This window comes from Bufo gargarizans, unplaced genomic scaffold, assembly GCF_014858855.1.
Source record: "Bufo gargarizans isolate SCDJY-AF-19 unplaced genomic scaffold, ASM1485885v1 original_scaffold_1465_pilon, whole genome shotgun sequence".
Taxonomy (NCBI): domain Eukaryota; kingdom Metazoa; phylum Chordata; class Amphibia; order Anura; family Bufonidae; genus Bufo; species Bufo gargarizans.
Window position 1 is genome coordinate 190,074 of NW_025334371.1, and position 144,179 is coordinate 334,252.

General features: G+C 44.5%; 2 protein-coding genes across 2 annotated transcripts in view; both read left to right on the forward strand.

Moving 5' to 3' along the window:
• Positions 1 to 2,480, forward strand: part of LOC122923317 (serine/threonine-protein kinase SBK1-like) — a 4,801-nt gene extending 2,321 nt beyond the window's left edge. The window contains exons 3-6 of the mRNA XM_044274100.1: positions 1 to 133; positions 594 to 693; positions 1,903 to 1,995; positions 2,401 to 2,480. The exon at positions 1 to 133 is cut by the window's left edge and continues 443 nt beyond it. Of these exons, the coding sequence (XP_044130035.1) occupies positions 1 to 133; positions 594 to 693; positions 1,903 to 1,995; positions 2,401 to 2,480 (406 nt within the window). The remainder of the gene's footprint in view (positions 134 to 593; positions 694 to 1,902; positions 1,996 to 2,400) is intronic.
• Positions 2,481 to 31,036: 28,556 nt separating this feature from the next.
• Positions 31,037 to 113,470, forward strand: LOC122923318 (sushi, von Willebrand factor type A, EGF and pentraxin domain-containing protein 1-like). The gene is made up of 13 exons (XM_044274101.1): positions 31,037 to 31,229; positions 35,324 to 35,506; positions 36,364 to 36,543; positions 38,816 to 38,998; positions 40,353 to 40,532; positions 43,379 to 43,528; positions 44,679 to 44,858; positions 49,548 to 49,645; positions 56,115 to 56,316; positions 87,539 to 87,581; positions 106,980 to 107,098; positions 111,852 to 111,901; positions 112,658 to 113,470. The coding sequence occupies exons 1-13, from the start codon at positions 31,142 to 31,144 to the stop codon at positions 112,736 to 112,738; spliced, it is 1,737 nt and encodes a 578-aa protein (XP_044130036.1). The 5' UTR covers positions 31,037 to 31,141; the 3' UTR covers positions 112,739 to 113,470.
• The last annotated feature ends 30,709 nt before the right edge of the window (positions 113,471 to 144,179 follow it).

The window sequence follows — 144,179 nt, forward strand, 5'->3', positions numbered from 1 at the left end:
GATGCTTTGGAGATTGCTAACGCTAAATGCCTCTGAGAGGTGCTCGGCCATGGACATTCTGAATTATATTCACCTGCCATGGAAAGCGGAGGTCCCTTCAGAGCAGATCAAAATGAATCCAAGCTTCCTACAAGTAATGTGCAGACCATATGATGTCCGTGCTGGAGACACATCAAGCAGCACATCCTGCTTTCTACTGGATCATGAGATGCCCTCCCTTACTATAGGAGCTGAGGTAGAGATCACCTAAATGTGTTGCTATCTACTATATGGACATGACTTAAAGGTAGGTTGCACATTACACCCATGATATTCTGCAGATTGTCAAGTAAGTATGGACGTCATGTTGCTGGATGTAAGGTAAGACTGTAAACTTCTGGAAGCAGTATGTGGTGATCAAACACTTAGAAGTGCTGTAGGTTGACACCTCGAATGGTGTAGGTGTACTATAGGTGTGCTAGATGTTGGGCATAGATCCTTTATCTTCCTTACAGTGGTTATCTGGAAAATGATAATGATGACCCATCCTGAGGAAAGGTCCTCATTATCAGAGCGGCAGGGATTTGAGTCTCGGCACCCTCCCTGATCTGCAGTACCAGGGAGACTCCACACTCATCAGAGCTCTGGTCAGCGGAGCTGAGTCCCTGGATCTCTCCAAGCATGATGCCGTACATAGTACAGAGGCTGTGCTTGGTATTACAGCTTAACACTTCAATGGGGCTGAGCAGCAACTAGGCCATGTGACCGATGTATGCTGGCGTCACATAGCCTAGGAACATGCTGCGGTGCTCACAGAGTGCCCAACCTCTACTAATGGACAGCTGATCGGTCGGGGTCCTGGGTTTGAGTGCCACTGCCGATCTGTTATTGATGACTAGGCTTAAGCGACTCAAGCTTCGCATTAAAGATCCGTCTCCTACAGCACTAACATGTATTGCCTATGTAGAGACAAACTTGTTTTCACCCGAAGTCGCACAAGACTTTGGTAAATTAATTCGGTATTCATTTCTGCATCTTTAAAAAAAAAACAATTCAAATAAGGAATCCGATTCGGGTTTACTACAGAGGTACCAGCCGCTACCAAACCGGACTTTGGATTCCTAATTCTAAAAGTTTTTAAAGATGCCGAAATGAACACCGAATTCATTCACTGAAGTCTCACACGACTTCAGGTGAAAAGAAGTTTGGCTTCACGGAGCGAATACGTTTTAATGCTTGACCAAATAGACTATGGATTGATGGTCAAAAGCTTGATTCGCTCAACACTATATATTGAGGATAGGTCATTAATATTATTTAAAGGAATGACCCTTTTGAATAGAAGTTATTGATGCTTAGAGGAATAGGTCAAATAGAGTATTTACATCTAAATCCGACACATCCAAGAGTCACTTAATAAAAATCACTCCCCAAATGGAGGGAAACCGAATCAAGGATCTCAATGGTGCAATGACTTATATGAGCCCCCTGTCTACCCCACCCTTCATACAATCAGTGATAGACCACTGGTCACCCCAATAAATCTAGTATTTCCAGAGTCTGTTCTATGAATGAGCCATATCTACGGTTTGTGAGTGTACGATGAATGACTCGTAGGAGATGATGGATATCACTGCCAATGTCCCATCCTTATTCTTGACCAGCTGTAATTCTTCGGAATGGAGCTTAATACAGACTTGAGGATCACACAGGAGACCACTGTGCTGTAGATTTATTGCCAATGTTTTATTTTCTTCTATCTTCAATGTTTAGATCACTTTTCATATAATAAAATGTTCTTCTTTAGATTCCAAGCCTATGAGATGTGGTGACTGCATGATCTCCCCCATAACGGTTTCCTGTCCTACTGTTATGTATTCAGTTACAGTTTCTCCAGGAGCTTCAGGCTCTTCTTCATTCCAGAGAGCGAGCTCCGTAATGTCTCATCCAATGGAAACAAAGAGAATTCCTCCAGGGCCTGGATGGTGCTCATCTGCCTCATCAATGGAGAATCAGGTAAATTAAGACCTAGATTAAGGCCTCTTTCACACAAGCCACACAGAATGTGTTAGGGTCTGTTCAGGGAGATTCTCATGGTTCTGCACACAGGTTTTATCAGTTTTGTCGGAGATTGCTTTCAGTGGTTTTGGATTGCATCCGTTTCTCACACACATGAAAAAAATGCAGCGCTCCAGCAACCCTCACTCATATCCCCTGCAAATTCTTATTACACCAGCCTATCGCCGGGACTATCCAGCTAAAGGCACCTTCATGGGTCTTATGGATAGCTTTCTAAGTAACATGGGGAGAGAAGGGTTGAAAGGCGGACACTTAGACTTCAAAGATGGCGGAGGGGGAGAACACGCCGATGGAAGAAATTACTTACTCAGACCCTTACTCAGACCTCTCCTGACTCTCCAGGCCAGGCAAGTGGGAACGACTCTCCTCATATAGACTATGTAAAACTGGCGTTAGAGGTGGCGATCTGCAAGAATTGTTGACGACCACTTTGTCGGCTTCCTTTGCCGCATTGCAAGGGGAAGTGGCGCGAATCTCCGAGCGCATGGATGTCTGCGAAAACAAAGTTCAGACTGTGGAACTCAATATAAACAGTGCACAGCTACAACTGAAGGGGCTATTAGACGAGAACAAAAAGCTCTGGGACTAAATTGACGACTTAGAAAATCGTTCGCGAAGAAGCAATGTTCGGCTTGTGGGACCTGTCTGCGGGTTGCACCGCACCTTTGTTTACTTGCTCATTCAGCCACCATAATCTGTAGTCCACCATTCTTGGACTGAATGTACTTCATGTCCGTTCTTTAGCCTGCTATTCCCCCCCCCCCCCCTCTTATACGAGTGTAGATGCACTGCTAGGAGGTAAATATATTTGATAATATCCTAATGTTCTGTATGGATTACATTGTGTTGGGAAGAAGTGAAGCTCAGAATCCCACCAAGTTATGGCCAATGTTGGCTACTTTTGCTATTACGTTTGTATGTTTATGTTATAAGATGAAAGCACGTAGCCATTGGGCGGGGGGGGGGGACTCAAAGCTCCACGTGAGGTCCTTTATGGTTCCACAGCTGTTTAGGCTGCTACTGACTGGACCTATGCGACTAGATATCTTACACATCTGCGGCAATGGTACAGGTACTATCATGGAACGTCAAGAGACTACGCACCCCTCAAAAGTGGTCGATAATATTGCGTCACCTAGCTAGATTACATGCGGATATAGCACTCCTTTAGGAGACTCACTTGAAGGAAAAAGATTTCTCCCGGATGAGGAAGTTTTGGGTGAGGGAGGTGTACGAATCCCCTTCACAAGGGCGTAAAGCGGGTGTTCACTGCCTTCAAGACTAATTCCTCACAGGTTTTAGAAACGGCCTGGAAGACAGCCAAGCTAAATTATGAACAATGGCTACAGAGGAAAGAGCAGTTGTTCCAATCCCAGTCAGATGCTCAGTTCTATAAATAGGGCAATAAAGCGGGCAGGTTATTGGCTAACTTAGGGTTTAAACCAGCTACACCTATTCTATCCCTATGCGAAGGGAGTATTGCACCATGACCCAATCACTGTTAGTAATATTCTGAAAAACTTTTATGCAACCCTATATAAAAGGGAGAGGGACCATAGTACACAAGGGGCAATGTGGCTTGAAAGTATAGAAATTCCTCAGGTTTCCCTGGAAGAATTAGGCAGGTTAAACGCACCAATAACACCGTTGGAAGTACAAACTACCATAGCCAATCTGGCCTGGGGAAAAGCTCCTGCCCCGGACGGTTACACGGGGGAGTTCAATAAAATATTAGGTGAAAGGTTGTCAGCTCCTCTCACCTCACTTTACAATCAGTACTTGGAAGGTGTCCCCCTCCCTCGTGATTCAAACGTAGCCTACATCAATGTCCTTCCCAAGAAAGATAGAGATTTACATCTGGCGGGGTCATATAGACCCATATGAGTCGAGAGGTAGAAACACGTGACTATCAGATAACATGCTGTCCGAAGTGCAGTGCGGCCAATACAGACCTGTATCATGGGCTGTGGACTTGTCGAAAAACGACCGCGTTCTGGGAACTATTCATCCAATGGCATAAAAAAGTAATGAAAAAATATATATCTTTACCGTCGGATATGATTTTATTCCATTATAATTCCAATAATATATCTATATCACATGCAACGCATATCAGCATGTTGGCGGCCAAAAGATGTCTCCTGCGCCATTGGCTGCAACCGGATACCCCCCAGGTGAGTGAAGTAATAGACCGAGTAAAGAGGTGCGCAAAACTGGAATTCTTGGCAGCTGAGCAAACGAAGGAGAAACTAATAGGGGGACTTATGAAAAAATGGAGAGGTTTTGTCACCCTAGTGTTTCCCAATGAAGAAATCCAACACCTGATCCACCATATAAGACAACAGCCTGGTACTTACGGAGCAGCTTAAAGACACTCTGGGTAAATTGGGTGACACAGACGACTTGAGCTTCTTCGCATATATCTACATTGGATAGCAATAGACCTATACAGGACAGGAGTCCACTTTAACTGGATGATGATGGAGCACGTTAGGACGGGATGAGGGAGCCCTCTCCTGGGAGGATGGATACGAGCGATTGTTGTTGTCCTTTATTATGTATGGCATGTCAATGCGTTTCACCATGAAGGTGAACTTTTCTGTGATTTGTATAACTGTACAATGCCTCTTTTTAAAAAAAAAAATGATAGAAAAACCAATAAAGTTTTGTTTAAAAATAAATAAAATTTCACTTGCATTTTGGTAATTCTTCCCTTGTCAGATGTCCAATTTTCCTTTGGCCAGCACAGACCACGTGGCAGTGCACTGACCAGTCTCTGGTTCATAGTAACATAGCTTGTAAGGCTGAAAAAAGACAGACGTCCATCCAGTTCAGCCTGTTATCCTGCAAGTTGGCAAATGTGGTGAGATGCGGATGTGGGGTCATCCTATCATCTAACAGAGAGATGTTAGAAATTAGCACATAGGAGACGGTAGCAAGGTGGTAATGGCACTCCGGGACATTACAGCAGATGTAGATCCTCATGCAATGTGTGACAGTGGCCTATTGTATTTTGTGTCATTGCCGAATAATGGACAATTTATTCCTGAAACTGTTGTGTTCATGCAATAACCTGGTCCACCAGCAGATGGCAGCAACAATTGGCAGAGATAGTTTCTCTGGAGAGGAACCTTCTGGTTCCTTCTCGCCCTCTCTAGAGAGGGAGGTATTAGTTAGAAGTCAGTGTCTAGTCACCCTCCTTGGGGAGAGGTTATGTGTCGGCTAGTAGAGCACTGCCTGCTCTACTAGGCCCAGAGGCCCTGCCTCTGAAGTCTACATGGTTGGTTGTCCCCTCCTGGGCTTGCATTGCCTTCAGCCAAGCTGAGCCGAAGCTTTACGTACTCACTGCCAGGACAAGAAGTTCCTAGGAAGTTCAACTACCCCCCTTTTGCACTGCTTCGGACCACATCACGTCTGAGATCCACGGATATCCATGTAGGAACACTGTGACATGTGTATATAACATCTACAGAGACTGTAGGTCACCCTGCACCACTCTGGGTACCAACATTACCATCTACAAAGGGAGCCTTGAGCTTCCACTGCTTAACCACAGCTGGCGTCACATTTACTTGCTCTATAAGAGGGACATATTTAGTAGAAACCTCCTAAGGGGCAAGGGACACCCCAGTCGTGGCCTTAGTGGGCCCATTGCACAACCTCAGAAATTCCATTCCAACTGCTGCACGTCCATTGTAAAAGGGGATATTAATTGGTTATAAATATATATACCTATAGACACACAGCCCACAGTACAGTAATACAACACTACAACACGGCAATATAATATTACACCACACTATACTGCACGCAGTACAATATCATACAATTCCATCCCAGAAATCTACCTAAACATTACACTAACTTACATACACATTAACAGCAGCAACCCACCCAACCTGGCTATACACTATCCCTATGGGAAACAAAGGGTAAAACACAATATACTGCTGGGAATGAAATACAGCAGTAGTGAAAGGGTTAATTCCTGGGCATATGAGATACAGGGCTCAGGGGTACAGCAGACAGGGCAACAGTGAAGGGGCTAATGCAGGTCAGATACAGGGGTAGCTGTGGCCTGCAGCGTCCCTGTGGGCTATTAAAGGGGTTATAATATAGGGGTAAAAGTAGGGGTAAATGTAGGGGTTAATATGGCTGGGCAGGGATATGGAAGGGATTACAGGGGATTGGTAGCAGGGATAGAAGGAGTTACAGGGGATTGGTGGCAGGGAAGCAGGTGATAGCAGGGAAGGGGTTAATATCAAGGGTTAAAAGCGTTGGTGGTATAGGGAATAGGAAGGGATTCGTTGGTGGTATAGGGATACTTATTCCGGTCCAGGAGTAAATGCTCATCTCTAAGGGGATGCTCATGTCTGGGCTGCATGCAGAGCTCAGTGCCGCCGGACTATTTAAATCCGCCCCAGCCCGCGCGTCCCTTCTGTGCGCGTTTTCTGTGACCACGCTTCTCTAGAGGTACGTGTACATACTTCTGGAGATGTTATCAAAAGGCAGGGAATCATTATTGATCCCCTGTCTTTTCAAGTAGCCGCACATGGACATAATTGACTGGGGTCATTATTTGGCTATATAAGTATATACATACAGTACAGACCAAAAGTTTGGACGCACCTTCTCATTCAAAGAGTTTTATTTATTTTCATGACTTTTGTAGATTCACACTGAAGGCATCAAAACTATGAATTATCACATGTGGAATTATATACATAACAAAAAAGTGTGAAACAACAAAAAATATGTCATATTCTAGGTTCTTCAAAGTAGCCACCTTTGCTTTGATTACTGCTTTGCACACTCTTGGCATTCTCTTGATGAGCTTCAAGAGGTAGTCACCTGAAATGGTCTTCACTTCACAGGTGTGCCCTGTCAGGTTTAATAAGTGGGATTTCTTGGCTTATAAATGGGGTTGGGACCATCAGTTGCGTTGTGGAGAAGTCAGGTGGATACACAGCTGATAGTCCTACTGAATAGACTGTTAGAATTTGTATTATGGCAAGAAAAAAGCAGCTAAGTAAAGAAAAACGAGTGGCCATCATTACTTTAAGAAATGAAGGTCAGTCAGTCCGAAAAATTGGGAAAACTTTGAAAGTGTCCCCAAGTGCAGTCACAAAAACCATCAAGCGCTACAAAGAAACTGGCTCACATGCGGACCGCCCCAGGAAAGGAAGACCAAGAGTCACCTCTGCTGCGAGGATAAGTTCATCCGAGTCACCAGCCTCAGAAATCGCAGGTTAACAGCAGCTCAGATTAGAGACCAGGTCAATGCCACCCAGAGTTCTAGCAGCAGACACATCTCTAGAACAACTGTTAAGAGGAGACTGTGTGAATCAGGCCTTCACGGTAGACTATCTGCTAGGAAACCACTGCTAAGGACAGGCAACAAGCAGAAGAGACTTGTTTTGGCTAAAGAACACAAGGAATGGACATTAGACCAGTGGAAATCTGTGCTTTGGTCTGATGAGTCCAAATTTGAGATCTTTGGTTCCAACCACCGTGTCTTTGTGCGACGCAGAAAAGGTGAACGGATGGACTCTACATGCCTGGTTCCCACCGTGAAGCATGGAGGAGGAGGTGTGATGGTGTGGGGGTGCTTTCCTGGTGACACTGTTGGGGATTTATTCAAAATTGAAGGCATACTGAACCAGCATGGCCACCACAGCATCTTGCAGCGGCATGCTATTCCATCCGGTTTGTGTTTAGTTGGACCATCATTTATTTTTCAACAGGACAATGACCCCAAACACACCTCCAGGCTGTGTAAGGGCTATTTGACCATGAAGGAGAGTGATGGGGTGCTGCGCCAGATGACCTGGCCTCCACAGTCACCGGACCTGAACCCAATCAAGATGGTTTGGGGTGAGCTGGACTGCAGAGTGAAGGCAAAAGGGCCAACAAGTGCTAAGCATCTCTGGGAACTCCTTCAAGACTGTTGGAAGACCATTTCAGGTGACTACCTCTTGAAGCTCGTCAAGAGAATGCCAAGAGTGTGCAAAGCAGTAATCAAAGCAAAAGGTGGCTACTTTGAAGAACCTAGAATATGACATATTTTCAGTTGTTTCACACTTTTTTGTTATGTATATAATTCCACATGTGTTAATTCATAGTTTTGATGCCTTCAGTGTGAATCTACAATTTTCATAGTCATGAAAATAAAGAAAACTCTTTGAATGAAAAGGTGTGTCCAAACTTTTGGTCTGTACTGTATGTATACGGACAATTGGGCATATCTATATACATATATATTTGTGGTCATGGCTTCGGATGAGAGAACCTTGTGTGGAAGAAGTGGTGAGGATCAGACCTGACCTGTTTACCTACTACTGACCTGGACTGGATGGCTGGTGGTGTGCCCTTAGCCATGAATGAGGGTAGGCCTATAAGGGGGCAAAAAGCAAGCCAGATAGCGTAGAAAGGCGTTTATTAAAAACGCAGCAAGTCATAACACCAAACTACAGAAGGCATCAGATATCTCCACGTGAGGGTTCGGAATGTACCGACCGTAACATGAAGAGTGCCAGAAATCCATTTTTTGAATGATGTGACCTGGAACATTGTGCTTTGAAGCTGCGGATGCAGGCCCAATACGGAAGAATTGCCCCGAAATGGTTTTCGGGTCATACCCTAAACCGGCCGCTGGTAAGCAGATGTGTGAAATAAACTGGGATGAAGTGATGGACCTAAGCTTGAACGGGAGCAAAGGGCTGTCTTGGGCCGAGTCGCCCAAAGCCACCAGTAACTTCTGGAAAACCTGAACCGGGCACCATTTATTGAAAGTCTGGAAGTACCTGATTTCTACCGGTGGCTCGACTTGGGACGTTTTGGAAGAAGCGAGGTACAGTACGAATTGGTCGTTGCGCCGGACTAGTTGACCCCTGGTTGAACCCTTGACTGGCAGGGGAGCTGGTGAACTCACCTGGCTTTAAGAAACCGTAAGATACATGGCCGCTTTGATAACTGTGCTAGAAAGGAGCCCAAAAGAATTGCTATCTAGGGAGGTGGATAATTTTCTGAAAAGCTCTCCTGATACTGGCTGTCTGCGAGTGCCAGTCTCCCCGCTGCTCTTTTGTATGCCCCTGAGGGTATCTTTTATCGCCTGTGACAAGAAAACTGACCTACTGTCTGGATCTTCCAACGTGAGGAAATGCTGTACCCTGGCCAGGTATAATTTTATGGAGTTGTAGGAAAGTTTGAGTTCCGAGTGGCAGTACACCAAAAAGGCCATGATGTATGTGGTCTTGCCGGTAATATTGGGTGAAGGAGTGTGAATCTGTTGAAAACATTCCAGCCGGTTTTATAATTTCTTGACGTGTTGATAGACAAAGACTTTTGCACCAGATTTTTTGCTGAATCAATGTAAGATTTTAATCCATGACCAATATTTGGAAAGCTGGAGGGGAGAAACCCGCTCGTTCCGCCTCCAGCATTGCCTGGAAAAAATAGCAAAAATTTAATAATGACAAGGCATCTGCGGCGACATTTTGTGTGCCCTGGATGTGCCTGCATGTTTTATGAAAATTGTGGCACAGGGAAAGCCAGACCAACCTGTGGACAAAAGACACGATGAAAGGTGACTTAGATCTGCCTTTGGCGATGATGTCTACTACCGCCTGGTTGTCGGTGACGAAAACTACTTAAGAGTTGGCCCATTGACTGCCCCAAACTTGGGCCGCTGCTACAATTGGGTACACCTCTAGCAATGGGAAAGACTTCAAAGCACACTGAGCTGAAGATACTTCTTTGGGCCAGGAACCAGCAAACCACTGATTCCCGCTGATTGCTGCTTAACCTGCAGAGGCGGCAGCGTCCATAAAGATCGTCTCCGATGCGGGACCCCATTGAGGAACGAACATGGAGACCCCGTTCCAATTGGAGAGGAACGTATTCCACATTGCCAAATCGGCGAATGCTTGGCAGACTAAGCAGATGGGGCTATCCTGCTCGGGGGCTGAACGAAGTAACTGTAACAACCGGGAGGTGAAAGCCCTGCCTTGGGGCATGATTCTGGTACCAAAATTTAACATGCCCAGCAAAGATTGCAATTCTACTTTAGTAAAAATTCTGGAACCTACTGATTTGAAAATCTCTTCTCTGATTTTTGAGAGCTTCTCCTCCGGTAGCCTAGCTTCGATTTTAATGGTATCTAAAACTACTAGGGATGAGCGAAAGTTCAGGTTCGTACCGAATTTTGGGGTGTCCGTGACACGGACCCGAACCCGGACATTTTCGTAAAAGTCCGGGTTCGGGTTCGGTGTTCGGCGCTTTCTTGGCGCTTTTTATAAGGCTGCAAAGCAGCCAATCAACAAGCGTCATACTACTTGCCCCAAGAGGCCGTCACAGCCATGCCTACTATTGGCATGGCTGTGATTGGCCAGAGCACCATGTGACCCAGCCTCTATTTAGGCTGGAGTCACATAGCGCCGCCCGTCACTATGCTCTGATCAGTATAGGGAGAGGTTGCGGCTGCGACAGTAGGGCGAGATTAGGCAGTGATTAACTCCTCCAAAGGACTCCATCCATTGATCGATCTGCAGCTGTGGATGATTGAACTGCTGCTATTCAATTGCTCACTGTTTTTAGGCTGCCCAGAGCGTTTTTCTGTCACTTTTTTCTGGGGTGATCGGCGGCCATTTTGTGTCTTGTGTTGCGCCAGCACAAGCTGTCACCAAGTGCATTTAACCCTCAATGGTGTGGTTGTTTTTTGGCTAAAGCCTACATCAGGGTGAAGCTGTCACACCAAGTGCATTTAACCAGCAATAGTCTGTTTATTTTTTGGCCATATACTACATCAGGGGCAAGCTGCGCCTGTCACCAAGTGCATTTAACCCTCAATGGTGTGGTTGTTTTTTGGCTAAATCCTACATCAGGGTGAAGCTATCACACCAAGTCCATTTAACCAGCAATAAACGTATACCTGTCACCCAGCGCCTAAATACTAGGCCTCAAGTTTATATCAAGCTAAATCTGCTGTTACTGTTGTGGCGGGGCAAGTTATTTAGTGTCCGTCAAAGCACAGTTTTTGTTCTGGGTTGAAATACAATTCCCAATTTAGCAATTTCATAATTTAGTGGTTTCTGCTGTATCAGGCCTACTTTAAATACATCCCTAAAAGGGTATATCATATTCAAGGTGCACATAGGGTCATTCTGAATAACTTCACACACACCCGCTACTGTGTATTTCCAAGTCTAATTCTGTCCGTAAACGTATACCTGTCACCCAGCGCCTAAATACTAGGCCTCAAATTCATAGTCAGCTAAATCTGTGGTTACTGCTGTGCCTGTATTAGTGTAATACGGTACCTAAATAGATGCCAGATAGTGTTAGGTGTCTGAAAAAAAAGGCCAGAATTTGAATACAATACATTGGGCCAAACAATATTTTTGTTGTTGTGGTGAACGATAACAATGAGGAAAACATCTAGTAAGGGACGCGGACGTGGACATGGTCGTGGTGGTGTTAGCGGACCCTCTGGTGCTGGGAGAGGACGTGGCCGTTCTGCCACATCCACACGTCCTAGTGTACCAACTACCTCAGGTCCCAGTAGCCGCCAGAATTTACAGCGATATATGGTGGGGCCCAATGCCGTTCTAAGGATGGTAAGGCCTGAGCAGGTACAGGCATTAGTCAATTGGGTGTCCGACAGTGGATCCAGCACGTTCACATTATCTCCCACCCAGTCTTCTGCAGAAAGCGCACAGATGGTGCCTGAAAACCAAGCCCATCAGTCTGTCACATCACCCCCATGCATACCAGGGAAACTGTCTGAGCCTCAAGTCATGCAGCAGTCTCTTATGCTGTTTGAAGACTCCGCTGGCAGGGTTTCCCAAGGGCATACACCTAGCCCTTCCCCAGCGGTGGAAGACATAGAATGCACTGACGCACAACCACTTATGTTTCCTGATGATGAGGACATGGGAATACCACCTCAGCACGTCTCTGATGATGACGAAACACAGGTGCCAACTGCTGCGTCTTTCTGCAGTGTGCAGACTGAACAGGAGGTCAGGGATCAAGACTGGGTGGAAGACGATGCAGGGGACGATGAGGTCCTAGACCCCACATGGAATGAAGGTCGTGCCACTGACTTTCACAGTTCGGAGGAAGAGGCAGTGGTGAGACCGAGCCAACAGCGTAGCAAAAGAGGGAGCAGTGGGCAAAAGCAGAACACCCGCCGCCAAGAGACTCCGCCTGCTACTGACCGCCGTCATCTGGGACCGAGCACCCGCCGCCAAGAGACTCCGCCTGCTACTGACCGCCGCCATCTGGGACCGAGCACCCCAAAGGCAGCTTCAAGGAGTTCCCTGGCATGGCACTTCTTCAAACAATGTGCTGACGACAAGACCCGAGTGGTTTGCACGCTGTGCCATCAGAGCCTGAAGCGAGGCATTAACGTTCCGAACCTTAGCACAACCTGCATGACCAGGCACCTGCATGCAAAGCATGAACTGCAGTGGAGTAAACACCTTAAAAACAAGGAAGTCACTCAGGCTCCCCCTGCTACCTCTTCTGCTGCTGCCGCCTCGGCCTCTTCTGCTGCTGCCGCCTCGGCCTCTTCTGCTGCTGCCGCCTCGGCCTCTTCTGCTGCTGCCGCCTCGGCCTCTTCTGCTGCTGCCGCCTCGGTCTCTTCTGCTGCTGCCGCCTCGGCCTCTTCTGCTGCTGCCGCCTCGGCCTCTTCTGCTGCTGCCGCCTCTGGAGGAACGGACCAGTAAGCACGGCCAGGGACGCTATATCTCCCTAACTGCACACTGGGTAACTGAAGTGGCAGCTGGGCCCCAGGCGGAGAGCTGTTTGGCGCACGTCCTTCCGTCGCCAAGAATCGCAGGGCAACATTCTTTGCCTCCTGTTGCCACCTCCTCCTTCTCGGCTTCCTCCTCCTCTTCTTCCACCTGCTCATCCAGGTGGAACTCCACCTTGCACATGCTGGACAGACTGTGCGAGCAGCAGCAGGCCATAGTGGAGTTTCAGCTGCAGCATGCATTAATTTTTATTTATTTTATTTTTATTTTTATTCATTTCCCTATCCACATTTGTTTGAATGGGATTTACCTACATGTTGCTGCCATTTGCAGCCCTCTAGCCCTTTCCTGGGCTGTTTCACAGCCTTTTTAGTGCCGAAAAGTTCGGGTCCCCATTGACTTCAATGGGGTTCGGGACGAAGTTCGGATCGGGTTCGGATCCCGAACCCGAACATTTCCGGGAAGTTCGGCCGAACTTCTCGAACCCGAACATCCAGGTGTCCGCTCAACTCTAAAAACTACACCTAGGAAGGTGATTACCGTCGAGGGGCCTTCTTCCTTTGAAGGGACGTTAAGTTCAGAGAAGATCTGGAGAAGGGACCTGAGTTTGCTGGGTTTGCAGTCTGGTGGCTCTACCAACAGGAAATCATCCAGGTAATGAATGACCAGCGGGCAATCACAGCAGTTGACTAAAATCCAATGCAGAGCCTGCACAAATTGATCGAACAGTCAGGGACTGCTCTTGTACCCGAAGGTCAAACAGCTTGCAAAATAGTACAGGTCTTGCCATTTAATGCCGTAAAACTTCCAGAGCTGCGGGTGGATAGGGAGCAGCTTGAAAGCGTCTGCGATGTCTGCTTTGGATAGCCAAGCCCCTCTGCCTACCTGGATGATGAGATGGATGGCATCAGCGACTGAGGAGTATCGCATAGAGAATTCCTCGGAGGGAATTAGAGAGTTGAGGCTCGGAATGCTGGAACCATGAGGCGCTGAGAGATCGTAAATCAGACGTTTTTATTGGATTTTTTTTGCCACAATGCCCCTCCAATAATTAAAGGGAACAGTGGAAAATGGCTCGACAAGGAACCCCTTCTCTAATTCGGACTGTATTAAGACTCCTACCGGGATCCTTGGCAGCTGAGAGGAGATTAGGACGCTCCCAAGTGGACTGGGGAAGAGCGACTAGACCCGTGGAACCCCTCGGCAAACCCGGATGTTAAGAAATGGATGAATAGGGAATTGGGATGGTCTTGGAGGAGTGCTGCCAAGAGGTCCAAGTTAACCCCGGCTAGTCATGAGGTCCTGGATGAATGCTGTGGGCAAGCTGTCAGGGGGTGGGCTCTAAAACAAATGGAGCATTTGTTGTAGTTACAGATGGCCATGCAAATTTTAGCAAATTTGGCTGTTGCCCAGGAAACTATGGAGCGGCCCAATTTATCAGTGGATGGGGCAGGTCTCTGCAGAAAACCAGAGGTACTGGGAAGGAATTTGCCCTGAGAGATAGGTGTCATGCCCCACTCTGACCGGAGGTCAGCCAGGATAGCAGCACGAGTTTAGTGATTGCTTTGGAGCCGTGTTGGATCCGCCTCTCATCAGGTGCACTGGGTGGGGTCTTTAGGTTAAATAGCACACTGCCCAGTGCCCTGAGCGGATTATACTGTTCATTCTGTCTGGGAAGCTTGGAGAGAAGGTTGGCTGTCTGTTCCTGCTCTCTGAGATAAGTGTCATTGCTTGTTTGGTTGTTTGTGTCTTCTTGTCCATCCAGGTTCTGTGCGAGCAGACTGCTCCTATCTCCCCACTTCACCATCTTAGGGAGTTCAGGGTTTTTGTTAGCCCAGGCTGGAGAACACTAGTACCAACCTATAAGAAAAAACTCACATATAATGGATAGATTACACTGGGGTCTAGTATAATATCCTGAGCCAACCCAAAAACAGAACCAATAACCCCAAAGAGAAGTGGGAGACACACATATAAAATATATGTAATTTATTGAGACGTGATCACATAACAAACAATATATGAAACAAAAGGCACAAGTGTACAGGGGGGGGGGGAGACCTCATGTAAGGAGGTCAGATACAACCTCTACAATAACTGTACTTCCCCTTTGAGAGCAGGGATGTGGTGTGTTAATCAACACTTTTTACTACTAATGTCCTTTTGGGACTTTTTACACCACTTTCACTGCACCTACCTACTTAACTAAGACTTAGCTTTTATTTCATATTATTAAATAATTATGGTGTAAATAACTAATGTGTTATTAGTTATTTACACCATAATTATTTAATAATATGAAATAAAAGCTAAGTCTTAGTTAAGTAGGTAGGTGCAGTGAAAGTGGTGTAAAAAGTCCCAAAAGGACATTAGATACAACCTCTCTCCCAAACACCCAACTGGCAGGGAAAAGAGGTCACAGCCCCAGATATACATCAGCATGAAGATTGTGAGAACTGTAGGTTCACTCAGAGTAACATGTACTGGTATGTATGTCGCACGCACAGAAAGATAAATGAAAAAATGTACAAATAGCACAAGGCAAACTAGCCCACCCAAAGACCTGGGATGACCGCATAAGGTATGCACATAGCCATTGAACTGTACACTACAGACAGAGGCAAGTGTGCCAAGTGCAGGGGGTAATAGAGATAGAAAAAGAAATGTAACAACTAACTGAGCAAAACAGCAAAACATGTATCACCCATGATATGCTGGACCCAGAGCGTGTGACCAGAGGCTGCACCTCGACGTACGTTTCACCTGGAGACGCTTCGTCAGGAGGTAAAGTAACAAACTGAGTTCGTCCTTAAATGGTGCGGTCCACAGCCGGCAGCTGATTAGCGCATCCGCCCAGTGTTGCAGGGATGACATCATAAAGACTCGCCACCCAGCCTACAGAGCAAGGCACGCCCACCATGTCACATGACCAGGAGGAGGGAGGGAGCCGCATTTGACATCACGCAGCCACACCTCTCCGCCCCGGGTCCGATCACATGACACGCACGTCGGCCGGCCCTGAGACAGCCAGGTATAGGAGCGTCACTACAATGCCAGCCAGACAGCGCACCGAAGCGACGCGCACATGCCAGGTGGAGACAATGTATAGAGGACAGTGGAAAGATAACCACATGTGAAGGACAATATATGGGGGGCACAAAGATCAAAACTGCCAATAGTCAGCTCAATCTTACAGCATATCAGAGTAATATACACAGGCAGAGCAGCACAGTATAGCGCCCCCTATAGCCTTCACCATTAACGATATATGCACAACCCCATAAAAAATACCTTCTATATTGCTATAACACAAAATATATATATTGTGTAATATTGTAACTTTATAAAAATGGATCCATAAGTCAAAAATGGTAATAGAAACCTATTCCATCAGTGAGATCATGACCCTAGACCAGAAAAGTGATGAGTACAAAAACTATATATATATATATATATAATCAAGCAGCAGTGAACATGTAATCTTATAATAATCACAATATTTGCTAAAGTGAATACACAGAAAAATAAATTAAATTATATAAAATAAATACCCCTCACAACTAAAGAAATAGTGATATGGACGCATCAAAGGAAGGGGACCCCCCCCCCCACCCACACACATATCCCTGTATTGTGAATTCCTGTAGTGGAAACTTATTTCATGTACATACATAAGTGCCAAAGAAGTAATACATAATTATGCATAATCATAATCCTTATAAGTGATAAGATATGATGTTCATAAAAAGGATGAACTCCTATAAGGTGCGCTGTGCAATGAAGCCCTGAGCAGAGTGGCCTCAGAGCCAAAGCAAATACGACCCAAACATTCAAGTGTAAAGTCACCCACTAATCTGGCCGCACGGATCAACCCATACAGAAAATAGAATACAGGACACAACAACTTTTTGAAGTGAATATTCTGATGTTGGTAGACAGTTAGCATCCGTTGTTCCATAGGGCATCTTCTATTCTGCATCATGACACAAAGAAAGCCTCCAAAAGGACCACACCATCGCAGCAATCAAGTATACTGTGAAAATACAAATAACATCAATGAATACATGATAAAAACAACGAACACATAGTAAAATAAAAAGCACGATTTATAGAAAGGACCTGAAGCTAGCCGTCTCATTGAGACCTTTAGGGATCTCACTCTTAAGCAACACAATCCACTTGGTCTCCAGCTGCAAAAGGCGTTTCTTGATATCCCCTCCACGGCAGCCCAAAGACACCCTATCAATACCCATACATTGTAGCCCACGAGGGTCCCCCTCGTGGTGATCCCTAAAATGTAGGGCTATGGGTTGGAACTGGCTCCCCTCCTCCTGTGTAGTAGTGGCTGCCTGCCGGATTTTGCTTGCATGTTCAAAAATCCTAACACGCAACTCCCTGGTGGTCATCCCAACATACAGGAGCTTGCAAGGGCAGGTGATAAGATAAATCACAGAGGCAGTCCTGCATGTGATATGTTGCACAATTTGGTATTCACGTCTGCCCTCGGAGTCCCCAAATGTAGAAGACCGGATCATATACCTACATGCCTGACAATTATTACACGGATAGGAGCCCCACTTTGGCCCTTTACTGCCAAAAATGGAAGATGGCGAAGGTGATACATAGTGGCTGTTGGTAAGCAAATCACCTAGATTTTTTTAGCGTCGCCATGTCACCTGGGGATAATCCTGAAGAGTTGCCCGCAGGTCACTATCCGAGAGCAGAATTGGCCAGTGTTTTGTTAGTATTTTGCGTATTTTTCGCCACTGCATGTTAAAAGGGGTAATAAAACGACAACCAGTATTGTCAATTCTAGATCTACTACTAATTAGGAGGGAGTCCCTATTTGCAGATTTGGCCCGTGTATAGCCTTTCTTGATGTCTGCCTGATTATAGGCCCTATTACGAAACCTCCTAGACAGCTTTCCAGATTGTGCCTCAAATTTTTGATCACTGGAACAAAATCGTCGGAGGCGCAAAAATTGCCCGACCGGAATGGCCCTCACTGTCTGCGGGTAGTGTGCAGATTTCGCATGTAGCAAGGTGTTGGTGGAGGTGGGCTTTCTGAATAGGTCCGTGGAGACCCAGCCGTCCCTCTCCCTGCAAATGAGAATGTCCAAAAATTCCATCCTATCTTGGCTATAATGCCATGTGAGCCTAATATTAAGCTTGTTGTTATTAAGTTGCCGGAGGAAGGACAAGAGCCGGCTCTCCGTGCCCTGCCAGATGAAAAGAACATCATCGATATACCGCGACCACGAGACCACAGAGCCGTAATCAGGGAGGTTCTGGACTCTCTCTCTTTCCCACAGTCCGAGGAACAGGTTAGCATAAGAGGGCGCACAAGTCGCCCCCATCGCTGTTCCCCGGAGCTGCAGGAAGAGGCGGTCCTTAAATGTGAAATAGTTATGTCTCAAAATAAAGTCCAGAAGCTCCGTTACAAAGGCAATAATATCTGGATCAAAATCTGCCATACGTAAAAAGTATTGGCAGGCTCTGATCCCGTGGTCGTGGCATATCGACGTGTAAAGGGCCTCAACATCACACGTGACCAGCCACATGTCCCCCTCCAGCGACACCCCATTAAGTTTCCGCAATACATCAGAGGTGTCTCTGACATAGGACGGCAGGGTCTCCACGCACCCCCTCAGATAGAAATCCACAAATCTGCTGACTCGTTCACAGAGGCTTCCTACCCCGGACACAATAGGGCGCCCGGGGGGGGTGGGGGGGGTTGAATATGACAGGAAAGAGTAGTCTCCTCTTTCTCTCTAAGACGCCTGTCAATACGAACAGCTAGAGACATGGCAGATTCTAACGAGGCTGGTCTCTCATGAAACGCAAATGCATCTTTCAATCTTTCCGAAAGACCATCCAAATTTACTTCGGAGTGCAGCATCATTCCAACCAGTATCAGCTGCCCATCTCCGAAATTCTGAACAATATACAGTGCAGACCAAAAGTTTGGACACACCTTCTCATTCAAAGAGCTTTCTTTATTTTCATGACTATGAAAATTGTAGATTCACACTGAAGGCATCAAAAATATGAATTTACACATGTGGAATTATATACATAACAAAAAAGTGTGAAACAACTGAAAATATGTCATATTCTAGGTTCTTCAAAGTAGCCACCTTTTGCTTTGATTACTGCTTTGCACACTCTTGGCATTCTCTTGATGAGCTTCAAGAGGTAGTCACCTGAAATGGTCTTCCAACAGTCTTAAAGGAGTTCCCAGAGATGCTTAGCACTTGTTGGCCCTTTTGCCTTCACTCTGCGGTCCAGCTCACCCCAAACCATCTTGATTGGGTTCAGGTCCGGTGACTGTGGAGGCCAGGTCATCTGGCGCAGCACCCCATCACTCTCCTTCATGGTCAAATAGCCCTTACTTTCATAGTTTTCCCAATTTTTTGGACTGACTGACCTTCATTTCTTAAAGTAATGATGGCCACTCGTTTTTCTTTACTTAGCTGCTTTTTTCTTGCCATAATACAAATTCTAAGTAAAGAAAAATGAGTGGCCATCATTACTTTAAGAAATGAAGGTCAGTCAGTCCGAAAAATTGGGAAAACTTTGAAAGTAAGGGCTTTTTGACCATGAAGGAGAGTGATGGGGTGCTGCGCCAGATGACCTGGCCTCCACAGTCACCGGACCTGAACCCAATCAAGATCGTTTGGGGTGAGCTGGACCGCAGAGTGAAGGCAAAAGGGCCAACAAGTGCTAAGCATCTCTGGGAACTCCTTCAAGACTGTTGAAAGACCATTTCAGCTGACTACCTCTTGAAGCTCATCAAGAGAATGCCAAGAGTGTGCAAAGCAGTAATCAAAGCAAAAGGTGGCTACTTTGAAGAACCTAGAATATGACATATTTTCAGTTGTTTCACACTTTTTTGTTATGTATATAATTCCACGTGTGTTAATTCATAGTTTTGATGCCTTCATAGTCATGAAAATAAAGAAAATCCTTTGAATGAGAAGGTGTGTCCAAACTTTTTGTCTTTACTGTATCTCTGCAGACTGTTTACCCTGGTATAAAAACGCAGTTTAGATTCAGTCAGAGCAATACGATCCGTGTCATCATATATCTGCCCCAGGGCTACAAAAAATTTGTGCCCCCACCGACAGCGAAAAGGCCCAAGACTGAGCTTTATCCCTGAGCAGCGAGATGATGATCCCCACCCTCTGCTCCTCATCACCAGAGGAATGGGGAAGTAGGCGAAAATGAAGTTTGCAAGCCTCTCTAAAGCGAACAAAATTCTCACTACCCCCGGAGAACGTATCCGGAAGCGAGATCTTAGGCTCGGAACAAACTCCATGAACGCCAGCAGAACCGGTCACCTGAAACTGACACACAGTTTTACGGAGATCTTCTACCTCCAGCGAAAGACCTTGCATGCGGTTAATCAAGGCTGAAATGCTTAAGACGGTTAAGGTGGTTTATAATGTCACGGATGATGTTGCAGAAAGCTGGAACTTAGAAATAAACATCTGACTGGCTTGATCCCAAACTAAGGAGCATATGGATGAGCCCTATAAAACCCTAAGAGCTCTCCCTGACTGCTATGCCCATGCAAGGGTCTCAATGTTAGACGTTTGCATGCCCACGTACCTAAGACTGTGTGACACCTGAAAACCCTATAATAGTGAGGGGACACGACCACCGGCTCCCTGCACTTAATACGGATGGAGTCAGGGTCACCTAGAATCAAGCCAGCAAGGAAACTCAAATAAAGGAAAGGCCTTATCTGAGCAAACAGCAGCAGCAGCCTCCTGCAGTGAACACCTCATCCAGAAAGTAGTATAAACCGCAAAGTGAGGCAGTATGGGAGGGAATATAAAGGAAGACAATTAGTATAAATAGGTGACACCTGGGAAAAGAAAAGGAGATGAGAAAGTGAAACTAAAACAAAGAACGTCATGCAAGAGGTAGAGAAAAACGTCTGCCAGACCTTCTCACAGATGTTACGCTGAGCGCTCCGGGTCCCCTGCTGGCCGCGGAGCGCTCACAGCGTATGCCCCCAGGCAGCACTCCAGTGTCTCGGCGTGCGCGTCCTCGCTCTCTAGGGCGCGCGTGCGCCGGGACTCTTAGATTCAAAGGGCCAGTGCACCAGTGATTGGTGCCTGGTCCAAAAGGGATATTAAGGGTTAAGGTTTGTGAGAGGCAGTGCTGACTTAATTAGGCTGCACCTGTGCACTGCCCATTTATACCTTCTCCTCCCACAGCTTCCTGCCGGATCTTTGTGCCTTGTGCCTCAGAGAAAGCGTTCCACAGTGTTTGTTTGCCTTGCCTGTTGCCGAACCCGTTGCTACCGTCTACTCGCCTTAGAACCTTTGCCGCCTGCCCTGACCTCTGCTACGTCCGACTACGCTCTTGCCTTCTCCCTGTGTACCACGCCTTATCAGCTGCCAGAGAGGTCGAGTTGTTACTAGGGGACACGACCTGGTAGTTACTGCCGCAGCAAATCCATCCCGCCTTGCGGCGGGCTCTGGTGAAGACCAGTAACTGCTTAGAACCGGTCCTTTAGTACAACCCGCGCCATCGCCTCTCTGGTCCAGAGGATCCACTACCTGTCCTGCCGGAACGTGACAGTAAGATCCGGCCATGGATCCCGCTGATGTTCCCCTGCCAAGCCTAGCGGACCTCACCACTATTGTGGCCCAGCAGGGTCAACAGCTGGCCCAGCTGACCGCCATGTTGCAGCAGCTCCTGCCTTCTCAACAACAGCCAGCTCCTCCGTCTGCTCCTCCTGCGTCACCTCCGCCTGCAGTTGCCACCGGTTCCAGAATCCGTTTGTCCCTACCAGACAAATATGACGGAGATCCTAAGCAGTGCCGTGGGTTCTTGTCGCAGTGCTCTCTCCACCTCGAGCTTCTGTCCGACCAGTTTCCTTCTGAGCGAGCCAAGGTAGCCTTTATTCTCAGTTTGCTGTCCGGGAAGGCCCTGGCCTGGGCTACACCACTATGGGACCGCGCAGATCCTGCCACCGCTTCCGTCCAGAGCTTCTGCCTAGAGTTCCGGAATGTTTTTGAGGAGCCTGCCCGGGTTACCTCCGCAGAGACTGCCTTACTAAATTTGACCCAAGGAGGTTCTTCCGTGGGTGACTATGCCATTCAGTTCCGCACCCTGGCCTCTGAGCTGAACTGGAACAATGAAGCCCTTTGCGCCACCTTCAAGAAGGGACTTAATAGTGAAGTAAAGGACGTTCTGGCTGCACGTGAGCTTCCTTCCACTCTTAGTGACCTCATCTTGCTGGCCACTAGGATAGACAAACGTTTCGCCGAAAGACAAGAGGAACTCCTCCTTGAAAAGGAAAAAGCTCGTCCTAGACGCTTTCCTCGTCTGGCTCCCGTTTTTCTGCGTCCACCTCAACCCGCTACTGGGCTTTCCACCGTGGAAGCCATGCAGGTGGATCGGTCACGCCTGACTCCGCAAGAACGAAGCCGCCGCAGAAACGAGAACCTGTGTCTGTACTGTGCCAGTACCGAGCACTTCCTTAGAGATTGTCCTCTCCGTCCACCGCGTTCGGGAAACGCTCGCACCTAGTAAACGTGGGAGAGGCGTTGCTAGGTGTGGATTCTTCCTCTCCACGTCTCATCATACCCGTGCAGTTGATCATCTCTTCCAAGTCCTCTTTCTCCGCAGCCGCCTTCTTGGATTCCGGTTCAGCTGGCAACTTCATTCACGCCTCATTGGTTGATAAGTACCGTATTCCAGTAATCCGTCTACCCAAGCCGTTTTTCATCTCTACTGTTAACGGTGAGAGACTCTCTGCCACCGTACAGTTCCGTACCCAGCCTCTGCAGATGGACATCGGAATATTTCATACCGAGACTATAGAGTTCTTTGTCCTTCCCTTCTGTTCCTCCGAACTCCTCCTGGGTCTGCCGTGGCTTCAACGTCATAGTCCTGTCCTGAATTGGTCCACCGGTGAGATCCTGCGTTGGGGTTCCTCCTGTTCGGACCGCTGTCTCAAGCCTGCTCTGGTCAAACAGAACCCGCAAGTTTCTCCGCCTTCTGGGCTGCCCAAGCCATACCATTCCTTCGCGGATGTCTTCTTCAAGAAACAAGCTGAGGTCCTTCCTCCTCACCGATCCTATGATTGCCCGATCGACCTGATACCCGGTTCTACTCCACCTCGGGGCAGAATTTATCCTCTCTCACCTCCTGAGACTCTTGCCATGTCCGACTATATACGTGAGAACCTACAGAGAGGATTCATAAGAAAATCTTCTTCTCCTGCTGGGGCCGGTTTTTTCTTCGTGACAAAAAAAGACGGCTCCCTCCGCCCCTGCATTGACTATAGAGGTCTTAATAAAATTACCATCAAGAACCGTTACCCTCTGCCTCTAATCTCTGAGCTATTTGATCGTCTCCGAGGGGCTAAGATCTTCACAAAATTGGACCTTCGAGGGGCCTATAATCTGATCCGTATCCGGGAAGGAGACGAATGGAAGACCGCCTTTAACACAAGGGATGGCCATTTTGAGTATTTGGTGATGCCCTTCGGCCTCTGCAACGCACCTGCTGTCTTCCAGGAATTCGTCAATGATATTTTCAGGGACTTACTTTACACCTGCGTGGTCGTATACCTGGATGATATCCTGATCTTTTCCTCCAATTTGGATCAACACAGGGTCCATGTGCAACAAGTTCTTACTCGTCTTAGGAGAAATCGCCTGTACGCTAAACTTGAAAAATGTCTTTTTGAACGGACCTCCCTGCCTTTCCTGGGATACATTATCTCAGCCCAAGGACTTCAAATGGACCCAGCCAAGCTCTCGGCGGTTCTGGATTGGCCACGTCCCTCTGGTCTCCGAGCCATACAAAGATTTCTGGGCTTTGCGAATTACTACAGGCAATTCATCCCTCACTATTCCACTCTGGTAGCTCCTATCGTGGCCCTCACAAGAAAAGGAGCTAACCCCAAATCCTGGCCTTCCCAAGCCGAGGAAGCCTTCCAGTCCCTGAAATGCGCCTTTGCCTCTGCACCCGTTCTCTCTAGACCAGATTCCACCAAGCCTTTCTCTCTTGAAGTGGATGCCTCCTCGGTGGGAGCCGGAGCTGTCCTCACCCAGAAGTCTTCCCGGGGCAAGACTTCTACTTGTGGCTTCTTTTCTAAAACATTCTCTTCCGCAGAGAGAAACTACTCCATTGGGGACAGGGAACTGCTGGCTATTAAATTGGCACTGGAGGAATGGAGACATTTACTCGAGGGCGCCACACATCCTGTGTACATCTTCACGGACCACAAGAACCTGGCTTATCTCCAGTCTGCTCAGAGATTAAATCCCCGTCAGGCTCGTTGGTCTCTGTTCTTCGCCCGCTTTAATTTTGAGATCCATTTCCGTCCAGCTTGTAAGAACATTAGGGCAGATGCTCTGTCTCGCTCCTCTGATGTGGTGGGCGACGAGTTAACACCTCGATATATTATCCCTCCAGAACGCCTTATAACAGTTGCTCCCGTGGACCTGCGCCTTCTTCCTCCTGGCAAATCCTACGTACCCCCACGTCAGCGGCTGCGAATTCTCAAGTGGGGCCACGCCTCCCCTTTTGCCGGTCATCCAGGGGTGCAAAAGTCTCTCCAACTAATCTCCCAAAGGTACTGGTGGTCTTCTCTAGAGAAAGATGTCTCGGACTTCGTCCAGGCCTGTATGATTTGCGCCCGGGATAAATCGCCTCGCCAGAAACCAGCGGGTCTCCTCTTGCCTCTACCCATTCCTGAAGTTCCCTGGTCTCACATCGCCATGGACTTTATTACAGATCTTCCCTCCACCCATGGCAAGTCCGTTATTTGGGTCGTGGTGGATCGCTTTTCCAAGATGGCTCACTTTGTACCCCTGCCCGGTCTACCCTCTGCACCCATGTTGGCCAAACAATTTTTCCAACACATCTTCCGTCTCCATGGCCTTCCCAAACATATTGTCTCGGATCGTGGGGTACAATTCGTCTCCAAATTCTGGAGGGCTCTATGTGCTCAGCTCGGGATCAAATTGGACTTTTCTTTTTCGTACCATCCTCAGTCTAACGGCCAAGTAGAACGGGTGAACCAAATTTTGGGTGACTATCTGCGTCACTTTGTATCCTCACGCCATGACGACTGGGCTGATCTACTTCCCTGGGCGGAGTTCTCCTACAACTACAAACAATCCTCTGCCTCTAACAAGTCTCCTTTCTTTGTCGTTTTTGGCCGTCATCCTCTTCCACCTCTGCCGCAGTCTCCCACTCCTTCTTCTGTACCTGCCGTGGACAGTCTTGTACAGGATTTTTCCTCCATCTGGCGAGAAACCCACGCTGCGCTCCTCAAGGCTTCCGCACGTATGAAGGTTCAAGCTGACAAGAGACGCAGATCTCCTCCGGAATTTCGCCCGGGTGACAAGGTGTGGCTCTCCTCTAGGTACATCCGATTTAGGGTCCCAAGTTACAAGTTGGGCCCTCGTTTCTTGGGACCCTATAAAATCAAGAGTCGTATCAATCAAGTTTCTTATCAGCTCCATCTTCCTCCCTCCCTCCGAATCCATAACTCCTTCCATGTCTCCCTTCTTAAACCTGCTGTCTTTAACCGTTTTTCTCCCAAGCTTGTTTCTCCCACCCCTGTCGCCGGTACCTCCGATATATTCTCTGTCAAGGAGATCTTGGCGACCAAGATCTCCCGGGGAAAAATATTTTTTTTGGTCGACTGGGAGGGCTGCGGTCCTGAGGAGAGGTCATGGGAGCCGGAGGAGAACATCCTGGACCGCAGTCTCATCCGCAAGTTCTTCGGTACCAAAAAGAGAGGGAGACCAAAGGGGGGGGTACTGTTACGCTGAGCGCTCCGGGTCCCCTGCTGGCCGCGGAGCGCTCACAGCGTATGCCCCCAGGCAGCACTCCAGTGTCTCGGCGTGTGCCTCCTCGCTCTCTAGGGCGCGCGTGCGCCGGGACTCTTAGATTCAAAGGGCCAGTGCACCAGTGATTGGTGCCTGGTCCAAAAGGGATATTAAGGGTTAAGGTTTGTGAGAGGCAGTGCTGACTTAATTAGGCTGCACCTGTGCACTGCCCATTTATACCTTCTCCTCCCACAGCTTCCTGCCGGATCTTTGTGCCTTGTGCCTCAGAGAAAGCGTTCCACAGTGTTTGTTTGCCTTGCCTGTTGCCGAACCCGTTGCTACCGTCTACTCGCCTTAGAACCTTTGCCGCCTGCCCTGACCTCTGCTACGTCCGACTACGCTCTTGCCTTCTCCCTGTGTACCACGCCTTATCAGCTGCCAGAGAGGTCGAGTTGTTACTAGGGGAACGACCTGGTAGTTACTGCCGCAGCAAATCCATCCTGCCTTGCGGCGGGCTCTGGTGAAGACCAGTAACTGCTTAGAACCGGTCCTTTAGTACAACCCGCGCCATCGCCTCTCTGGTCCAGAGGATCCACTACCTGTCCTGCCGGAACGTGACAACAGAACTGGCGGTGACAATTACATGGTGACAGGTTCTCTTTATATATAATCTGCTCAGCTCCTCCTGCTCTATAACACACTGCCTGCAAATTACATGGTGACAGGTTCTCTCTATATATACTCTGCTCAGCTCCTCCTGCTCTATAACACACTGCCTGCAGATTACATGGTGACAGGTTCTCTGTATATATAATCTGCTCAGCTCCTCCTGCTCTATAACACGCTGCCTGCAGATTACATGGTGACAGGTTCTCTTTATATATAATCTGCTCAGCTCCTCCTGCTCTATAACACGCTGCCTGCAGATTACATGGTGACAGGTTCTCTGTATATATAATCTGCTCAGCTCCTCCTGCTCTATAACACTCTGCCTGCAGATTACACGGTGACAGGTTCTCTGTATATATAATCTGCTCAGCTCCTCCTGCTCTATAACACACTGCCTGCAGATTACACGGTGACAGGTTCTCTGTATATATAATCTGCTCAGCTCCTCCTGCTCTATAACACTCTGCCTGCAGATTACATGGTGACAGGTTCTCTCTATATATACTCTGCTCAGCTCCTCCTGCTCTATAACACGCTGCCTGCAGATTACACGGTGACAGGTTCTCTGTATATATAATCTGCTCAGCTCCTCCTGCTCTATAACACGCTGCCTGCAGATTACATGGTGACAGGTTATCTGTATATATAATCTGCTCAGCTCCTCCTGCTCTATAACACGCTGCCTGCAGTTACACGGTGACAGGTTCTCTTTATATATTATCTGCTCAGCTTCTCCTGCTCTATAACACGCTGCCTGCAGATTACATAGTGACAGGTTCTCTTTATATATTATCTGCTCAGCTCCTCCTGCTCTATAACACGCTGCCTGCAGATTACATGGTGCTCAGTTTGGCTGAGTTGGTCCCTAATAGGACAATCTGCAGCTCGTTCCTCCAGTGACTTGAGCTCAGAGATGAATGCTGCATGTACAGAGGACCCTTGGTCCAGAAGACAGTAAAGAAGCTCCTGAGGCCAGCAGACTGAAGGTTCATATCATTTCTCTGCCCCGTGTCTCCTCACTTGTCCGGCGTTCCCCTCACACTTCATCCCAGAGAATCCACAAATGAAGCAGAAGTCTGTGGCGTCCAGGAAATCTGTGCAGCTCCCAGATATATGGAAAGAGGAACAACCATGGTAAGTGATCACCATTACAAGAAATCTGCTGACGTATGACCAGACGACCACAGCTCCTCATCCCTACAGTCCCGTCAGAAATATGCAAATCACATCAATAATTAGCACCAAATATGCAAATCTACAGATGTGATGGAAATGGTAGAAGTCCAATACTGATGTCCATCTCATCACCTTCCAGACTTGCACAAGTCGCTCCACGCCCGGAGATGCTTCTAGTAGGCTCCCTATGGTAAGAGGGCCTTAATAAAGCAAACCCAGGGGAACATGGCACAAGCCCATGAAAATGCAAGTACAGTGTCGCCAGGGCCAGCTCCAAGGTCATGTGGGCCCTTGGGCGATAAATCCCAGTGGGGCCCCTTGAGGCATTTGTTTACATTTTCATGTCCCCCTGTGGCTCCCACACGGTATAATGACCCCCACTGGCCCCTATTCAGTATAATGACCACTAGGGGCCCTTCACAGAGTATAATGACCCCCCAATGCCCGTCACAAACAGTATAATGACCCCCAGTGGCCCCACACACAGTATAATGACCCCACAGTGGCCCTCTATTCAGAATAATGACCCCCCAGTCACCCCAATTTAGAATAATGACCCCCAGGCCCCCCCACATGGTGGTTTATACTGTATTGAGGGGGACTGGGGGTCATTATACTGTATGGTGGTCACTGGGGGTCATTATATTGAATGGGGGCTCTGGGGGTCATTATACTGAATGGTGGTCACTGGGGGGTCATTATACTGAATGGTGGTCACTGTGGGTCATTATACTGAATGGTGGTCACTGGGGTTCACTATACTAAATGGGAGGCACTGGGGGTCATTACACTGTGGCCCCCTCACATATCTATCATTGTCGGAGTGCAGGGGAGCCAGTTGTCCTGTCATTCACTAACCGCAGCTTCCTGCACACCTTCTCTCCTCCGGCCCGCTGCAGCAGTGAGACATGTCATGATGTCACCGCTGGGTCGGGCCTGGAGGAGAGAAGGAGCTGTGCAGCGATGTAGCTAGAACTGACTGGGCCCCACAGCAAATCTTAGTACGTGTTTTTCCTATCGGTTTGATGTATACAAATGTGCAGCACTCCACGTTTTTGTATCCTGCAGATTAAAAAAATACATACGTTAACGTAATTTTTTTTTCTACCATGGAACTGTATGGTGAACGGACGCCACTGTACGGCATCAGTCTGAGGATTGTATGGTGAACGGACGCCGCTGTACGGCATCAGTCTGAGGATTGTATGGTGAACGGACGCCACTGTACGGCATCAGTCTGAGGATTGTATGGTGACCGGACGCCACTGTACGGCATCAGTCTGAGGATTGTATGGTGACCGGACGCCACTGTACGGCATCATTCTGAGATATCTGGTAACGCAGACATTTTTGGTATGTATTAAATGGATGGCAAAAATGGGATGTGAACCCAGCCCTAGTGTCAGAATAAGCCCAGTACACAGCGGAGCAGCGTGGCGGATAGGGGAGGCCGCCATGTACTGACAGAGCGCTGCCTTTATCCTGATGGTCAGGGGTGAGGACTGTGCTTCCCAAGAATAATTTTCTACTGGGAAATACAGGGCACAGTATAATACACTAGAATCTATATAATATAAAGATATTAGCCCTACCCCTGAATAATAATACAATTAGGTGGTCATTTATTATATAGAAATATGTCTATGTTAGGCGTATGTCTGACACAGATTGTGGCGCAAGGTCCTTAGCACCACAATCTACCACTTTTCCCACTCATGCCAGGTCTAAAAAAAGGATGGCGTGGGAAGGGATACAGTTATGGCCATACAGTTATTGGATACCACCGCTATACAGTGACCGGATAACAGCGCCGTACAGTGACCGGATAACACTGCCATACCGTGACCGGATAACACTGCCATACCGTGACCGGATAAAAGGGTATAAGAGAGCACAGTACAGGGAATGACTAGGAGCACTCTAGAAGGTGTGGTAAAAGGGCACAATGCAGGGTATAAGGGGGCACAGTACGGGGTGGGGGCACAGTCACATGACCCTGTGACGTTAGAAGGTCCTTATGGTGAATGCAGTTCAGACGCCTCCATAATAAGAGGCAGAGGAGTGAGACAGGGGCCCGGGCCCTGGATGGACATGAGGGGTGGACACAGCAAGTAGGTGTAATGGGGCTCTGAAGGGGATTCATACAAGAAGTAGGGGCAGGAGTCCTGTGCAGGAGAGCAATAGGAGATAGGAGGGTGGAACAGAGGTCTGGATAGGGAGGAAAGGAGACAGCAGGGCTCCATGAGGATGATATAGGACAGGATTTGGGGGGGGGGGGGGGGACAGGTGTCATGGAGGCAAACTGCTTAATGAGGCAGTAAAACAACCAAATAGCATTAAGCTGGTCTACAGCATCCAGCAGCAAGTCTTGTGTGGCATTACCTCTTGTGTAGAGGGGGCGTGTCTGAAGCTCTGCAGCAGCCGGCCTCATGTGACTGTCAGAGGGCCCACCAGAGGTGTACAACATAAGTGTAATGACAGCAGTGTCATTGATGGAAGTGCTCATAGCAGCTCAGTGGGCCCCGGAACTTGCCCGGGTATGCCGGGTGCTGACTCCGGCCCTGAATGTCACCCATGTATAAGGGGCACTGGGGTGCAGCACAGGCCTATGACCTACTTTGGGCACCCTATTAGCACATCAGATGTGTGCTTTAACAGGGTTTTCTAGAAGTAAGATATTGATGATTGAAGTTAAAGGAGACAAGCTGTAGAACCACAGCACGGTCACCACTCAGTGTATGGACCCGTCGGCTTGTAGCTCTGTACGCGGTCCTAGTTCCGGCAGCTGTTGGATCCTGAAATCAGTCGATCAGTGGAGGGTGTTGGACCCTCACTGGTATGATATTGATGATTTATCCAAGGAATTGGTCTTCAATATCCTAATTCCAGAAAACATGTGTCTAGATATTTTGGTGGTTTTTGACTTCTATGCCAGCATCACACACCAGATAACCTTCACTTGTTTGACTCAGCTATCTCCCCAACCCTCCTACACCTATGTTCTCTGTTTGGCCTAGTTTGCATCTGCTCTACCATCCCAAGACACCCCGTCCACTACTGCTCCAGACATCCTCCAAACGAATTTGTACCCCTCCAGACTCCCCTGGCAGTAGTGTGTCTCCCTGAGAACGAAAGGATTGGGCATGTTGAAATCTGTAATTGGGGGGTTTTCAGTTGGAGGTCCCCATGCACATAAAGGACACCTTCACACAGACCAACACAGCAGGCAATTATCAGGAACGAACAGCACAATCTGCCGTCCACCAGTGATGACTTAGGTGACCGCGCTATTAGATGAATGTGAAAATTGTTCCCATGAACCCTCCTTCCCAAAAATGGTCCCCATTATTTTTCTGTGTAAAGGGGCCTTTAGATAGCTGTTGACATCTATGTGCATCTCACCCTACGAGACTCTTAGCCTGCAAGTTCCTAAAAACAAGCAGGAAAATGTTTGCTTCCTGTTTTTCGCAATTCACTCTAAGTTCAATGTTATTTTTGAAGAACATTTATAACCACAAGGAAAATCCGAGTGTTCACAGAACTTGCTTCATGTTGAGAAATAATTTATTTAAACAGATCTGAAGTCTTCCTGCAAAAGAGGAAGAAATGTCTTCAGCTTCCATGAGAATAGACTTCTTAGACAGTTAGACACTATTTGTTGGTCAGGACCTTCTCACAATGTCTCTGGGGTGGCTACTTCTTCAGAATACTATCTGTTTAATCATTTTAGGATTTGGAGAATATGGAAACCACATAAGAGTGGCAGGTGAGTCTGGAGGAGTTATATAGACATTTTATGATGTATTTGTAGACTTCATTGTATGTTACAGGGCAGGTAACCTCACAGAGACTGGACCAGAAGATGGGCAAAAGATTCTCCAGCGGGCTCAGGCTCTGACACAAGAACCCTTTAGCAGGTGACTTTGGAGCAAACATTTGTCTCCAGAGTCAATTTCTTATGGGATGATTCAGTAACGACCTATAAGATCTTAGTGATGAGATTATAATACTGTTATAAGGGATGTGTTCTGTATATTTAGAAGTATCAGAATCCTTGCCTCTGGAGGATCCAAGAAACCCTATGACCACACTGGTCGTACACCCTTTAAGGAACAAAGCACTGTGATTTTACTGTTTCACCACAATAGAATAATCAATCTTGATATAAATTACTTGTGAAGAGATGATTTACGTTGAACCCTTTCAAATTTAGATTTCTCATCCTGTTCAGCAAAGTTGGTGCTGCCTTCATTTCACAATTTTTTTTAGTGTGATCTGGGACATTTTAAACCTTGTTTCAACAACTTGAAATTCCTCTTCTGAAGTTTTTCAAAGCTCTAGAAACAGCACATAGAACACTGACCAAAACTGTGTGCAGTAACTGAGGACTCTAACTCCATGCAGGATGGTTACAGAAAGGAACAAGAAGTCAATGGAGGAACTGAAGACAAGTGTAGTATTAATACTATAGTAGAAATGTGCTCACCACCTTAGCCCACCAATTAAAAACACTCCACAAGGAATCACATAAAAAACATCAACCAACAGCAGCAGATATCAAAAAGAAGACAATATTTCCAGCAGTCCATAAAACCCCATGTCTTCATTGTAAATTCATAAAGTCAGGAAGACAGTTCGTGTCTACTTTAGAGATGAGTGAATTTCTTGAAATTAGTTTCAGGTCCAATTTGCCAGATTTTTGGAAAACTCAAATATGTTCCGATTGCCTTAAAAGTTGGTATACCTCTGTTCTCCTGACACCTTTTTTTCTGGAAAGACTCTAAGACTAGATTAAGAAAGAGATCTTATTATGCTACTCTGGGTTTATGGGCAATATATTAGTTGCCTGGGACTTCTCTGGGTTTCTGGGAAACATATTTAAATTAGCATTCCTAAACCTATCTGATGCCAGCAGATATAAGATGTGCTAATTATTTTATATTTTTCCTTGAAACCCAGAGGAGCATTGACTGTCTTATAATACTCATCATGTGTTCTTGGCACCCTTAATAAGGAGAAATAGTGCCCCAACCAAGGCCTCTCGGGCAGCACAAACAAATGTTATTTGCTCAGCTCTGTTAAAGGGTAGTTACCCAGAAAGAAATGGGTTTCTGGGAAGAGAGATTCAGTTTTCCTTTGTTTTGGAAAGGAGATTTGCTTGTGTCCCCTTTATGAGGAGAAACCAGCAGAGCAATAAATACAAATCTTATTATGAAAAGGCACTGATTGAACAGTTTGAGGCTACCACCAAAAACTTAGTGAATAAAACAATAAAATTGACAATTAATCTGCGAAGCACAAGGAGGTAAGTATAAATATACTAGAGATGAGCAAATACAGTTTATCAATTGAGAATTCATCCTGAAGTTTAAAGAAATGGATTCTAACAAACCCAAATATTTAGCAATTTATTTCATGTGAATCAAGAGAGAGATCCTCACATGGAAAACATGTGAAATTCTGTTTTATTTCTGAAAGGATTAAAAAACATGAGTGTTTCAAAACTTTAGCACAGATGTCCAGTCATTTCTTAGCCTTTCAAACGGGATTCCTAGCATAGCTGAGAAAATAGCTAATCCAGCTTCACTTCTGCAACTAGCTCTTTCAGGACAAAAGCCATAGATCAGAGCGAAGCAGATAGAATTGACTTTTCTAGCTGAAAGACTTTGGGGTCCTCTATCTGATTACTATTTCTATTAAGGAGACCATATACTATACGTGATGACTGTTCTAGGCTGCACAATGCTCCTCTTGGTTTCTGGGAAAAATATATGCAGATTAATATGTCTAACAGCATCTGCCTTTGGAGTTACCTTATCTTTTTAGTCAAGAAAGGTAATAAGGATAAGAAAGGTAATTCCTTCTGATGCCAACTTAAAAATTATCTAATGGATACAATTTGTTAATAAGTCCTGTTGGGACTCTAGTGCCCAATTTAATGGTCCAAAAAGCCTCCCAGTACAAAATATTTTTAATTTCCAGAAAATTTCTGCTATAAGGCCACGTTCACATGTCCATTCTGGTGATCTGGCTGCCTGTTCAGGCACAAATGTTGGCTGTTGCATTTTTGCTGGAGATTGGCTGGATCACTGCCGGGTCCAGCAAGGCTGCTCTGTGTAGGAACAGCCTGCCTGATCTCCAAATGTGAATGGAGATGTGAAATTAAGTTTTTTCCACACATTTACAAGTATAATTTACTAGCGTAAACAGGAACTAATGGAAAGGAGATGTAATAACAAGGTTATAACAGTATCAGAGCGCATTCACACGACCGCTATTTGGGTCCGCATCCAAGCCACATTTTTTGTGGCTGGGACCGCAAAAGATGCGTGTGCTGTCCACATCTTTTGCTCCGTTCCATGGCCCCGCAAAAATTATAGATCATGTCCTATTCTTATCAGTTTTGTGGACAAGAATAGGCATTTCTATAACGGGCCATCCGTTCCATTCTGTAAAGAGCGAAACGAACACAGGCAGAATCCGTGTTTTGCAGATCCGCAATTTAAGGACCGCAAAACACGGCCGTGTGCATGAGCCCTTATATAGTAAATTCTGGTGATACAATTTGAATGCCTCCCTGAACATATCCTCCTAGCTGTAACGTGCGCCCCCATTGGTCTGGCTATGATGGTAACTACACAAAAATATAGACGATAGACCACAAAAACGTGGATATAAGAAATGGATGCTTGATGCAGCAAAACACATTCTACTCTAGTAAATGAAACTTAAAAACATGTTTGTGGAAAAAACTTTATTTTATCCATAGCTTATAGCAGAAATGTTACGAAAATGAAAAATATTTTCTGTAAGTATTTGCCAACTTTATCTGAGGATGCTCAAAAAATCACTGAGAAGACTAAAAGCTGTGACTAAGGCTTCGTTCACACCACCGTTCAGCCTTGCCGTTCTCCTGCTCCGTTTAGGAGCAGAAGAACGGAGAGGACGGATTCGGCACATAACGGAGCCTTTGGACCCTATAGACTATAATGGGATCTGTTAGGTTTCCGCTCAGAAGATGTTTTTGGAGCGGAGACAAAAGTCCTGCATGCACAACTTTTGTCTTTGCTCCAAAATCATCATCTGTTCGGAAACTTAACGGACCCCATTATAGTCTATATGGTCCAAATGCTCCGTTTGGCTCAGATATGTGCCGAATCTGTCCTTTCTATTCTCCTGCTTCTTAACGGAGCAGGAGAACGGAAAGGCTGAGCGGTGATGTGAACGAAGCCTAAAAGGGGAAAGTCTGGGGATTTCAGAATCCTGTTGTACACAGAAATATACGGCTTGGTAAAAAAATGTGTCCGTATGTGCTGTAATGTGAGTGCCTACGCTGCTTGTGATAATGTCCACAATATTGGAAGTCTCCTCAGTTCTGAGATCATTTATCAAATTGAACTGTAGTTTATGATGGCTCCATGGTCTATGTCACAAGCAAACCCTCAGAGACTTCATCGAAGCACATGCAAGTTCCCTGAAGTCATTTTTTTAATTTCAGGGCATTGAAAAAGTGGAAAGGCTGTACAGAGGAGGGAACTTGTGTGATTCCAGCCTTATACCTCATTCACACGTCAGTGTTCGTCAGTGATTTCCATCAGTGATTTTTGAGCAAAAACCAGGTGCGGCTCTAAACAGGTGCAGATCTTTGCCTTATGCCTCCTGTCTCTGGCTCCAAATCGCTGATAGAAAACACTGATAGAACACTGATATGTGAAGGAGGCTTTAGTCTGAAAACTTGACTGTATATAATAGAACGAGATTTGGGGGGAGGGGCATCTGGTGGAACACATAATGATGTACCCAGAGACTAATGCCCACTGACCTGATAGTCATCCTATCATTATTGTGCTTTCCCTGCAGCCCAATGTAAGCAGCCAAATCCTGATGGAAGGTCCAGACTCTCCGTAGTGAAGAGCTCCTATGCGGTGAATGAGGTGGTGGGAGTGCTGTGTATCCCGGGGTATCGACCACTTGTGAAAGAGATCACTTGTAAAAGTGTTTGGATTTTGAAGTTTCACTGGAGTAGCACTCCTCAATGTATAGGTCGGTAGAAAGCTCCGGAGAAAACGTCATAATTAGGCTTCAGCGAATCGAGCTTCAGAAACTTCATTTGTAATGAATAATACGGCATTAAAATGGATGTGTTCCGTGTACGAAAACTTGGTCTCAGCCAAAGTTGCGCGAGACTTTGGTAAATGACTTCAATATTCCTATCTGCTTATCTTAAAATAGGAATCCGAAGTGGGCTTTGGTACCGGCAGGTGCCTCGGAGCCAATTTCAGATTCCTATTTTAAAATGTTTTTAAATACGCAGATAGGAATACCGAAAGGATTCACCAATGAAGTTTTCCTACATGGAACACATACATTTTAATGCTGCACGGAATCTGCATTACAAACAACGTTTTTTTTTTAACACCGACTTCGGATCTACAATCAGAAGCTCAATTCACTCAACCCAAGTCACAATATCTTAAGTAACCATACATAACCCAAGGAGCTGCACACTGTGGTGTGAGTGACCCAAGTACCCTGCCCGACAGCGGGGAAGTTCTATAATCTGGTTCTGGTGAACATCTGACCATAAAGCTGATTCCATTAATACTTCACTTTCAGGTTCTCCTCTCTTCTGTCCAATATCACCTTTATACATTTCCCGATCATTTCCCACCATGGGTTTTTCCAATATGCCTGAAAGTTGAGACCCACAGTGACCATAGGCTATACACAATGTTATTTAAAAAAATATATATATCTGTATCAGGGATCCCCTGCTCTCTACTTTTGAACTTTATTTTTGTAATTTTGAAATGGGCAACTACAGGGAAATATTAGTATTTCTGCCGAAATAGGTTCTCTTTTCTGTATTTTATTTGCAGCAGATTTTTTTTTTCTCACAGCCCAATGTAAGAAGCCAAATCCTGCTGGTAGGTTCAGCTTGTCCATAGAGAAGGATTACTATGATGTGGATGAGGTGGTGATCGTGCAGTGTAATCAAGGGTATCGAACTCGAGGGAAGAGGATTACATGTAGATGGCCTGAGTCTGAAGATCAGTGGGACCCTGCTCCACGATGTGTAGGTGAGAAAAAGGTTCATTCACACAGGTGCAGGTCCCATATCTAATGTATCTGTATCCATAGGAGGTCCTGGGGGATGTGGGCACTAGCTGAAGGAACAAATGCATTGACCAGTATATATTTCATGGACGTAACTACCGGGGGGGAACCTTTAGAGATGAGCGAATTTCTCAAAATGAGCTGAATTTTCCAAAAAGATTTGATTCAATCCGAATGTTTTTGTGACGAATTGTGTCAACGCTGTTCTGCACCCGTTTGCCTGGGCAAACGGAGTCACACAGGGGAGGAACTGCTCCGCGACCTTCATTAAGAAAATCGAATCTTGACTTTCTCCTCGACAACTCAAAATCAGAACCATGGTCACCGACAACAGGAAGAACATGGTGTCGGTGCTGCATCAAGGAGGTCGGAGCCATGCGCCCTGCATGGCACACATGTTCAATCTAATTGTAAAGAGGTTCCTGTAGTTTTCCACCCATCTGCAAGACATACTGAAAATGGCCAGGAAACTGTGCATGTACTTCAGCCACTCTAACACTGCAAAGCACACCCACCCATTGGAACTCCACCCTTCATATGTTGGACCAACTATATGAACAGAGAAAGGCCAATTTCTTGATGATACAGATGGGCAAGGGTACTCCCCTGTGTAACTTTGATGTTAGCCAGTAGCAGCTCATGCGTGATACCTGCTGTTTGCTCGGGCCCTCTGAGGAGGCCACTTTATTTGTTAGTCGCCAGGACTACGGGATGAACAACGTCATTCCACTGCCTCATGTCCTGGAACAGATGCTGCTAAATCTGGCGGGACAGGAGATGTGGCGCCTCCATCTCATGGCCACATGAGCCCTGTGGGGGATGAACTGGAGGAGGAGGAGGACATTCGATCACAATGCGTAGAGAAGTGGGTGGTTTTTCCGCACAGGTGACAGGAGAGGAGGGGCATGAGCAGCCAGAAGTGCTACAGGGCAATGAGGCAGATGACCCAGACACACCGTGGCAGTATGCAGTGGAGATGGAGGCAGGGAGTCCCTCCGAGTCACTTGCGCAAATGGTCCGATGCATGCTCAGTTGCTTGCGTAGTGACAGATGAATTGTCACCATTTGGCAGAGGGATGACTACTGGCTCTCCACCGTGTAAGAACCTCACTACCGGACCAAAATGGGGGCCTTTTTTCTACCTGCTGAGAGGGAGGACAAACTGAACTACTATTGAGACATCCTATGTAGTGAGACATGGTGGCCGAGGTCTTAAGTGTCGGCCCTGCGGGCTGAGTAAAAGTAATAAAGGAGTGGGCTCCTGTTCAGGCCATCCGGACCTCAGCCCCCCTAGAGTTCCTTATGATTGATTACGTACAGATTGGGCACTCATACTGTTTAGTCATGACAGATCATTTCACAAAGTGTGCGGTGGCTGTGCCCACCAGAGACCAGATGTGGGCCTATAACTACATTCCCCCATAAGCTCATGTTTGGGAGCACCAGACAGGAGATTGAAGACCTCAGAGACACAGAGACACAGAGAGGAGTTATACGCAGACACATGCCATAGGACCAGTTACGGGAGAGGAAACTGTAGTTTATTATAAGATTGTGAACTTTTGTGTTGCACCGCAGGCCAGTCCGTATCATAGACCCACATAATGGTTCATGTCATTTCTAGGGTAATAACAGGTACGGTGTGACCATTTTAGTTGTGCCCGCCAGTAGGCAAAGTAGTGCGATTCTTTCTGGCATCCATTGCAGGGCGCCGTGCTGTGCAGCACAAGGGCTGAGTGTATGTAAATCCATTTTATGTTCCCAGAGGTTGAGGTTTGCGTTCAGTGTCATATTGCAGTAAATAGTCTGTTTTGCAAAAGCTGGGCTTTTCTCGTTCATGACTTCGCTGTATCCTGGAGAGCCCACCCCGATACACGGCTTACATCCATATAGTGGATGAAATGGTCCTTTTTATTATAAGAGCATGTTCACACATGTTGGCTTTGCCATTTTCAAAGAATCCAGACTCAGATTTGTAATGATGAATTATTTGTAATCAGTAAACTAAAAAGAAAATGAAATGACGGTGCAGACGTCACATAGGTGATAAGTGTCTAATTGGTGGGGCTGCCACCACTGGGACCCCCACCCATCCGACATCTCACCTATCTTGTGAATAGATGATGAGCTGTTATATGGTCCAACTCCTTTAACTGCCTCACAGAATAGACGCTTGCCTCCCATGAAAATCACATTTTTCGGATTTAACGTCTGTTTTTTCTCTTTTATAATTAGCAGAACAGTGTAAGAAGCCGAACAATAATGGGAATTACACGTTATCTGGATCTGGAAACTTCTATGATGTGGGGCAGTCTGCGACCGTGCGATGCAGCACCGGATACCAACCATTATATGAGAGGATTAAATGTGTTGCCCCGCGGAGCAGATCCGAATGGGATAATGATCCGCTCTGCATTGGTGAGTAGCTTATGGATAATTTAGAATTTCATATGTACACAGCAAAATGTCTGCTGGTCAAGCACCTCATGGGCCACCAATGCTGATATTCTGACAAGGGACAAGTATAGTCTGGTGCCACATTAGAAACATTTGTGATAGTCCTGCATTTCGGATCCTCGGGGGCACGGCCACATAAGTCCGGGGTCAATCACACAAACACACACCGGTGCTGACAATGATGTACATCTGCGCCGTTCTGTCAATGCTGCTCCAGCAATTTTGAAACTCTCCATCATCACAATATGCAGCCATTGTTGGATCCTTTGGATCACTTTAGACCTCGGAGCAAGGTCCATAATCTTTGGTGCAGTTCTCAGTATTTCCTGTGAGACCTTAGACCTGTGTGCATGTGCTCCACCATGGGAACTTACATCATCTGCAGACTTTTCTGGCCAGATATCTCCCGTGCATTGACGCCTGCAGGAGGAATGTAGCATTACGTGGCCCTCATTCAGATATATCACTAACCATCTAACAAATGGGCAGCTTGAGTCCTCCAGAGCAAGACTTAACGCCCCATTAATTGTTAGTATCCCCAACACGTATAATTTATTAAGGCCTAGGAACACTTATTTATCTGGAGCTCTGACTACAACTAGTACTTAGAGGTCAATGTAGAACTATGATGGAGGCCCAGACATTTTCATGTCACATCCCATTAAAATCATGATGTCCCCCTTGGAAAATGAAATGGCTGGCACTATATGAACTAACATGGCTTGGACAAATTTTGGCGACATGACTGAAGTCCGCAGACACAAACATGCTCCTTTGTAAGCCTACATCTACATTATGCAGCTGAACAGGACGTAGGAGGAAGAGCCTTCAGCCAGTTGGGTGGTCATGTGATCCAAGCCAGATTACAGAATCAGTAGAGGAAACGATAAGGCTAGGACTACATGTGCAGCACGACATATAGGGGACAACTACACTGCAACAAGTCACGTGACATTCATGTCGCACAACATATTTTGTAATGCTAGTCTATGGTGTACCGTGACGCGACAGTCGCACAAAAATTCATCTGGATTTTTTGCGACTGTCGTATCGCATGTTGCAGCGCAGCATCATAGACTATCATTACAAAATATGTTTCGACATGGTATGGTGCAACAAATTGTCGTGGTGTAGCCCTAGCCTAAGTATTGCTCAGTGTCTTCTCTCCATAGGTAAGCTAAAAGAGTTCAGGTCTGGAGAACCCTTTTTAGGTAACGTGTATTTGCTCCCCAGCTATTGTTTGAAGCATCTGTGGTTTTAGTTCTCCTGGAAACTTTACCATTTCTGTATTTTGTTTGGTTATTTTTTCCCACAGCACAATGTAAGAAGCCATATCCTGATGGAACCTACAGCCTGTCCGTAGAGAAGGAGTACTACAATGTGGAAGACGTGGTGACCGTGCAGTGTCATGAAGGGTATCGACCTCTAGTGAAGGAGATTAGATGTAGAAGACAAGGGTCTGCCGATCAGTGGGATCGGACACCGTGGTGTATAGGTGAGTGACTGCTCATAGATTACCTTCATAGCTGTTAACTATAGAAGGTCATGGGGGCTTGGCATCTGCTGAAGGGCATCTTTCAGAGTTAATTAGATTAGAATTGATCGCTCATCTGTAATCGGGTTCCCCAATCCCAGGTTTTGGCATTTCAGAGATGGATCACGCAAAATGGCACCAGCTCCATTTTACATTTAGAATTGAGTACACTAGTGAGGGAAACATGGCAGGGAAGATGAAAACGGAGGATGACCCCGGGCAGGGCCGTAATGCATTGCGGTCAGCCTGACAGCCAATCAGGAGGTAGGATACTGACAGACACTAACAAGAGACACAGGCTAGCCATTATAGAGTCTTGGGCAGGCAATGTTAGGATTGGGAAGAAGATACGTTAGTTAAATAGATAGAATCTACCTTGTAATTCTATCCTTAGGGACAGGATAGGGGCAGTTAGTGTATTGTGTGTTTCTTGGTGGTCTTACACTGCCCGATATTTGGGCATCGACGCTCGTCTGACAGCACAGGCTGATGCAAACTTTGAAAGGAGGAGGAAGAATTGCTACTGTAGTCGTTTCTCCCTCATTCTCTTCTACAGACGATCGTCAGCACATCCCTGATTACACAGGAAGATGTGCCGCCGACATCGGGCATCTTTCATCCAAGTGTTCGCTCATTCATCAGGTGATCAGTTGCTCGATTATACAGGCCGATTGTCAGGACCGAACGTTCATATTCGCGATATTTGGCCCACAATTGTGCAGTCTAATAGGACCATAACCGTCAGGATTTTCCCAAAATCCTGTTAAAAAAACTTTGAGTTTATAAGTAAGCCTTGCAACAATCCTATTAGTCAATAGCAGTGCACTCTATATGTTGGTCACACCCAGGGAACGTCCAATTGTTCATGTTTTCTTCCACAACCTGTTGCAATTTTTCTACAGACCCGTGATATAAGCGTCAGTTCGTTCTGAACGGCAGCCGTAACGTATAGGTTTGTTACATGCAACTGACACAAACTAAACTTAACTGATGCTCAAAATATAGGATTGTTATTTTTTATTGTTACTTTTCTGTTCTTCTGATGGATCAGAACAGAAAGCTAAACAGTGATGTGAACTCGGCCTAAGACCTCTTCCACACGGTCATTATCATTTGGTCATTATTTTTGCATCAGTATTTGTAAGCCCAAACCAGGGGCCCAAAACACAGAAGAGGCACAAATTTTTATATTTTACCTTTCTTCTGCAGGTTCCACTTCTAGTTTTGGCTTAAACTTACTGACCAATGACACAAAAAACATGATTTTTTTTTCTAAAATGATTTTATTGTATAAAACTGAAATAAATAAAAAAAAACACATATTAGGTATCGCTGCATTCGTATCAACCGGCTCTATAAAAACAACATATGATCTAACCTGTCAGGAGAACTAAAAAAACAAAACTGGTGCCAGAACTGCCATTTTGTGGTTACCTTGGTGTAATATTGATTGATCAAAAAAAATATGTACCCCAAAATAGTAACAATAAAACTGTCACCATATCCTGTAGTTTTCAAAATGGGGTCACTTTTTGTGGGTTTCCACTCTAAAGTTGCATCAGGGGGGTCTTTAAATGTGACATGACCTCCAAAATCCATACGGCGCTTCTTCCCTTCTGAGCCCTGTCGTGTGCCTATACAGCAGTTTACGGCCACATTAGGGCTGTTTCTGTAAACTGCATAATCAGGATAATAAATATTGACTTTTGTTTCGCTGTTAACCCTTTCTGTGTCACATGAAAAAATGGATTAAAAACGAAAATTAGCAAAATCCATTTTCTTTCATTCTTGAGGAACACCTAAGGCCTCTTACACACAAACTTTTTTTTTTATTTATCTTCCGTTTTTTTTGCTTTCCGTATATGGTCCGTATATGGAAACCATTCATTTCAATGGGTCTGCAAAAAAAAAATGGAATGTACTCCGTATGCCTTCCGTTTCCATATTTCCGTTTTTCCGTTCCGTTTAAAGATAGAACATGTCCTATTATTGTCCACATAACGAACAAGGATAGTACTGTTCTATCAGGGGCCAGCTGTTCGGTTCCTCAAAAAACTGAATGCACACGGACGTCATCCGTATTTTTTGTGGATCCGTTTTTTGCAGACCGCAAAATACTTAAAAAGCCATGTGCAAGAGGTCTAGAAGGTTAACAAAGTTTGTAAACTCAGTTTTAAATAACTTAAGAGGAGTAGATTCTAAAATGAGGTCATTTATGGGTGGTTTCTACTATGGAAGGACCACAAAGTCTCAGAAAACAGTCTCGGAATCACTTGGATAAGTAAAAGCGCTCCAAAATTATTACCACATAAAGTGACACATGTCAGAATTGCAAAATGTGGCTTGGTCTTGAAGGGGTTAAACAGTTAACATGTGTTCCCCCATACCATAGGTATGTTTGCCAGTGTCACTCTTATATTAATTTCTATTGTTGCCATAGTGTTCAAGAATTTATGGGGGGGGGGGGGGATTTGAAGAAAAGAGAAAAACTATGGGGGGGGATTTATCACTGGTGGTGTAAAGGAAAACGGCGCAGTTACAGCAACCAATCAGATTTATCTTTTATATTATGAAAATGAAAGGTGGGATCTGATTGGTTTGATATGGCAGCTTTGCACCATTTTTGATACGTTTCCCCTATGCGTCCGAGGAGACCTCAGATTGTCACACAAGACGAGCACTTTCCATTCGCGTAGAATCAATTTGGACCAAAATCAAATTTTCTGACAAATTATTAGATTCAGAATTGAAATGAATTTCAAAAAATTCTTCCATCTCTCGAATTAATATATTTTAATATTTTGCAGCACAAACTTTATCCGCATCTGGAAAGTTCTATGATGTGGGGGAGTCTGTGACCGTGCGATGCAGGGCGGGATACCGACCATTATATGAGAGGATTAGATGTGTGGCCCCAGGGAGAAGATCCGAGTGGGATACCGAGCCCCTGTGTATTGGTGAGTGCCATATGGATAACAAATGTACACAGCAAAGAGTCTGGTAGTCCGGCACTTCATGGCCCGGAAATGCTGATAGTCTGGCATGAGGCAAACATAGTCTGCTGCAGCATTAACAGGAAATGATTCAGCAATTCAGATCCTCGGGGGCAGGGCCACACAGTTCATTCATACGCACATGCTCCGGAGCTGACAGTGATGTCCTTAGGGCCATTCTGTTTCGGATTCTCCAGCAATCTTGAAGCTCTCTATAATTACAATATGCGCCATTGTTAATATCAGTAGAGATGAGCGAAATTTCTTAAAAGTTCAATTCGGCTGATTCGCCAAATTTCACAAAAAAATTCACTCTGTGATGAATTACTTCGTTACGAAGCGCATTTTTTGGTAAGTAGCGGGTGCAATGACAGGGAGCTGCGATAGCGCTGCCCCCGTCATTGTACCCCTCAGATGCCGCGTTCATACATGATCGCAGCATCTGAGTGTAAAATTAACAATAAGAAAAAAATTAAAGCAAACTTGCCGCCTTTATTTGCTTGCGACGGGCCGGCCGCCGCCGCTGCCATCTTGCTTGAAGATCTTGGTCAAAATCCTGTGCGGTGCAAGATTACCTCATCATGCCGTGGTGATGTATAACTTCATCACGCCGGCTGGTGTGATGATGTAATCTTGCGCCGCACAGGATTTTGGCCGAGATAATCAAGCAAGTTGGAGGATGGCGGCTCTTCGCGAGCAAATGGAGGAGGTAAGATTGAATTTTTTAGTTTTTTATACTATTTCAGTTTAAATTGATTCGCTGACAGGAAGCATGATGAAATTCGGCAAAACTAATTTATCCTGAAATTCGGATCGAATTCCACTTCATGGGACTTGATTCGCTCATCTCTAAATATCAGCCATTGTTATATCCTTTGGATCACTTTGATCCGTGGAGTAAGGTGGAGCCTTGTGGACCCAGGGGTGAGATTAATGCATCCATAGTCCTAAGGAAGACGGATTATCTAATCTGTAGGACATATTGATTCTCAGAGCCCTATAGTTCCCCATCATGTAATATAAGGCTCAGTCGGGAGCGCCCCCCCCCCCCCCCCCCCCACATAGTGGACTCGAAATATGCAGAATTATTATTTTTATTCTTTCTTCTCCACAGCACAATGTAAGAAGCCAAATCCTGATGGAAGGTACAGCCTGTCCGTAGAGAAGGAGTACTATGATGTGGGGGAGTCTGTGACCGTGCGATGTAGTGAGGGGCATCGACCACAAGTGAAGAGGATTACATGTAGAAGCTGGGGGTCGGCAGTACACTGGGACTGGACACCACTGTGCATAAGTGAGTAGAACAGAGCATTCACAGATGCAGGTAATTTATACATCTATAGGGGGACATGGGGCCACAGTACAATGTAGGGGAAATTTACACATGAATTCACTACACAGTATACCGTCCATTGCCGTAACTTCTGGGGAGCGGAAATATCACTGCTATGGGGATCATCAGCCGGGAGAAGGAGACCCAAAGAAGGACAAGAAGAAACCTATAGAGGATGATGGCATCCTAGGGAGGGCAAAAGGGAAGGATGAAGAGGAAGATACTCAGGAGGGCCCAAGGAAGATTAAGAGGAAGGCTGCAGTGTAGGAGGACAGGCAAGAGGGACAAGGGAAAGACTATGAAGGAGGAGGACACCTGAGTAGACACTATGAAGGAAATCCTGTAGAGGAGAACACCCAGGAGGAGGCCTGCTGAGGAGGACACTCAGGAAGAACAATAGTAATACTGAAATGAGGAGGACAAAGCAAGGCTGCAGAGGAGAAAGACACTGGGAGTGTAAGAAATATACTCTAAATGAGGGGGAGGAGGACATCAAAGAGGCACAAGTGAGGTTGCAGTTATGACTATTTTGTTTAAAGAGAAAAAGCCATGGTTTTGGAAGTGTCATATAATACATGGATGTGATTCTTCAGAAACAATTCTAATAGCTTCTGAGTCCCAGACATTGATTTCACCCAAACCAAAGGTGTGTGGACGACATAGAGCCGGAAGAAATCCCAGACCACTACCTTGCCCTACATAAGGCTTTATGGAGGAATTTATCATTTGGGTCATAGATGAGCGAACCGAGCTTCGGATGTTCCATTTCAAACTTTAAACCGGACTCTGGTTCGGTTTTGACTGGTACCTCGGAACTGAACCCGAGTTCGGTTTCAAGTTTTGAAGAGGTTTTCCACTTCAACTAAGTCATTGTTATTGGCACTGTCTATGGGGACCTCATGCTACCCTGATGACCGAATGCACACACGGATTAGCCTCATTGAAATTCAAAGGGGAATATTCTGGGGGGTTTTCATGCAGAATCCATGGAAATAATAAACATATTTCACCGCTTGTGAGTGGTGTATAACCTACCTGATTCACTTAAAGTAACTGCAGAATGGAATAGTGTCATGCTGACATACTACTGAACATGGTTGCAATGATGACAGGCTTTACACCACATCAGCCAATGCCTGGCATTGTGCAGTGATCTCAGGCTTGTGTGCAGCTGCTCCACCATGGACACCCATTTCACACAGTGGCACACGCACAGTTCTCTTATCTTCCAGAGACAGTTCAGAATTTGTTTAGTGAGATATTGGAGTGAAGGTGGGCACATCCGTCTTGCAATCCAACGACCAGACATGTGAACACAGGGTTAAATATAAATTAAACTCTCCTAAAAATTCACATACAATAGAAAGGATCTTAGAAAATGCAGTAATTTAAAAAATATAAAATCATTATGCAGATTAGACACATCACCTAACCTGTAGATCAGTAATAAGGTCTTATGGTGGAAGGTCCTCATTAATTACCGCACAGGATTTATAATTCCCTGAATCCTATAAACACAATAAATATCAGAACTGCATCAGATGGATTAAAGACATAAAAGAGTAGTTAAAAAAGACAACCTCTTACTTTTCTAGAGGAGTCTAGGAGAAGCTGGAATATACTGCCCCAACTAATCATAAAATAATGGACACCTACAGATAGATTCTGCTTGTCCAAATCTATGGTGCCAAACCACACTTACTGTACCCTCTTATTTGTTGTGTTGGGACATGATGGCACTTCAGGGTGACACCAATAGGCAGAGGGCCGCCAATCAAACTGAGCCAGGCAGAAATTATCCACCTGTGGTATGAGCGCCTACAGCAGAAGATACAACTGCTGCCGGCTCCATTACAGGTGACTGCTGCCGGCTCCATTACAAGTGACTGCTGCCAGCTCCATTACACAGCAGAGAACTTTATGTTCTATAAAACACTTATATCACCTCCAAAAGACCCAGCCTATATCAACAACACCTACACTATATTTGGCTTTCAGGTGAAGTTTAAGGAAACTGTAAAAAGTTCCGGCTCCAGTGATATTATATCATGAAGGTCGGGCATTAAGTAGAAGCAGCAATGGTGATTTCCTCATCTCAAACTATTTATTGACACAGAAGCCGCCACCATTTCTGGGTAGACCGCCACAAGATGTCAGCGTCTCAAGAACTTGTCATGTGGCCTTGAGCATCAATTACAGCTTGACAACGTCGTCTCCTGCTGTTCTCAAGTCAACTTATTGTCCGCTGAGGCATGTCATGGGCCCTCAGGTCATTAAGGTTCTGGGGTACAGAGTTACGAGCCTCTACACGGCGACTCTGCTAATCCTATAGGTTTTCTATGGGATTCAGGTCTGGAGAAAGTGCAGGCCACTCCATGTGAGGTCCCCCAGTCTCCCGCAGCCATTCTCTAATGATGCCACCTTGATGAGCTGGCGCATTGTCCTCCATGAAGATGAAATCAGGCCTGTGTTGTTCCTGCAGAGGCACAATGACTGGATAAATGATGCTCTTGTCACTGGACCATTCACACAGTGTAGGGCAGTTCTGTATTGACTAGACACACCTGCCCACACTGTAACACCACCACCCCCATGTGGCATTCATCATCTGGTTCCACAAGACATTGCTCATAATGAAGCAGTCATCAGTGTGGGATGTGGCCAAAGGGATGTCCACTTTTATGCCTTTCTGTGACTCTTCCAATCTTTATCTCTGATACAACCTGCTGGTGACACTCTAAGCTCAGTGGCCACCTCCGTCTGAGAACATCCTACTTGAAGCCTTACAATGGCGAGGTACTGTTGATGAATTGTTAGGTGTAGTCTTGGTCTTATGATGTTAAAACGTGAACAGCATGATGAGGAGGAATGTTTAAATACCAATTCTAAGGCCCCTTTCACACAGGCGTTGCGGAAACATGTGCGGGTGCGTTGCGGGAACACCCGTGATTTTTCCGCGCGAGTGCAAAACATTGTCATGCGTTTTGCACTTGCGTGAGAAAAATCATCATGTTTGGTACCCAAACCTGAACTTCTTCACAGAAGTTCAGGCTTGGGATTGTTATTCTGTAGATTGTATTATTTTCCCTTATAACATGGTTATAAGGGAAAATAATAGCATTCTGAATACAGACTGCATAGTACAATAGCGCTGGAGGGGTTAAAAAAAAAGAAAAAAAAATTTGACTCACCTTAGTCCACTTGTTCGCGTAGCCCGGCTTCTCTCCTTCTGTCTTCATCTTTGCTTTGTGTAGCAACAAGGACCTTTGGTGACGTCACAGTCATCACACGATCCATCACCATGGTAAAAGATCATGTGATGACCGGAGTGACGTCATCACAGGTCCTGTTCATGTAATTAATGCTCACCCCAGGTCCTGTTCAGCAAAGGAGACAGAAGGAGATGCCGGCTGCGCGAGCAAGTAGATTAAGGTGAGTTAAATAATAATTATTATTTTTTAACCCCTCCAGCGCTATTGTACTATGCAGTCTGTATTCAAAATGCTATTATTTTCCCTTATAACCATGTTATAAGGGAAAATAATAATGATCGGGTCTCCATCCCGATCGTCTCCTAGCAACCGTGCGTGAAAATCGCACCGCATCTGCACTGGCTTGTGGATGCTTGCGATTTTCATGCAACCCCATTCACTTCTATGGGGCCTGCATTGCGTGGATTATCGCACTGCAACGCACAATATAGAGCATGCTGCGATTTTCGCGCAACGCATAATTGATGCGTGAAAATCACCGCTCATGTGAACAGCCCCATAGAAATGAATGGGTCGGGATTCAGTGCGGGTGCAATGCGTTCAACTCACGCATCGCATCTGTGCGGAAAACTCGCCCGTGTGAAAGGGGCCTAATTGAACCAAGAAATTTATAGGGACGATTCATGTTGTGAACTTTGCTGTTAAGCTCCATGTTAGAGATCAGCAAGTTGTGCAAAAAGTCCTTAAACATTGAGCAGTTGGACATGTGCATTCAGAAGGTTAGAGAAGGTCACATTAAGTTCTCCTGTGACGGTTAGAAGGAATTTTAAGTTCAGCCAAATATCCCAAACTTTTTGTGAGTAGTGTGTATGTTCTATAGAACCCCTATATCACCTCTTTCTCCGCACCTTTCTTTTGCCGTACATCTGCCCTGCTTTGGTAGTTGGTCTCTTGCTCTTTCAGGCCTCTCCCTGGCTGGTACCATGATCCATGGGTGGCTAAAGGGTCAGCTCCCTGCACTTTTTCCCTCTCACTTCACTATCTATGTACAGACAACCCTACACTGCGCTGACTCACTCCTCTCTGTGGTTGTAGGGTCCGGCCTATTATCTCAAGTCTGATTACTATACAAATACACAGTAAAGCCCAGCTTGGGAATATAGCAGCCTAAATGTAGGAATCGTGAAGTAAACCCCTTTCTGCAGCGGAGCATTGCTCTGCTAGTGCCGGAGATGAACGGTCTGGAATACATTGTTTACCTTCTGAGGACTCCATTTGGTGATGTTAGATCTGGATCGATCTGTGACCAGTTTATTACATTGTATGACTTTATTAAACAGCAGAGTAAAGTGTCGGCGCCCTGTGGCTCTTCTCTATACAGGACTTGTAGGGCACACTCTCCCCATAACGCAGTTCTTTATTTCTTCTCCATGTTTAGTCCCCAATCTTCCACATATAATGAAAGGTCCGAGCATGGAGGATGGCCGCATACGATGGATCCTCCTGAACAGAGAGGGGCTCGTCACTGGCTATAAGGTAGGTGGATGGAGGTAACTACTCTGTAATGACTATAGTCCAGGAGCTGCCATTCACTGGGACTCTCCAGATGGAGACTGGGGGGCGCCATCATATTGATGCAAAGCCGACACAGTCAATGACATTCCAGTCCGGTGCTCCACAAGACAACACATACATCTACACTAGATCCTGCTCCATCTGTATATAGTAATTTACTAATCACATGTCTACACTAGATCCCGCTCCATCTGTATATGGTGTTATACTAATCACACGTCTACACTAGATCCCGTTCCATCTGTGTATAGTGTTATCCTAATCACATGTCTACACTAGATCCCGCTCCATCTGTATATAGTGTTATCCTAATCACATGTCTACACTAGATCCCGCTCCATCTGTATATGGTGTTATACTAATCACACGTCTACACTAGATCCCGTTCCATCTGTGTATAGTGTTATCCTAATCACATGTCTACACTAGATCCCGCTCCATCTGTATATAGTGTTATCCTAATCACACGTCTACACTAGATCCCGCTCCATCTGCATATAGTGTTATACTAATCACACGTCTACACTAGATCCCGCTCCATCTGTATATAGTGCTATACTAATCACACGTCTACACTAGATCCCGCTCCATCTGTATATAGTGTTATACTAATCACATGTCTACACTAGATCCCGCTCCATCTGTATACAGTGTTATCCTAATCACACGTCTACACTAGATCCTGCTCCATCTGTATATAGTGTTATACTAATCACACACCTACACTAGATCCCGCTCCATCTGTATATAGTGTTATACTAATCACACGTCTACACTAGATCCCGCTCCATCTGTATATAGTGTTATACTAATCACACACCTACACTAGATCCCGCTCCATCTGTATATAGTGTTATACTAATCACACGTCTACACTAGATCCCGCTCCATCTGTATATAGTGTTATACTAATCACACACCTACACTAGATCCCGCTCCATCTGTATATAGTGTTATACTAATCACACGTCTACACTAGATCCCGCTCCATCTGTATATAGTGTTACACTAATCACACATCTACACTAGATCCTGCTCCATCTGTATATAGTAATTTACTAATCACATGTCTACACTAGATCCCGCTCCATCTGTATATGGTGTTATACTAATCACACGTCTACACTAGATCCCGTTCCATCTGTGTATAGTGTTATCCTAATCACATGTCTACACTAGATCCCGCTCCATCTGTATATAGTGTTATCCTAATCACACGTCTACACTAGATCCCGCTCCATCTGTATATAGTGTTATACTAATCACACACCTACACTAGATCCCGCTCCATCTGTATATAGTGTTATACTAATCACACACCTACACTAGATCCCGCTCCATCTGTATATAGTGTTATACCAATCACACGTCTACACTAGATCCCGCTCCATCTGTATATAGTGTTATACCAATCACACGTCTACACTAGATCCCGCTCCATCTGTATATAGTGTTATACTAATCACACGTCTACACTAGATCCCGCTCCATCTGTATATAGTGTTATACTAATCACATGTCTACACTAGATCCCGCTCCATCTGTATATAGTGTTATACTAATCACACGTCTACACTAGATCCCGCTCCATCTGTATATAGTGTTATACTAATCACACGTCTACACTAGATCCCGCTCCATCTGTATATAGTGTTATACTAATCAAATGTCTACACTAGATCCCGCTCCATCTGTATATAGTGTTATACTAATCACACGCCTACACTAGATCCTGCTTATCTGTATATAGTGCTATACTAATCAAATGTCTACACTAGATCCTGCTCCATCTGTATATAGTGTTACACTAATCACACGTCTACACTAGATCCTGCTCCATCTGTATATAGTGTTATACTAATCACACCTCTACACTAGATCCTGCTCCATCTGTATATAGTGCTATCCTAATCACACGTCTACACTAGATCCCGCTCCATCTGTATATAGTGTTATACCAATCACACGTCTACACTAGATCCCGCTCCATCTGTATATAGTGTTATACCAATCACACGTCTACACTAGATCCCGCTCCATCTGTATATAGTGTTATACTAATCACACGTCTACACTAGATCCCGCTCCATCTGTATATAGTGTTATACTGATTACACATCTACACTAGATCCTGCTCCATCTGTATATAGTGTTATACTAATCAAATGTCTACACTAGATCCTGCTCCATCTGTATATAGTGTTATACTAATCACACGTCTACACTAGATCCCGCTCCATCTGTATATAGTGTTATACTAATCACACGTCTACACTAGATCCCGCTCCATCTGTATATAGTGTTATACTAATCACACGTCTACACTAGATCCCGCTCCATCTGTATATAGTGTTATACTAATCACACGTCTACACTAGATCCCGCTCCATCTGTATATAGTGTTATACTAATCACACGTCTACACTAGATCCCGCTCCATCTGTATATAGTGTTATACTAATCAAATGTCTACACTAGATCCTGCTCCATCTGTATATAGTGTTATACTAATCAAATGTCTACACTAGATCCTGCTCCATCTGTATATAGTCATTTACTAATCATATGTCTACACTAGATCCCGCTCCATCTGTATATAGTGTTATACTAATCACACGTCTACACTAGATCCCGCTCCATCTGTATATAGTGTTATACTAATCACACGTCTACACTAGATCCCGCTCCATCTGTATATAGTGTTACACTAATCACACGTCTACACTAGATCCCGCTCCATCTGTATATAGTGTTACACTAATCACACGTCTACACTAGATCCCGCTCCATCTGTATATAGTGGTACACTAATCACACGTCTACACTAGATCCCGCTCCATCAGTATATAGTGTTATACTAATCACACGTCTACACTGGATCCCGCTCCATCTGTATATGGTGTTATACTAATCACACGTCTACACTAGATCCCGCTCCATCTGTATATAGTGTTATACTAATCACACGTCTACACTAGATCCCGCTCCATCTGTATATAGTGTTATACTAATCACACGTCTACACTAGATCCCGCTCCATCTGTATATAGTGTTATCCTAATCACACGTCTACACTAGCTCCCGCTCCATCTGTATATAGTGTTATACTAATCAAATGTCTACACTAGATCCTGCTCCATCTGTATATAGTGATTTACTAATCATATGTCTACACTAGATCCCGCTCCATCTGTATATAGTGTTATCCTAATCACACGTCTACACTAGATCCCGCTCCATCTGTATATAGTGTTATACTAATCACACGTCTACACTAGATCCCGCTCCATCTGTATATAGTGTTACACTAATCACACGTCTACACTAGATCCCACTCCATCTGTATATAGTGTTACACTAATCACACGTCTACACTAGATCCCGCTCCATCTGTATATAGTGGTACACTAATCACACGTCTACACTAGATCCCGCTCCATCAGTATATAGTGTTATACTAATCACACGTCTACACTAGATCCCGCTCCATCTGTATATGGTGTTATACTAATCACACGTCTACACTAGATCCCGCTCCATCTGTATATAGTGTTATACTAATCACACGTCTACACTAGATCCCGCTCCATCTGTATATAGTGTTATACTAATCACACGTCTACACTAGATCCCGCTCCATCTGTATATAGTGTTATCCTAATCACACGTCTACACTAGCTCCCGCTCCATCTATATATAGTGTTATACTAATCACACGTCTACACTAGATCCCGCTCCATCTGTATATAGTGTTATACTAATCACACGTCTACACTAGATCCCGCTCCATCTGTATATAGTGTTATACTAATCACACGTCTACACTAGATCCCGCTCCATCTGTATATAGTGTTATACTAATCACACGTCTACACTAGATCCCGCTCCATCTGTATATAGTGTTACACTAATCACACGTCTACACTAGATCCCGCTCCATCTGTATATAGTGTTACACTAATCACACGTCTACACTAGATCCCGCTCCATCTGTATATAGTGGTACACTAATCACACGTCTACACTAGATCCCGCTCCATCAGTATATAGTGTTATACTAATCACACGTCTACACTAGATCCTGCTCCATCTGTATATAGTGTTATACTAATCACACGTCTACACTAGATCCTGCTCCATCTGTATATAGTGTTATACTAATCACACGTCTACACTAGATCCCGCTCCATCTGTATATAGTGTTATACTAATCACACGTCTACACTAGATCCCGCTCCATCTGTATATAGTGTTATCCTAATCACACGTCTACACTAGCTCCCGCTCCATCTGTATATAGTGTTATACTAATCACACGTCTACACTAGATCCCGCTCCATCTGTATATAGTGTTATACTAATCACACGTCTACACTAGATCCCGCTCCATCTGTATATAGTGTTATCCTAATCACACGTCTACACTAGCTCCCGCTCCATCTGTATATAGTGTTATACTAATCACACGTCTACACTAGATCCCGCTCCATCTGTATATAGTGTTATACTAATCACACGTCTACACTAGATCCTGCTCCATCTGTATATAGTGTTATCCTAATCACACGTCTACACTAGATCCTGCTCCATCTGTACATAGTGTTATACCAATCACACGTCTACACTAGATCCCGCTCCATCTGTATATAGTGTTATACTAATCACACATCTACACTAGATCCCGCTCCATCTGTATATAGTGTTATACTAATCAAATGTCTACACTAGATCCTGCTCCATCTGTATATAGTATTATACTAATCACACATCTACACTAGATCCTGCTCCATCTGTATATAGTGTTATACTAATCACATGTCTACACTAGATCCCGCTCCATCTGTATATAGTGTTATACTAATCACACGTCTACACTAGATCCCGCTCCATCTGTATATAGTGTTATCCTAATCACACGTCTACACTAGATCCTGCTCCATCTGTATATAGTGTTACACTAATCACACGTCTACACTAGATCCCGCTCCATCTGTATATAGTGTTATCCTAATTACACGTCTACACTAGATCCTGCTCTATCTGTATATAGTGTTATACTAATCACACATCTACACTAGATCCTGCTCCATCTGCATAAAGTGTTATACTGATCACACGTCTACACTAGATCCCGCTCCATCTGTATATAGTGTTATACTAATCACACGTCTACACTAGATCCTGCTCCATCTGTATATAGTGTTATACTAATCACACGTCTACACTAGATCCCGCTCCATCTGTATCTAGTGTTACACTAATCACACGTCTACACTAGATCCCGCTCCATCTGTATATAGTATTATACTAATCACACGTATACACTAGATCCCGCTCCATCTGTATATAGTGTTATACTAATTACACATCTACACTAGATCCTGCTCCATCTGTATATAGTGTTATCCTAATCACACGTCTACACTAGATCCTGCTCCATCTGTATATAGTGTTATACTAATCACACGTCTACACTAGATCCCGCTCCATCTGTATATAGTGTTATACTAATCACATGTCTACACTAGATCCCGCTCCATCTGTATATAGTGTTATACTAATCACAGGTCTACACTAGATCCCGCTCCATCTGTATATAGTGTTATACTAATCACACGTCTACACTAGATCCTGCTCCATCTGTATATAGTGTTATCCTAATTACACGTCTACACTAGATCCTGCTCCATCTGTATCTAGTGTTACACTAATCACACGTCTACACTAGATCCCGCTCCATCTGTATATAGTATTATACTAATCACACGTATACACTAGATCCCGCTCCATCTGTATATAGTGTTATACTAATTACACATCTACACTAGATCCTGCTCCATCTGTATATAGTGTTATCCTAATCACACGTCTACACTAGATCCTGCTCCATCTGTATATAGTGTTACACTAATCACACGTCTACACTAGATCCTGCTCCATCTGTATATAGTGTTATACTAATCACACCTCTACACTAGATCCTGCTCCATCTGTATCTAGTGTTATACTAATCACACGTCTACACTAGATCCCGCTCCATCTGTATATAGTGTTATACTAATCACACGTCTACACTAGATCCCGCTCCATCTGTATCTAGTGTTATACTAATCACACGTCTACACTAGATCCCGCTCCATCTGTATATAGTGCTATACTGATCACATATCTACACTAGATCCCGCTCCATCTGTATCTAGTGTTATACTAATCACACGTCTACACTAGATCCTGCTCCATCTGTATCTAGTGTTATACTAATCACACGTCTACACTAGATCCCGCTCCATCTGTATATAGTGTTATACTAATCACATGTCTACACTAGATCCCGCTCCATCTGTATATAGTGTTATACTAATCACAGGTCTACACTAGATCCCGCACCATCTGTATATAGTGTTATACTAATCACACGCTACAATTGCAGCTGGACATCGAGGCGCGAAGAGATTCTGACCCGTCAGTCACTGGGCACCAGTCTCACTGGTTCCCCCCCAATGTGACAGAATGTGAAATCCTTCTCCAGCCAGGAACCAATTACACAGTGACAATCAGAGCAGTGACATCATCAGGAGGCGGGGCTAGTGCTGTATATGTGGTAGAGACGCCCCCTAGTGGTGGGAGGAGAAGTGAGTATTAAGCCTTCTGTTTACTCTCTGTACTCTCCAGTGTCAGCCCTATTGGTTGATTAACATGGGCATTTCCACATCCAAAAATACTCAAATTATTGTAGTATAAAAGTATTTTTTCTGTCTAGAGCCCTCACTAATGTAAAAAATACATTAACATTTCCGAATCAACATTTTTTGCTCACGTCACCCCTCCACCAAAAAAAACACTGAACGGAAAAGTGATCAGAAGGTCACGTGTACCCTAAAATGTAATCATTAAAAACTACAGATCGTCCTGCAAAAACGACCCCCTGCACAGCTCTGTAGACAGGAATATCAAAAAGTTGAGGCATTTTCAATATATGGAAATAAAAAAAATTATCTTTTTTTTTTTTTTTAAGCATCAAAACATAGCAAAAACTATATAAATTTGGCGTCGCTGTAATAGCATGATAAAGGCATTGTGTCCGCTCTACCACAGTAAACACTTCTTTTTTTCACTTCATTAATCATTTTTCCCACTTCCCAATAAATCATATTAAATGGATTTACATGGCGCCATTAGAAAATACAAAGACGTCCCTCAAAAAACAAGCCCTCATACGGCTACATGAAGAGAAAAGTAAAAAAAAAATGTAATAGCTCTTGGAAGAAGAAAAACTAAAAAATGAAAATTGTTGGGAAGGGATTGAAAAAAGTGTTGAGCGAAGCAAAGCATTTGAAGCGGAATTCGGTTTGAAATTTAGGAAAAATTGGTTTTGCAAAAAAATCCCAATTTCCTCACAATTTGTGAAAACAAATCAGTTTTCCTAAAATAATGACTGCATGTGTTATATAGCGAAACTAAGTGTAAGGGAGATGCGATATGACCCATAATACCGTGCAGCCAGCCAATCCGCAGCCTTGTGATGTCACAGCCCTAAAAACCTTATCCCGCACGGTCTCCGCCATTTCACTGTGAGCTGAACTTAGAGAGAGACTTAGCAAGTGCTCATGCACTAAGGACAGTGGTGATGAAAACAATTTAATAAAAGAATATTGGAGACGGAGAGTGCAGGGACAGTGCAGGGAGAGTGCGGGGACATTACAGGGAGAGTGCGGGGACAGTGCAGGGAGAGTGCGGGGACAGTGCAGGGAGAGTGCGGGGACATTACAGGGAGAGTGCGGGGACAGTACAGGGAGAGTGCGGGGACAGTACAGGGATAGTGCGGGGACAGTACAGGGATAGTGCGGGGACAGTACAGGGATAGTGCGGGGACAGTACAGGGATAGTTCGGGGACAGTACAGGGAGAGTGCAGGGACCGTACAGGGAGAATGCAGGGACAGTGTAAGGAGAGGACAGGGAGAGTGCAGTGACAGTGTAGGGGGAGTGCGGGGACAGTGCAGGGAGAGTGCGGGGACAGTGCAGGGAGAGTGCGGGGACAGTACAGGGAGAGTGCGGGGACAGTACAGGGAGAGTGCGGGGACAGTACAGGGAGAGTGCGGGGACAGTACAGGGAGAGTGCGGGGACAGTACAGGGAGAGTGCAGGGACAGTACAGGGAGAATGCAGGGACAGTGTAAGGAGAGGACAGAGAGAGTGCAGTGACCGTGTAGGGGAGTGAGGGGACAGTACAGGGGGAGTGCCGGGACAGTATGGGGAGAGTGCAGAGACAGTACGGGGAGAGTACGGGGACAGTACAGGGAGAGTGCGGGGACAGTACAGGGAGAGTGCGGGAAGAGTGCGGGGACAGAGTAGGGAGAGTGCGGCGACAGTACAGGGAGAGTGCAGGGACAGTGTAGGGAGAGGACAGGGAGAGTGCAGTGACAGTGTAGGGAGAGTACAGGGATAGTGCAGGGACAGTGTCAGGAGAGGACTGGGAGTGTGCGGGGACAGTACAGGGAGAGTGCGGGGACAGTACAGGGAGAGTGCAGGGACAGTACAGGGACAGTACAGGGACAGTACAGGGAGAGTGCAGGGAGAGTGTAGGTAGAGTACAGGGATAGTGCAGGGACAGTGTAGGGAGAGTACAGGGACAATGTAGGGAGCGTACAGGGACAGTGCAGTGACAGTGTAAGGAGAGCGCAGGGACAGTGTAGGGAGAGTGCAGGGACAGTGTAGGGAGAGGACAGGGAGACTTATTCTGTAACAGTTTTATACATTGATTCCTACATGAGCCATAAACTAAGATATTATAATAATCTTTATTTCTATAGCGCCACCATGTTCTGCACTTTACAGCTCAGAGGGTTCATGTACAAAACAAAAGACATCACAGCGTAACCGGCTAATATACAACTGAGACGCTAGGAGTGAGGGTCCTCGCAAGAGCTTACAATCTATGAGGAAATGGGGGCGACACAAATGGTAGATGATTATAGTATAAAGTTGTCAAGCCATTATTGTACTGCAAGCACTGGGACTGTAAGAAGGTCGAGGTCAGGTCTGAGGAGTTGGTGGGGGGAGGGGAGGGCTACTCGGGGAACTTGGTGAGCCTGCCTAAAAAGGTGCGTTTTCAAGGCATGCTTGAAGGTGGTGAAGTTGTGAATGGTATATAAATTAAGTGAATTAACATGCACTCTCATCATTAACTCTTTAATTATGGAACAAAATGAATAATATTAAAAATTATATAAAAATAAATATATATATATACAGTAGGAAAATATTTAATCAACCCTAAAAGTAATTTATCAACCCTAGAAATAAAATACACCATCTCATATGCAAAAAACTTATAAAATATATATATAAAAAAGGCAGTTCCCAAATCAATTCTTATGATTCTTTTTGTTCCTCCATGATGTTGCCTTGATTTGGATACAAAGTTCTTATTTGATATGATCGATCAATAGATTTTATTTATCAAACATCAGTGATTGTGAAAAAGCGTGATATTACATAAAATATACCAATTTATCCTGTTGATCTGTGGTTTGTATAATAATTTTTTTCTGATTAATTAGAATAAGTAAAAATAAATAAAAATAGTGGTATTTCTTCAAGTGTCCTTTACGTTGTATTGTTTTTGTAGTTTTTTATAGTGCAGAGATAAATGTAAGTTACCAGCAGGTGGGACGCCTTGTGAGACGCCGAGTCTGGAAGGAGGACCGTTACAGGCTCGGAGTATGAAAGGCTCTCTCCGCTGAGTCCACGGAGGCGGTAATGTACGCACTCACTATGCACTATATATTATAGAGGAATATTGTGCATGGACTTGTTGCTCTATACAGTAAGGGGCATTATGGAACGATTGAAGATACTTTGTATATTTCAGCTACTCCGCTCGGCATTAGAGAAGCCGTCTCTGTTGGCAGCACTAAGTCGGCAATGCATGCTATCTAGGGGCAATAACAAATCAATATCTTATTTTGAATACAAAGATACTTTGAATGACCTTATTGCTCTAAATGTACTAAGGGGCCGACAGAACGACCAAAGACACAATATACTTACTATTCTGCACAATGATGAGTGGCCATGCTCCGCCTAATACCGGTTCAGCTTGAGCATCACTATGCTCGGCACATGGGAGTATTCGCCCGAGTACCTCATGTGTTCAAGCGTCATGCTCGAGTCTCCTCCCTACACATTTCGCGGCTACTAAGCAGCCAATAAAAGTGCAGGTAAGTACTGTCCTCACTGTAATGCTACTAGTGATGTTGGCTGCTGGCATTACAGTGACTGGCTGGCCGGAACGCGTCATCAAACGTGCTCGGATCAGTCATAGTCAGGGAGAGCAGAGGGTAGGAAGGGACAGGCAGTGTAGGGAGCGAAATTCTCAGGTATTATTCTAGGAAAGCTTTTCAAAGACCCCAAAGTTTAAGGACCACTGTGTGTGTCAGCAGCAAGATATTTCTCTGTAATACCTATTAGTGACATATACTGCACATCATCCGCAGACTGTGTCTTTTTGCGTAAATTCAAATAATCAGCGCCACGTTTATTGTCTATAGTGTGCGTGTAATACACATCCGTGACACATACAGTGCTCCATCCGAAAACTGTTTCTTTAGGACAAATTTAAATAATCTGGGCCTGATCTAGTGTCCATATTCTGTGTGTTTCTGTGACATATACTGTACGCCATCCGAAAACCGTGTCTTTAGTGGACTGTAAAACAATCTGCGCCACATCTAGTGACAAAACCATTAATATGAAGAAGGCGAGCACTAAGGGACAGGGATGTGGGCGTTATGCTGATGGTGCGCGCAGAGGCCGTGGCCCTGGGCGCAATGAAACTGTGCCAGCAGCCAGCTTCACGTCCAACTTAGCTGGGCGGCGCAGGACAACACTGTCCAAGTCAGACCAGTGCGAACAGTTGGTCGGTTGGATTGCTGAAGATAATGCTTCTGCAATGAGCAGGATATCGGGTATACGCTGACGCCACTTAGGCAGTGGGCCAGGATACGTGTGGATAATAGTCTGTATTTTGTTTGTGACGCCAATTGCAGCGTGCGCAGGGTACTACCCCAGGGCCCTTCCAAGGTGTTCTAATGCAAGTCCCAGATTAGAAATGCCATGAGTGGTGTAATGGCCGATAATGTCTCTATAGGTGGTGATAATTGTGTCACGGTGTCTCCTACCTGGGTACGGCCGGACTCCTGGCTCCTGGCTCGATTGCAATAAATTTGAGTGTAGTGATAGTAGGAGTAATAGAGGGATTTTGCAGCAGAAATGATGTTTAGACCATTAGATGAAGTTCAAACGTTTCTTTACTGATGATAACTTGTATCCCAACAGAATGCAGCTTTGGTCTCCGGTCCCAGCAGGTTTTGGCAATCATTGGCAGGAATAGAGGCTTCTGCTTGATATGTGGGGAGCTTTCAGGATAAGACGTCTGCTTGGTAGCTCTGTAACTGTGGCAGGAATTAATCTTCTGCACATCTCTGTATCTTCTGCTTTGTGGGGACAGACTAGCTGAGGAGGAATGGCTTCTCCTAGGTTTCTGGACTTTACTCACAGATAGTTTCTCAGGGGATGCTTCCTTCCTGGAACTCTGGATGTTGTCTGCTTTCTTCTTATCCAGCTGAGGCTGCAGGGCCCAGTCTGGGTATGTGATCAATGTCTCAGCCGAGACAAGATCCTGGCTTTCTTCCCTATGCAGGGGATCTCCTCACACACACAACCCTACCCCTAGCAGGGGTGGGCTACACTACCTCTAACTTCCTTCTCCACCCAAGCTGCAGGATGTGGGAACAGTCCACACCTCCACAGAGGGGGAGCTAAGCTGGAATAATCCATTCCAGCTTAGATAAACTAAACTAGGACTTGTACCTGGCCAATGCCTTGCTGCCCCCTGCTGGTGAACCTGTAAAATTACAAGGAAACTATTGTATTTAACATGATTTTAGATGGACATTTGTGAGAACATAATATAAATTACAGTAAAAGGAAAGTCTTTTGCAGCGCTCACCTATCTCCGATTTTCAAATGCACGGACGTTGCCTGGACTCAGCTACGAATAAGATTCCAAAGGAGAAGAAATTCAGCTTCGAAAAATTCCAAAAAGTCAAAAACGTTTTCAAGACGCAGGATAAAAGTACACGGTCTCCAGATTACGGTCCTTATTCATGACGAGTGCACACAGTAGAGATCACTCTATATGAACCTCCACACCTCCTCCTCGAGAGGAGGGGCTGGTAATGTGGCTCACAGGGAGTGAAAACTTAAACCGTCACCAACAGTTAACCCTTAACGTAACAAACATCTAAGATTGAAATACCCTAAAAAAGATACCATAGGCATATAGCACAAAAACATATATGCTGACATAAATGGCAGAAAGGATAGGCGACATCAATATTGTAAGATTAAATCTCGTCTCATATTTAATCCCTTCGGAACACAGGGGCTGAGCTCACACATCCTTTTCTGTTCAAAAGTTTTTTCTTATGGTCTCCTCCCCTTATTGGTGCTGTTACCCTATCAATTCCCTGTACACGGAGAGCGGATGTATTGCCTTGGTGCGTTACCGCAAAGTGTGTACTAACTGCCGGGACATTTCTTGTCTTATGATGCGGCGGGTCAGAGATGTGTTTACGCATTGGATGTGCATCCCACGTATTGTAAATTGCATATTGTGCATCTGATAAGGTAAATAGCAAACTGAGTGCTGCAGTTTAAATACGACCTTATTTTGTATGTGGTGCTCACCTGCATATGATCACAGCAGATGCATTTATTGTGTCCACATTTGTGGCTTCCAATGGATTTAAGCCAACTGGGTTTTGTAATAGGACGATGATAAAAATGGCTTGGGCTCAATGTTTGACCTAGGTTGGGTGCCCTACGAGCGACGCATCTGATGCCATCAGATACTATTCCATTCCAATCTTTGTCTAAGTTGAGCAGATGACGTTTTATAATCTTACACATTTCTGTGTATTCTTTGCTAAACTGTGTGACAAATGTAACTTGATCATGTTTGGGATACTGTGTGTTCTGCCTCTGTTCTGATGGTTCACCAGAGAAAACCAGAGAGCGTCTATCCAAAAAAAGTGTCTGGTTAAGTGTCCTCTGTACAGACTGTATGTTTCCTGAGACAAAGTCATTCTTTTATATATTTTGCCTCTGATACAAAGGTGTCAGTGCTTGAACAATTTCATCTAGCGCTAATTAATTCACCTTTGGGTACGGCATAGTCTCTCTGATATGTGGGGGATGAGATGTCGCAAGGAGAATGTGTTCCCTGCGGTCTCCTTTCTGAAGGTCTCAGTATTCACCTTTGGGTACGGTATATTCTCTCTGATATGTGGGGGGTGAGATGTCACAAGGAGAATGTGTCCCCTGCTGTCTCCTTTCTGAAGGTCTCAGTATTCACCTTTGGGTACGGTATATTCTCTCTGATATGTGGGGGATGAGATGTCGCAAGGAGAATGTGTCCCCTGCTGTCTCCTTTCTGAAGGTCTCAGTATTCACCTTTGGGTACGGTATATTCTCTCTGATATGTGGGGGATGAGATGTCACAAGGAGAATGTGTCCCCTGCTGTCTCCTTTCTGAAGGTCTCAGTATTCACCTTTGGGTACGGCATATTCTCTCTGATATGTGGGGGATGAGATGTCGCAAGGAGAATGTGTTCCCTGCTGTCTCCTTTCTGAAGGTCTCAGTGTTCACCTTCGCATTTGCTTCATCCCCTGTTAATGTAAGATCAAGAAAGGGAATTGTACTTGCGTCAAAATGCAAGCTGAATGAAAGGGAGCAGCTATTAAGGTAGTCCTGAAACCTAGATATATATTGAACATCGTCATAAATATCTCCCAAACCATTTTATGGCATGAAAAAGGGATTGAGATCCGTATACAAAAATAGTTTTTCCCACCATGACTTATAAATGTTCGCAATAAATGGAGAGAATTTTGCCCCCATCGACACTCCGGAGATCTGCAGATAAAGCTGGTTATCAAACATGAAATAATTATGTTTCATAAGAAACTCCACTGCTCTGCAGATGAACTCCGGGAGCGTTGATGTGCGGTCACTGTATACTTGAAGAAGCCACTGCAGTCCCACAACTGCTTCATCATGTGCTATATGTGTGCATAGAGAAACTACATCGGCAGTGATCCACGTATACCCCCTCTACCACTGGAAATCCATAAATGACTGCAAAACTCTATTAGTATCCTTGATATAACCCGGAATGGATGAAATCAAAGGTTGTAGAAGGGAGTCCACCCACCCCCCAAAACGCTCAGAATAAGCACCTATGCCAGCAACAATAGGTCTCATGGGTGGGGGGAATCCCTTCTTATGTACTTTAGGTAAAGCATGAAAGACGGCAGTGATGGGATATTTAACATGCAAATAATCGATCCCTTTCTGAGACAAAATACCAAGAGAAAACCCTTTGTGTAGTATTTGTGATAGGCCTTTCTGGTATGTAGGGAGGGGGTCACAAGCCAGTGAGTGATAGGTGGTAGTGTCCTCCAACATCGAAAACACTTGCGTTTTATACTCCTGGCGATCTAATATCACGACAGCCCCCCCCCCTATCAGCCCTTCTTACTACTAAGTCTGATCTTTGTTTGAGTTCGTTCAGTGCAGGAATTTCATTTGCATTCATATTATTAGTGCACATTTTAAATTCCCTTTCAGAAGGATTATGGGTATTTTTCTTTTCCAGTGCGGTAAGATCTTTTATTAATTACATCCTGGAGTTTATCCAGTGCCGGAGACCTGGACTGCACAGGATAAAAGGCTTTATTGGTTACTCTGAAGTAAGCTGATGAATTAACGCATCCCTCAGACCTCTGGTCACACTGTAGATGTAGAAGACAGGAGATATGGGTGAGATCATTAAAGTCCATGGAGTGGTGTATCTCATCCTGATTACGTTTACTTTCTTGTGATTGTTCTTTGATATTTTCATCTTTGATCCCTTGAAAGTGTTTTTTAACAGTGAGATTACGTGCGAGGCGGTTTACATCTAGTAATGTTTGGTATAAATCAAAGTGCTGAGTAGGACAAAAGGATAATCCTCTTTTAATACATTTAATTCATCCTGTGACTAAATAGAGGCAGTTAGGTTAATGACTTGTATATCTTCTACTCCTTCTTGTGGTGGGACGGGTACCAGCGATTTCCAGCTTCCTCCCCGCCCGCCGTTTTTTGAGGAGGATCTTTTATATTGTGAAAAGGTTGATGCAATGATATTCTCTTCAGCGGCTTTTGATTGAACTGTTGTTCCACCTGTATCGGTGGCTGAGCCCGAAGATTCCTGCTCGGTGCTGCTGAAGGAAACCCTTGAAGAATACCTCCTCCTTGACTTAGATCTTTTTTCAGGATAGATTGTGGAGTATGTGATTTAGCTTCAGGCCAGGAGTATACTGTGTTCGTTTTGTAATCAGCTATGTCCCGATTAAATTTGTTCTGTTTGAACTCCATTAAATGGGTTTCCAGTTTGTTAAAATTTTCTTTCAATTTATATCAAGTTCACAGAAGCTGGATTTCTCTGTGTCTGGACGGAGTGAGTTCTGAACAGTCATAATTTCCTCTCTTATTTCATTGAGCGCTTGTTGCTCATATTTAATAATCAATTCCATTAATGTGAGGGAACATGCTGAGAGGATCTCCTGCCATTCTGTCAGAAATACTTCAGAGTAAATCACCGTGTTTTTTTTACGGACTCTCAGTCCCCTTGGATTCATATTCCTCTCTACATATTTCTTTAGGGCCGTCGAATCCCACTAAGTTCAAGTGCGCATCTCTTTACATAGTAGTTTTGGTGACCTTTATGTCCAGTTGTTCCTGTGTGGTTGGGTCAGAGTTGTTAAAAATTGCATCCATTTTATCTACACGGTCTTGTAATTCCTCAAATGACAGAAGTGCTCTATGCGCCATGATCAGACCCAACAACAGAAAACTCAATCAAGACAAATAATGGTCGGGAAGGATAGGGAGGGCACGCAGACCAAGTGAATAATCACAGTAAAAGGAAAGTCTTTTGCAGCGCTCACCTATCTCTGATTTTCAGATGCACGGACGTTGCCTGTACTCGGCTACGAATGAGATTCCAAAGGAGAAGAAATCCAGCTTCTAAAAATCAGATCCTTTATTCCAAAAAGTCAAAAACGTTTTACAAATTACATCAGATTACAATGTGAAGGCTCTTAGAAGACAGTAGCGGGGTAGAGGCGTGTAGTAACACAACTCTGGGGTGTTACATATCCCCTTACTTTGAGTTAAGCCATCCTCGGCTTATGCTTAGGAGGAGAGAACAAGCTCTGGGGTACCCAAATTAATACAAAGTATAATACGCTCAAATATGACTTGAGTCCTTTTACTTTGAAGTGCTTTGAGACTGGAATCCTCTGGAAACAAATAAGTCACCTGTAATCCACGGGAAACACTCTTGACCCACTCTTCTACTGCGGTCTTGTACTCCCATGGGGTCTGGGTGTTACCGGTTATCTCAAGTGGGACCTCAGGGTTAAGGTGGTCTGGCCTGGGGCTGTCTTCTCTGGGCGACGGAGTGGGAGCTCCAGCCGCCTCTGCCGCGCCAGCAGGAGTGCGGAGCAAAGCCTGTTCAGGCTTAGTGGTAGTGTCAGGGACCAACTGGCGAGGTGCAGGGGCAGCTATGGGTTGGACTGGGGCCTCAGGGAGCGGGACTGCTACTACCTGATGTCGCGGCCGGTTCCTCCTGCTGGTCATCTTCGGCGGCTGCGGCTGTCTCCGGACCGGCGGTCAACTCCTCCGAGGACGCAGCTGGTTCCTGGGCCGGGATGTCATTCGCTGACGATGACGATGAAGCGCTTGATGGCGTAGGCGCTTCCAGTGCCTGGACAACTTGACAGGTAAGATCTTCCAAAGGAGAGGATTTGAGTGCAATGGCCATTTTGGTTGCTGGCTCGACAGCCACAGAGGGATCCGCTGCCTCCGGGGTCGCGGAAAAGACTCAGGGGCTGCTCCTCTGGACCAATTGGGAAAACCAGATCTCTAGTGGGTAATTTGTCAACGGGGAACCCGTCTTCAACGTCATTTCTCCCCACTTGGGCTGTAGGAGCTCCATCTTCCTCTGCTGCTTGGTCAGGATCAATGCAGATAATGAGGGTGGAGCCCAGAGGGAGGAGTCTTCACTCCCTTGGCTCACATTACAGAGTTCTTGGTGGGTAGTCTTTAATTTTCCCGCTTCCAGGGGACGTAGTCATCATTTTCATGCTCCTGAGAGGGCGTTCTTGTATTTTTCCACTTCCAAAGGGCATGAAGAATCGGCGCCATTATAGAAATATGGCGGATTAACCCCTGGAGTGCTGGTGCGCACGGTTTATTGCTGACAAGCACCGCAATAACAGCAATAAAGTCAATTTTCAAGGTATTCACACAATTCTCAGATCTTGCAGTACTGTTAAACATACAATCCTGTTGTAGCAGTGTAAGGCACACAATTCGAACCTGTTATGGCAGGGATAGGCACACAATCCAATCCTGTTTATGACGCCCAAAATGCAATCATCAGGATATGGGGTAACACTGACGCCACTTATGCAGTGGGCCAGGATATGTGTGGATAATAGTCTGTATTTTGTTTGTGACGCCAATTGCAGTGTGCACAGGGTACTACCCCAGGGCCCATTCCAACGTGTTATAACGCACGTCCCAGATTAGGAATGCCAGAGTGGTGTAATGGCCTATAATGTCTCTATAAGTGGTGATAATTGTGTCAATGATGTCTCCTACCTGAGTACGGCTGGACTCCTGGCTTGATTGCAATATACTTGAGTGTAGTGATAGTAGGAGTAATAGAGGAATTTTGCAGCAGAAATGATGTCCAGACCTTTAGATGAAGTTCAAACATTTCCTTACTGAACATAACTTGTATCCAAGCAGAATACAGCTTTGGTCTCTGGTCCCAGCAGGAATAAATGCTTCTGCTTGATATGTGGGGAGCTTGCAGGATAAGACATCTGCTTGGTAGCTCTGTAACTGTGGCAGGAATTAATCTTCTGCACATCTCTGTATCTTCTGCTTTGTGGGGATAGACTAGCTGAGGAGGATATGGCTTCTCTTAGGTCTCTGGGATTTACTCATAGATGATTTCTCAGGGGATGCTTTCTTTCTGGAACTCTGGAGGTTGTAGTTTCTGCTTTCTTCTTATCCAGCTGAGGCTGCAGGGCTCAGTCTGGGTATGTGATCAATGTCTCAGCCGAGACAAGATTCTGGCTTTCTTCCCTATGCAGGGGATCTCCTCACACACACACACACACACCCTACCCCTAGCAGGGGGTGGGCTACACTACCTCTAACTTCCTTCTCCACCCAAGCTGCAGGATGTGGGAACAGTCCACACCTCCACAGAGGGGGAGATATGCTCAAATAATCCATTCCAGCTTAGATAAACTAAACTAGGACTTGTACCTGGCCAATGTATTGCTGCCCCCTGCTGGTGAACCTGGAAAATTGCAAGGAAACTATTGTATTTAACATTGTTTTAGATGCACATTTGTGAGGACATAATATAAATTACATCAGATGACAATGTGTATGCTCTTAGAAGACAGTATCGGGGTAGAGGCATGTAGTAACACAACTCTGGGGTGTTACACTTCCAGTGGGTTAAGCACCACCCTCTCTTCCACCAAGTCCAGTCTCAGTGGCCAAGAGTCTGGTCAACTGAATCCTCTCTTTGATCATCCTTCCTGCCACAATGGAGAGGCTTGCCAAACGAGTGAACCCACACTCAGATATTCCCAGGAGCTCTTTTCAGCTCCACTATTACATTTGTCCCTCACGCCCAGCACGCTTGAAGAGGGACCTGAGATATTGTGCCCTGATTCCCAACCTCTTGAGCCTTCACAGTCTCAAGAAGATGATGGTGGTGAACGTCAATCATTCGTTCACAAGGTGGATGAAGATGAGACACAGTTGTCAATCACTGAGGTTGTGGTTAGGTCAAGTCAGGAGGATGAGGAGAGTGAGGAAGTGGAAGAGGAGGTGGTTGACGATGAGGTCACTGACCAAACATGGGAAGGTGAAAAGCCGAGCAAGGACAGCAGTACAGAGGGGAAGGGATCCGCAGCACTGCAACAGACTGGAAGAGGTAGTGGGGTTGCAAAAGGGAGAAGTCGGCCCACACCAAACAGGTCCATAACCATTACACCGAGCACCCCCATGCATAAATCTACCTTGCCAAGGGGTAGGTATTCCGCAGTATGGCGCATTTCTTAGGAAAGTGCAGACGTTAAAAGAGTAGTAGTTTGCAACCTGTGTCGTACCAAAATGAGCCGGGGTGTGAACACTAGCAACCTCACTACCACCAGCATGAGCCACCACATGGCATCCAAGCACCCTAATAAGTGGGCCGAACGCCTGGGTCCACAATCTGGGTCTGCGGGTCACACCACTGCCTCCTCTTCCCCTGTTTTACGCACTGCTGGCCAATCCCCCGTCAAAGGAACAGGCCCGGATGCTCCTTGCCCTGCACCTGGACCTTTGCATGAACCATCAGCAACAACATCCACTTTCCTGTCCCAGCGCAGCGTCCAAATGTTCATAACACAGTCATTTGAACGCAAGCGCAAATACCCACTTACCCACAGGCCATAGCACTAAATGCACAACTTTCAAAATTACTGGCCCTTGAAATGTTGCCATATAGGCTTGTAGACACTGAGGCCTTCCGTAGCCTGATGTCGGTGGCCGTCCCTCAGTACGCAGTCCCCAGCAGCCACTATTTCTCACTGTGTGCTGTGCCTGCTTTACACCAGCATGTGTCCCAGAACATCGCCCGTGCCCTGACCAACGCAGTTACTGGGAAGGTCCACTTAACCATTGAGAAGCGCTGGTGGCCAGGGACGCTACATTTCCCTGACCGCACACTAGGTGAATGTTGTGGAGGCCGGGAGTTAGTCATACTCTGGGATGGCAAAGGTGCTACCCACACCCAGGATTGCGGGCCCTACGTCCATCAGGGTCTCCACCAGCAGCTATGTTACTGGCTCCAACCCCCACTTCTCTTCCTCTTCTGCCTCATCCTCATCCACTTCCACCTCCAGTAGCAGTCAGCCATCAATTGCTAGCTGGAAGCATTGTAGCACTGCTGTGGGTAAGCGCCAACAGGCCGTGCTGAAGCTGATATGCTTAAGGGACAAACAGCACACCGCCGCAGAGCTTTGGCAGCGGATAAGGGACCAATTTGCCAGAGCTACTAGTGAAGGCGCGCCGTGTGTGTGCCCATTTCCGCAAGTCGTCCACAGATTCAGCCGGTCTGTCAACGCTGCAGCAGCGCTTGCGGCTTCCAGCTCACCGACTGTTGTGCCATGTGAACACGCGCTGGAACTCTACGTTCTATATGTTGGCCAGGCTTTGTGAGCAGCAGAGGGCAGTTGTGGAATACCAGCTGCAACATGGTCGTCGCCTTTTCGAGTCAACTGCCACTATTCACAAGCGAGGAGCTGGCATGGATGTCAGACCTGTGTGAGGTTTTAAAAAACTTTGATGAAACCACACAGATGGTTAGTGACGAAAATGCCATTATCAGCGTAACCATCCCACTGCTGTGTCTACTCAAACGATCGCTGCTCACAATGAAGGACGACGCTCTGAATGTGGCAGATGAGGAAATGGGGGAGGACATCTCACAGGGTGATAGCCAGACCACCCACAGTTCATCTTCTCAGCGTGAATTGGACGATGAAGAGGAGGAGGACCTGGAGACAGTTGCCTCTGCTACAGAGGGTAGTACCCATGGAACTTTAATTCCATCTGTTCAGCGTGGATGGGCAGAAGAGGAGGAGTAGGAGGTGGAGAGTCATCCTGATGTCGACATCGACGTCTTGCCTGTTGGTACTCTGGAATACATGGCTGACTTCATGTTAAGCTGCCTTTCCCACGACCCTCGCATTATACGCATTTTAGATAACACGGATTACTGGGTGTTCACCCTTCTCGACCCCTGCTACAAAGAGAACTTCTCATCTCTATGTATAAGTTAAAAGAGAAAACACAAGAAATGAATCGCACATCCAGCTGCTATGCTTTGATCTCATCCCTGCTACTTTTGCAGAAAACAGTGCTAGGTATCGCACGTGTACCGCCTCCTATGCTACATGCGAAATGAGGCATTAGTGTACATTTTGATCAAAAGGCATAAGCCCACTCACCAGGCCAAGGTTGGTTCTATGAGTGGGTCCTACTCTAAAATTGGCGCGGCGCTGCACGGCAACCACCACAGCGCTACACGACGACCACCAAGGTATTTTGCAGGAGGGGTTAAATTAACTTACCATGCTCTCAGTTGGAGTTCCTGAGAGCTTCAGGTAAGGTGAGCTTTGACAACTGTTCACATGGTGCGGTGCTGCACGGGGGCCACTGTGCTGTTTTTCTGGTGGGTTGGTGGGGCCCAGTGCTAGGTATGGCATAGTCAGGCAGAAGTGGTGCTGTTTGGCTGCTGGGTCCCGCCGCCTGCCGGATTGGCGCCACAGCGTTGGTGGTCGCAGTGCAGCGCCGCGCCACGCCAATTTTAGAGTAGGACCCACTCGTAGAGGCAACCTTGGCGTGGTGAGTGGGCTCATGCCTTTTGATCAAAATGTACACTAATGCCTCATTTAAGGATTAGGATAGAGGGATGGCACTCTAATCATAGGTAGTGTATGGAAAAGAAATATTTATTATGAGCTGGCTGGATGTGCCAGGAAACAATGATAAAAAGAATCTGAAATACAATGAGTATAAAATACAATGTAGGTGATGAGCCTTCAATTAGATAATCCTAGTAAAATCATGCAGAAATAGTGGATATAGGATAAAATATAATAATATAATAATATAATATAATAATATTTAATAATGGATAAAAAAAAGAAAAAAATTGAAAAAATTGAAAAAGTGATAAAGTGGAGAAAATGAGGAAAAAATGATAAAACACAAGATAAAAAAATTCTTTGGATACAAAAGTCTGAGGCAGTAGTATGGTCAGAGTTCTGTGGACCTACTGGAATTAAGTGTAGGTAACTGATCCAATAGTGTCCCAAAAAGAATAGATAAGTCAATTGGGTGGGCAGGTAGGGACCTCCTTTAGGAGGTATAGTACTGTTCTAGTTCTGCCCTTTTGTCCCAGATAGATGAGATGTATACCTCTAATTCAGGGTTAATCCAATATTGGTCCACTTGTGTTGTTCCCGCTCGCGGGGCTGGATGCTCTGCCTATTCGTTACTGTAGGTGTTCGTCACTTCCGGTGACGTCACTTATACTCACTAGCCTTCCCGCTCGATTCTCGTCGGCGTTCCACGTGGGGGCCGGTTTGCGGTAAAAAAGCTGGAACTTTCAAATAGATGTTATGCTCCGAGGTTCTGTCGTTTTTAGGATCCTTATTGTTTGCTAGCTAGCTTGGCTTGGGTATGGCTACCACAAAAAAAAAACATACGCGTTTCGGAGCGTACTGCTCCTTCTTCAGTGGGAATCAGTACGCTCCGAAACGCGTATGGGTTTTTTTGTGGTAGCCATACCCAAGCCAAGCTAGCTAGCAAACAGCCTGCATAGGCTTTATGAGTGTAGGAGTCCCACTATACCACAATGTGAATGAGGCCCTCCTTTATGTGATATACAGGTTGTATCGGAGCGCCTCTTGCTTGTAATTTTGCACTTGCACTTTATATACAATTGAATATACAGGAAAGAATGTTTTGTAACAATTTTTACTGTAAATGTGATTATTTGGGGGAGTTTTGTGCGTATTTTTGTCAGTCTGTTAAAGTGGCGTACAACTCTGACAACATCATTCCCAGCAGCGACCTGGGAGTCCAAGATGCATCCAGACATCGACCCCATGGTGTTCCCCATCCATTTCGGTGGTGTTTGTCCCTTTCTGACCTTTTCCAATGGACCAGGCACCCTCCCCTCCTCAGAGCAGGGGGCACCTGGTTGTCTCCCATTGACTTCCATTATACTCAGGTGCTCGGCCGAGGACACCAATATAGTAATGTGTTCGGGCCGAACACCCGAATACTTTGGTGCTCGATCATCACTAGGTTACCAAATCTATTCTTATGATTCTTTTTGTTGTTCCATGATTGTATCCAAATCAAGTCATTCCTATATTTGAGGCAAAAGTTCTTATTTGATATGATTGATTAATAGATTTTATTTATCAAACATCAGTGATTGTGAAAAAACTTGATATTACATAAAATATACCAATTTATTGTGATATTCTGTGGTTTGTATAATTAGTTTTTTCTGATTATTTAGAATAAGTAAAAAAAAATAGTGGTATTTCTTCAAGTGTCCTTTATTTGTATTGTTTTTTGCATTTTTTTTATAGTTTTTTTGGTCTTTTATAATTTGTCATATTGTGCAGAATAGTAAGTGTATTGTGTATTTGGTCGTTCTGTCGGCCCCTTAGTACATTTAGAGCAATAAGTTCATTCAAAGTATCTTTGTATTCAAAATAAGATATTGATTTGTTATTGCTGCTAGATAGCATGCATTGCCGACTTAGTGCTGCCAACAGAGACGGCTTCTCTAATGCCGAGCGGAGTAGCTGAAATATACAAAGTATCTTCAATCGTTCCATAATGCCCCTTATTGTATAGAGCAACAAGTCCATGCACAACATTCCTCTATAATATATAGTGCATAGTGAGTGCGTACATTACCGCCTCCGTGGACTCAGCGGAGAGAGCCTTTCATACTCCGAGCCTGTAACGGTCCTCCTTCCAGACTCGGCGTCTCACAAGGCGTCCCACCTGCTGGTAACTTACATTTTATCTCTGCACTATAAAAAACTACAAAAACAATACAAATAAAGGACACTTGAAGAAATACCACTATTTTTACTTATTTCTACTTATTCTAATTAATCAGAAAAAAATTATTATACAAACCACAGATCATCAGGATAAATTGGTATATTTTATGTAATATCACGCTTTTTCACAATCACTGATGTTTGATAAATAAAATCTATCGATTGATCATATCAAATAAGAACTTTGTATCCAAATCAAGGCAACATCATGGAACAACAAAAAGAATCATAAGAATTGATTTGGGAACTGCCTTTTTTATATATATAATTTTTAATATTTTTTATAATTTTTTTGCATATTAAATAGTGTATTTTATTTCTAGGGTTGATGAATAATTGTTATGGTTTATGAAATATTTTGCTACTGTATCTATCTATCTAATATATATATATAGAAAGGAAAATAATGACGGCACTGGAAAAACACAAGGAGGGTGCTAGGTCCAGGGATGTAGCAGCTTACCCCGTCTTGATAAAGATGAAAAACGGACAGCACTCCAAGTAAAAGATAATGGTGTTTATTCACCCATGTGGATGGCAACGTTTCAGCTCATACAAGAAGTATGCGGATGAGGCAGGAGATGTGTGGAGGTGCAGCACTGTGGAGAGCACGAGTAGGGTGGTAGATGGAGATGAGGGAGGAGATGTGTGGAGAGCAGGAGTAGGGTGGTAGATGGAGATGAGGGGGGAGATGTATGGAGGTGCAGCACTGTGGAGAGCACGAGTAGGGTGGTAGATGGAGATGAGGGAGGAGATGTATGGAGGTGCAGCACTGTGGAGAGCACGAGTAGGGTGGTAGATGGAGATGAGGGAGGATATGTATGGAGGTGCAGCACTGTGGAGAGCACGAGTAGGGTGGTAGATGGAGATGAGGGGGGAGATGTATGGAGGTGCAGCACTGTGGAGAGCACGAGTAGGGTGGTAGATGGAGATGAGGGAGGAGATGTATGGAGGTGCAGCACTGTGGAGAGCACGAGTAGGGTGGTAGATGGAGATGAGGGAGGAGATGTATGGAGGTGCAGCACTGTGGAGAGCACGAGTAGGGTGGTAGATGGAGATGAGGGGGGAGATGTATGGAGGTGCAGCACTGTGGAGAGCACGAGTAGGGTGGTAGACGGAGATGAGGGAGGAGATATATGGAGGTACAGCACTGTGGAGAGCACGAGTAGGGCGGTAGACGGAGATGAGGGAGGAGATATATGGATGTGCAGCACTGTGGAGAGCTTTGTGGGTGAGGGGGAGAAGTTTGAACTGTATTCTGTGGTGGATGGGCAACGAGTGAAGTGACTGGCACAGACTAATAGCATCAGTATAGGAGGTGGGTAGATGAGCTTGGCTGCTTCATTTAGGGCAGACTGAAGGGTGGAGAGTTTGGTCAGAGGGAGACGATTATTAATGAATTGCAGTAGTCCAGACAAGAATGAATGAAAGCAACAAGAGTTTTGGCTGTTTCCACCATAAGAAAAGGGGGGATTCTGGAGATGTTCTTGAGGTGCAGGCGACAAAAGCGAGCAAGTGATTGGATTTGGCGAACAAAGATAAAATCCGAGTCAAACATCCCAAGACAGGGGGCGTGCTGCCCAGAAGTTATGATAGTGCCTGAGACTGAAATTAAACTATCAAGTTTAGGTGGATTAGAAGATGGGGGAAAGACAAGAAGTACAGTTTTTGAGAAGTTCAGTTTTAGATACAGAGAGGACATGATGTTAGAGACAGCTGCCAGACAATCACTGGTGTTTTGGAGTAAAGCAGGGGTGATGTCAGGGGATTAAGTGTATAGTTGGGTGTCATCAGCATAGAGATGATACTCAAAGCCAAATCTACTTACAGTCTGTCCGATGGGGGCCGCATAGAGGGAGAAGAGTAGAGGACCTAGTACTGAGCCCTGATGAATGCCAACATCAAGAGGAGAACAGGAGCAACCAGAGAGATAGGAGGAGAACCAAGAGAGTAGTGCCCTTAATGCCAATTGAGTGGAGCATGGTGAGGAGGAGTTTGTGGTCTACGCTATCAAATGCTGCAGAGAGATCCAGAAGAATCAGTAGAGAATAATCACAATTCTTTTTTTTACGTCAGAAGATCGTTAGACACTTTAGTAAGGGCAGTTTATATAGAGTGGATAGGGCAAAAGGCAGATTGTAAGGGGTCAAGAAGTGAGTCTGCAAAAAGAAACTGTAGCTTATTAAGCAAGAGTAGAGGAGACCTTCAAGCAGTTTAGAGATGAAGGGGAGGTTATAAACAGGTCGGTAGTTGGCAGCACAGGGCGGGTCAAGAGACTGAGAGATACCAGGAGACTGAGAGAGATTAAATATTGTAGTGAGGTGAGTGATGACAGCTGGGAGAGAGACTGAAGACGGTGTGAGGGAATTGGAGCACTACTGAAGGTCATGGGTTGAGAAGAAGAGTAAAGCCTGGAGACTTTTTCACGTGTTATCGGGTCAAAAGAATAGAAATACCATGTAGAAATGTGGGAGGGAGGAGGATTGAAATTGATTGGGGACTGGGAGATTATTTCCGCTGGAGAAAACGTGTCTCAGGTGTGTACCAGGGTTGCCATGTTCTGTGTCAAGAGGTTTGGATTAATATTGGAGCCATCAGGTCAACAGATGGAACATCTCAAGGACTAAACACAATTATATTAAACTTGCAGAAAATAGTATACATGGATGAATATTCAGGGTTATATACCAGGGAAGATGCAAGCTGAACAATTAGACCTGGGGAAAGCTGGTGGAACAGTTTTGTCCAAATGCAATGCAGAAATACCTGTGTGAAGAGAGGAGAGAAGCGTGTTATACAACTGCCATCATTAACTGCCAGGCGCTTAAGCAATGTGGCCCTTCGGCAAAGATGGTGCTTTTGGCTTGTGCTGACCCCTGCGCGTTATATAATTCAATACCAATAAGATGGAAGCCTTTATTATTCCAGTGCCAGTGTGCCAACCGATACCACCCAGTCTGCACCCCTTGGGGAGGCAGGCCTTAATGATGACCATCCTCATCTTTTGCTGGCTTTACTTCTTGTAAATTCTCCATGTCCTAGAAAAGTCAGCAAGATACAGAGAGAGGAGGAGTGGGATGTTCCTGATGACATATTCTCATCGATACTAGATGATATGCGTTTTTACAGGACCGAGCAACTCCTTTTTCTCTGAGTCGAACCATCCAACCCTATAGGTACAAATAGAACATCAGATTTTCCAATTATCCTCCTCCCACAACAGCTCCTGCGAAAAAAGACGCACTAATAGTGAAGCACTGTAAATGCTTCTCACACGCGCTTATAGCTGCTATACTCACAAGTGCAGGTGGGAATAAGGCACATCAAACCAGTATATTCATCTAAAATTCTTCCGAATATGTCTCTTCAATTGCTGTTCTAAGGGTAAGTTAGTATAAAACCGATAAAACAATTCACAGCAATGTGCTCCTGCCTGACCCAGGTTTCGCTCCAAGCTTCATCAGGGGCGTAACCATCAATTTCCACTTACGTCTTTAAATGTCCTCATGCTTCCCCCACCCACTACCCCCTCATCTCATAATTCCTTACAAATGACATCACCGTGCCATGTTTTTTATTTCAGATGGAATTCCCACACCCACCACCATACATTTATTCATATTCACCGCTTATTTTGTTTATTCGTCCACCAAAGCTCCAACTTACACACCAATAATGGTCACATCATGTTTCTCTTTAGCCTATCCTGCAAAAGTAAACACCCACACCTTCTTCTACTCTCTCCATGTTCATTCATAAAAAAACACATACCACGGACTTTACTCCATTGAGCGTCAGATCCTTCTTTGTCCTATCCTCCACTGGTAGGTGGATACATCCTATGGTTTCTTTCTTTGTAGGAAACATTCTTACTCACATTATATGCAAACTTATTCTACCAAACATGGTGCTAGATCAAATTCTACATTTAAACCATTTGGATGGATCGTATCCAACTCATATATCCACCTTACTTCCTGACGGTCTATCCTCGCCACTGTATCCCCTCCCCGCCAGTTCTGCTTCACTACTTCGATTCCCATAAATTTCAATCCTTTTGGATTTTTCTGATGGGCAATTTTAAAGTGCAGGGACACCCCATGTGTTTCTGAACCCTTCTTTATATTTCTTCTGTGTTCCTGCACACACATTTTCAACTGCCTCGTTGTTCTGCCCACATACTGGAGGGCACAAGGCCACTCCAGCATGTAGACTACTCTTTTGGAATGTGCTACAGACACCTGTCTCTTTGTTATCCCTACTCCTATTCTTACAGGGGAGGCAGAACCCACACCATGAGAATTTATTTTGTTCCTTCTTTTTCCTTTATGAGGGGATAGCGCTACGCACCAGGCAATTACGGAGGTTGGAGGCTTTTCTAAAAATAATATCCATATCGATCTGGTAATTCCTTCCCCAACACAGGGTCATTTTTAAGGACTCCCCAATTCTTCCTTACAGCATTTTTCACCAGTCCAGCTTGGGCATTATATTGTGTTAAAAAATAAAATCAATATTTTTTTTCTTTCCTAACCACCTCGTCTTGCCCTTTATTACCATATAATTATATTTCTTGACTGCAGGCCAATAGATCTTCCTTCTGATATCCCTTTTCCACAAACTTATCCTGTATAGCCCGACTTTAATCTCTAAATACAGCGATATCCGTGCAGTTGCGGTAAACTCTCTTTATCTGACACTTCGGGATATTTTTTTACCAAGATTTATAATGGCAACTTTTCATGTCTTTATATCTATTTACTTCTGTATCTTTAAAATATGTTTTTGTTTTTAATCTTCCTCCCTCTAATAAATGGTGAGATCCAGTAAATTCACCGCCACATTACTGGTGCTACTAGTAAACCTTAGGTTCCAGCTGTTTCTGTTTAAATCTTCAATAAATGCATCCAAACCTTTTTTCTCCCCTTCCCAAACCAGCAGGCAATCATCGATGTATCTTCGCCAGATTTTTGAAGTCCCCAACTGTGTACACCTAGAAAGGATAGGGTTAATTTTCTCCTTCTTCCATGCTCACATAAAAATATTTGCTAAACTGGGGGAGAATTTTGCCCCCATCGCGGTCCCAATCATCTGCAGATAAAAGTTTTTATTGAACCAGAAATAATTGAGTCAGGCAATAGTCTATGCAATCAATTATAAAGTCTCCCTGCAGTTTTGACCTATTCGGATCATTATTTAATACCTCCCTAATAGCACCTAAACCCAACCCCTTTAGGGATAATCGTGTACAAAGAGGTGACGTCCACCATTGCCAGCCACATGTCCTCACTCCACGGTCCCAAGCTATTCACTAGTTGAATGACACTTCCCGTGTCTTTTAAATAGGACGGTGATTTTACCACATATCGCTGTAGAAAGAAATCAATCTATTCTGTTAACCTGCTGGTAAGGGAATCGATCCCGAGACTATAGGTCTCCCCGGGGGATCAGTCAGGCTTTTGTGAATTTTAGGTATGTGATAAATGACAGGTGTTACTGGAGATTTTATAGTCAGGTATTGATATTCCTTTTTATTAATCACTCTCTTTTTTAACCCTTTTTGTAGCAACTTGTCTAGGTCTGATTTATATTCTATCACTGGATCTTTCTTTAGGGGGAGATAGGTTTCCCTATCGGCTAGTAATCTCAGTAATTCCGCCTCATATTTTTGTATATCCATTATCACCAGCCCTCTCCCTTTATCCGCCGGTTTTATTAGTATATTGCGTTTTTTTTCTAGATTTTCCAATGCCAATTTTTCTTCCTTTGTTCAATTATATACTCTCGGTTTCATCTCCATCTTCTCTATGTCTTTTAGTTCTCCACTCTTGAATGCCTCTATACACTCATTGTTTTTATTCTTTGCACAAAACTGGGATCGTTCATGTAGCTGTGTGTGAATTATCCCACTACTCTACCCTGCGTTTTTCAGTACTGGTGTCTGATTACTAGAAAAATACTTTGCCAGATGTAATTTTCTTATATATTTATGGACATCTAGAAATACCTAAAATTTTAGACCTCTCGCTAGAATACTTTTTTCCTGCTCAGAGAGAATATAACTACTTAAGTAGAAAACTCCTGTTTCTCCACTTTGCTCTTTTTGGGGTTCGGACCTATGCTTTGCTCCTCCCCTTTTTCCTCTATATGTCCTCGTTTTTGTGGAGTTAGTCGCGTGGTCCTGTAAAAACGCATATTGACTTTGTGAACTGAGCCCACTTCACTCCTGAGACCTGCAGTGGTGAAATCATTGTGGACATGTGATGGGGTTTGATTTTCTATTGATACTAGATGATGTTGAAAAGGAGAAAAAGATAGATAGATGAAGGGCTCCCACCTGTAGGGCAGGAGAGCGCCGGGTTGGAGAAGTAAGTGTGCCAGCATATTGTGTCCCCATCTAAGCAGCCAAATGAAATACTAGCAACAGCCCCTGTTCAAAGGTGCATTAGAAACATAGAAACATAGAATGTGTCGGCAGATAAGAACCATTTGGCCCATCTAGTCGGCCCAATATACTGAATACTATGGATAGCCCCCGGCCCTATCTTATATGAAGGATGGCCTTATGCCTATCCCATGCATGCTTAACCTCCTCCACTGTATTTGCAGCTACCACTTCTGCAGGAAGGCTATTCCATGCATCCACTACTCTCTCCGTATAGTAATACTTCCTGATATTACTGTTAACCCTTTGCCCCTCTAATGTAACACTATGTCCTCTTGTAGAAGTTTTTCTTCTTGTAAATCTTCTCTCCTCTTTTACCTTGTTGATTCTCTTCATGTATTTAGCAGTTTCTCTCATCTCCCCTCTGTCTCGTCTTTCTTCCAAGCTCTACATGTTAAGGTCCTTTAATCTTTCCTGGTAAGTTTTATCCTGCAATCCATGGACTAGTTTAGTAGCTCTTCTCTGAACGCTCTCCAAAGTATCAATATCCTTCTGGAGATGTGGCCTCCAGTACTGAGCACAATACTCCAGATGAGGTCTCACTAGTGCTCTGTAGAGTGGCATGAGCGCCTCCCTCTGTCTACTGGTAATGCCTCTCCCTATACACCCCAGCATTCTGCTAGCATCTCCTGCTGCTCTATGACATGGTCTGCCTACCTTTAAGTCTTCTGAAATAATGATCCCTAAATCCCTTTCCTCAGATACTGAGGTTAGGACTGTATCACTGATTGTATATTCTGCTCTTGGGTTTTTACGCCCCAGGTGCATTATCTTGCACTTATCAACATTACATTTTAGTTGCCAGATTTTTGACCATTCCTCTAGTTTTCCTAAATCCTTTCCCATTTGGTGTATCCCTCCAGGAACATCAACCCTGTTACAAATCTTTGTGTCATCAGCAAAAAAACACACCTTACTATCGAGGCCTTCTGCAATTTCGCTGATCAAGATATTAAGCAATATGGGTCCCAGAACAGATCCATGAGGTAACCCACAGGTAACAAGACCGTGGTCTGAATATACTCCATTGACTACAACCCTCTGTTGCCTGTCCCTCAGCCACTGCCTAATTCATTCAACAATATGGGATATCTTTAAAAGCATCCTAAAATCTCATGTGAGAGGTACATACCGTATGAGAATAAAAGGTTAAGGAACAAAAAGAAACCAATGTGGATAAATAGAACTGTGAAGAAAGCAATAAATGACAAAAAGAAAGCATATCAATCATTAAAACAGGAGGGGAGCACGGAAGCACTGAAAAACTATAAGGAAAAAAATAGAACATGTAAAAAACAAATAATAGCAGCCAAACTAGAGACTGAGAGATTAATTTCCAAAGAGAGTACAACTAACCGTAAAATGTTCTTCAATTATATAAATGTTAAAAAGTATAAATCTGAAGGTGTCGCCCCTTTTAAAGAGTAATGAGGGGGAGTCGCAGAGAGCGACGAGGAGAAAGCAAAGCTGTTAAATATTTTTTCTCTCCAATGTATTCACTGAGGAAAATAAACTGTCAGATGAAATGCAGAATGTAAAAGTAAATTCCCCATTAAAAGTGTCCTGTCTGACCCAGGAAGAAGTACATCAGCGACTTAAAAAGATTAAAATAGACAAATCACCGGGACCGGATGGCATAGACCCCTGTATCCTAAGGGAATTAAGTAATGTCATAGCCAGACCCTTATTTCTGATATTTGCGGACTCTATACTGACAGAGAATGTCCCACAGGATTGGCGCATGGCAAATGTGGTGCCAATATTCAAAAAGGGTAAAAAAACTGAGCCCGGAAACTGTAGGCCGGTAAGTGTAACATCTGTTGTGGGTAAACTGTTTGGAGGTTTTCTGAGAGATGCTATATTAGAGCATCTCAATGGAAATAAGCAAATAACACCATATCAGCATGGCTTCATGAGGAATCCGTCATGCCAAACTAATTTAATCAGTTTCTATGAGGAGGTAAGTTCTAGACTTGACAGCGGCGAATCAATGGATGTCGTGTATCTGGACTTCTCCAAAGCATTTGACACTGTACCACTTAAAAGGTTAGTATATAAAATGAGAATGCTTGGACGGGGAGAAAATGTCTGTATGTGGGGAAGTAACTGGCTCAATTATAGAAAACAGAGGGTGGTTATTAACGGTACACACTCAGATTGGGTCACTGTCACTAGTGGGGTACCTCAGGGTCAGTATTGGGCCCTATTCTCTTCAATATATTTATTAATGATCTTGTAGAAGGCTTGCATAGTAAAATATCAATTTTCGCAGATGACACTAAACTGTGTAAAGTCATTTACACTGAAGTCGACAGTATACTGTATATATATACTACAGAGGGCAGTATACTGTATATATACTACAGAGGACACTATACTGTATATATACTACAGAGGACAGTATACTGTATATATATACTACAGAGGACAGTATACTGTGTATATACACTACAGAGGACAGTATACTGTATATATATACTACAGAGGACAGTATACTACTACAGAGGGATCTGGATAGATTGGAGACTTGGGCAGATAAGTGGCAGATGAGGTTTAACACTGACAAATGTAAAGTTATGCACATGGGAAGGAATAATGCAAGTCACCCGTACATACTAAATGGTAAAACACTCGGTAACACTGACATGGAAAAGGATCTAGGAATTTTAATAAACGGCAAACTAAGCTACAAAAAACATTGTCAGGCAGCTGCTGCCAAGGCCAATAAGATAATGGGTTGCATCAGAAAGGGCATAGATGGCGGTGATGAGAACATAGTCCTACCACTTCACAAATCACCATTCAGACCACACATGGAAGACTGTGAACAGTTTTGGGCTCCTGTAAACAAGGCAGACATAGCAGAGCTGGAGAGTAGTGATGATCGGGAGATGCCATATTCGATTTAGACGAAATTCGCGAATATTTGCTTGAATATTCGTCTCATATTCGTCATTATTCTAGTTATCGCGATTAATATGAGATTTAAATAATCGCGTATTGCGATTTTAACTTAAGGCAACTTTCTTATTGGTTTGATGTCTAGAATTAGCGAATATGACGAATATGACGAACGTATTCGTCATATTCCTCAAAACGAAGATAACTAAGTATTCTCCATCTTCGTTTTAGCTCCATATTCGTCAACTCCGCTAATTCTAACAATCAAATAGGAAAGTTGACTATAGAGACAGCTGTGTTTAATTCGCTATGCGATTATATTACTTATAATTATTTTATTTATAAAAAAAAAAGCTAAGACTTGATAATTATTATAATTATTCTATTTATAAAAAAAGCAAAGTAATATTATCGCATAACAAATTAAAAACGTAGCTGTCTCTAGTCAACTTTCCTATTTGATTGTTAGAATTAGCGAAGTTGACGAATATGGAGCTAAAACGAAAATGGAGAATACTTTGTTATCTTCGTTTTGAGGAATATGATGAATACATTCGTCATATCGGTCAAGCGTCATCTTCGCTAATTCTACCAAGCCAACCATAGTAAACCAGCTCTAAGTTGAAATCGCAATTCGATTACTATAACTTGAATTAATCGAATTGCGATTTCAACTTAGAGCTGTGTTTCTAATGGGTCAGCTTGCTAGAATTAACGAAGTTAACGAATATGGAATATAGCAGCGCTAAGTTGAAATCGCAATTCGATTAATTAAAGTTATATTAATCGAATTGCGATTTCAACTTAATTCTTACATCCGACAGTACATTCTAGTATGGAGGCGTTCCCATGGGGATAGGGACGCTCTATGAGCACGGAAGTCGGCAGAAGCGGCAACGGGCACTGACTGGAGCCTGACTGGAGCAGCCAGGAAGCCAGGAATCCTCAGGACAGGTAAGAACTACTTTTGGGAAGTGGGAAAGAAAAATATATAACAATAAAAAAATAAATTAAAAAATAATATTTGAAATAGCGAATTTATAGTGCTATATTCAAAATATTCGCGAATTAGCGAAGTGTCGATATTCGATAAAAAAAATTGCTATTCGAATATTCGCGCTCAGCACTACTGAAGAGGGTCCAGAGGAGGGCAACTAAAGTAATAACTGGAATAGGTCAACTACAGGACCCTGAAAGATTATCAAAATTAGGGTTATTCACTTTAGAAAAAAGACGACTGAGGGGAGATCTAATTACTATGTATAAATATATCAGGGGACAGTACAGAGATCACTCCCATCATCTATTTATCCCCAGGACTGTGACTGTGACGAGGGGACATTCTCTGCGTCTGGAGGAAAGAAGGTTTGTACACAAACATAGAAGAGGATTCTTTACTGTAAGAGCAGTGAGACTATGGACTCTATACTGTAAGAGCAGTGAGACTATGGACTCTTTACGGTAAGAGCAGTGAGACTATGGACTCTATACTGTAAGAGCGGTGAGACTATGGACTCTATACTGTAAGAGCAGTGAGACTATGGACTCTATACTGTAAGAGCAGTGAGACTATGGACTCTTTACGGTAAGAGCAGTGAGACTATGGAACTCTCTGCCTGAGGAGGTGGTGATGGTGAGTACAATAAAGGAGTTCAGGAGGGGCCTGGATGTAATTCTGGAGTGTAATAATATTACAGGCTATAGCTACTAGAGAGGGGTCGTTGATCCAACGAGTTATTCTGATGCCTGATTGGAGTCGGGAAGGAATTTTTTATTCCCCTAAAGTGGGGAAAATTGGCTTCTACCTCACAGTTTTTTTTTTTTGCCTTCCTCTGGATCAACTTGCAGGATAACAGGCCGAACTGGATGGACAAATGTATTTTTTCGGCCTTATGTACTATGTTACTATATGGGAGTCCAAGCTAAAAAGACTGCAATTTATTGATAAGCCTTCTATGTGGGACAGTATCAGAAGCCTTACTAAAGTCAAGATAAGCGATGTCTACTGCACCTCCTCCATCTATTATTTTAGTCACCCAATCAAAAATATCAGATTAGTTTGACATGATCTCCCTGAAGTAAACCCATGCTGTTTTTAGTCTTTCAATCCATGGGATTTTAGATGTTCCACAATCCTCTCCTTAAGTATGGTTTCCATTAATTTCCCCACTATTGATGTCAGGCTTACTGGCCTACAGTTGCCCGATTCCTCCCTACTACCTTTCTTGTGAATGGGCACAACATTTGCTAATTTCCAATCTTCTGGGACGACTCCTGTTGCCAGTGATTGGTTAAATAAATCTGTTAATGGTTTTGCTAGTTCGCCGCTGAGCTCTTTTAATAGCTTTGGGTGTATCCCATCAGGCCCCTGCGACTTATTTGTATTAATTTTAGACAGTTTACTTAGAACCTCTTCCTCTGTAAAGACACATGCATCAAAGGATTCATTAGTCTTCTTTCCTAACTGAGGTCCTTCTCTTTCATTTTCCTTTGTAAAAACTGAACAGAAGTATTCATTGAGGCAGTCAGCTAGTTCTTCATCTAAGTCACAACAATAGACAATCACAGTCGGCTTAAACTAATAACACACAAAGAATTAAATGTTACCATGTTTTTATTGAACGCACCATGTAAACATTCACAGTGCAGGTGGAAAAAGTATGTGAACCCTTGGATTTAATAACTGGTTGAACCTCCTTTGGCAGCAATAACTTCAACCAAACATTTCCTGTAGTTGCAGATCAGACGTGCACAACGGTCAGGAGTAATTCTTGACCATTCCTCTACAGAACTATTTCAGTTCAGCAATATTCTTGGGATGTCTGGTGTGAATCGCTTTCTTGAGGTCCTGCCACAGCATCTCAATCGGGTTGAGGTCAGGACTCTGACTGGGCCACTCCAGAAGGTGTATTTTCTTCTGTTTAAGCCATTCTGTTGTTGATTTACTTCTATGCTTTAGGTCGTTGTCCTGTTGCAACACCCATCTTCTGTTGAGCTTCAGCTGGTGGACAGATGGCCTTAAGATCTCCTGCAAAATGTCTTGATAAACTTGAGAATTCATTTTTCCTTTGATGATAGCAATCTGTCCAGGCCCTTATGCAGCAAAGCAGCCCCAAACCATGATACCCCCACCACCATACTTCACAGTTGGGATGAGGTTTTGATGTTGGTGCGCTGTGCCTCTTTTTCTCCACACATAGTGTTGTGTGTTTCTTCCAAACAACTCAACTTTGGTTTCATCTGTCCACAGAATATTTTGCCAGTACTGCTGTGGAACATCCAGGTGCTCTTGTGCAAACTGTAAACGGGCAGCAATGTTTTTTTTTGGGACAGAAGTGGCTTCCTCTGTGGTGTCCTCCCATGAAATCTATTCTTGTTTAGTGTTTTACATATCGTAGATTCGCTAACAGGGATGTTAGCATATGCCAGAGACTTTTGTAAGTCTTTAGCTTACACTCTATGATTCTTCTTCACCTCATTGAGCAGTCTGCACTGTGCTCTTGAAGTCATCTTTACAGGACGGGGAGAGTAGCAGCAGTGCTGAACTTTCTCCATTTATAGACAATTTGTCTTACCGTGGACTGATGAACAGCAAGGCTTTTGGAGATACTTTTATAACCCTTTCCAGCTTTATGCAAGTCAACAATTCTTAATCGTAGGTCTTCTGAGAGCTCTTTTGTGCGAGGCATCATTCACATCAGGCAATGCTTCTTGTGAAAAGCAAACCCAGAACTGGTGTGTGTGTTTTTTATAGGGCAGGGCAGCTGTAACCAACACCTCCAATCTCATCTCATTGATTGCACTCCAGTTGGCTGACACCTCACTCCAATTAGCTCTTGGAGATGCCATTAGTCTAGGGGTTCACAATCTTTATCCACCTGCACTGTGAATGTTTACATGGTGTGTTTAATAAAAACATGGTAACATTACATTTTTTGTGTGTTATTAGGTTAAGCAGACTGTGACTTAGATGAAGATCAGATCACATTTTATGATGAATTTGTGAAGAAATCCATATAATTCCAAAGGTTTCACATACTTTTTCTTGCAACTGTATGTATCTGAAGAATGTCTTATCTCCTTTTTTCAGTGACTGAGCTAATTTCTCTTCTGCCTGTGCTTTAGAAGCTCTTATAACTTGTTTGGCCTCTCTCTGTCTAATCTTATAAATTTGCCTGTCATCCTCTTTTTTTATTTTTTATAATTCCTAAATGCTATCTTTTTGTTTTGAATGATTTTGGCCACTTTTGCTGAGTACCACAGTGGTCTCTTCCTTTTTTTTGCTTTTATGGACAAGCCTAATGCAATTATCTGTTGCCTTCAATAGTGCCACTTTTAAGTAGTCCCATTTCTCTTGGACTCCATTGAAACTGTTCCAATCTGAAATCAGTGGGTCCGTGTGCAATACGGATGGGACATGCACCAAAACTACGGTCCTGTGCACATGAGGCATAATAGACTCCCATGTCGTATTGTCTAAGTATTCTCACCACTAATTCTGTTACTTTCTGGCCTTATCCTCAATGAGATATTTTAACTTTCGAGTAGACGTTTTGAGGCACCATCGGAGGTGGATCTGCTGTTACATCTCCAGACACTGACTAGAGCTCCAGTATGTGGTGAATTCCCTTAACCAGCAAGTAAAACATCTCCTCTTCTTCCTGCAGATGTCACCGGTACTTCAAACTCCACAAGATCCTATATCGTGAGGTAAGTGACGCTGTACATTCAACCTAAAAGGGAAATTCATCAAAAATAATATATGTACATTGCACACATTAACCACTTCCAGGCCGGACCATTTGCCCCCTGACCAGGCCGAATTTTACAGATCTGACCTGTCACTTTAAGTGGTAATAACTTTGGAATGTTTTACTTATCCAGGCCGTTCAGAGACTGTTTTCTCATGACACATTATACATCATGTTAATGGTAAATTTGAGTCAATATGTTTTACCTTTATTTATTAAAAAAAAAATCCAAAAGTTAACAAAAATAGATAGTGATGCCTCAGAAAATACTCATTAATTAACATTCCCCATATGTATACTTTATGTTGGCATCATTTAGATAAAGTAATTTTATTTTTTTAGGACATTAGAAAGTTTTGAATTTTAGAAGCAATTTTTGAAGTTTTTAAGAAAATGTCCTAAATCAACTTTTTTAAGGAGCAGTTCAGGTTTGAAGTAACTTTGAGGAGCTAACATAGTATAAACCACCCATAAATGACCCAATTTGAGAAACTACACCCCTGAACTTATTCAAAACTGGTTGTATAAATTTTGTTACACAATAGATATTGAAATTTCTAAATTTCAATTTTGCAGATTTTCCATGTTAATAAATTTTTTCCTGCAACACATCAAGGGTTAATAGCCAAACAAACATCAATATTTATTACCTTGATTCTGAAGTTTCCAGGAACACCCCATATGTGGTCGCATACCGCAGTATGGGCACATGGCAGGGCGCAGGAGGCAAAGTGCGCCATATGGTTTTTGGAGTGCAGATTTTGCTGGATTGGTCTTTAGGCGCCATGTTGCATTTGAAGAGATTCTGAGGTATCCCCCTAAAAAGTGACCACATTTTGTAAACTACACCACCCAAGGAATTTTTAAGGGGTGTATCGAGCACTTGACCCAACAGGCGTTTCATAGAATTGGTTGTGAAAATGAAAAAAAAATTTTTTTTTTACAAGAAATTGGTGCTTTAAGCCAAAACTTTATTTTTCACAAAAGATAACAGGAGAATATCCCCCCCACAATTCCTACCCACTTTCTACTGAATATAGTAACACCCCAAATGTGGTTGAAAACTGTTATTTGGGGATACGCCAGGGCTCAGAAGGGAAGGAGCGGCATCTGGATTTTCTAACAAGGAATTTTCTGTCATGGTTTTTAATTTTTGTTGTTGACTGAGCTGCGTGAGGAATGGTCTCTGCCTTCTCTCTGGGGTTCCCTGCTGTCACTGACAGCGGCCCCCGACACAGCAGCTGCATGATTAGCATGCATCTGCCATCTCTGAAAGGATGTTATAAAACGTCTGATCAGAGATAAACCGCCCGCCCAGGCTGTTTATAGTCAATGGGCGGTCAGGAAGTGGTTAAAAGATCAACTCTGTGGATTCCTTGACCATCTTCAGTTTCCAGAACAGATGAGCCATAGTTCTCTGAAGAGTGATAGAAGCCACAGGATTGTCTCAGCATTCATTTAATGACCTTTTGTATAGGAAGTTGTGTGATAGAAATCTGAATGGATTTCACAGTTCCATAATTTAAGAAAGTGGTTGACATCTGAAGTCCTCAAGTCCACCATTGTCATCTTCTAACATGTCTCAATGTCATGCATGAAGAACATTTTTGGCTAGATTTTCCAATACATTACAGTTCAATGTGTCTGGGTCATGCTTCCTGGTTGGTTTGCTTCATATTTGTGCAGATATATAACCCCATTATGGGGTTTAGTCTGCTTAAAGGGGTTGTCCAAGTTATATTTATTGATGACCAATCCTCAGGATAGGTTATCAATATCAGATCAGCTGGGCACCCCCGCCTATCAGCTGTTTGAAGAGAAGGTGCGCGCCGTTCCAGCACTGCCTTCTCTTCATTGAATACCTTCTCGCCGTCCCCTCTGCAGTGGTGAGCAGGTGTAATTACACCCAAGCCGTCCCATTCATTTCAACAGTACGGATCGCTTCTATACACTTGTATAGGAGCGAGCCATCCCATAGAAATGAATCGACAGCTTGGATGTAATTACACCTGTTCACCACTGCAGATGCAACGGCGAGCAGGTAAACAATGAAGAGGAGGCAGTGCTGGCACGGCACGCGCCTTCTCTTCAAACAGCTGATCGGCGGGGGTGCCGGGTGTCGGACCCAAGCCGATCTGATATTGATGACCTATCCTGAGGATAGGTCATCAATAAATATAACTTGGACAACCCTTTTAAGGTGTGATCTGTGTCGAAAGAAGAGCTTTATCATGGATGGAAAACAGTGAGGAACAATAGGAATGGCCTTTACAGGGAATATCAACAGACAAATCCAGCAGCTAGTAGTCGAAACCTTAAGGCTTTATTGACGTGTCAGTGTTTCCATCGATAATTGTGAGCAAAAACCCAGATTGGAGCCTCCACAGACATAAGATATAAGAGAAAGATCTGCACCTGTTCTTTGTGTAGAGCCGCACCTGGCTTTGGCTCCAAATCACTGACTGAGAGAATGAGGCATCACTCTGAACAGTTTAACAGAATAAAGTCCAAAAACTATATAAATGTGGTATCACTGTAATCGTACTGACTCTGACAATAAAGGGAACAGGTCAGTTTTATCTCATAGGGAAAGCTGTAAAAACAAACCCCATAAAACTATATGCCGTATTTTTCGCCGTATAAGACGCACCTAGGTTTTTGGGGAGGAAAATAAGAAAAAAAATATTTTTAACCAAAAGGTGTGCTGTGTGTTTGGTGGGTTTGGAACTAATGGTGGTCTGTGGATGGCACTATTACTGGGGATCTGTGGATGACGGACACTGTTATGGGGGGGATCTGTGGATGACAGACACTGTTATGGGGGGTAATCAATAATCAATATACAAGTAATTAGAGAGGGCTCACCTACAAGCTCAAGAATGGAGATGGGTGCACCTACCAAAAAAGGATTCACCCAATCCTCAAAAACAGTAATAAAATTAGAACAAAGAATTCCCCTGTTATGGGGGGAATCTGTGGATGACGGACACTGTTATGGGGGGATCTGTGGATGACGGTCACTGTTATGGGGGGATCTGTGGATGACGGACAGTGTTATGGGGGAACTGTGGATGACGGACACTGTTATGGGGGGATCTGTGGATGACAGACACTGTTATGGGGGATCTGTGGATGACGGACACTTATGGGGGGAACTGTGGATGACAGACACTGTTATGGGGGAACTGTGGATGACGGACACTGTTATGGGGGGATCTGTGGATGACAGACACTGTTATGGGGGATCTGTGGATGACGGACACTGTTATGGGGGATCTGTGGCTTGCACTGTTACAGGGGGATCTGTGGCTGGCACTGTTACAGGGGGGGATCTGTGGATGGTACTGTTATACATGTGTCATCCACAGACCCTCCCAGCCCATAACTGTGCCATCCACAGATCCCCCGCCGCTCCAGTATACTAATATAATATGTCTTATTCAATTAATAGTTATTAAATATGCCTCTTTATTCCTAATAGTACCTAAATCCTAAGCGCTTCAGTACAATGCCGGCAGGCAGGCCGGGCGGCCAGCGCGGCGCGTCACTCACTGACGTCACTTGCCTGCGCCGCCTGCTTCATTCATAAAGTAGGCAGCGCAGGCACGTGACATCAGGGAGTTACGCTGCCGCCCGCCCGGCCTGCATTGTACTGAAGCGTTTAGGATTTAAGGTACTATTAGGCATAAAGGGGCATATTTAATATTTATTAATTGAATATGACATATTATATTAGTATACCGGAGCGGCGGGGCGGGGCTATAGTACAGTGACTGCACCGCCCCGCCGCTATTGCCGGCCCCAGCTCCTCCTCCCAGTCCCTCCCCGAGTCCCTGCTCGCTTTACATCGCAGCTTGCGATGTAAAACTGACAGCATTCGCCGTATAAGACGCAGGGGCATTTTCCCCTCATTTTGGGGGGAGAAAAAGTGCATCTTATACGGCGAAAAATACGGTAAATGTGGTATCACTGTAATCGTACTGACCCGGAGAATGAAGAGAACAGGTCAGTTTTATCTCATAGGGAACGCTGTAAAAACAAAACCCATAAAACTATATAAATGTAGTATCACTGTAATCGTACTGACCCGGAGAATGAAGGGAACAGGTCAGTTTTATCTCATAGGGGACGCTATAAAAAACAAACCCATAAAACTATATAAATGTGGTATCTCTGTAATCGTACTGACCCGGAAAATGAAGAGAACAGGTCAGTTTTATCTCATAGGGAACATTGTAAAAACAAAACCCATAAAACTATATAAATGTGGTATCACTGTAATCGTACTGACCCGGAGAGTGAAGAGAACAGGTCAGTTTTATCTCATAAGGAACGCTGTAAAAACAAAACCCATAAAACTATATAAATGTGGTATCACTGTAATCGTACTGACCCGGAGAGCGAAGAGAACAGGTCAGTTTTATCTCATAAGGAACGCTGTAAAAACAAAACCCATAAAACTATATAAATGTGGTATCACTGTAATCGTACTGACCCGGAGAGCGAAGAGAACAGGTCAGTTTTATCTCATAGGGAACACTGTAAACACAAAACCCATAAAACTATATAAATGTGGTATCTCTGTAATCGTACTGACCCGGAAAATGAAGAGAACAGGTCAGTTTTATCTTATAGGGAACGCTGTGAAAACAAAACCCATAAAACTATATAAATGTGGTATCACTGTAATCGTACTGACCTGGAGAGTGAAGAGAACAGGTCAGTTTTATCTAATAGGGAACGCTGTAAAAACAAAACCCATAAAACTATATAAATGTGGTATCTCTGTAATCGTACTGACCTGGAAAATGAAGAGAACAGGTCAGCTTTATCTCATAGGGAATGCTGTAAAAACAAAACCCATAAAACTATATAAATGTGGTATCACTGTAATCGTACTGACCCAGAGAATGAAGAGAACAGGTCAGTTTTATCTCATAGGGAACGCTGTAAAAACAAAACCCATAAAACTATATAAATGTGGTATCTCTGTAATCGTACTGACCCGGAAAATGAAGAGAACAGGTCAGTTTTATCTCATAGGGAACATTGTAAAAACAAAACCCATAAAACTATATAAATGTGGTATCACTGTAATCGTACTGACCCGGAGAGTGAAGAGAACAGGTCAGTTTTATCTCATAGGGAACGCTGTAAAAACAAAACCCATAAAACTATATAAATGTGGTATCACTGTAATCGTACTGACCCGGAGAATGAAGGGAACAGGTCAGTTTTATCTCATAGGGAACGCTGTAAACACAAAACCCATAAAACTATATAAATGTGGTATCTCTGTAATCGTACTGACCCGGAAAATGAAGAGAACAGGTCAGTTTTATCTCATAGGGAACATTGTAAAAACAAAACCCATAAAACTATATAAATGTGGTATCACTGTAATCGTACTGACCCGGAGAGTGAAGAGAACAGGTCAGTTTTATCTCATAGGGAACGCTGTAAAAACAAAACCCATAAAACTATATAAATGTGGTATCACTGTAATCGTACTGACCCGGAAAATGAAGAGAACAGGTCAGTTTTATCTAATAGGGAAAGCTGTAAAAATAAAACCTATAGAACTATGGTGCAATTGTGCTTTTTTTCCAATTTAACCCTATTTGGAATTTGTGTCCAGTTTTTCACTTATTGTATGCAATACTAAGTGGTGCTATAAGAAATTACAAATTGTCCTGAACAAAAAGCAAACAACCCTATGACTATGTGAACATAAAAATAAAAATGCTTCTGGAAGGCAAAGAGTGAAAAGTAAAAATGAAAAACTGTCCAGAACAACAGCCCCCAACGAGTTCCTTACCGTTACATCATCACAGATTTTCTTTCTTCATATTTAGACTATTGGTCAACAATCCAAGAACACTAACAGAGCTTCCCGTGTACTGGTAGTTTTACCTCTGTGTCTGTAGATCCAGATCCTGCAGTTTCTTGGGGGTGGTATCTTTGCATACAGTCACTAGTGATGGACGAACATCTGCCGCGACGGTTCGCGAACGCAATCAAATGTTCGTGAACCGCAAGTTCGCGGCGGGTCCCATTCATTTTAATGGCAGACGAACCTGAAAAACCTTCAGCTCATATTTGCAGCCAATAAATAATTACTGGAAGTGCACAAATAGTCCCACAACACAGACAGTGACACCAGATGGATTATTCCAATTTGCGATCTCCATTTATAATTTTTTTCAATGCGAAATATCGGCAATATAATTTTCACGTACGCGCATGCACAAATGCACTATACAAAACCCAAATGCACTATAAAGAAAGTATATTGGTATATAACACCTCGCTTCAATCAGTTTTTTTGGGGGGCGACTGGTATATCACACCAGTAGAAATTATTTGGTCCAATAAAGCTTGACCCTCTATATACCTGCGGTATCGCAGCAGAACCGCACACGACTGCCGCACAATACATATGCACTATAATATACCGTCTAACATAGAACGTATATTATAACATTGTACACGGAAGGCAATCCATTAGAATATACATGAAGATAAAACGTAACCTTTAATAATGTTACTATGAGGGTCCATTCACACGTCCGCAAAACACGGACACCGGCAATGTGCATTCCGCAATTTGCGGACCGCACATCGCCGGCACTATAATGGAAAATGCCTAATCTTGTCTGCAATTGTGAAATTTGGTGCCGCAAATCCGGATGCGGACAGCACATTCCGGCCCCATTGAAAATGAATGGGTCTGCACCCGTTCCGAAAAATTGGGGGGTGCTATTCTGGCCCTGATAGCCTAACCACAGACCACCTGCCCTGATAAGAGCGACCCTGTCTGGAACCTTACCCTATCTATATAAAAATGACCCTAGTAAGCCCCTAGCCCCCTGACTTCCAGGTGATCACTATATAGATCTATGTGTTTTTAACTCATTATAAAAGTATATTATAAGTATATCGCACCCTCTGTGTATCACACCTATCGATAGCACACCTATACCAGTGCTTAAAAGGACTTTTGTGGCCCTATTAGCTAGTGTTTGGTGTCCCTAACAGCCTGTCCCTGCTCCACACAGCGACCTCTCCCTACACTGGCAAAACATAGTCCCATAGATCATAAACGTAATATCGTGAATAGGGATGAGCGAACTCGAACTGTATAGTTCGGGTTCGTACCGAATTTTGGGGTGTCCGTGACATGGACCCGAACCCGGACATTTTCGTAAAAGTCCGGGTTCGGGTTCGTCGTTCGTCGCTTTCTTGGCGCTTTTGTGACGCTTTCTTGGCGCTTTTTGAAAGGCTGCAAAGCAGCCAATCAACAAGCGTCATACTACTTGCCCCAAGAGGCCATCACAGCCATGCCTACTATTGGCATGGCTGTGATTGGCCAGAGCACCATGTGACCCAGCCTCTATTTAAGCTGGAGTCACATAGCGCCGCCCGTCACTCTGCTCTGATTAGCGTAGGGAGAGGTTGCGCTGCGACAGTAGGGCGAGATTAGGCAGATTAACTCCTCCAAAGGACTTGATTATTGATCGATCTGCAGCTGTGGATGATTGAGCTGCTGATACTCAATTGCTCACTGTTTTTAGGCTGCCCAGACCGTTTGTCAGTCACTTTTTTCTGGGGTGATCGGCGGCCATTTTGTGTCTTGTGGTGCGCCAGCACAAGCTGCGACCAAGTGCATTTAACCCTCAATGGTGTGGTTGTTTTTTGGCTAAAGCCTACATCAGGGTGAAGCTGTCACACCAAGTGCATTTAACCAGCAATAGTGTGTTCATTTTTTGGCCATATACTACATCAGGGGCAAGCTGCGCCCGTCACCAAGTGCATTTAACCCTCAATGGTGTGGTTGGTCAAGCTGTCACACCAAGTGCATTTAACCAGCAATAGTCTGTTCATTTTTTGGCCATATACTACATCAGGGGCAAGCTGCGCCCGTCACCAAGTGCATTTAACCCTCAGTAGTGTGGTTGGTCAAGCTGTCACACCAAGTGCATTTAACCAGCAATAGTGTGGTTATTTTTTGGCCATATCCCAGTCTAATTCTGTCAGTAAATCCATACCGGTCACCCAGCGCCTAAATACTAGGCCTCAAATTTATATCCCGCTAAATCTGTCGTTACCGCTGTCCTGTTGTTGCTGGGCAAGTTATTTAGTGTCATTCAAAGCACATTTTTTGTTCTGGGTTGAAATACAATTCCCAATTTAGCAATTTCATAATTTAGTGGTTTCTGCTGTATCAGAGCTATTTGAAATCTATCCCTAAAAGGGTATATAATATTCAAGGTGCACATAGGGTCATTCTGAATAACTTCACACACACGCTACTGTGCATTTCCAAGTCTAATTCTGTCACTAAATCCATACCTGTCACCCAGCGCCTAAATACTAGGCCTCAAATTTATATCCCGCTGAATTTGAATACAATACATTGGGCCAAATAATATATTTGTTGTTGTGGTGAACCATAACAATGAGGAAAACATCTAGTAAGGGACGCGGACGTGGACATGGTCGTGGTGGTGTTAGTGGACCCTCTGGTGCTGGGAGAGGACGTGGCCGTTCTGCCACATCCACACGTCCTAGTGAACCAACTACCTCAGGTCCCAGTAGCCGCCAGAATTTACAGCGATATATGGTGGGGCCCAATGCCGTTCTAAGGATGGTAAGGCCTGAGCAGGTACAGGCATTAGTCAATTGGGTGGCCGACAGTGGATCCAGCACGTTCACATTATCTCCCACCCAGTCTTCTGCAGAAAGCGCACAGATGGCGCCTGAAAACCAAGCCCATCAGTCTGTCACATCACCCCCATGCATACCAGGGAAACTGTCTGAGCCTCAAGTCATGCAGCAGTCTCTTATGCTGTTTGAAGACTCCGCTGGCAGGGCTTCCCAAGGGCATCCACCTAGCCCTTCCCCAGCGGTGAAAGACATAGAATGCACTGACGCACAACCACTTATGTTTCCTGATGATGAGGACATGGGAATACCACCTCAGCATGTCTCTGATGATGACGAAACACAGGTGCCAACTGCTGCGTCTTTCTGCAGTGTGCAGACTGAACAGGAGGTCAGGGAGGAAGACTGGGTGGAAGACGATGCAGGGGACGATGAGGTCCTAGACCCCACATGGAATGAAGGTCGTGCCACTGACTTTCACAGTTCGGAGGAAGAGGCAGTGGTGAGACCGAGCCAACAGCGTAGCAAAAGAGGGAGCAGTGGGCAAAAGCAGAACACCCGCCGCCAAGAGACTCCGCCTGCTACTGACCGCCGCCATCTGGGACCGAGCACCCCAAAGGCAGCTTCAAGGAGTTCCCTGGCATGGCACTTCTTCAAACAATGTGCTGACGACAAGACCCGAGTGTTTTGCACGCTGTGCCATCAGAGCCTGAAGCGAAGGCATTAACGTTCTGAACCTTAGCACAACCTGCATGACCAGGCACCTGCATGCAAAGCATGGACTGCAGTGGAGTAAACACCTTAAAACCAAGGAAGTCACTCAGGCTCCCCCTGCTACCTCTTCTGCTGCTGCCGCCTCGGCCTATTCTGCTGCTGCCGCCTCGGCCTCTTCCTCCGCCTCTGGAGGAACGTTGGCACCTGCCGCCCAGCAAACAGGGGATGTACCACCAACACCACCACCACCTCCGTCACCAAGCGTCTCAACCATGTCACACGCCAGCGTTCAGCTCTCCATATCACAAACATTTGATAGAAAGCGTAAATTCCCACCTAGCCACCCTCGATCCCTGGCCCTGAATGCCAGCATTTCTAAACTACTGGCCTATGAAATGCTGTCATTTAGGCTGGTGGACACAGACAGCTTCAAACAGCTCATGTCGCTTGCTGTCCCACAGTATGTTGTTCCCAGCCGCCACTACTTCTCCAAGAGAGCCGTGCCTTCCCTGCACAACCAAGTATCCGATAAAATCAAGTGTGCACTGCGCAACGCCATCTGTAGCAAGGTCCACCTAACCACAGATACGTGGACCAGTAAGCACGGCCAGGGACGCTATATCTCCCTAACTGCACACTGGGTAAATGTAGTGGCAGCTGGGCCCCAGGCGGAGAGCTGTTTAGCGCACGTCCTTCCGCCGCCAAGGATCGAAGGGCAACATTCTTTGCCTCCTGTTGCCACCTCCTCCTTCTCGGCTTCCTCCTCCTCTTCTTCCACTTGCTCATCCAGTCAGCCACACACCTTCACCACCAACTTCAGCACAGCCCGGGGTAAACGTCAGCAGGCCATTCTGAAACTCATATGTTTGGGGGACAGGCCCCACACCGCACAGGAGTTGTGGCGGGGTATAGAACAACAGACCGACGAGTGGTTGCTGCCGGTGAGCCTCAAGCCCGGCCTGGTGGTATGCGATAATGGGCGAAATCTCGTTGCAGCTCTGGGACTAGCCGGTTTGACGCACATCCCTTGCCTGGCGCATGTGCTGAATTTGGTGGTGCAGAAGTTCATTCACAACTACCCCGACATGTCAGAGCTGCTGCATAAAGTGCGGGCCGTCTGTTCGCGCTTCCAGCGTTCACATCCTGCTGCTGCTCGCCTGTCTGCGCTACAGCGTAACTTCGGCCTTCCCGCTCACCGCCTCATATGCGACGTGCCCACCAGGTGGAACTCCACCTTGCACATGCTGGACAGACTGTGCGAGCAGCAGCAGGCCATAGTGGAGTTTCAGCTGCAGCACGCACGGGTCAGTCGCACTACAGAACAGCACCACTTCACCACCAATGACTGGGCCTCCATGCGAGACCTGTGTGCCCTGTTGCGCTGTTTCGAGTACTCCACCAACATGGCCAGTGGCGATGACGCCGTTATCAGCATTACAATACCACTTCTATGTCTCCTTGAGAAAACACTTAGGGCGATGATGCAAGAGGAGGTGGCCCAGGAGGAGGAGGAGGAGGAAGAGGGGTCATTTTTAGCACTTTCAGGCCAGTCTCTTCGAAGTGACTCAGAGGGAGGTTTTTGGCAACAGCAGAGGCCAGGTACAAATGTGGCCAGCCAGGGCCCACTACTGGAGGACGAGGAGGACGAGGATGAGGAGGAGGTGGAGGAGGATGAGGATGAAGCATGGTCACAGCGGGGTGGCACCCAACGCAGCTCGGGTCCATCACTGGTGCGTGGCTGGGGGGAAAGGCAGGACAATGACGATACGCCTCCCACAGAGGACAGCTTGTCCTTACCCCTGGGCAGCCTGGCACACATGAGCGACTACATGCTGCAGTGCCTGCGCAACGACAGCAGAGTTGCCCACATTTTAACCTGTGCGGACTACTGGGTTGCCACCCTGCTGGATCCACGCTACAAAGACAATGTGCCCACCTTACTTCCTGCACTGGAGCGTGATAGGAAGATGCGCGAGTACAAGCGCACGTTGGTAGACGCGCTACTGAGAGCATTCCCAAATGTCACAGGGAAACAAGTGGAAGCCCAAGGCCAAGGCAGAGGAGGAGCAAGAGGTCGCCAAGGCAGCTGTGTCACGGCCAGCTCCTCTGAGGGCAGGGTTAGCATGGCAGAGATGTGGAAAACTTTTTTCAACACGCCACAGCTAACTGCACCACCACCTGATACGCAACGTGTTAGCAGGAGGCAACATTTCACTAACATGGTGGAACAGTACGTGTGCACACCCCTCCATGTACTGACTGATGGTTCGGCCCCATTCAACTTCTGGGTCTCTAAATTGTCCACGTGGCCAGAGCTAGCCTTTTATGCCTTGGAGGTGCTGGCCTGCCCGGCAGCCAGCGTTTTGTCTGAACGTGTATTCAGCACGGCAGGGGGCGTCATTACAGACAAACGCAGCCGCCTGTCTACAGCCAATGTGGACAAGCTGACGTTCATAAAAATGAACCAGGCATGGATCCCACAGGATCTGTCCGTCCCTTGTCCAGATTAGACATTAACTACCTCCCCTTAACCATATATTATTGGACTCCAGGGCACTTCCTCATTCAATCCTATTTTTATTTTCATTTTACCATTATATTGCGAGGCTACCCAAAGTTGAATGAACCTCTCCTCTGTCTGGGTGCCGGGGCCTAAATATCTGACAATGGACTGTTCCAATGTTGGGTGACGTGAAGCCTGATTCTCTGCTATGACATGCAGACTGATTCTCTGCTGACATGAAGCCAGATCCTCTGTTACGGGACCTCTCTCCTCTGCCTGGGTGCTGGGCCTAAATATATGCCAATGGACTGTTCCAATGTTGGGTGACGTGAAGCCTGATTCTCTGCTATGACATGCAGACTGATTCTCTGCTGACATGAAGCCAGATCCTCTGTTACGGGACCTCTCTCCTCTGCCTGGGTGCTGGGCCTAAATTTATGAAAATGGACTCTTACAGTGGTGGGTGACGTGAAGCCTGATTCTCTGCTATGATATGAAGACTGATTCTCTGCTGACATGAAGCCAGATTGTCTGTTACGGGACCTCTCTCCTCTGCCTGGGTGCTGGGCCTAAATATATGCCAATGGACTGTTGCAGTGGTGGCTGACGTGAAGCCTCATTCTCTGCTATGACATGCAGACTAATTCTCTGCTGACATGAAGCCAGATTGTCTGTTACGGGACCTCTCTCCTCTGTCTGGGTGCTGGGCCTAAACTTATGAAAATGGACTCTTACAGTGGTGGCTGACGTGAAGCCTGATTCTCTGCTATGACATGAAGACTGATTCTCTGCTGACATGAAGCCAGATCCTCTGTTACGGGACCTCTCTCCTTTGCCTGGGTGCTGGGCCTAAACTTATGAAAATGGACTCTTACAGTGGTGGGTGACGTGAAGCCTCATTCTCTGCTATGACATGAAGACTGATTCTCTGCTGACATGAAGCCAGATTGTCTGTTACGGGACCTCTCTCCTCTGCCTGGGTGCTGGGCCTAAATATATGCCAATGGACTGTTGCAGTGGTGGCTGACGTGAAGCCTGATTCTCTGCTATGACATGCAGACTGATTCTCTGCTGACATGAAGCCAGATTGTCTGTTACGGGACCTCTCTCCTCTGCCTGTGTGTGTGCTGGGCATAAATATATGCCAATGGACTGTTGCAGTGGTGGCTGACGTGAAGCCTCATTCTCTGCTATGACATGCAGACTAATTCTCTGCTGACATGAAGCCAGATCCTCTGTTACGGGACCTCTCTCCTCTGCCTGGGTGCTGGGCCTAAATTTATGAAAATGGACTCTTACAGTGGTGGGTGACGTGAAGCCTGATTCTCTGCTATGACATGAAGACTGATTCTCTGCTGACATGAAGCCAGATTCTCTGTTACGGGACCTCTCTCCTCTGCCTGTGTGCTGGGCCTAAATATATGCCAATGGACTGTTGCAGTGGTGGGTGACGTGAAGCCTGATTCTCTGCTATGACATGCAGACTAATTCTCTGCTGACATGAAGCCAGATCCTCTGTTACGGGACCTCTCTCCTCTGCCTGGGTGCTGGGCCTAAATATCTGACAATGGACTGTTGCAGTGGTGGGTGACGTGAAGCCTGATTCTCTGCTATGACATGAAGACTGATTCTCTGCTGACATGAAGCCAGATTGTCTGTTACGGGACCTCTCTCCTCTGCCTGGGTTCCGGGGCCTAAATATCTGACAATGGACTGTTCCAGTGGTGGGTGACGTGAAGCCAGATTCTCTGCTATGGGACCTCTCTCCAATTGATTTTGGTTAATTTTTATTTATTTAATTTTTATTTTTATTCATTTCCCTATCCACATTTGTTTGCAGGGGATTTACCTACATGTTGCTGCCTTTTGCAGCCCTCTAGCCCTTTCCTGGGCTGTTTTACAGCCTTTTTAGTGCCGAAAAGTTCGGGTCCCCATTGACTTCAATGGGGTTCGGGTTCGGGACGAAGTTCGGATCGGGTTCAGATCCCGAACCCGAACATTTTCGGGAAGTTCGGCCGAACTTCTCGAACCCGAACATCCAGGTGTTCGCTCAACTCTAATCGTGAACAAATATCCTTATAGTAACATAATATAAGACCTTCCAAATCTGTGCAGAAATTAATCCAAATCAATGTGTCTTAAAAGTGAATAGATAAATGCAAAAATCCAATCCAATGCAAAAAGTAAAAACATAAAAATATATGAATCATATGCAAGGTGTTGCAAAGAGACTACGAGGGGTGCAGCAAAAATAGAGGTGATATTTCTCTGTAAGGTGCAGACGTGCTCGTGAAAAAATAGTAGTCAAAGTCTCTTTGCAACACCTTGCATATGATTCATATATTTTTATTTTTTACATTGTCGCTATTGTTTTATTCTAGATACATTTGCTATTGCCTCATTCTAGATATATTAGCCTTTTCTCCTTTTTTGCACTTATATATATTTTTGGAGATATCTGTCCGGACTATCTTATTTATATTTTATATATACATCTATTTAATAAAAAAAATTTAGTGATACATTATATATCGAGTCTATGTGAATCCATTTATAAGAGTGCCCATTCACTTTCTTTTGTACTATTGATTTCGGTGAGCGGAGTGCGACATCAGTTTGGTGCACCTTGCCGTCTCCAACCAGAGGGAGAGCCGCCATAGACATTCCCCTTGATCTCCTTTTTGATAAAACCCATTACAAACAGAATACCTAGGTGTCCTTGCTGTTTAACTCCCTGGCTGCTATTTAGAACGTATAGGACAGGAACCTAGGTGAAATGTAGACTTCTTCCACCACTTCCCCCTGGTCCTGTCACACTGGGCATATACCCTAGTCTAAGGGATGTGGTATGGAGACAAACGATATAAATAAATCAATAATAAATTAGGTTGACTCACAGTATATTTGCATACACAAATTTTATTACCCCAATAAATGTATTATAAAAGTATTAAAATATTAAAACATGACCTTATTCCATATCAGCATATACATAATAGATAAATATAATGCGGAGCTCACGCATGTATCTATAGAACTGGAGTACTCCACAAAATGTGACCTCTTTGCTTTCAGATATTATATCAATTTTCTCCCATATACAAAGTAATTCGACAACTTAAGATTATAACAATCGTATAACTATGTGCGATTTTACCGGTAGTCGGAACCTTTGTGGTGCGAAGGAAAATGTCCTTGTTGTGATTTTCAAATGGTGGAAAATTTGCGCTCAAACAGCGCTTGCAGATGGTCGATACCTCGCTTTCAGCCCGTGCTTGTCCGCTGCCGCCTCGTTCCCAGTGATCACTCGTGTCGGTCTACGTTGCGTCCCACGTGACGAACCAGGGAAAGGATTCGCTGACCCAGATAGGTGTAATAGAATACACGACTCACTGTTGTCTGACGTAGCCGGTATAGCAGAGTCCTATTGGCGTGATCGATATAGCAGAGGCCGATAGAGCAGAGTTCGATTTGGTATAAACTTCGATTCGATGTAGCAGGGTCAAATCGGTACATAAAACATACCGCCACGAGCGGATAGGCTGAGATGGTATTTTAGCCTGGTATCTTTTGGTGACGGTATTGGACTCACCACCCTGGATGTATATAAATTCGATAGGATAAAAATAAGCGCAAAGTCCTTTAGCGATAATTGGGAGAAACGCACAGAAAGCTGCATCACATTTACACTAGACGCGTTTCGGAACACAAGTTCCTTCCTCAGTTGTAAAATATAAAATGCTAAAATGGGTACCTGCTGGTCATGCCTATAAATACCCTATTTGGGCATATTGCAATACATGGACTGGATTCTGGATCGCACAATGGCAAACTGATTGCAAATTGCACACACAAAGTCAATACTTTAGGTATATAAAAATGAGTCTCTGTCTGGACGTTCTTTATACGCGACTAAACGACTGGACCGATCTTCACCAAATTTGGCACACGGGTACATCAGGTGTCCGGGAAGGTTTAAGACCAGGTCTCAGCTCTCTAGGAAGTACCGTTCCTGATGTATTCCCAAAAAAATTGCCCCCCCACCAATACAAGTCTGCAAGTCTTTCTCTTCAAATCCCAACTGCTATAAACATAGTTTTACTCCAGGTTTCCATAACAACCCAGCCATTTTTCATTACTGCTTAGCGGGGCAGGCAATGTGGAGGTCACTGTTATTAAATGGGCAGGCGCTATGAAGGTCCCTGTTAAAGGGGGGCTCACTGTGGAGGTCACTGTTAAAGGGGCAGACACTGTTAAAGCGGCGGACACTCAGAAGGTCAATGTTAAAGGGGCTGCCACTGTGGAGGTCATTGTTAAAGGGGCAGATACTGTAGAGGTCACTGTTATGGGGGAAACTTTCAATATCTTTTTACAACACATGGAAACATAAAATGAAATAGATTAAATATACCCGTGCGAAGCCGGGTCCTTTTGCTAGTATAATATAAAATAAAATTACATATTTTAAAACATGAAAATACAGAAATACAAACATAAAAAAATTCGGAAACTCAGAAACTCCAGATGTCTAAGGGAGGGGGGAAAGATGCAGAGGGAGTCAATGCGCTGATACACAGCCTGGTATCGACTCCCTGTGCAATCCATCCCACCTCCCTCTATAAAAAAACTAATATTTCCATCTCCGAGTTTAGTCCCAGAGGCATCAGAGATCCAAACTCAAAAATCTTCTTCGATTCTTGTCTGGACATTTTAGCCACAAAGTCACCCCCTCTCCAGTCTCGCTTGACCGATTGGATGGCCATATATTTCATCTTACTAGGGTCACCTGCATGATATAATTTGAAATGTTTGGATAGTGGATGTGTTACTGTTTCTTAATATTGTTAATGTGCTCCGTGGTTCTGCTCCTAAACATTATTTTTGTACGCCCTACGTACTGTTTAGGGCATGGCATTAGATTATATAAATTACCGCTTTGCTATTACACGACAGGATTTCTTTAATTTCCCATTTGAAATTATTAGTAGTTGATACTACCTCTTTTGTGTTCCTATCAAAATGTGTCTGCCTACAATTCTGGCAGCAGCCACATCTGGAGAAACCTTTGAGATTGGACCATGGAGTTATCATTGGTTCTGTTGTATTCCTCCTTATTGTCGGAGCCACCTGCAGTCCCAAATTCAGGGCCCAGGTGTAGACAATTGGAGGCTGAACTGGAAGTATAGAGCCTAAAAGCTTGTCATCCTTTATTAAATACCAATGTTTGCGAATAATGTTATTCACCAATTTATAGTCTTTATTAAACGATAAAATAATTTTAGCCGTCATCTCTTCCTTTTGGGTAACATCAAGCACTTCTTTAGGCTTAAAAAACGCTGCACTGTCTAATTGTCTCACCTTTTGTATAGAATCTTCAAGTAGCTCATTTGGGTAATGTTTCGTCAGGAATTGTGTTTTCATATGTTGTGCCTCTACTTCAAATTGCTCTTGTTCGGTACAATTTCTTCTTAGATGACTAAACTGGCTAAAAGGAACATTTAGGAGCCACCTTGGAAGGTGACAACTTGTGTTGAGGATAAAGCTATTGTTAGCTACATCCTTGTGATATGTACTACATACAAAGATTTCTTGTCTCTTTTCTATCTTTAAATCTAGAAACTCCACTGTTTGTAAATTAATATTGGGTGTAAATTTCAAATTAAACCTATTAGTATTGAGCTCATCTATAAATTGTAATAGAGATTGATGTGGTCCCCCCCAAATTAACAAAATATCATCAATATAGCACCCCCATAGGACCAGGTCCGCCCCAAGTTTTGGGGTGATGGTATCCTGCTCCCATACTGCCATAAACAAGTTGGCATAACTTGGGGCGAACCTGGTACCTATAGTGGTGCCAGTGATCTGCAAATAAAAACTAGACTTAAAATAAAAATAATTATGGCTAAGTACAAAATTAATCCCATCTAGTATAAATTGTAATTGTTTTATTGGTAAATTGCCCTTTTGAGACAATATTTTGGATACTGCTTGTACTCCTTGACTGTGGTCAATGCTCGTAAATAATGAGTTACACATCAAGTGTAACAAGTATCCAGTTTGGATGACAGTACATGTTCTCTAACAATGTTACCACTGCCGAGGTATCCCCAAAGTGGGAGGGAGTATTTCTGACATAAGGTTGTAAGAACCTGTCCAAGTATTGCGACAGGTTCGATGTTAATGACCCTATGCCAGAGACAATCGGCCTTCCTGGAGGATTCGTGGAAGTCAATGTTGAAGGGGCGACACTGTGGAGGTCATTGTTAAAGGGGCGGGTACTGTAGAGGTCACTGTTATGGGGGAAACTGTCAATATCTTTTTACGACACACGGAAACATAAAATTAAATAGATTAAATATACCCGTGCAAAGCCGGGTCCTTCTGCTAGTATAATATAAAATAAAATTACATATTGTAAAACATGAAAATACAGAAATGCAAACATTCAAAAATTCGTAAACTCAGAAACTGGTAGTTGGAACCTTTGTGGTTCGAAGAAAATGTCCTTATTGAGATTTTCAAATGGTGGAAAATTTGCGCTCAAACAGCGCTTGCAGATGGTGGATACCTCGCTTTCAGCCCGTGCTTGTCCGCTGCCGCCTCGTTCCCAGTGATCACTCGTGTCGGTCTACGTGGCGTCCCACGTGACGAACCAGGGAAAGGATTTGCTGACCCAGATAGGTGTAGTAGAATACGCGACTCACTGTTGTCTGACGTAGCCGGTATAGCAGTCCTATTGGCGTGATCGATATAGCAGAGGCCGATAGAGCAGAGTTCGATTTGGTAGGACAAGCATGGGCTGAAAGCGAGGTATCCACCATCTGCAATCGCTGTTTGAGCGCAAATTTTCCACCATTTGAAAATCTCAATAAGGACATTTTCCTTCGAACCACAAAGGTTCCAACTACCGGTAAAATCGCACATGGTTATACGATTGTTATAATCTTAACTTGTCGAATTACTTTGTATATGGTAGAAAATCGATAATATCTGAAGGCAAAGAGGTCACATTTATTGGAGTACTCCAGTTCTATAGATGCATGCGTGAGCTCCGCATTATATTTATCCATTATGTATATGCTGATATGGAATAAGGTCATGTTTTAATACTTATACAATACATTTATTGGGGTAATAACATTTGTTTATGCAAATATACTATGAGCCAGCCTAAATTGTTATTGATTTATTTCCTTTTAGATCAGCTGGTAACTGATAGGCTGGGCTCCAGTAGCTTGCTGGTGGAGCTTCTCTAGAATTATTATCATTTAGATATAAATAATTTGGCCTTTTATGTATCCCCAACATAGGCCCTAAGCCAAGAACAAATGAGATAACCACCCCCAGAAAAGGGGGAGCATTCCAAATATACTGGGGTAACCATGAACTACAGTAGATGATGGAACTAAGAGGGATGCCTGCAAGTAATATATTCGTATCATTTACAAAGTTACAAAGCTTCTACTTTTCCAGCCTAGATCTTGCATCCATGCTTTGGCTTATAGTCCCAATATTCATGGTGAAGCTGCTGGTACTTGTGGTTCTCCTGAAGATACAATTTACTCTGATAGCTGGAAAATCCTCTGAGACAGGTCTGTACATCATTACCATGCTTCACTGTGTAAGATGTTGAGTAGATAATACAGTAGCTCCAGGGTCTTGTTGCCTTATATATGGGGTTTATTAGTCATGGGTTGTTTCTCAGAACCTCGTGGGGCATTGTCTGATGATGCTTTCAAAGGAAATTGTTTAGTTGGGGTTAAAAGTAATCTGTCACCTCGGATCTGCCCCCACACCTGCATCCAAGCTCCCTATCCCCATAAACTTCAGATATGGGATTGAGGTCAAATCTGTCATTCTTATCTTTATACTCACTGCTCCTCCCCTGCTATGCATCCACACACCGGTCAGGTGATGTGTCGAGAGGACTCTTTCACACTCTGCACATCATGGAGAGGACTTCTGAGCATATGCACATAATAGAGAAGAATTCTGAGAGCACATACATAGTAAATAATCCTGAGCACACATATAATAAAGAAAACTCCTGAAAACACACACATAATAGAGAGGACTTCAGAGAGCATGTAGATATTCAAGATTCCTGAGCACACACATAATAGAGAGGACTCCTGAGAGCACACACATAATAGAGGACTTCTGAGAACATGTACATAGTAAAGATTCCTGAGAACACACATAATGTCAGGGATGTAATAGGGGAGAACACCAAAATACAACAAGAAGGAAGGGTAAAGACACTAGGCCTCACCACTAGGAAAGGAAAAGGGTCACCACCTATAAAACCCTGCTCTTGGCCCTAACTCCTATCCGTATCGGCACCTCTTGATGGTAGAGATGCCCATACACAGGAACCTAGAAAACCCTGGTGACCCTCGGATGCCCTAAAGGTAATGACAGGGCAGAGACAGCCCGTTCCTTCCCTGGTGGAGGAACTAGCGTCTCACTGAGGCCTAGTAAACAACCAGGGGAGGGATTACAAAACACAACAAGTGGGACACTTAACTTCTGAGGATGATGGATGAACAGGACTTCAACACGAACCACACTCCAGCTCTTCCAAAACCAAATGAAGCTATCCCAAGTAAGAAGTGATGGGTAAAGTCAGACTAAATAGGGAGAGGTAAAGGTCACATGATCCACACCTGAACAGGAGGTGTGGACATACCAGCAACACACAGACAAAGTTAAACCAAAAGAGGCTGTCAGATCACTTATGTGTACAGTCGTGGCCAAAAGTTTTGAGAATTACATAAATATTGGAAATTGGAAAAGTTGCTGCTTAAGTTTCTATAATAGCAATTTGCATATACTCCAGAATGTTATGAAGAGTGATCAGATGAATTGCATAGTCCTTCTATGCCATGAAAATTAACTTAATCCCAAAAAAAACTTTCCACTGCATTTCATTGCTGTCATTAAAGGACCTGCTGAGATCATTTTAGTAATCGTCTTGTTAACTCAGGTGAGAATGTTGACGAGCACAAGGCTGGAGATCATTATCTCAGGCTGATTGGGTTAAAATGGGAGACTTGACCTGTTAAAAGGAGGGTGATGCTTGAAATCATTGTTCTTCAATTGTTAACCATGGTGACCTGCAAAGAAACGCGTGCAGCCATCATTGCGTTGCATAAAAATGGCTTCACAGGCAAGGATATTGTGGCTACTAAGATTGCACCTCAATCAACAATTGATAGGATCATCAAGAACTTCAAGGAAAGAGGTTCAATTCTTGTTAAGAAGGCTTCAGGGCGTCCAAGAAAGTCCAGCAAGTGCCAGGATCGTCTCCTAAAGAGGATTCAGCTGCGGGATCGGAGTGCCACCAGTGCAGCGCTTGCTCAGGAATGGCAGCCGGCAGGTGTGAGCGCATCTGCACGCACAGTGAGGCGAAGACTTTTGGAAGATGGCCTTGAAAAAGACCGGGAACGGTCGAAACGTCGCATTCCCTTGCTGTTTTTTATGGAATAAATCCACTTTATTTACCACAAACTGACGAGTGCTGCAGATTTCTTCGTATTGCTGGTGTCAAGAAGGGCAGCAAAGAAGCCACTTCTCTCAAAAAAAAACACCAGGGACAGATTGATCTGCAGAAAATATGGTGAATGGACTGCTGAGGACTGGGGCAAAGTCATATTCTCCGATGAAGTCTCTTTCCGATTGTTTGGGGCATCAGGAAAAAGACTTGTCCGGAGAAGAAAAGGTGAGCGCTGCCATCAGTCCTGTGTCATGCCAACAGTAAAGCATCCTGAGGCCATTCATGTGTGGGGTTGCTTCTCATCCAAGGGAGTGGGCTCACTCACAATTATAAAATATATTAACAAGTGATGGGTAGCTTATTTAATTTAAAACTTAACATTTAATAATGTATTTAAAGATAAAATTATAGGCCCTTTAGTATTAAATACTAAAGGGCCTATAATTTTATCTTTAAATACATTATTAAATGTTAAGTTTTAAATTAAATAAGCTACCCATCACTTGTTAATATATTTTGGATTTATAGGGTTTAGCACATCAGATGGTAACTATAGTCTGACCCACTATAATCGGTTGTGTTATCATTGCTCACTCACAATTATGCCCAAAAACACAGCCATGAATAAAGAATGGAACCAAAACACCCTCCAACAGCAACTTCTTCCAACAATCCAACAACAGTTTGGTGAAGAACAATGCATTTTCCAGCACGATGGAGCACCGTGCCATAAGGCAAAAGTGATAACTAAGTGGCTCGGGGACCAAAACATTGACATTTTGGGCCCATGGCCTGGAAACTCCCCAGATCTTAATCCCATTGAGAACTTGTGGTCAATCCTCAAGAGGCGGGTGGACAAACAAAAACCCACTAACTCCAAGAAGTGATTATGAAGGAATGGGTTGCTATCAGTCAGGAATTGGCCCAGAAGGTGATTGAGAGCATGCCCAGTCGAATTGCAGAGGTCCTGAAAAAGAAGGGCCAACACTGCAAATACTGACTCTTTGAATAAATGTCATGTAATTGTTGATAAAAGCCTTTGAAACGTATGAAGTGCGAGTAATTATATTTCACTACATCACAGAAACAACTGAGACAAAGACCTAAAAGCAGTTTAGCAGCAAACTTTGTGAAAATGAATATTTGCGTCATTCTCAAAACTTTTGGCCATGACTGTAGATAATCTTTCAGACCTTCTGAGACCTGTCACAGATGTGACACATAAGAGAGGGCTCCTGAGAGCACACACAAAAGAGAGGACTCTCGAGAGCACACACATAATAGAGAGGACTCTCGAGAGCACACACATAATAGAGAGGACTCTTGAGAGCACACACATAATAGAGAGAACTTCTGAGAGCACGTACATAGTAAAGATTCCTGAGCACACACATAAGAGAGGACTCCTGAGAGCACACACATAAGAGAGGACTCCCGAGAGTACAGACATAATAGAGAGGACTCCTGAGAGCACGTACATAATAGAGAGGACTCTTGAGAGCACACACATAATAGAGAGGACTTCTGAGAGCACGTACATAGTAAAGATTCTTGAGAACACACATAATAGAGAAGACTCCCGAGAGCACACACATAATAGAGAAGACTCCCGAGAGCACACACATAATAGAGAAGACTCCCGAGAGCACACACATAATAGAGAAGACACCCGAGAGCACACACATAATAGAGAGGACTCCTGAGAGCAAGTACATAGTAAAGATTCCCAAGCACATGCATAATAGAGAGGACTACTGCTACAGCCAGGTGTAGAGCCAATGGTAATGGAACCACTATGCCAAAAACCCAGTTTGACGTTGGACCAAACCCTAAGGGCATTATCGTGGCAATCCCGAGGTTTTTACCCTATAACCCCAGTAAAGGGATGTGGACTTTGTTGCAGGGGAGATACCAGACTGCTACCTCCTGGGATGGTGCAGGTACACTTGGCAGATGAGACACAGAGGTCTGAGACACAGACAAGGCACTATTACAGAAGCTTGCAGAATATGGACAAAACACATAGCACTGGCAGACAGAACAATCAGAAAGCGAAACAGACTACAAGAACCAGACATAGGAACTACAGGAACTCGAACTAACATAGCAGATATTGGATAGCAATGGTCAAGATGAATGGATGGAAGGATGCACAAGACACTCATATTGTTGGTACAGGAGACAGGTCTGAAACAGCAATACAGAAATATGGACTAAACCCACCACACACACACACACACACACACACACAGAAAAAGCTCCATTCAGATTCATACTTGAGAGCCAAGACAGATATTTAAGCAAAGATATACAAGTTACACAGCCAGGGCAGGTCACAGAACTCAAGAGACAAATATCACCAGGCTTAATGAACTCCTTAGACTAGCAGATCCCAGAATTCAGGAGTGAAGGAAGATACAAGTAACTGATGCCAGAATACACGGAGCAATGGCAAAATGAACCACCATTGCACACAATAGCCACAATTCAGCAACCAATGCTGGTGCCGACGGCACAATGGCACAAAGGAAAGGCCATTGTAACAACTCCTGGGTATGGACACATGATAAAGTGAACTCCGAAGAGTGCACATAATGGAGAGGACCCCTGAGCACATTCACATAATGGAGAAGACCCCTCAGCACACACACAAAATATAGAGGACTCTTGCTAGCACTCAAATAATGGAGAGGACTCCAAGACTAGTCCTCTCTATGGATCAGCCAGCCGGTACACCGGGGGGAACAGCAGTTAGTATACCAGACGCTGAGCTCAGATCAGTCACTCGTCTTTATATTATGTCTAATCATGTGTTAAATTAAATGTCTCTAATAATTTCTTCTTCTTAGATCTGGACAGACATGAAAAACCTAAAGAATATAGGATCCTCTACAGGAAGGTAATAGATAGCAATGGATTTTCGGAGTCCTCGCAATACACTGTGAGAACATGAAATGCTGTTGACCATGTCCATCAGTCCCATAGACTTTGGAAGGAGTAGAAGTCCACAAACCACGGCTCCATTCACATTTTTCTTCTGCTGTGAGGATAACAGGAGACTTGGAGTGCCAATGTGGTGGTCCATGGGGGTCCTATAAATATATTAAAGGGGTTTTCCAGGATATACCCATCGATTACTTTTCCTTAGGATAGGATATAAATATCATAATGGCGGGGGGTCCAACTCCTGGCACCCCAGCCCCCACCCTCCATAGTCAGCTGCTGTTATGATGTGTAGCCCCAGAACTACACAGCTCCTTCCATTACACTGCTGATCTCATTCACTAGAACTGATCTATACCTGTGAATATGTGATGAATATAATTTAGAAAACCCGATTTACATCCTATGAGTCAATTGTTAATTAGTAAAAAGAAGTCCTGCATATGTTTGGGATCCTCATCCATGAGTGGAGCTCAACTATTGAGAGGTCTCCTGTGTAGGACCTGTCTTGTATTACACAGACACCTACTGATGTGGCAGTGCTTCAGGGAAAGGGCACTTCAAAGAAGTAGTGACGAATGTCTGAAGTGGAGAACCCCTTTAAGTGATCTGACCATTGAATACATACAAGAGGGAACACCCCACCCCCACCCCTTGAGATGTTTCTCCCACTATTGAAGATAACAGGACTGAAGCTTTTTTCTATCCCCAGAGAGAAGAGGAATTTGTGTCCATACAAAATGGCCCAGGTGACCACGTGAACTCAGACCCAAAGGAAGCTGCACATTCCTGATGTAAAGAAGGGGAGCCGGACACCCAAAAAGTTTACAAAATGTCAAAGACTGAAAGGGAGTGTCTGGTTTCAGTAAGAAAACAGATAAGAGGAGGTTTAGCTGTTTTTACCTGGCAGACCCCGCAGCGGGTCCAGTTCTCTGGAAGGACTCTGTTTACCTGACTGCAGAGGTGATGTCATGTGACCTTTTCAGCCAATCACTGGCATCAGTGATGGAAGAGTCCAGTGATTGGCGGCAGTGGTTACATGTTGCTGATCCGCTAGGTAAGTACAGCTGACCTCTTTATCGCAGTCTACTTTCCAGTGTTGTCAGGCTTCTTACTGAAACTGGAAATCGTCCTCATCTGAGAACACACAAGAAATAAACAAAAACATTAACAATAATGGTCTACCTGCAAAAATCACGATGTCAAAAACAAGTCAAATATATATAAAAACACAGGACATGTAATTGGGCCAAAGAGCCCCTATTTCACAAATAAACTAATGAGGCGCTTCCAAAAGCGGTCCTTATGATAAAAGGACAAAGGTCATAAATAAATTAGTAAATGAGCCAAATTCATACATCAATAAAGACCCAAAAGGAAAAAGTGTATCAAAAGAAGCAGATGAAAGTATAAACATATACAGTCGGACACAAATATTAGTTTTCACAAAGTTTGCTGCTAAACTGCTTTTCGATCTTTGTTTCAGTTGTTTCTGTGATGTAGTGAAATATAATTACAGGCACTTCATACGTTTCAAAGTTTTTTATCGACAATTACATGACATTTATGCAAAGAGTCAGTATTTGCAGTGTTGGCCCTTCTTTTTCAGGACCTCTGCAATTCGACTGGGCATGCTCTCAATCAACTTCTGGGCCAATTCCTGACTGATACAACCCATTCTTTCATCATCACTTCTTGGAGTTTGTCAGAATTAGTGGGTTTTTGTTTGTCCACCCGCCTCTTGAGGATTGACCACAAGTTCTCAATGGGATTAAGATCTTGGGAGTTTCCAGACCATGGACCCAAAATGTCAACGTTTTAGTCCCCGAGCCACTTAGTTATCACTTTTGCCTTATGGCACGGTGCTCCATCGTTCTGGAAAATGCATTGTTCTTCACCAAACTGTTGTTGGATTGTTGGAAGAAGTTGCTGTTGGAGGGTGTTTTGGTACCATTCTTTAATCATGGCTGTGTTTTCGGGCAAAATTGTGAGTGAGCCCACTCCCTTGGATGAGAAGCAACCCCACACATGAATGGTCTCAGGATGCTTTACTGTTGGCATGACACAGGACTGATGGTAGTGCTCACCTTTTCTTCTCCGGACAAGCCTTTTTCCTGATGCCCCAAACAATCGGAAAGAGGCTTCATCGGAGAATATGACTTTGCCCCAGTCCTCAGCAGTCCATTCACCATATTTTCTGCAGAAGATCAATCTGTCCCTGATGTTTTTTTGGAGAGAAGTGGCTTCTTTGCTGCCCTTCTTGACACCAGGCCATCTTCCAAAAGACTTCGCCTCACTGTGCGTGCAGATGCGCTCACACCTGCCTGCTGCTATTCCTGAGCAAGCTCTACACTGGAGGCACTCCGATCCCGCAGCTGAATCCTCTTTAGGAGACGATCCTGGCGCTTGCTGGACTTTCTTGGATGCCCTGAAGCCTTCTTAACAAGAATTGAATCTGTTTCCTTGAAGTTCTTGATGATCCTATCAATTGTTGATTGAGGTGCAATCTTAGTAGCCACAATATCCTTGCCTGTAAAAGCCATTTTTATGCAACGCAATGATGGCTGCACGCGTTTCTTTGCAGGTCACCATGGTTAACAATGGAAGAACAATGATTTCAAGCATCACCCTCCTTTTAACAGGTCAAGTCTGCCATTTTAACCCAATCAGCCTGAGATAATGATCTCCAGCCTTGTGCTCGTCAACATTCTCACCTGAGTTAACAAGATGATTACTGAAATGATCTCAGCAGGTCCTTTAATGACAGCAATGAAATGCAGTGGAAAGGTTTTTTTTGGGATTAAGTTAATTTTCATGTCAAAGAAGGACTATGCAATTCATCTGATCACTCTTCATAACATTCTGGAGTATATGCAAATTGCTATTATAAAAACTTAAGCAGCAACTTTTCCAATTTCCAATATTTATGTAATTCTCAAAACTTTTGGCCATGACTGTATATCCACAGAAGTGCCCTCCATAGCTGTGTAGTCTGGAGCTCCCCATATAGCAGAAGTTTTGTAGGCACATAACCAGTGGTCAGGGCTTGTGGGAAATCATCTTATTTAAGGTTTGGGGCTTTAGGGGTAACAACTTCTGATGGTTTAGGTCTACAAGTGGTGGCAGTCTTCAGAAGGTGCAGACCCCCCCCCCCCCCCCCCCGTCACTCCCTCTTCTATGTTGTATAATGGCCCCTGTAGTATGGTTCCTGGTTCTGCATCTCTTTAGTCTGGTTGGTTGGTTGGTATGGTTCTGTGATGGGTGATGACAGTGTTCATGGGGAGTTTACTTACTTTCGCAGTAACATAGGTATTTGTACTGGGTGAGGCTACACTACTACACCCCCACCCCTTGAGATGTTTCTCCCACTATTGAAGATAACAGGACTGAAGCTTTTTTCTATCCCCAGAGAGAAGAGGAATTTGTGTCCATACAAAATGGCCCAGGTGACCACGTGAACTCAGACCCAAAGGAAGCTGCACATTCCTGATGTAAAGAAGGGGAGCCGGACACCCAAAAAGTTTACAAAATGTCAAAGACTGAAAGGGAGTGTCTGGTTTCAGTAAGAAAACAGATAAGAGGAGGTTTAGCTGTTTTTACCTGGCAGACCCCGCAGCGGGTCCAGTTCTCTGGAAGGACTCTGTTTACCTGACTGCAGAGGTGATGTCATGTGACCTTTTCAGCCAATCACTGGCATCAGTGATGGAAGAGTCCAGTGATTGGCGGCAGTGGTTACATGTTGTTGATCCGCTAGGTAAGTACAGCTGACCTCTTTATCGCAGTCTACTTTCCAGTGTTGTCAGGCTTCTTACTGAAACTGGAAATCGTCCTCATCTGAGAACACACAAGAAATAAACAAAAACATTAACAATAATGGTCTACCTGCAAAAATCACGATGTCAAAAACAAGTCAAATATATATAAAAACACAGGACATGTAATTGGGCCAAAGAGCCCCTATTTCACAAATAAACTAATGAGGCGCTTCCAAAAGCGGTCCTTATGATAAAAGGACAAAGGTCATAAATAAATTAGTAAATGAGCCAAATTCATACATCAATAAAGACCCAAAAGGAAAAAGTGTATCAAAAGAAGCAGATGAAAGTATAAACATATACAGTCGGACACAAATATTAGTTTTCACAAAGTTTGCTGCTAAACTGCTTTTCGATCTTTGTTTCAGTTGTTTCTGTGATGTAGTGAAATATAATTACAGGCACTTCATACGTTTCAAAGTTTTTTATCGACAATTACATGACATTTATGCAAAGAGTCAGTATTTGCAGTGTTGGCCCTTCTTTTTCAGGACCTCTGCAATTCGACTGGGCATGCTCTCAATCAACTTCTGGGCCAATTCCTGACTGATACAACCCATTCTTTCATCATCACTTCTTGGAGTTTGTCAGAATTAGTGGGTTTTTGTTTGTCCACCCGCCTCTTGAGGATTGACCACAAGTTCTCAATGGGATTAAGATCTTGGGAGTTTCCAGACCATGGACCCAAAATGTCAACGTTTTAGTCCCCGAGCCACTTAGTTATCACTTTTGCCTTATGGCACGGTGCTCCATCGTTCTGGAAAATGCATTGTTCTTCACCAAACTGTTGTTGGATTGTTGGAAGAAGTTGCTGTTGGAGGGTGTTTTGGTACCATTCTTTAATCATGGCTGTGTTTTCGGGCAAAATTGTGAGTGAGCCCACTCCCTTGGATGAGAAGCAACCCCACACATGAATGGTCTCAGGATGCTTTACTGTTGGCATGACACAGGACTGATGGTAGTGCTCACCTTTTCTTCTCCGGACAAGCCTTTTTCCTGATGCCCCAAACAATCGGAAAGAGGCTTCATCGGAGAATATGACTTTGCCCCAGTCCTCAGCAGTCCATTCACCATATTTTCTGCAGAAGATCAATCTGTCCCTGATGTTTTTTTGGAGAGAAGTGGCTTCTTTGCTGCCCTTCTTGACACCAGGCCATCTTCCAAAAGACTTCGCCTCACTGTGCGTGCAGATGCGCTCACACCTGCCTGCTGCTATTCCTGAGCAAGCTCTACACTGGAGGCACTCCGATCCCGCAGCTGAATCCTCTTTAGGAGACGATCCTGGCGCTTGCTGGACTTTCTTGGATGCCCTGAAGCCTTCTTAACAAGAATTGAATCTGTTTCCTTGAAGTTCTTGATGATCCTATCAATTGTTGATTGAGGTGCAATCTTAGTAGCCACAATATCCTTGCCTGTAAAAGCCATTTTTATGCAACGCAATGATGGCTGCACGCGTTTCTTTGCAGGTCACCATGGTTAACAATGGAAGAACAATGATTTCAAGCATCACCCTCCTTTTAACAGGTCAAGTCTGCCATTTTAACCCAATCAGCCTGAGATAATGATCTCCAGCCTTGTGCTCGTCAACATTCTCACCTGAGTTAACAAGATGATTACTGAAATGATCTCAGCAGGTCCTTTAATGACAGCAATGAAATGCAGTGGAAAGGTTTTTTTTGGGATTAAGTTAATTTTCATGTCAAAGAAGGACTATGCAATTCATCTGATCACTCTTCATAACATTCTGGAGTATATGCAAATTGCTATTATAAAAACTTAAGCAGCAACTTTTCCAATTTCCAATATTTATGTAATTCTCAAAACTTTTGGCCATGACTGTATATCCACAGAAGTGCCCTCCATAGCTGTGTAGTCTGGAGCTCCCCATATAGCAGAAGTTTTGTAGGCACATAACCAGTGGTCAGGGCTTGTGGGAAATCATCTTATTTAAGGTTTGGGGCTTTAGGGGTAACAACTTCTGATGGTTTAGGTCTACAAGTGGTGGCAGTCTTCAGAAGGTGCAGACCCCCCCCCCCCCCCGTCACTCCCTCTTCTATGTTGTATAATGGCCCCTGTAGTATGGTTCCTGGTTCTGCATCTCTTTAGTCTGGTTGGTTGGTTGGTATGGTTCTGTGATGGGTGATGACAGTGTTCATGGGGAGTTTACTTACTTTCGCAGTAACATAGGTATTTGTACTGGGTGAGGCTACACTCTCACAGGATTCCGTAGGATATAAGCTATCAGTCAGCCTATCACACTACTTATATACCCACCAAGGTATATGTGCGCAGACAGCCTATCACACCTTATATACCCACCGAGGGATAAATGTGCAGACAGCCTATTACACCTTAAATACCCACCGAGGGATATGTGTGCAGACAGCCTATCACACACCTTATATACCCACCGAGAGATATGTGTGTAGACAGCCTATCACACTACTTATAGACCCACCGAGGGATGTGTTTGCAGACAGGCTGCACACATATTCCTTGGTGGGTATATAACATGTGTGATAGGCTGGCTGACTCTGTAAAAAATTGTAGGTGAGGGCCTGTAGGTGAGCTGACCCTCTAAAAGGTTGTAGGTGAGGGCCTGCAGGTGAGTTGACCCTCTAAAACATTATATGTGAGGGCTTGCTGGTGAGCTGTCCCTGTAAAACATTATATGTGAGGGCCTGCTGGTGAGCTGACCCTGTAAAAGATTTTAGGTGCGGGCCTGCTGGTGAACTGACCCTCTAAAAAATTATATGTGAAGGCCTGCTGGTGAGCTTACCCTGTAAAACATTGTAGGTGAGGGCCTGCTGGTGAGCTGACCCTTTAAAAAATTATATGCGAGGGCCTGCATCAGAGCTAACCCTGTAAAACATTATATGCGAAGGCATTATATGCGACGAATAAGAAATGCATGTTGATATGATGAAAGAGGAGAATGAGAATAGGAAGATTCAACCATATACCCTTGTTTGTGATGGAAGGGGTTCATGGGAATACAGTGTATTCAGTACATTATAAAGAACACATTTAAAGTGCCTTTATGTTCAGCCGCTTTCCTCTGGTGGAGTCAAGAAGTTATGGTCAATCCAGGCCTTGTTCATTTTTATAAGAGTCAACCTGTCAGCATTTTCAGTTGACAGGCGGATATGCTTATCTGTTATAATGCCACCAGCAGAACTAAATACACGCTCAGACAAAACGCTGGCGGCGGGGCAGGCCAGCACCTCCTAGAGCCCCAGTTCATGCCACGAGTCCAGCTTGGGCACCCAGTCGTTGTAAGACACAGAGGGATCATTAAGGATGCTGACACGGTCTGCTACGTACTCCTTCACTATCTTCCAAAACTTTTCCCTCCTTGTGACACTAGGCCGCGCATCAGGGTGACGGTGCTGGCGGAGTGTCATAAAAAAACTGTCCCAGGCTTTGGAGAGTGTTGCCCTTCTTCTGTTGGAACTCCTGTGTGTTCCCTCCTCGGTTGGCCAAGGAACTAGGGACTCTGTCGCCAGCGTTGTCAGATGGAAATTTTAGAGCAATTTTTCAACAAGGATCTTCTGGTATTGCACCGTTTTGCTCTTCCTCTCCACCAGAGGATTGAGAGATGAGAAGTTCTCTTTGTAGCGGGGGTCGAGAAGGGTGAACAACCAGTAATCCGTGTTGTCTAAAATGCGTATAACGTGTGCATCGCTGGAAAGGCAGCCTAACATGAAGTCAGCCATGTGTGCCCGAGTACCAACAGCCAGGACTTCGCTGTCGTCGTCATGAGGATCACTCTCAATCTCCTCATCCTCTTCTGCCCACCCACGCTGAACAGATAAAATTAAACTTCCATGGGTACTACCCTCTGTAGCAGAGGCAACCGTTTCCTGCTCCTTCTTTTCATCGTCCAATTTGCGCTGAGAAGACAAACTGAGGGTGGGCTGGCTATCACCCTGTGTAATGTCTTCCCCCATTTCCACCTCTTCCACATGCAAAGTGTCGTCCTTAATTGTGAGCAGCAAGTGTTTCAGTAGACACAGAAGTAGGATGATGACGTTGATAATAGCGTTATCGCCGCTCACCATCTGTGTTGATTCTTCAAAGTTGCATAAAATCTCACAGGGGTCAGACATCCATGCCCACTCATTGCTTGTGAAGAGTAAAAGCTGACTGGAAAGGCGATGACCATGTTGCAGCTGTTATTCCACTACTGCCCTCTGCTGCCCAGAAAGCCTGGCCAACATGTGGAACGTGGAGTTCCAGCGTGTGCTCACGTCACACAACAGCCAGTGAGCTGTCAATTTCAAGGCACAGGCACAGTGTTCTACACCGCTATACATGCACAGTGTTCTACACCCCTATACAGGCACAGTGCTCTACACCGCTATACAGGCAGTGTTCTACACCGCTATACAGGCACAGTGTTCTACACCGCTATACAGGCACAGTGCTCTACACCGCTATACAGGCAGTGTTCTACACCGCTATACAGGCACAGTGTTCTACACCGCTATACAGGCACAGTGTTCTACACCGCTATACAGGCAGTGTTCTACACCGCTATACAGGCTCTCTGCAGCCAGAAAATAGCAGATTTTGAACACGATTTGCCGCAAATAAATTTGGATCGAATCAAATCTTTTCGGAAAATTAGTCAAACTGTCCGAATCAAATTTTTGAGAAATTCGCTCATCTCTAAAAATAACCGTTAACAATAAAAATGGTTTCTGAACTTTTTGATAAATTCAAGGGTGCCAGGATATTCTCTAAATTTGATCTGTGTCAAGCCTACAATTTAATCCGTATCTGTGAAGGCGATGAGTGGAAAATGGTGTTAAATACCTGTGATGGACATTATGAGTACCTGGTTATGCTGTTTGGTCTGTGCAATGCTCCTGTCATGTTTCAGGAATTTGTAAATGACATTTTCAGAGACTTGTTATATACAGTTGTGTTCAAAATAATAGCAGTGTGTTTCAAAAAATAAATAAAGCTCAAAATCCTTCTAATACTGCTATAAACAATAGCAGTGTTTGTCTTCTTCTTTACAAACTCAAACATTCACTATATAAACTGAGAAATGTTTGAAGATTTTCTTTCCTCTGAATCCCTTCACTAATATTTAGTTGTATAACCGCTGTTTCTGAGCACTGTTGGACATCTGTGTTGCATGGAGTCAACCCACTTCTGGCCCCTGTGAACAGGTATTCCAGCCTAGGATGATTGGACTACATTCCACAGTTCTTCAATCTCTAGTTCTTGGTTTTGCCTCAGAAACTGCATTTTTGATGTCACCCACAAGTTTTCTATTGGATTAAGATCCAGAGATTGGGCCGCCCACTCCATAACGTCAATCTTGTTGGTCTGGAACCAAGATGCTGCACGTTTACTGGTGTGTTTGGGGTCCTGTTGGAACACCCATTTCAAGGGCATTTCCTCTTCCGCACCTACGGATGTAGTAGGGGAGAACACCAAAAGACAACAAGAAGGAAGGGGAAAGACATTAGGCCTCACCGCTAGGGAAGAAAAAGGGTCACCACCTATAAAACCCTGCTCCTGGCCCTAACTCCTATCCGTATGGGCACCTCTCGATGGTAGAGATACCCATACACAGGAACCTAGAAAACTCTGGTGACCCTTGGATGCCCTAAAGATAATGAGTGGGCAGAGACAACCCGTTCCTTCCCTGGTGAAGGAACTAGCGTCTCACTAAGGCCTAGTACGTAGGGGGGGAACAGAACTTCTGAGGATGATGGATGAACAGGACTCCAGGTGTGGACATACCAGCAACACACAGACAAAGTGAAACCAAAAGAGACTGTCAGATCACTAATGCGTAGATAATCTTTCAGACCTTCTGAGACCTGTCACAAATGTGACATCAGGTTAGTGTTGTTTGACTGCTATTATTTTGAACACAACTGTACATGTGTGGTTGTATACCTGGATGACATCCTCATCTTTTCTAAAGATCTTTCCTCTCACCGCAAACATGTTCAACTGGTGTTACAACGTCTTTGAGAGAACCGTTGTTTATACGCAAAATTTTGAAAAGTGTGTTTTTAAAAAGTCTTCTTTACCTTTCTGGGGCTACATTATTTCCGACAGTTTATTCATGACTTTATTTCTCTGACCGCTCATCTCTCTGCCCGTGCCAATGCTAAAAGATGGACTCCTGAGGCTGAGAGTGATTTTCTGACCCTGAAAAAAATCTATTCCCTCTGCACTCATTCTTCATCTTCCTGATGTCCATAAACAATTCTTCATGGAGGTGGACACATCTTCCACCGCTGCTGGCGTGGTGTTTTCTCAAAATAATTCTTCTGGCAAGTTATTACCATTTGGCTTCTTTTCTTAGTCTTTTTCTGCTGCTAAAGGGAACTATTCAATAGGAGACAGAGAACTACTAGCCGTAAAAATGGCCGTTGAAGAATGGCGGTCTTTATTAGAAGGAGCTCTCCGGGAATCCTGTAATTGTTTTTACTGACCATAAAAATTTGACATATTCAGACTGCTCAGAGTCTCAATCCCAGACAAGCTCGATGGTCTCTTTTCTTTGCACACTTTAACTTTCAGCTTAATTTCCGTTCTGAAGATAAGAACATTAAAGCCGATGCTCTTTCCAGGTCCTATGATGTTTCTGATGTGAGGATGATTCACAGCACATACTGTAATTGATCCTTCCAGATGCATTTCAGTGCCGCCTGTCAAACTGTCTGAAGTTCCCATGGGTAAGATTTTTGTTCCTGAAGCCCAACGTATTAAAGTCCTTAAATGGGGACATGCATCCAAGACTGCAGGCCATCCTGGAGTTTGGGGAACTCAGAAATTACTTGCTCATTACTCATTACTGATGGTCCTCCATGAATAAATACAGTATATTCAAGACTTTGTCTCCTCTTGTACCCTATGCACCCAAAATAAGTCTTCTAAGTTAAAACCAGCCGGTCTTCTTCTTCCTCTACCTGTACCTGAAGTCTCTTGACAAGATGTAGGAATGGACTGGGCGGCAGTTGACCTTTTCTCCAAAATGGCACCTTTTGTAGCTTTGCTTGGCCTACCTCCTGCTCCTCGTCTGTCTGAACTGTTAATGCTTCATGGCCCCTAGTAATGATGCACTCAGTGCCCCTGACAGATGCCCCCCTAGTGCCCTCTATGCAATATGATGCCCATAAGTGCCCCTTACATAATTGAATGTCTGCTATGTGCCCCCTCACTGTTGGGAGGTGAGGATTTACTAATGAAAATGCAATTGAATTCTAGTACATTAACTCCTTAAGGACCTGGCTCATTTTCACCTTAAAGGGGTTGTCCTGGTTCAGAGCTGAACCTGGACATCCCTCCATTTTCACCCCAGCACCCCCCCCCCCCCTGACATGAGCATTGGAGCAGTTCATGCTCTGCTGCCCTCCTTTGCCCTGCGCTAAATTGCGCAGAGCAAAGGCATTTTTTGGAGATCCAGTGACGTACCGGGGCTCTCCATGGCTAGGGCAGAAATAAAGCCCGCCCCTTAGAGCCGGTGACGTCACCGAACAAACTGCCGGGCAGAATTTTACGCCCGGCAGTGTGTTATTGACAACAAAAGAGACCGTGGTCTGCATAATCTAGCATGCTCCAATGCTAGCCTCAGGGGGGCTGTCTGGGTGAAAATAAGGGTATGTCCGGGTTCAGCTCTGAACCCGGACAACCCCTTTAAGGACCAGGCCATTTTTTTCAAATCTAACTAGTGTCACTTTATGTGGTAAAAACTTTAAAACACTTTGACTTATCCAGGCCATTCTGAGATTGTTGTTTCGTCACATATTGTACTTCATGACACTAGCAACATAGAGTCAAAAAAATCCTTTTTATTTATAAACAAATACAAAATTTGCCCAAAATTTGAAAAAAAAAATAAAATTTCCAAGTTTCAATTTCTCTACTTCTATAATACATAAAAATACCTACAAAAATAGTTATTACTTTACATTCCCATATGTCTACTTCATGTTAGGATAATTTGGGGAATGACATTTTATTTTTGGGGGACGGTACAAGGCTTAGAAGTTTAGAAGCAAATCTTGAAATTTCTCAGACATTTTCAAAAACCAAATTTTTAAGGACCAGTTCAGATCTGAAGTCACTTTGTGAGGCTTACATAATGGAAACCACCCAAAAATGACCCCATTCTATAAACTACACCCCTGAAAGTATTCAAAACTGATTTTAAAAACTTTGTTAACCCTTTAGGTGTTCCACAAGAATTAATGGAATATAGAGATACAATTTCAAAATTTCACTTTTTTGGCAGATTTTCCATTTTAATATTTATTTTCCAGTTGCAAAGCAAGGGTTAACAGCCAAACAAAACTCAATATTTATGTCCCTGATTCTGTAGTTTACAGAAACACCCCATGTGTAGTCGTAAACTGCTGTACGGGCACACGGCAGGGCGCAGAAGGAATGGAATGCCATAAGGTTTTTGTAAGGCAGGTTTTGCTGGACTGGTTTTTTGACACCATGTCCCATTTGAAGCCCCCCTGATGCACCCCTAGAGTAGAAACTACAAAAAAGTGACCCCATTGTAGAAACTACGGGATAGGGTGGCAGTTTTGTTGGTACTAGTTTAGGGTACATATGATTTTTGGTTGCTCTATATTACACTTTTTGTGAGGCAAGATAACAAGAAATAGCTGTTTTGGCACCGTTTTTATTTTTTGCTCTTTACAACATTCATCTAACAGGTTAGCTCATGTGATATTTTTATATAGCAGGTTGTCACGGACGCGGCGATACATAATATATATATACAATTTTTTTTATTTATGTAAGTTTTACATTATTTTTTTAAACAAAACAAATCATGTTTTAGTGTCTCCATAGTCTGAGAACCATAGTTTTTTCAGTTTTTGGGGCGATTATCTTGGGTAGGGTATGATTTTTTCCTGATGCGAAGACGGTTTGATTGGCTGTATTTTGGGGTGTGTATGAATTTTTGATCGCTTGCTATTACACTTTTTGTGATGTAAGGTGACAAAAAATTGCTTTTATTTACACTTTTTATTTTTTTTACGGTATTCTCCTGAGGGGTTAGGTCATGTGATATTTTTATAGAGCAAGTCATTACGGACGCTGCGATACCTAATATGTATACTTTTTTTTTATTTATGTAAGTTTTACACAATGATTTCATTTTTAAAAGAAAAACAATGATGTTTTAGTGTTTCCATAGTCTGAGAACCATAGTTTTTTCAGTTTTTGGGCAATTATCTTGGGTAGGGTATGATTTTTGCGTGATGCGAAGACGGTTTGATTGGCACTATTTTGGGGTGCGTATGAATTTTTGATCGCTTGCTATTACACTTTTGTGATGTAAGGTGACCAAAAATTGCATTTTTTAAACTTTTTTTTTTTTACGGTGTTCACCTGAGGGGTTAGGTCATGTGATATTTTTATAGAGCAGGTTATTGAAGACGAGGCGATACCTAATATTTATACTTTTTTTATTTATGTAAGTTTTACACAATTATTTCATTTTTGAAACAAACAAAAAAAATTATGTTTTAGTGTCTCCATAATCTAAGAGCCATAGTTTTTTCAGTTTTTAAGCGATTGTTTTAGTTAGGGTCTTATGTTTTGCGGGATGAGATTACGGTTTGATTGGCACTATTTTGGGGTGCATATGACTTTTTTATCGCTTACTATTAGACTTTTTGTAATGGCTTATTTTACACCGTTTTTATATTAAAAAAATTACGGTGTTCACCTGAGGGGTTAGGTCACGTGATATTTTTATAGACAAGGTTATTACGGACATGGCAATACCCAATATGTATACTTTTTTAAATTTACTTAAGTTTTAGACAATAACAGATTTTTTAAAAACAAAAAAAAATGATGTTTTAGTGTCTCCATATTCTGAGCCATATTTTTTTTTCTTTTTTGGGCGATTGTCTTAGGTAGGGGCTTATTTTTTATGAGCCTGTACAGTGGTGTAGATCACTGTGCCTGTATAGCGGTGTATAACACTGTGCCTTGCAGTAACACGCATAGGGAGTCTGGTGAGGTAGTGAAATAATACTGTGATTAAACGCTTATACAAGTATGGCCCCCGACAGAGTGGAGAGGGGGTCAGCAGTAAGTTTGTGTTGACGTCACTGATTATTTTGCCCTTCTTCTCATCCGTCACAAGAACAACCCCAAGAAAAGCATCCTGTCTTTTGAGCGTCCTTGTTCACACAGTCAGCATTTGCTCAGTAACCCTGAAGCAAAATAGGGAGAGGGTGAGACAGGCCCTACGGCTGCTCCAAAGACAGGATCCGTTGTGTTTTTCATTTTTCCGTCTTTCTGACAGATCAGAAGAAGGGTAAAATAAATGGTGATGTCAGCAAGGCCAAACAGGGACACTAGTGGCCCCCGTCACAGAATGGGGAGGGTGGCAATCGCATGACGAGTCAACATAGTGGCACAGTCACAGAGTGGGGAGGTGAGGGCAACAGCAGTGGCAGTATCAACACAAGATGGTGGCAGTAGAAGGAGATGGCAGCAGAGGCAGCAGGTGTGTGGCATCAGCCGGGTGGCAGCATCAGAATAGTGGGTGAAGCAGGTGGCCAGAAGAAACAGGTCTCTTTTCACAAAGTTTGGGTGTGACACCCAGAATGATCTAGTCTAATGCATCAACCACCGTGTCTTTGTGCGACGCAGAAAAGGTGACCGGATGGACTCTACATGCCTGGTTCCCACCGTGAAGCATGGAGGAGGAGGTGTGATGGTGTGGGGGGGCTTTGCTGGTGACACTGTTGGGGATTTATTCAAAATTGAAGGCATACTGAACCAGCATGGCTACCACAGCATCTTGCAGCGGCATGCTATTCCATCCGGTTTGCGTTTAGTTGGACCATCATTTATTTTTCCACAGGACAATGACCCCAAACACACCTCCAGGCTGTGTAAGGGCTATTTGACCATGAAGGAGAGTGATGGGGTGCTGCGCCAGATGACCTGGCCTCCACAGTCACCGGACCTGAACCCAATCGAGATGGTTTGGGAGAAGATAAACTAGTGCTATCCTGCTGGGTATTCTATTTTTATACGTCAACAGGCCTTAATAGATTAATGTGCCATATTTATATATTTTGTTTTGTAATTGGATTTATATCGGGAGACATGAAAGATATATATGTTTTGTTTCTTCTTTCCCATATATTTGTATATTGTTTATTATTGAAAAAAAAAGAGATATGAATAAAAGTCAGTTTTTGCTTTGGGGGAACTTCACAAGAAAACATCAAAGGTACCATTAGAATCATAGACTGCTATGCTAGAGCGCTATGTAAGCGGTCTATAAGGTCAAAAAGTAATTTGTCCGCCACACTGCCCCCATTAAGTAATTTGTCCGCCACACTGCCCCCTTTAAGTAATTTGTCCGCCACACTGCCCCCATTTAGTAATTTGTCCGCCACACTGCCCCCATTAAGTAATTTGTCCGCCACACTGCCCCCATTTAGTCATTTGCCCCCATACTGCCCCTATTAAGTAATTTGTCCGCCACACTGCCCCCATTAAGTAATTTGTCCGCCACACTGCCCCCATTTAGTAATTTGTCCGCCACACTGCCCCCTTTAAGTAATTTGTCCGCCACACTACCCCCATTAAGTAATTTGTCCGCCACACTGCCCCATTAAGTAATTTGTCCGCCACACTGCCCCATTAAGTAATTTGTCCGCCACACTGCCCCCTTTAAGTAATTTGTCCGCCACACTGCCCCCTTTAAGTAATTTGTCCGCCACACTGCCCCCATTAAGTAATTTGTCCGCCACACTGCCCCATTAAGTAATTTGTCCGCCACACTGCCCCATTAAGTAATTTGTCCGCCACACTGCCCCCATTTAGTAATTTGTCCGCCACACTGCCCCCTTTAAGTAATTTGTCCGCCACACTACCCCCATTAAGTAATTTGTCCGCCACACTGCCCCATTAAGTAATTTGTCCGCCACACTGCCCCATTAAGTAATTTGTCCGCCACACTGCCCCCTTTAAGTAATTTGTCTGCCACATTGCCCCCATTAAGTAATTTGTCCGCCACACTGCCCCATTTAGTAATTTGTCCGCCACACTGCCCCCATTAAGTAATTTGTCTGCCACACTGCCCCTATTAAGTAATTTGTCCGCCACACTGCACCCATTAAGTAATTTGTCCGCCACACTGCCCCCATTAAGTAATTTGTCTGCCACACTGCCCCCATTAAGTAATTTGTCTGCCACACTGCCCCATTAGGAAATTTGCCCCCCACACTGCCCCTATTAAGTAATTTGCCCCCCACACTGCCCCCATTAAGTAATTTGCCCCCACACTGCCCCATTAAGTAATTTGCCCCCCACACTGCCCCCATTAAGTATTTTGTCCGCCACACAAATTTGCCCACACACTGCTTCACAAATTTGCCCACACACTGCTTCACAAATTTGCCCACACACTGCTTTATATTGACATATTGCTCCATCAACATTGACTGTTGATGGAGCTGGTGCTGCTCCTGCCCACCCTCTAGCAGCCATGGCAGTGGAACATGAGCGCAGAGGGCCCCCCTGCTCAGACCTTTGTGAGGATATAGGCAGCGGCCAACTGATTACATAAGTTGTCTTGATAGTAATTGAGTTTATCCTCCCTCTCAGCAGGTAGAAAAAAGGCCCCCATTTTGGAGCGGTATTGAGGGTCTAATATGGTGGAGAGCCAGTAGTCATCCCTCTGCCAAATGGTGATAATACGGCTGTCTCTATGCAATCAACTCAGCATGCATCTGGCCATTTGAGAAAGGGACTCGGAGAGACTCCCTGCCTCCATCTCCACTGCATACTGCCACTGTGTGTCCGGGTCACGTCTGGTCTGTCTCATCTCCCTCTAGCTCCTCCTACCACTTGTGCAGGAAAACCACCCATTTTTGTATACATTGCTTTTGCGTGAATGTCCTCCTCCTCCTCCACCAGTTCAGCCCCCACAGGGCTCAGGTGGCCATGAGATGTAGGCGCCACGTCAAGCTAGATTTATCAGCATCTGCTCCAAGACGTGAAGGAGTGGAATAACGTTGCTTATCCTGTAGTCCTGGCGACTGACAAAGTCGCCTACTCAAAGAGCCTGAGCAAACGATAGGTGTCACACATCAGCTGCCACTGGCTAATTTCGAAGTTACACAGAGGAGGTCTTCTGTCTGCCTGAATCATCAAGAAATTGTTACTGGCCTTCATCTGCTCATATAGTTGGTCCAACATGTGGAGGTTGGAGTACCAATGGGTGGAAAAGTTGCATATGAGGAGATGTTTGGGAACGCTATTCTGCCTTTTCAGCTCAAGGGTGTGTATTGCAGTGTAAGAGTGGCTGAAGTGCATGCACAGTTTCCTGGCCATTTCAGGATGTCTTGCAGTTGGGTGGAAGACTTCATGAACCACTTTACAACCAGATTAAAGATGTGCCCCATACATGGCGCATGGGTCAGCCCTCTTTGTCGAACTGCAAATTGTGCCTGCAGTGGAGGCTTAGAACAAGGTGAAGGATGAATAGGCAGATGAGGACATTGGCGCAGGACTCACATCTTTAAAACGCGGAGGTGGCAGTGCCATCACCTGGAAAAGTTGTTTGGACGGCTGGGCAGGAACCACATTTACCCAGTGGGCCGTAATGGACATATATTGTCCTTGACCGTAGTTACAGCTCCACACATCTGCCCTGCCATGAACTTTTACAGACACCGGCAGGCTCAAGGACTGGCCAACATTCTGCTCAAAATACATATGCAGGGCTGGTACAGCCTTTTTGGAGAAGTAATGATGGCTTAGGACTCTCCACTTTGGCTCGGCACAAGCCATCAGTTCTCTGAAGGGTGCAGAGTCCACCACATGGAAAAGGAAGGATTATAGTATCAGCAACTTGACCATTAGCACATTCAGCTTCTACGCTGTTGGATAAGTACATGCATACTGTTGTATTTTTGCAATCGCCTTGGTAATCGATTGCTGACGATAAAAGGAGGAGGAGCAGGAGCATCCGGAACAGTAGATGATGGGGATGATAAGGTGCTCGCTACCACCCTGCTGGCTCAGCCGCTGCCTCTCGTGCAAGCCGCCACCCTCATCACCTGATGATGATGATGAAACCCCATCTTCATCTGGCGCCCATGTGCGATTGGCTACATCATCATCCGCTGCTGTCTGCACATCACTGTGCAGTATTTTTTTTTCTACCAGCTGGTACCTACCAGTATTTTCCTGTGTGGACTGCTACTAATGAGCGCTTATATTGTGGAGTGCTCATTAGTGTAGCCTTTACCTGTGAAGCACTCACCTCCTCCATTTGCTCGCGCTGCTGACTGGATGTGCAGGACAGGACCTGTGCCAGACGTTATCACGCTGGAGCGCAGGTCCTGTCCTAAGCTTCCAGTCAGCAGGGGGCATTCACCGCAGCGTGAGCAAATGGAGGAGGTGAGTGTCTTTTTTTTATTTTTTTTGCAGAAGCAGACTGGGGGCACTAATGGGGGGCATTATTCTAACTGGGACACTAATAGGGAGCATTATTCTAACTGGGACACTAATGGGGAGCAGTATTCTAACTGGGACACTAATGGGGGGCATTATTCTAACTGGGACACTAATGGGGAGCATTATTCTAACTGGGACACTAATAGGTAGCATTATTCTAACTGGGACACTAATGGGGAGCATTATTCTAACTGGGACACTAATGGGGAGCATTATTCTAACTAGGACACTAATGGGGAGCATTATTCTAACTGGGACACTAATGGGGAGCATTATTCTAACTGGGACACTAATGGGGAGCATTATTCTAACTGGGACACTAATGGGGAGCATTATTCTAATTGGGCACTAATGTGGAGCATTATTCTAACTGGGACACTAATGGGGAGCATTATTCTAACTGGGACACTAATGGGGAGCATTATTCTAACTGGGACACTAATGGGGAACATTATTCTAACTGGGACACTAATGGGGAGCATTATTCTAACTGGGACACTAATGGGGAGCATTATTCTAACTGGGACACTAATGTGGAGCATTATTCTAACTGGGACACTAATGTGGAGCATTATTCTAACTGGGACATTAATGAGGAACATTATTCTAACTGGGACACTTACGTGGAACATTATTCGAACTGGGACACTAATGGGGAGAATTATTCTAATTGGGAAACTAATGGGGAGCATTATTCTTCCTGGGGGCACTGATGGGGGCATTAATATTACTGGGGGCACTAATGTTAGCATGATTTATTCTGGGGGCACTAATGGGAGCATTAATATTATTGGGAGCTACAGTATGATAGCGACTTAACACCCCGTGTTAAGCCACACCCCACAGCCACACACCCTGTGGCTTAACTTGGCTGGTATTTTTTGTTGGGAAAGGTGGCAACCCTAATTACATATGAGGAGCTACAGTATGTATTAACCCCACATGTATGTACAGTGCACTGGAGATTGCACTTATTGTATGCAGTCAGGACTCCCAACATTCATGTAAATCTTTAGCCTCTGATGTTATTGGGATCGTTCTCATTCATATTAAACATCTTGAAAATGTCGAGGAAATGAAGCTCCGAGTCTATTAGGCTACTTTCACACTAGCGTTCGATTGGATCAGTTCTGAACGGATCCGATCATAATAATGCAGACGGAGGCTCCGTTCAGAACGGATCCGTCTGCATTATATTGGGAAAAAAAAAGCTAGTGTGAAATTAGCCTGAGCGGATCCGTCCAGACTTTTACATTGAAAGTCAATGGGGGACGGATCCGCTTGAAGATTGAGCCATATTGTGTCATCTTCAAACGGATCCGTCCCCATTGACTTACATTGTAAGTCTGGACGGATCCGCATGCCTCCGCACGGCCAGGCGGACACCCGAACGCTGCAAGCAGCATACAGGTGTCCGCCTGCTGAGCGGAGCGGAGGCTGAACGCCGCCAGACTGATGCAGTCTGAGCGGATCCGCATCCATTCAGAATGCATTAGGGCTGGACTGAAGCGTTCGGGTCCGCTCGTGAGCCCCTTCAAACGGAACTCACGAGCGGACACCCAAACGCTAGTGTGAAAGTAGCCTTAGAAAGTTGTAGAATTTCTCATTTCTACAACGATTAGGAATCATTTATATAAAACGTGAAAACCCCTTACTGTTCCCCGTATTTATAACCTGTAATATCCTGCTTACATGTAACATGTGCCTGTAGATGGTGCAGAGCTCCTTCACTTCTGCGTTGTCCTTGGTTGCCATCTTATCATCTGAGCCTGTCCGGAGCCTCAGCGCCGTCATACTGGCATTAGGTCAGATGTGGAGGTTAGAAAGAGGCCTCCACCAGGGAGCGTGCCCACCTCGCTGCTGACAACAATATCCCAGCAAACACCGGGATGATGGTGGTGAACCCAGGAGCTCATGTATCGTGTGGGGACATAGAAAATGCCCATGTACCACTGCACTGACTGGAGCCCCGGTGAGCGCCGCAGCCTCCTCACAGCTTACCAAGCATAGTGCTCCTAGGCCACATGACTGATGTACGATGACATCACTGGCGTAGAAAGAGTCCTAAGCTCCCAGAGAGCGCTGCAGCCTCCTCATACAGCTGATTGGTCCCTCGAGTCTGACCCCAACAGATCACATATTGATAGACCATCAATGTGAAAATCCCGGAGAATCCCTTTAAACTAACTAATATAAAGGACCTCACATAGATTGGAGACTGGGAAGTCATAGGAAGGGAACAAAGCAAACCCCTGAGGTAACAGTCTATGAAGTTTTTCCGTCCACATGGTTTCATGTTGAACCACAACTCTCATCGACTTCCCTTTTTGAGAACCAATAAATATATTATCAAACCTGCAGATATTCAGAAATCACCACAACTTAATATGATGAAGAACGGGTTTAGCTTCCACACGCCATCTGTCTTGCAGCACATATTTTTAAGATGTGTATATGTCTGCAAAAATACTACACGGGCTATAATAATCCTTATTTCTAGAGCGCCAACATATTCCGCAGCACCTCACAGTTCAGGGGATCAGGTACAGTCACAAGTAACAGAGCAGCAGACAAGTCATTACAACAAGAGGAATGAGGACCCTGCTCACAAGAGCTTACAATCTATGAGGGTAAAGGGCTGACACAAAAGGCAGAAGTGCTTGTTTTGTACAATGGTCCGGCCATGTTGCGAGAATAGGGGAGCAGATATAAAGCTGCATGAGCCGGTCAGCAGCTGGTATCTGTAGTGCTTCTGGGTGCGGTGGAGGATCAGGTTCAGGATATGATAGATGGTCTATATATGGAGAGGAGTTAGATGCAGGGATGTGATCGGCCACCCTAAAAATATGTGTTTTTAGGGAGCGCCCAAAACTGTGTATATTGTGATTTAACCTAATTTCTTGGGGAAGGGCATTCCAGAGAACTGGTGCAGCTCCGGAGAAATCTTGGAGCCGGGAGTGAGAAGTTCGGATTATGGCAGATGTCAGACAGAAATTGTTTGCAAAGCATAGAGCACAGGTAGGCTGGTAGACGTAGGGGGTGCAGCACTGTGGAGAGCATAGGTAGGATGGTAGACAGAGATGAGGAGGAGATGTAGGGGGTGCAGCACTGTGGAGAGCACAGGTAGGATGGTAGACAGAGATGAGGAGGAGATGTAGGGGGAGCAGCACTGTGGAGAGCTTTGTCAGTGAGAACGAGCAGTTTAAATTGCATTCTATACTGTACGGGCAACCAGTGCAATTACTGGCACAGAGTGGACGCATCGGAGTAGAGGTTGGACAGATAGGTGAGTCAGCTGCATTAAGGATAGATTGGAGAGGGGAGAGTCTGGTGAGGGGGTGGCCAATTAATAGTGAGTTACAGTAATTGAGGCGGGAATGAGTAAAGGTGACAATGGGAGTTTTTGTTGTTTCCATAGCATGAAAGGAGCAGATTTTAGAGATGTTTTTGAGGCGCAGGCGAGACACTGAATATAAGGGGTGAAGGAGAGATCAGTGTCAAACGTCACACCAAGATAGCGGGCGTGCTGCCTAGGAGTGATGATGGTGTCACACGCTGAGATATCAGGTTTAGGTAGGTTAGTAGATAGGCAGAACACAAGAAGTTCAGTTTTTGAAAGATTCAGTTTCAGATAGAGGGAGGACATAATGTTAGAGATGGTGGACACACAATCACTGGTGTTCTGTAATAGGGCAGGGGTGATGTCAGGGGATGAAGTTTATAGTTTTGTGTCATCAGCATAGAGATGGTACTGGAGACTAAATCTGCTGATGGTCTGTCCAATTGGAGCTGTGTAGAGAGAGAAGAGGAGAGGGCCTAGGTCTGAACCCTGAGGAACCCTAACAACAGAGGGAGAGGAGAAGAAATGGAGCCAGTGAATGATACACTGAAAGAGCAGTCAGTGAGATGTGAAGAAAACCAGGAGAGGGCGGTGTCCTTTAGTCTAATAGATTGGAGCATGGTGAATAGGAGATGGTTGTCTACCATCTAAAAAGCTGCAGAGAGGTCAAGGTGAATGAGCAGGGAGTAGTCACCATTGCATTTTGCTGTCAGGAGGTCATTTGTCACTTTTTCTGTAGAATGTTGGGCGTGGAAACCAGATTGTTATGTATCAAAGAGAGAGTGAGCAGAGAGATAGTGGATGAGGCAAGACTAGACCGGACGCTCCAGGAGTTTAGAGATGAAGGGAAGATTTGAAACTGGTCTGTAGTTAGTTGTGCAGGATGGGTCAAGAGAAGTTTTTTTCAATAATGGAGTAATGATAGAGTGTTTGAAAGAGGAGGGTAAGATACCAGAAAAGAGAGAGAGGTTGAAGACTTTTGATAGATGAGTGGTGACAGCCGGAGAGAAAGACTGGAGTAGGTGTGAGGGATAAGGGTATAATAAATGGTGTCTAACCACTGGGTCCACAACGTTCATGAAAATGCGGGACTCATGAACCTATATGAAGTAGTGTCAGGTTGAGCATGCACACTGCTCTTCCATTAAGATCTATGGGACTGCCGAAGATAACCAAATACAGGAACTAGCTATCTCCAGAAGTCCCATAATGATGAATAGTGATGGACGAACATTGCCCGGACATTTCGTGAAAGCAAACGCGATCAAATGTTCGGGAATCGCGCATTCGCGGCTGCCCCATTCACTTTAAAGGGGTTGTCCCACTTCATTAAATATGTTTTAACTAATTTATTTACCCCCACAGAACATATCTTCCTATCTATGTGATTATCAAAAAGCTACCTTTCTTCCAATAAATCCTTATATGCGATCCCTTTGTTTATTAGAGTGTCCCATGGATACGGCCTCTTCTGGCCGGCCGCATTGCTGTGCCGCGCCTGCGCACAACAGCTGAAGACAGTCATCGGGCTGCCTCTCCATTATTACGAGTACGCGCACGTCCGCGCATGCGCAGTATATCCTGTGTGTCGGAGATAGCGCTGCGCATGCGCGAACACCCGAACAGTTCGGGCGAGTCTGTGGAGTGAGAGGACGGACGTCTGAGGAACGGGATACTATTTCCTAAAAGGTAAGTATTATAACTACTGGCCCACTAATCCACCAACGATTATTGAGTATTGGGCAACAAAGGGGGTTCATGTAAATTCAAAGGGGGCATTTTTATGGACACTGGGGGCAACTATAAAAATTTTAGGGACACTGGTGGGCAACTATACGAATTTTAGGGACACTGGTGGGCAACTATATGAATTTTAGGGACACTGGTGGGCAACTATATGTATTTTATTGAGACTGGGGGCAACTATATAAAATGGATGGACACTGGGGGCAACTATATGTATTTTATGGAGACTGGGGGCAACTATATAAAATGGATGCACACTGGGGGCAACTATATAAAATGGATGCACACTGGGGACAACTTTATGAATTTTAGGGACACTGGTGGGCAACTATATGTATTTTAGGGACACTGGTGGGCAACTATATGAATTTTATGGAGACTGGGGGCAACTATATGTATTTTATGGAGACTGGGGGTAACTATATAAAATGGATGGAAACTGGGGGCCACTATATGTATTTTATGGAGACTGGGGGCAACTATATGTATTTTATGGAGACTGGGGGCAACTATATGTATTTTATGGAGACTGGGGGCAACTATATAAAATGGATGCACACTGGGGGCAACTATATAAAATGGATGCACACTGGGGACAACTTTATGAATTTTAGGGACACTGGTGGGCAACTATATGAATTTTAGGGACACTGGTGGGCAACTATATGAATTTTATGGAGACTGGGGGCAACTATATGTATTTTATGGAGACTGGGGGCAAGTATATGTATTTTATGGAGACTGGGGGCAACTATATAAAATGGATGGACACTGGGGGCAACTATATAAAATGGATGCACACTGGGTACAATTTTATGAATTTTATGGACACTGGTGGGCAACTATATGTATTTTATGGAGACTGGGGGCAACTATATGTATTTTATGGAGACTGGGGGCAACTATATAAAATGGATGCACACTGGGGGCAACTATATAAAATGGATGCACACTGGGTACAACTTTATGAATTTTAGGGACACTGGTGGGCAACTATATGAATTTTAGGGACACTGGTGGGCAACTATATGAATTTTATGGAGACTGGGGGCAACTATATGTATTTTATGGAGACTGGGGGCAACTATATGTATTTTATGGAGACTGGGGGCAACTATATAAAATGGATGGACACTGGGGGCAACTATATAAAATGGATGTACACTGGGGGCAACTATATAAAATGGATGCACACTGGGTACAACTTTATGAATTTTATGGAGACTGGGGGCAACTATATGTATTTTATGGAGACTGGGGGCAACTATATAAAATGGATGCACACTGGGGGCAACTATATAAAATGGATGCACACTGGGGACAACTTTATGAATTTTAGGGACACTGGTGGGCAACTATATGAATTTTAGGGACACTGGTGGGCAACTATATGAATTTTATGGAGACTGGGGGCAACTATATGTATTTTATGGAGACTGGGGGTAACTATATAAAATGGATGGACACTGGGGGGCCACTATATGTATTTTATGGAGACTGGGGGCAACTATATGTATTTTATGGAGACTGGGGGCAACTATATGTATTTTATGGAGACTGGGGGCAACTATATAAAATGGATGCACACTGGGGACAACTTTATGAATTTTAGGGACACTGGTGGGCAACTATATGAATTTTATGGAGACTGGGGGCAACTATATGTATTTTATGGAGACTGGGGGCAAGTATATGTATTTTATGGAGACTGGGGGCAACTATATAAAATGGATGGACACTGGGGGCAACTATATAAAATGGATGTACACTGGGGGCAACTATATAAAATGGATGCACACTGGGGGCAACTATATAAAATGGATGCACACTGGGTACAACTTTATGAATTTTATGGACACTGGTGGGAAACTATATGTATTTTATGGAGACTGGGGGCAACTATATGTATTTTATGGAGACTGGGGGCAACTATATGTATTTTATGGAGACTGGGGGCAACTATATAAAATGGATGCAAACTGGGAGCAACTATATAAAATGGATGCACACTGGGTACAACTTTATGAATTTCATGGACACTGGTGGGCAACTATATGAATTTTATGGAGTCTGGGGGAAACTATATGTATTTTATGGAGACTGGGGGTAACTATATAAAATGGATGGACACTGGGGGCCACTATATGTATTTTATGGAGACTGGGGGCAACTATATGTATTTTATGGAGACTGGGGGCAACTATATAAAATGGATGCACACTGGGTACAACTTTATGAATTTTATGGACACTGGGGGCAACTATATGAATTTTATGTACACTGGTGATTGGTATGGTTTGGTGGAGAGATAGTACAGGTGTAGGACTAAAATAACAATGATATGTAGCAGAGCTAGGTATGCGCTGGAACATTCTCAGTGATTGGTGTGGTTGGGATTATCAATATATGTCATATATAGAATGGTGGTGAGATAGTACAGGTGTAGGACTGAAATAACACTGATATGTAGCAGAGCTAGGTATGTGCTGGAACATTCTCAGTGATTGGTGTGGTTGGGATTATCAATATATGTCATATATAGAATGGTGGTGAGATAGTACAGGTGTATGACTGAAATAACACTGATATGTAGCAGAGCTAGGTATGCGCTGGAACATTCTCAGTGATTGGTGTGGTTGGGATTATCAATATATGTCATATATAGAATGGTGGTGAGATAGTACAAGAGGAGGGTAATACACTGATATGTAGCTGAGTTGAATATGCATGTTATTACTGAAATGTAGTACAGTTTTTATAGGAGACAAGAAAACGAATCATATGGATACTAGCAGACATGCATTTGGGCTGCAGTGAATTACAGTTTCTGCTGCACAGATAGGAATAGATATGAAAAGTTTTATGTGTAGTTAGTATTCAGGACATCCAAATGGTAGTCTATAAAATCACTTTCCATTGCTCACTGAGTGATCGGAGTCCACAGCAGGGGAGATAAGCTTCAGCCAGACTGGTGAGTCATACTTTTCACATGAAGGAGCAGGCAGGACTCAGCTCTCAGTGTGATGTCATAAGGAGGCGTGGCCGGCCTTCACTCTAGCTGCCTAAGCCCGCCCAGCTTTAGAAGCAGAAAAGCAGGAAGTGATTTGTGAAGTAACTGCAACTCAGGCTGATTTTGCAAGATGGGAAAACCCCTTTAATGGTAGTAGAACTTGAAAAACCTTTAGGTCATATTTGCAGCCACCAAATACTTACTAGAAGTGCACAAATAGTCCCACAACATGGACAGTGATATACCAGAGGGGGATCAATGGCAAAAATTCCCACAAAAAATATGTATTTTAATCAGGGGCCATTTTTATGCGTCTTAAAGGGAAACTCTCAAAAATGTGCCCTGCTGGAGCCTAGAAAATTTTTATTTTAGGCATCGGGAGTACAGACCGTAAAAATCAGGCATTCATATGACAGAAAAGAACAAGTGATTATGTGGCTAGAGGTATATTAGACAGTCAGTGCATAACAATTTTACTGTAGGCCAGTGGAGTACAGGCCCCAAACATTATTCATTCACCTGACAGAAAAGTACAAGTGATTATGTGGCTGGAAGTTTATTAGGCGGTCACTGAATAACAATTTTACTGTAGGCCACTGCAGTAGAGGCCACAAAAATGAGGCATTCACCTGACAGAAAAGACCTTTTATGCCGCTGCATATACATAAGACAAGTTCCATGGCAAATTGTGGCAGCTCTAACCATAGGTCAAGCCTGCCCACCCAGGAGTCCAGGGGTTCCTCGCTTCTCAGAGCGTCCACATCGGCCGTTAACCCGATGTAGTCTGACACCTATCGGTCTAGGCGTTCCCTGAGGCTGGATTCGGAAGACGGCTGTCGATGGGTTGGCTGCAAGAATGATCTCATATCTGAAATGATCAACACATCTTCGAACCGCCCTCTTCTTGCATGCGCTGTAGGATTGGTGCCCGCACCTGTTTCACTGTGGGTAGAAATTCCTCTGCCAGCGCCCGCATCTCTCGCAGCAAAGCCTGGAAATGCTGCATTCTGACAGCCCTCTGTGATGCTGGTAACATGTCCACCATTTTGTGTCCACCAAGTACGTTGCCACCCAGTACTGGTCCTTGCCCTTTATACTTTTTATACAGGGGTCCCTCTTCAAACATTGGAGCATAAAGGCCCCCATTTGCACTAAATTGGAAGCTGTGGATCACCCGGGCTCCTGCTTATCGTCCAGGAGAATGTTGTCCTTGGTCTCCTCCCCCCAGCCACCGACAACACCAGGGATCCCTGAAAATTATAAAGTCCCCCTCAAAGCCTGCTCTTCTTGCTCCTCCCCGCCACCATCCTCATCTGACTCCTCTTAAGACTCCTGCTGACTTGCCTTAGATGGAGTAGCCCCCCCTGGGAATTCATTCAGCATTGCGACTTCCTCATCTTTCTGCTCCTCGACAGATTGATCAATGACACGACGCAATGCACGCTCCAGAAAGAAGGTGTAAGGTACGATGTCACTGATGGTGCCCTGGCTGCAACTGACTAGTTTGGTGATCTCATCAAATGGCTGCAGAAGTGTGCATGCATCGCACATGAGCAGCCACTGGCGTGGTGAAAAGAAACCAAGCTCCGCAGAACCTGTCCTGCCGCAGAGTTCGTACAGGTAGTCATTAATGGCACGTTGCTGATGGTGCAGCCTATCAAGCATATACAAGGTGGCGTTCCATCGCGTTGGGCTGTCACAAATCAGACATCTGACGGGTAGGTGGAGTCGCCGCTGAACATCAGCAAGGCGAGCCATGAACGTGTAAGATCTTCTAAAATGGCCAGAGATTTTCCTGGCCTGCTGCAAGATGTCCTGGACCCCAGGGTATTTGGCAACGAATCACTGCATGACTAAGTTCAGGACGTGTGCCATGCATGTCACGTGTGTCATTTAGTCCTGTTTCAGCGTGCTCAGCAGATTGGCACCATTGTTGCATACCACTTTACCAACTGTCAAATTGAACGGGGTTAGCCACTGATCGGCCTGTGACCGCAGAGCTGAAAGCAGTGCAGGACCGATGTGGCTCTTGGCTTCCAGGCACAACAGCTGCAGCACATCATGGAAACGTCTCACCTGGCAGGTGGAATAGGTTCTGGGGAGCTTGGGGAGTGCAGCGGAAGAGGCGGTAGCAGTGGAAAAGGAGTCGTCAGCCGAGGATGGAGTAGGAGGAGGAGAAGAAGAGGCAGGCCTAGATGCAATCCGTGGCGGTAACACCAAATCCACACGGATCCCACGGGCTACATGCTTGACGGCTATTATGTACTTTCCCTGCCCGTGTTTGCTAGACCACCTTGTCTGGGGTCTGTATCTTGGCACCGACATTGTGTGCCAGAGATATATTCACTTGCCGCTGAACGTGGCCATATAGCTCCAGGATGCCCTTCTGGGAGTAATATTTCCTCCAGGGGACCTTCCATTGCTGTGTGCCAATGGAAACAAATTTTCTAAAGCCCTCCAAGTCCACCAGTTTATCTGGCAGTAGTTGGCGGGCAAGCATTTCCGACAAGCCAGCGGGCAGCAGTTGAGCAAGAGGGTTATCCGGCATCATCAACTTTTTAAGCTCGAACATTTGGGCCACGGAAGCCTGCCTTCTGCCAGATGCACGCAGTGACTGCATGGCGGTGTCACGGGAGGTGTACAGGAAACAAGACAACACAAAATGAATATACGACTCACTGGATCCAAAACTAAGGAACAAAAAGGGAGACCCCTGCATCAGACCTGGCACTCTCCCTGACTGCTCAGCCTATGCGAAAATCCCAATGGTAGATGATTGCATATCCTCGTACCTTGACTGTATAACTCCTGAACACCCTATAATAGTGAGGGGACACGACCACAGGCTCCCTACACTAGATACGGAGGGAGTCAGGGTCACCTGGGATCCAGCAAACAGAAAATCACAAATGAATGCACAACACTTATCTTGTAGAAGACTGAGAAGTAGGATCAGCATGCACACACACTCCAGGAAGAACTATAAACCGCACACTGATGCACTATGGGGCGGAATTTAAAGGGAAGCAATCAGTACAACTACATGACAGCTGAGAGAGGCTAACGAGATGAGGAACTGAAAGCAAAACAAAGGAAGCTCAAGGAGGAGGTTCTGAAAGGCATCTGTCAGATATTCTCAGATGTCTGGTGGTGACAGTACCCCTCCTTCTACGAGTGGACTCCGGACACTCAGAGCCCACCTTCTCAGGATGAGACCTATGGAAAGCCCTGATGAAGTGGCCTTAATGTCCGTCACTGGGACCCACATCCTCTCCTCAGGACCATAACCCTCCCAATGAACAAGGTACTGGACAACACGAGAATCCACAATCCTAGAGACCTGAAATTCAAGATTACCATCAACCATAATCGGAGGAGGAGGCAAAGACGAGGGTACAATGGGTTGGACATAAGGTTTTAATAAGGACTTATGAAAAACATTATGGATCTTCCAAGTCTGAGGAAGATCACGACGGTAGGCAACAGGATTGATGACAGACAAGATTTTGTAAGGCCCAATAAACTTAGGACCCAACTTCCAGGAGGGAACCTTTAATTTTGATATTCTTAGTAGACAACCACACCAGATCACCAACATTCAGGTCCGGACCAGGCACACGTCTCTTATCCGCCACATGCTTATATCTCTCACTCATGCTCTTTAGATTATCCTGAATCTTTTGCCAAATAGATGACAAAGATGAGGAGAATCTGTCCTCATCAGGTAAACCAGAAGACCCCTCTCCCGAGAATGTCCCAAGCTGCGGATGAAACCCATATGCACCAAAAAATGGTGACTTATCAGAGGACTCCTGACGATGGTTATTTAAAGCAAACTCAGCAAGGGACAAAAAAGAACACCAATCCTCCTGATTCTCCGCCACAAAACAGCGCAGATATGTCTCCAGATTCTGATTGACGCGCTCTGTCTGGCCATTCGACTGCGGGTGGAAAGCAGAAGAGAATGACAACCGAACCCCCAAGCGAGAACAGAAAGCCTTCCAGAATCTGGAAACAAACTGCGTGCCCCTATCAGAGACTATGTCTGAAGGAATACCATGCAATTTGACAATGTGATCAATAAATGCCTGCGCCAGCGTCTTAGCATTGGACAAACCAGGAAAAGGGATGAAATGCACCATTTTGCTAAAACGGTCCACCACCACCAGAATCACAGTCTTCCCCGAGGAACGAGGCAGGTCCGTTATGAAGTCCATGGACAGATGTGTCCAAGGACGGGAAGGAATGGGTAACGAGAGGAGAGGACCTGATGGCCGTGAATGAGGGACTTTGGCACGAGCGCAAGTCTCGCAGGCTGCCACAAAACCCTCGACCGACTTACGAAGCGCAGGCCACCAGAATCTCCGAGCGATGAGATCCACTGTGGCTCTTGCCCCCGGGTGCCCAGCAAGGACAGTATCGTGGTGTTCCTTATAAATCTTGTGTCTTAAAGCGAGAGGCACAAACAACCTCCCAGGAGGACAAAGATCAGGAGCCTCTGACTGGGCTACCTGCACCTCTGCCTCCAATTCAGGAAAAAGAGCAGAGACCACCACACCTTCCGCCAAAATGGGACCCGGGACTTCGAAATTCCCACCTCCCGGAAAACAACGTGACAGGGCATCTGCCTTCACATTCTTAACCCCAGGGCGGAACGTGACAACAAAATTAAACATTTAAAAGAACAAAGACCATCTGGCCTGTCTCGGGTTCAGACGCTTGGCTGACTCCAAGTAGGCCAGATTTTTATGGTCAGTAAACACGGTAATAGGGTGTCTGGCTCCCTCTAACCAATGGCGCCATTCCTCAAAAGCCAACTTGATGGCCAACAATTCCCTATCTCCCACATCATAATTTCTCTCTGCGGAGGAGAGTTTCTTCGAGAAAAAGGCACATGGTCGCCATTTGGCAGGAGAGGAACCCTGAGACAAGACCGCACCCACACCCACCTCAGAAGCATCAATCTCAACTATGAAGGGTAGAGAAATATCAGGTTGTACCAAGATGGGAGCGGAAGCAAAACTCTCCTTGATATTAGAAAAGGCCTTACGCGCCTCTACCGACCAGGAAGAAAAATCTACCCCCTTTCTGGTCATATCAGTGAGTGGTTTAACAACAGAGGAATAATTCAAAATAAACTTCCTGTAATAATTGGCAAAGCCCAAAAAATGCATCAGTGCCTTCTGATTCTCAGGAAGCTCCCACTCAAGCACAGCGCGAACCTTCTCAGGGTCCATGCGAAAACCAGAAGCGGAGAGAAGAAACCCCAGAAATTGAATTTCTGGAACCGCAAACACACATTTTTCCAGTTTTGCATATAATTTATTCTCCCGCAGAATAAGCAAGACCTGACGTAAGTGTTCCTTATGAGTTTTGAAATCAGGATAAAAAATGAAAATGTCATCCAAATACACTAATACTAATTTTCCCATTAAATGATAAAAAATGCTGTTCACGAAATGCTGAAAAACGGCTGGGGCATTCATCAAACCAAAAGGCATAACCAAATTCTCAAAATGGCCCTCAGGGGTATTGAAGGCCGTCCATTCGTCTCCTTCTCTGACCCTGACCAGGTTGTATGCCCCTCTTAGATCTAGTTTGGAAAAGACTTTAGCCCCAACAATCCGGTTAAACAGGTCCGGGATCAGAGGAAGCGGATAAGGGTCACGAATAGTGATATTGTTCAGCTCCCTGAAATTCAGACAAGGTTTTAAAGAACCATCTTTTTTCTTAACAAAGAAAAAACCAGCGGCAACGGGTGACTTCGAGGGTCGTATGTGTCCTTTTCTCAGACTCTCAGAGATATAAGCACGCATAGCGACCCTTTCAGGTTGGG

Coding starts and splice junctions, on each gene's coding strand:
- LOC122923318 (XM_044274101.1), top strand. CDS start 31,142: ATGTCTCTGGGGTGGCTACTTCTTCAGAATACTATCTGTTTAATCATT. Junction 44,859..49,547: donor CTGGACACCACTGTGCATAA/GTGAGTAGAACA, acceptor CTCCATGTTTAG/TCCCCAATCTTCCACATATA. Junction 87,582..106,979: donor ACAAGATCCTATATCGTGAG/GTAAGTGACGCT, acceptor CTACTTTTCCAG/CCTAGATCTTGCATCCATGC.